Here is a 121896-nt window from a genome sequence, read left to right on the forward strand (position 1 = left end):
ATAGTAGGTAAAATATGTTAATTAAATTGTATTTTTGATACACTTGTTATTATGAAAATCACACTCGAGTTTGAACGTTGCGTTCAATAAGTTAGTAAATACATTACAATTGAATAATGTTAAAGGGAATGGTAAGAATGATTCCAAATCACGGTGAAATAAACGATGAGACAAATCTGCGTGGTTTGAAAAAGGGGAATATTTACGAAATGTCGCGTCGTTTATGGTCGTCCCTCAACCAAGAACTACAACTCGAGCAAAACAACAAGTTACGTTTTGTACTCGCAACAATAAAGTGTATGGTTGTCATATAGTAATCGAAAGGAAAGTTTATTGAAATTTATGAACTGGCCCGGAAACTTATGAACTGGCACACTAGAGGTGATCAACTAGGCGGTGAATCGCACATGATAGAAGCCCTTTGAAACACCCTGCTCCAACCATTAACCGTATCATCCACCGACATCACTTGTCTACTAGTCCTAGGTGCAAGTCCTATTTGTGGATCGGAATGCGTTTCACTTTTAATCCCACTCCAGGTGTCGTACCGCAACGGTACGGCAAGCAACGCAACGGCGGTGTGGTTACTGAACGGTTGAAACAAAACACAATGGCGCAAAAACACTGAAATATCATGCTTGTGAACGAAAAAATAAAACGCTATGTTCGACATGCAATTTCGATGCTCACCGATGCAGCATTCTTCGGTTCAGTTTATTGGACGGACGGTTGAATTGGACGACCAAGTGGGCGATGGTTTTGTTTTGAGCATTTTTCTTAATGGCAGCAACGAAAACGCTATTGCTATGTTGTGCAGTTGTGGGTACGGTGACATTTGAAACCACTCTTGGGTTTGAAAGTGACTTTAATAGCCGGATAAGACGGGTATTGTGGTCATTTGAACGGCAACAATGACAATGTGCCGAAAAATCTAAGGTGAGAGACCCTTCAAAGGAACGTAAATTTGAAGGCCAAAAGATATGATTTCACATGATTTGATGTTCAGCTAATGACAGGACTGATTAGTAAATCTAAACTGGTGAGCTCGTTTCATGCTGCTTGTATTGCTTTTATATTCTTCAATCAAAATATATCCCTAGGTGTTTGAAGTGGTTTTCTCGACACGATGGTTCGTTCCTGGCACGGTATTTCGAAATTATTGGAATTTAGCATCCCGAGTAGAAAATACCATTTACGGTACCGTTTATACTATAAACTTATTATACATGGTATCATAATACAGGTAATAACAATTTTATGAATATAATTGAATATTTATAGTTCAGAGCATTCTCTGTTTGTTCCATCGTAACGTTTTGAAATGTTTCATTGAAACATTTCACATCGGCACGATGTAGAAGAATTAGTCTAAATGAACGTCAAAGTGGTCTAAAAAATCGAAAGAGTGACCCAATTTAGTGCTAGTAATACAACAAAAATTCAAAAACAAAAATGCAGCATGGAACAAGCTCACCACTTACTTTAGTCCTTGAAGATGGACTAAACTGATGAGCTGTTTCCATGTTGTTTTGTTGTAGTTCATTCTTGTTGTAAACCATTTCACAAAGAGCTGTTTGTATGACAGCTATGCAAAACCTGGTAATTTACCGGAAAACAATACCCGAACCAGCTACAGCACAATTAGACCCACACAACCTAAAAGGCAATTAGAAAAGTAAACATATCGACAGGGTTACGCCAGGCTCTCATTAAACCGTGTTTACCCACCTTTCAGCGTATACATGAATTTGTTTATACAAATTCCAGATGATTTCAGCCAATGTATTTCCATTACAACGTAAGCAATGACCAATTTTCGTTAGCTCGAAGCCGTAGGCTCCACGTTTTTCTTTATTTCATAACTTGAGCCCTCATCATCAGTCAGGTACACCTCGGGTACAAGGAAGCGCTGGCCACCCGTGTCCACCATTGACGTGCAGTGTACGCGTGAGTACGTCAGTGTACTGGACTAGGAAGTGGCCCGCGCAACAGGCCGCCGCCGCTCCAAAGAAATCGAAACTTGCATTCTCTTCGGCGGCACGGTTTGTTTATTTGTTTCCGCAGCCCAGGGTTTGCAGAGCAGCTGCTCGTTAAGAAAAAAACAAGCTGAAAAAACAACCGCGCACCATAGCCAGTTAATAAATGCAATTCGATTCCACGTATATTACCAGGCAGGCGCGGTGATGCTTCTTGCACTTACACTCTTGGAAGACGTGAGTTATAAGTCATTTTGATTTGTAACTGCTATGCAACTTAAATATAACTTGAATAATACAAATGGTCGACTACTTGTACCAATGCTTGTTTCGACATCTGATTAGCTGCTAGGTCGATGAGATGAGGAATCTGATGTAGTCACCAAAAACATTTAAAAACTGCTTGTAGCTCTTAATTTGTCTGAAATTAGTCTTAAACATGTTTTGTACATGTTTTATAACAGCTAGAAATGTTATTTTTGTTTCAATATTGTTTTTTCCAATAGTTTTTGTTTTTAATTGAAAACAGGAAAATTGTTAATAGGCCCTGTTGTTCTATGTAAACTCAATTACAACTGTTATTCAACAAGGTTTGATTTAATTTCAGTTGCTCATTGGACAAAATAATAAATATATGACTTATGGTTGACTCGCTTTCATAACCCTCTGTCTTTTGTCTCAAAGCGTTTATTTCTGGTCCACACTACCATTCCGTTCAATGATGAGTAGCATTGCGCTTAAGTTTGTTGAGTGCGCGCAATGATGATCGGCAACACCTTTGGTATACGGTCATAAATCACAAGAATTGTAAACTTGCTCCAAGTATGCAGGGGGAAGCAAGTAAAAAAAACATTACACCAAACCGAACGAAGAGCTATCGAACCGGACCTGGCCTGTGTTGGATTGAGGAAAACAACTTTCGTGTGTCAGCAGCAGCAGCAAATTGCTTCCAATCACAACAACCACAGTTTGTTGAAAGGTATTTGCGCCCGGCGCCTTATGGTGCTCGGTCGTCGTTCGGAAGCCGCCCGCCCTCTCTCAAACGGACACGCCACATCTCGTGAGCGGCGGTGGCGGACCTTTTGAACAAAACCCTCCGACTTGAGACTGTTGTGTAACTGTGCGACGAACGAGAATCCTCTTCCCATGGGGTACAAGCTTGGGAACCGAGAGGATCGGAGGTGCTCAGTGGTGAATGGTGAAGGTGTGGACATGAAAACAGTTTTCCGGAAGAACGGTTCCCAAGCGGTAGTCTCCGGTCGCATGCATTCGGATGAGTTTTTGAAGAATTTACTATATTGAATTGTGAACGGCGAGAGAAAACTGTTACAGAAAAACCATTTGACATATCGTTGGTAACAAGCTTATAAGGAAGGAATTAGAACGGATGATATTGGTAGAATGTGGATGATGCCCTTTATAGTACCGGTATGATAATTACATGTGTAAAGTACACATCAAAACTTATCCAACAATCTATCAGTCGTTAAACGTTTCCCGAAGTATCTGTCAGACGTGGTTTTGTCTACTATTCGAAAATGGTTTCCTGAAAGACAAAACCAGAACGCATTCATACCTCAACACGTTGTGAAAGTATTTTAGTGAACAGAACAGATAAACATATTCGCCGTAAGTTAACGTTAGTACAAATGGTTAAACCATTCGGCATATTGTCAAGCATAAGTCTATAAAGGCGAAATCAGAACGCATTCATACCTCAACACATTGTGCAAGTATTTTAGTAAACAGAAACGATAAACATATTTACCATAAAGAAACGTTATTACAAATGGTCAAACCATTCGGCATATTGTCAAGTTTAAGCTTATAAATACGGAATACAACGTTTTATACCTCGACACATTATCAACAGAAATGTAGTAGCTATTAATAGAATGTGGAAAATATACTTAATAGTACTGTATGGTAATAAACTTGGGACGCCCCAAACAAACCCATCCATTGGAAACTCTAAAACAAATATTGACGTACTACTATTCTTATTTTAGCATATATTCCCCAAAAACCGCAGGAAACATTCTATAATTTTCAATGGATTCTTAATGTTTCTGGTCGAGATTTCTTAGAGAATTGTTCCAACCATTTCTTCGAGAATTCCTCAAACGATTCCATAGGAATGTCCATAACAAGGTTGCCTTAGGGAACACATTCTTTCGGTAATTCCAGGCATTATATCGGGAGTTCCTCCACCCGAATATAATCAAGATTTGCTCCAGAGATTCTGTCGGAAATTCCTCAATACATTCTTTGGGCAGTTTTTTTTTCAGGGAATCACAACAAGGGTCAACGGATTCCTTGGAAAATTCCCAAGGAGGTTTCTTAGAGACTTCGTCCATAGATTCCTTCGGAAATTTCCTCAAGATATTTCAACGAGAATTTATTCAATTCTTCAGGAATTTCTCCAAGAATTCCATCTAGAATTTATTCAGCGATGCTGTGACGATTTTTCAGGAATCTTTGGGGAATTTCTCGAAGGATTCGTTGGAGTATTCTTCATTGGACAATTTTTCTAGAATTTCTTTTAAAAAAATGTATCCAGAGATTCCATCGAAGCATGAATTTGAGGAATTTCTGCAGGGGGTCGTTGAGGAATTCCTCCAGAGATTCTTTAGGGAATTGCTCCGGAAATGTTTTCGGAAATTTATCCCAGCATTGTTCGCTGGAATAATTTCTGAAAAAAATCCATGTAACAACTTTTGAACAAATCTCAGCTGAAATTTCTGAAGTAATTCTAGGAATATTGAAGAAGTCTCTAAAGATATTTCCAAAAGTATGTATCGCTGAAGAAATTTAGAAATTTAGAAAAAAAATCTGAAGAAAATTTTAAATGATATCCTAAAAGAATTTCTGAAAAAAATAGGAATATTTCAAGAATTTATTGATGGATTTTATAAAGAAATTCAAGGCGAAATACTTGAAGTAACACCTGAAAACCCCTGTTGGAATACCTAACAAAACCTCTTGAGATATTTTAGTCTCCTACCAAAAATCCTAATCAATTGTTTCAATGAGTTCCTGGAAAAATCCATAGAGAAATTTCTAGAGATACGCTTAGAGAAAATCCTGGAGGAATTTCTGCAAAAATACATAGACGAATACCCGGCGGAATTTCTGCAGGAATCTCTGCAAGAATGTCTTCCAGCCTTTCTGTAAGAATCCTTATAAGAATCTCGGAAAGAATCTGAAGAAATTTTTTGAAGGAACCGTTCAAGCATTTTCTAAGACTTTCTTAAGAAATCTTTGGAACAATTTTCTGTACGAGAAATGTCTTGGGAGGAATATCTAAAGGAATGTGAAGAAATCTTGGGAACTTCCTTAATACTTTTTTGTAGAATTTCTAAAAAAATCCTCGGAGAAAATTCTTTAGAAAGCTTCTGAGAAAATGTTGCAGGAGTTCTGAATTTCAAATTCTTAATGTATCCGTGAACAATTTCTTTAAAATAATCCATGGAGTATTTTTGAGAAAGTTCATGGAAGGATTTCTAGAAAAATGCTTCGAAAAACTTCTGGAGGAATCTTTATGAAAATAAAATCTGAAGAAATTCGTAGATAAATTTCTGGAACAATCTATGCAAGATTTTTTTTAAGAATCCTTGAAGTATTTTCTAAAGGAATCCATGTAACATTGTTGGAAGCTGTTCATACAAGACTCTTAACCGCGAGTTTTACGGTTTTCTAAAATTAACATAGTTTAAAGGGCAAAAACATGAAATTGTGAAAAGTTTCAACTGAATTGAGCTCCGTTATGCCGCATGAGCCTAAAATAAATGATTAAGTAAAAAAAAACTTTCTTAAGGAGTTCTTGGTAAAATTTCTAGAGGACATTTTAAAGTCTGAAGGAATCCCTAGAAGTTTTTGTGAAACAAATTCCAACTGTATTTCTTCAAAATTTCCTGGATCATTTTTAAAGTGAATCTACTAAGATTTTCCATAGGAAGGAGTCCCTAAAAGAATTTCTTCAAGAATCCCTGGGAGATTTTTTCAGGAATTCGTGAAATATTTTTTGAATAAATCCTAGGATGAATTTCAGCAAGGGTACATGAAAAAACTATATTGAAAAATCTGTGGAAGTTTTTCAAAGTAATCATTTAAGAGTTTTTTTAAAGAAGAACTGTCTGTTGAGGAAAATCTAGAGATATTTGTGAAGAAATTATAAGTCGAATTTACAATTTATCGATAATTTTCTGAAATAATCCCTCGAAAAAAATGAAAAGGAACTCCTAGGGCAGTTTCTATAGGAATCCCTTCCCGAATGGATGTAATTCTTCAAAGAGTCCCTGGAGAAATTTACAAATAATTTCCAGGACGATTTTCTAAAGTAAACCCCGGAGAAAGTTTTGGAATCATTTTTTGGAAGATCTTTTGAGAGAATGTTTAAAAAGATTTTCAAAAGATTCAAAAGAAAAGTCCCAAAAAATAGGGGAAATCTCTGAAGCATTTTCTAAAAAAAAACGTTTAGGAATTCTTTGTGGATTTTGTAGAATATGAGGAACTTCTAAACAAGTATTTGAAGAACATTTCCAAATCAATCCATGGAAGAATCTGTTCATAATGTTTTTGTCAAATTTATGTTAAAATTCAGTCTTGGCAGTCTTGGCCAGTTCGCCAAAGAAATCCAAAAAAATCGTCAAAAAATTTCCAGTTGAAAATCTATGAGTTTCGCAACAATTTTGTTCGCAAATACCATACTTGTTAATCCTTGTTGGGCACATAAATCATAATACCGTAATAAGACACATGAATCAAATTGAGCTCAACAAAATACATTATTATTCAGAGTATAGTTATTTACCATAAGATGATAAATTCAAACCATATGTGGAATAGTTTATAAATGAATGACATCCAAATACCGTTTGGTTTATTGCTATTGCTTGTACAATACTACTTTGTCAAAAATGTGAATATTTAGTTTCGAATACGAACTTATTACGTGATAACGAGAAAACCATATAATTTATAGTAAAAGACTGACGCTAACATTCAATTGTTGATGTCGTATCTAATCCATCATAATCATTACACCACTTACACCTGGTTGATTTAGCTAGCCGGAACGGTGTTTGATTCACCAATTTTTTGCACTATTTTTCGTACTGAAACGAAGTAAACACTTCAATCAACGAACCATTCATCAAATGGTAAAAAAAAAATGCAACCAACTGCAGCAGCAGGTGATTGATCGATGACCATTGTTTCTGGCATTTGTTTTTTTGTTTGCCAGGTGTTTTGATACACCTAATCGTGACGACACTGGTGATCGGTGAAAATGAAAGTGTTGCGATTTGAAGATGTATTAAACCGGACGAACTTTCGACGATCGACGAACTACTAGCAGCACAGCACTTTCAAGCAGGCAACAATCCAACAACGTTGGACGATAATTGGATTACCTTGTTGTGGCAATACGAGGTGTAACCACGGTTTAACGCCTGGCCAACAACGGAGGAAGGGTGTGACCTTGGCTTATAGTTTAAATTTACCTTCTTCGGGATCATGAAGGTGAGGCATTGAGGTGTAAAGAAATATGACACTGAAAAACGGTTGCTCTCGGATTATGGTTGACCTTTCAGACACTCAGTGTGGATGGATTGTGTGGTGTGGTTTGGATTGGATTTTGGTAGAATTGAGAAAGCAAATAAATGTGAGAATGAATCTGATATCCACCGGGAAGTATTCCAAAGTGGTTGTACTTTAGCTAGGGTAAAACACCCTCAAATTATAAAACGAATACACAACTGAATTATAACTGATATAAAACAGAAGTTTAGCTGCCTTTAACTGATTAGTAAGCTGATCAGCATGCCAAATACAGTACGTGTAGAATCAGTAGTAATCCATGATGAATGAGAGATTCAGTTACATCACACAATACTGATATCTAGTGTAGTTTTACAAGTAAGTTTTATTTATGTGGCAGGTTTAAAATAAGTTTCAATAAGGTTTCAACATTTTCAATTCCAGAAATAGGATTTAAAAACCTCAAATAAGCAATATCTTCAGATAAAGAGTTATTGTTATGTTTTATTTAGCTTGCGTACATGCAATCTATGTAATTTTTGTTTTGATTACAGCTGTGACTTATGTATTTTTTATATTAAAATGCAACAGTTTTTAACATGCCTTCCAAACTAACAATGACAGCTGAATAACAGCTTATTCAGCTAAAATTATCAAAATCAAGCTTAAGAGCGGATTATTCATCTGTTGTATAGCAGCAACAATGTTTGTTGGATTTGGACCTCTTTGGACTAGTTCAGATGAACTGTATCAATTCTGATACGATCCCACTCATTATAAAAAAAATCACCGTACCAAATCAACACCCTAATCACGCACGCGCACCATCCGTTGCCCATTTCTCAACTTGTGGAACGATTAAAATCCGCTCTCTTTCAATTTCTCACGATTTTGTGTAATGCTCCAAAGTAGTGGTAGCAGCAGTCATCGCTGGTTTGTCGCAGCGACCACCGCCACCAGGTACTTTTTTGTAAGCCACAAAGAACCACCTCCCATAAACCGTTTCTAGGTTCGGTCCTAATCTACGTCTTATTCCAAGACGACGATCGTCGGACACTGAAATAATGGTTCCCTCTTTTTTTTTCTTTACTTCCAAAAAAAGGCAAATTAAGTCACGTTTTGTCAATCGGCCTGTTGTTTCTTCTGGGCTGGCTCTGTCTGTCGCCCCCCAGTAGTGTGGGGCTGTGCGACTCGGCAGTTTTCGAAGGTTTTGGAAGTATCTCGCGCTGGTGTCCAACACGGTTTACGACGAGTACTTATCTAAGCAACACCTTAAATGGAATTACATTTCTGGCGATTGCGTGATGAGTTTGGGCGCATTAGATTGTGCCAAGTTGGTGTTTCACGTTGGAGTCATATGCCTATGTTTGAGTTGGGGCTTGGTTTCCAAAATCGTTTGATCAGCGGCACTTGTATTTTTTTTTTAATTTTTATTAATGTGTATTTTAACTTAAATGCTAATTCTACACTCAGCTGCACTTGTAAGGAATCAATGAGATGACTTCTTAGAACATATTTAGTGTATAAGTGCTGGCTGGTAATCTTCTATTTTTAGGTTCTTGCAGATTAACAAGTCATTGGAATGGCTCAATCTATGAATACTAGAGTGGGTCATCGTTTATATGGAAAAATTGAAAATTCAATGGTATCCCATCAGATCAAAGCTTTATTGATCCCATTTCAGGACCCAAATAAGTGTGCAAAATTTGGACACGATCGGTTATGTCTACGTTTTGCGCATCGCGTTTGAAGTTTGTATAGAGTTTTACATGGGAAAACACACTTTTTTGCATTTGTCTCATAACAAGCTCGAATTTTTCTAAAACCATGTAACCGATAATGTGAAAACATAGCCTTAGGTGTCCTGAAAAACATTGTCGAAGACCACGAAGTGATCTGATGCTTATGGAAAAAGTTACAGCGTTGGCATTGCCGGCTGAATCAGTATGATTTTGTTGCTATTGTTATTCCTTTACATGTTAAAACATAAACACATGCATGCGTTTCGTTGGTTATAACTATTTTCACAAGCATCGGATCGTTTTGCGGTCTTCAACAAAGTTTTTCAGAACATCCTAGGCTATCATTTTATAGTATCGGTTAAAAAGTTTCAGACCAACTTTTTCAACTTATGACAAAAATGCAAAAAAGTATGTTTTCCCAAACAAAATCCCATACAAATTTCAAATGCAATGCGCAAAGTGTAGACGCAACCGATCGTGCTCAAATTTTGCACAGATAGTCAGGACCCGAAACGGAACCAAAAAAGCTTTGATCTGAGAAAACGGTTCCGATGACCCACACTAATGAATACCCCAACAATATTGACAAGCGTCCACAAATATTCCCAAAAGGAATTTAAACAGGAGTTATCCAAAAATCTTGAAAAGAATCTCGTCAGGATCTCGTTAGAAATTTGGAAGTATCTCAAAAATATATACCAAGACTTTCAGAAGAACCCTATTTAGAATTTTGATGAGGGGTACACCAAAGGAATTGATCAAATGACCTCCAAAAAATTGCCGTGGATCTTGTCAATTAAAATAAGTCACAGAGAAATATTTTGAGAATTTCATAAGAAGCTCATCATAAATCCCTTTAACTCTTTGAGCCGGACGGGTCATATATGACCCCAAATGAAAACTGGCTCTATAAAATCACTCATTCGATAAAAGTGGATTCTGTCGTCGGTGAAGTTATTGCAAACCGACTTTTGTATTAGAGAATATGAGCAATTAAATTTGATACATCATTGATATACTAGAGCATCCTGGACACCAAGAAGTTTGGCAAAACAAAATGATACATTAGATACATTAGTAGCATTAAATGCTGAGGTTGTGGTTTACATTCATACGTTTTTGAATAATCTTCCTCATGAATGCTTCATATTTCGAAATGTTCTACTGAGTTCAAACTAACTGCACAGCTATTACTGGAAGACTAAGAGACATAACTAACTTTTGGGACTACCCTGAGTTCAAACTGCCCTGGATTTTAGTCCTTGACATCTACAGATGTACAGTAGTTATTTTTGCTATAAATCGTTGCCCAACTATAATTTATGGCCCCTTGAAATTGTACGAATCATTCCTAAACTCATTTGAGATGTTCCTTAGTGTGGGACAAACATCAAATTCTCGCTCCAGTCGACTGTTTAGATCCCATTTAGGTCCCATATAAACTGTACAAAATTTCAGCTCAATCGATGAAACTATAATTTAGCGCAAGCGGTTCAAAGTTTTCATAGGATTTACTATGGGACAAGTTACACTTTCAATCAAAAAATCCTAGAGGTCGCCCTTTGTCTCCTTAATTCAAATCGATCAACGTTTCTTATAGAACAATCATTTATGAAACTTTCTTTCGAAGACCGCAAAACGATTGGAAGCTTGTGGAAAAAGTTATTGATTTATTATTGATTAGTGATCTAACGAACGGCTTTTTGTTTTGTTTTATTAGCAGCACTGTAGCTGCTGCCTTGACTGCTGCTGTTTCTGGGGGTGGTGATGCCTCCCGTCACCCCATGCAACAACGGCAGCAGCAGTGCTGCTGATAAAACAAAATAAAAAGCTGTTCGTTGGATCACTAATCGGTAATAAATCAATAACTTTTTCCACAAGCATCCAATTGTTTTGCGGTCTTCGAAGGAAAGTTTCATAAATGATTGTTCTACAAGAAACGTTGATCGATTTGAATTAAGGAGACAAAGGGTGACCTCTAGGATTTTTTGTTTGAAAGTATAACTTTTCCCATAGTAAATTCTATGCAAACTTTGAACCGCTTGCGCTAAATTATAGTTTCATCGATTGCTCTGAAATTTTGTACGGTACATATGGGACCTAAATGGCATCTAAAAAGTCGACTGGAGCGAGGATTCATTTTTTCCATACAAGCGTGTACCATACTAATGTTCCTGTTCCTGATACTCCGAGAAGCAGAACTTTAGACTTAAACCTGTTACAGTATCAGGTATCAATAGGTCGGCTACAGGGGTACGTTCTTCTCCAATTGTTTCAATAGTCGTTCGTATCCGCTATGCAGAGTAACGTTGCATAATCAACTAAAATTTGTTGGTTGATTTATTTATATTTCGGGATATTCAACGTCGTCTAAACTGTTCTGGAGTCCATCTTTTGATATCTATTTACATTACTGATTTAAGATATGGACGGTAACATTACATATCGAAATATCGTGAGGCCACCATTCACGCTACACGCTTATTTTAGAGTCACTCGTTCGGCTGTTCTATTTTTGGTAAAAGATCGGATTACCGAAATTCAGCACAGGCTATTTTTTACCGAACGTTCGGTAAACATTACCGATGATTCAGTGGAGTTTACCGAACGTTCAGTCATTTTTTGACGAACTTCGGTAATATGGTGCTGAACATTCGGTAATCTGAGCTTTCACTGAAAATAGAACAGCTGAATACGATACTTTATTTTAAGTTTGTACAATAGCTATTTGCAGCTATAAACTGTAACGCCACATATCCAACTTTTTGTTTTTTAAAGAGCATAACCCTGCTTCAATCCATCCAAGGCCACAAACGAGGTAGACATTTCATCTGCGAACCGAATACTTGATTTTGATCCATCCAGCGTTACGCGTATCAGCCCATTAAATTTCGCCGGAAAACCATGTTCTGACAATCCCAGCCAAAACTCATTTCTTTTCACTGAACCGTACGCAGCTTTAAAATCGATGCATCCTCCCAAAACTTTACAATAATCTGGTGGGTTGACTGATGTAGCGCCTCGCTTCCGTGCTTAAGAAGTTCTATCGGAATCTCGTCCTTCCCAGCAGCCTTGGCGTTTTGCAGCTTCTTAAGAGCATCCTTAACCTCACCCAGTGTTGGTGGTTCCACTGCTTGACCTTCATACATTATGGTAATCCTGTTCCTGGATGCTCCATTCAACAAATCTTCGAAGTGCTCCTTCCACGTGGCTGCCACCATTGTTTTGTCAGTCAGCAAATTTCCTTCCCGGTCTTTGCACATGGTTGACACTGGCGCAGTCTTGTGTCGCGCACCATTGATAGTTGCATAAAATCACCGCATATCGTTACTGTTCATACTTTCCTGCGCTTCAACGATAACACTCTGTTGCCGTTTTTTTACTGCGGTGGATTAATTTCTCTGCTGCTTTTGAAACCCCGTACCCCCCTACCATTCGACTTCTGGCGCCATTGATTTCGTTCGCCACTCGTTGGATACTCTGTTTCGAACCAGCCATTACATTGGCGTCGCTGAGCTGTACATATCACCTCTTGCGCTGTTGTTGTCACTGCTTCATGGACAAACCCCCATTAACTGTTGACATCTCCAGATCCGTTAGTCTCTCCTATCCTCTCGTCCAGCTTCTAATGGTACTGTGTGCCAACCACTTCGGCTGCCAAGCGTTCGTTCGATATCGAAATGCATCGTTCTGTTGTTTCATGACCTCGTGACGTTGGATAATCGCGCCCAGATTTTTGCGGCTACAAGATAATGATCCGAGTCAATGTTCGGGCCTCTGTGAGGCCTCACATCTATGACGTCCGAAAAATGTCGCTTATCGTCCCTCTTGGAATTGTAAGAATCATTCCAAAGTTCTTTTGGGATAGTACAGCCCAATCAAACTACTCCAAAGATCAGTTCTCCAGATCTACATATGTTTCCATGTATCTTTTTACACTACACTAAGTAATTATATACGATTCACGAAGAGAATGTTAATAACATTATCTTCTTTCTAGTAGAACAGCGTTATCTACTTCCTGTATCTACAGGAACTCCTCTAAACACGTTATAATGCCTCTTGAGCTATCCGGAGATAGTCCTTACGGTTGGTGACGTTACGTAACTCAAAATAGCAAAAAAAAAAAAAAGATGTTTACGGCTGTTCATACCATGTTCCGAATTGCAGAACAGTTTGGATAATCCTGAGTATCACGAAAGTATTGCATAGTCTTTGTTAATATTCTATGACCTCCAGCAAGCCTAGTTGATCGGGTAATATAATTCTCTGCAAACAAAAAATAAACTCTAGCCGCTGTAGATCGTATACTCTAGACTTAATAACAGTTTGAATGACCAAAAACATCGCAACTGATATTTTTAAATGTTTACCAAGCTTTCAGAAGATTCATTGGACATGGTAGTTTACATATAGCAGCGTTGTATGATGTAAAAAGTCTGCCTAATCATGTCACCGCAGAAACTCACCTTGAATTGGCATGCAACTATACTAGGCTAGGAAGCTGTCCATAAAACTTTGATTTGAAATGATGATCTCAAACTGCTAACGTTCACTCAGCTTTCAATTTTCGGAGGATTCTTACCTGGAAAGACAGAAAAGACGAAACAAATTGTTAAGCCAGTCTTTTGAAGAAAGTGATGTGGAAATGTTCGAATCGTGAAGCACCTCGCGAGTGAAAAACAAATTCATTCAAGTTGGTCATAAACTCAGCCGCTATGTGAGAGCCTTACGGATCCGGGTTATTTTGCCGAACGCCATTTGGCCGAATGCCATTTGGAAGAACGCCATTTAGCCGAACGCCATTTGACCGAATGCCGTTTGGCCGAATAATGAATGAAGAATAGCTTATAATCAATAAAAGGAAATATTGTTGATGTTCATATTGGCAGTTAGAATGTTAGAATTCTTTTGATCATAACTCGGCCAAACGACCCATTCGGCCAAATGGCCGGACACCGATCCTTACTTGGAGTGTAAACACTCAACATCAGCAGATTCGTTGTATGATTTTCAATAGATCTTTTTCTAAGACCATAACTAGATTTGTGAAGTGATACTTGGTAAATTCCATGCAAAATTCATGTCAGGTCCCCTGGCAAACTTTTATGCAGATTTAAAAAAAGGTTCTTTGGTAAATTACCTTCTAGACCATTGATATATTCTTTTTCAGGTCCCACGTAATAAAGGGGAAATAGTAGTTTAATTATTCAAGAAAATTTTAGCTACGTTTTTGTGGTACATATTTGTCACTTAACAATCATCATTCATCATTTAGTAATCATCTTTCGTTTACAATTTAGTTTAAACAGAAATAAAACAAAATATATTTTTTTAACAAAATCTTCAAGTTGTAAAATCAAAATGAAATCAAAAAATTTACATAAATCCTCAAATTGTTTTCTCTATCACAGTGTCTGATATTATCAATATACAAATTTACTGAACACCGTATGCTGAAATTCCGTCACGATCGCCATGTAATGCTAGAGTATTTACAACTTTAACTTTAGATATATTTTTTTTTTTGAGTGTGTGAGACCCTCCACACTGGCACTTAAAACGCAAAAACTGGTTAAAACGCAAAAAATAGTTCATTCAGTTCATCACGTACAGAAATGACACTGTCTTAGAACAATAAAACGCAACGAATTGAACTGTTTTTTTTTTGTTTCTTCATGAGATTTTCAGTCCGAGGCTGGTTCATCTCAAAAACTTTAATTTTATTTATTCCTAAATTATATTACGTTGTTGTCCCATAGAGTTGATCGTTAAAACAACCAATATTCATTGTACTTGACGAATATAACGAATTCCTTCATTATACGAATTAAAAAGTGTCGTATTACAATGTGTTGAATTAGCGATGTTAGACAAAGTGACAACCCGACAATGAGCTGTATCGTTCTCTCACTATTTGTATTATCATAATTTGGATAATAAATTTACGATACAACGAATGATATGAATTATAGCAGTTATCATTTCCGGAACTTTGATGAAGGACCGAATGGATTGCTAGGAATCGTTACCGTTCAAAAATGGCATTTCCCGTGATCAAACGTTTTGTGAAACGATTCACTCTATCATCACTGTATCATCAGCTTTATGATACAGTGAATAATAAAAACAAAATTAAAATATTTCTCCAAATCTGCTTCATCAACATACAAATAACAACGGTGCACCCATTTCCTTTGAACACATTTGAACACATTTTTGACCTTCGGTTTCAACAGTAACTTCTCATATGATTCCATCAGGGATTTCTGTAAGGATTTGCTCCAAGAATTCCTCCAAGATTTTCTGTTGAGATTCTTCAATCAATTCCTGCTGCTGGGATTCATCTAGGATATCCTTCGGTAATTCCTCCAGAAATGCCTTCGGTTATTCATCCTACATTTTTTTACACACCAGGAGTGCCAGCAATAAATTATCCAGGCTTTCTTTACCTTGGGATTTCTCCAAGGATTTCTCTAGGGATTCCACTAGAGATGTTTCCAGTGGTCAGGAACTGCTGTAGGAATTCCTCTGGACTTTTATAAAAGGATTCCTCCAAACAATCTTTTAAGAATTTATCCAGGAACTACTATAGGGATTCCTCCTAGAATTAATTCAGGAATTTGTGTAGGGATTTCTCCAATGATTTCCAAAGTATTCCTTCAGGTGTTCACCCAGAAATTGTTCATGAATTCAGGGATTTTTCTAGGAATTCTTCTAGGATTAAATGCAGGATTACCTCTAAGGATTTTTTCCGGGGATATTATAATGTTTCCTCCAGTGATGTTTATCCAGAAACCGCTCTAGAGATTTCTCCCACAGATTACAGAAACTCCTCCAAGAGTGAATATGGGACCATCCCTTGCTACCGAAAACCAACAAAAACTTCTTCCGAGATTCCTCTATGAGCTTCTTCTGGGATTTTTCAGGAACTGCTTCCGGGATTGCTTCAAGAATTCCTTCCGTGAATCCTCCAGTAGTTCCTTCCGGATTAAACACTTTTCTGGACTTCTCCGGGACTTCCTTCTGGAATTTCTTCATATTTTTCTGGAATTCCTTCACAAGTCCATTCTGGAATTCTCCCCCAGATGTTCCTGGGATGGAAGTCATCCAGGAGTTTATTACGGAATAGCTCCAGGAGTTTTTTTTGTGGCATTGTTTCTTTTCAGGAGTTCTCGAGTTTCCTCCAATAGTTCCTTCCTGCATTCCATTTTTTTCAAGAACTTCTTCTGAAAATTCTAGAAAAACTTCTGAAAACATTAAAAAAAAACATTACGAGAATCTCGAAAACATCGTAGAGGATTCTTGGATTCAATTCCTGAAGGGTTTCCGAAACTCCTAGAGAAATCCTGGAAGGAGTCCTTTGAAATTCCTGAAGGAATCTCAGAAGAAATCCTGGAAGAATCCAAAAGAGAACTTCTGAAGGAACCCCAAGAAGAATCTCAGATGAAACTTCCTGAAAAATTGTTACAAATAAAGTTATTGGAACCCTACGAATGCTTATTTTATTTCCCGTATCGAGCCCCACGTTTGAGCACCTAGATGCGAAGACTAAAATGGAACATTACAAATGCACATAACACATCTACATGCAACTCATATCAGAATTACTGGAGGAACTCCTAGAGGAATTTCTGGAAAAAACCACGACAAAAATGCCTGAAAGAATCTTAGGAAAAATTGTAGGGATAATCCCAAATGCAAATTCCTGGAGGAATCTAGGACCGAGTTTGAGACATTTCGGAAGGACTTTCGGGAGGAATCCAGGCACTCTTGGAGGAATCTTACAACCGTGGAAGGAATTCCTGGGAAAATCCTGGAACAACAAGTTCCTGTGAAATCCCTGAAGAGGCTGCTGGAGGGATACCATCTGCAAGTCATTTCTTTCCCACATTTTGAACTCAATCAACCACTCATTGAAAGCAGACGATTTTTAAGTCGGAATCATAAACAACAAGGCCATGAAACGTCAGACTTAGAAAATAATCCTTAGCAACCGCGGTGTGCATTGCCCTATAGGGCTCTGCATGAAATTCTCTCCTTCTCTTTCACTCTTATAGAAATTTTGTAAAAAACTAGGCCAAGAAACGTCAAAAGCCCATACAAAATCAAAACAATGCAGTGTCCTATAGGGCACTGCACTGTTTTGATTTTGTATGGGATTTTGACGTTTCGTGGCCTTGTTGTTTACAAAATTTCGGTAAGAGTGAAAGAGAAGGAGAGTATTTCATGCAGTGCCCTATAGATTTGCTGCAACTATGAATGACACAATCCGTCAGCCTTCATTTCTCTGTCACTTGGATAGAGCAATGGATGGTGGATATACCTACGTTATTAATTCCAAATGACCCAAAACTCTAGTCACATACGAATCGTAGAACAACCAACCACCGCTCCTCGTGAACAGCGCATACCCAAATAAGGCAACTGGATCTAGCTTTTTCTCACACACCCAATTTGGTGCTTGGGGCTCGTCTCGTCGTTGGAAGGGAATCGGTACAAACGACTTTTGCTTTCCATGAAGGTGCCTCTATCTCTTGTGGTAGCTGCAGCGCAGCCAGCATTGATCTGTCCGTTTCGCGCTCATGATGATGGAACAAAAGGGAGAGCATTATTGCTGCGCTCGCTGACGACTGCACTCGACTACTAGAGGTAAGTCGGTCGCAGTTTCGGCGAATGTGCAGGAGTGGAACCGGTTCTTTGTATGGTACTGCTGATGCATTAGCAGTACTGCGAGCGAGCACTGCTGCCAGCGATAGATCAGGTAAGGGTTTCGATCTTGGCGTGGTAGGCCAGAAGTAGGTAAAGACTTTGTCGTCGAGTACGGGTCGGTCGTCGGGTGTGGAGATCGGTTGCGTAATCTTGGCGATGGTCACGTAGATGATTTGAACGCATGTCCTAGCAAATGCGCTTTAAAATTAGAGGATTGAATACTTTAATCGGGCCTAGATGCTCTATAGATCTCGCCAATGAAAAAATCCAATAATAAGACAATACATTGCATTTTAATGTAACAAAACCATAAAATAACGATATAATTTATGGTTTGTCACCATACGATGTATCGTAAATGAACATCTAGGATCATAATTTATAGTTTGTATACTACCGTTCTACCCATAACTGTCCCATGTTATATGGGATTCCCATATATGGGACAATTTGGCATAGAACGGCAGTATATGTAAAGTAACTATAAAAAAGACACCATACATTTTATTGTTTTGAAATTTAAAACAATTACTTTACAATATAGTAAATCGTAGAAGTTTATGTAATTTATTGACTCTATTCAAGCAACTCAATCGGTTTATCGTCATAACTTCGAAAAAGATTACTCTTATCATCAATATGATTCCGTGTATCGTTGTCGATATTTTTTTTTGGATATTTACAAAACGATTACCTGTACAATTGTTGTATAATACTGATCTATTCGGGTAATTCCACACTCATAAAATAGAGGATTTTTATACGTTGCACCGGTAGCTTCACACTCGTTTAAGAAACAACATTGAACCAATCGCAACGACCCGATAAGAAGAAAACCGGATCTCGCTATTTACATTTCATTCCCAAACCTAATAAAACAACCAGTCAGTCGAATGTTTCCCCCTTTTCTTTGACGACACAATGAAACAAAGCAAGTATGTAATTCTTCCACTTGCTCTATGTCATCCACTGACTGGCACTAACGGGACCGATCACCATGGTGATCTCGCCGCAGCAGCTGTCAACTGTCAACCCGCAGCATAAGTAGTAGCAGCAATGCAGTCAGCCAGCGGTCCTATAGCGATGCTCCGAGATAAGCCTCATAGCCTGGTCGTGTTATTTTGTTGCGTCACTTGCTTGCCGGTCTTTTACCACTCTCTGACAATGAGTAATGATGATGTCACACTGCGAAACAACAACCAGAAGTAAATTGCCTCTCTTGCGGGCTCTTCATTATCATCATTTGCCCGGAAAAGGTGTTGAGAAGGGAATATCTACCTATACTATAGTGGTGTAAGCAATTCTTGTTTTACGCCCTGGGGGACTCCGTCCGATGAACACACAGGAGAAGTGTTTGTTAGACCCGAAAAATTTCCTACAATTACAATCGCCGCACCGAGCAGACCTGATGTGAATGATTAAACATGATGGCCCCCAAAGCGAACAGCAGCGCCTGATTCGGTCGGGCGTTGACTTATGGAGAAGAAGACAAACATCCTCCGATCCGACAGACGACGGCGACAGAATAATGGTTGATTCTCTTTGGGTCGGGTTTCTACGATTGTACTGTGGTGGAAGCTACCGCACCTAAATGACATCATTCTTAAATGTGGAGAATCGCCCTGCTGCAGATGGGAATCGAAGCGAAGCGCAGCTGTCATCATGTGGCGCTGCTGCTAAGACGTGGCCGATGTGCTGAATGGGGAAGGGGACGGTAAGACGGTAGAAGTGCCTACCACTGAGAGCTAGCGGTTGGCTCAGTAAAGGTAGTTTTTATTGTGTGTCTTCAGATTGGAATTTTACTGTTTAGAGATTTCCAGTGATACCAGAATGTCATAGTGGCTTTTCCTTCCCATGACAGTTGTGGAACTTCAGAGGATAAAACGAGTTGTAACATTAGTAATCATCTTAAGCAGTAATTCTGTACATAGTAATGTTGTTTAGATCTGCTGCTTAGGATTATCAATGATGTTTCGACTCGTTTTACCCTCTGATACTCCACAACAGTCTCTGGAAGAAAACGTCAATATGACATTGATAAGAAACACTGTTCAAAAAAATCATATCAGACTCAGCTGCATTCTTCTGTATACCGACCCACTACATCTTCATAAATTCCGGACCTAACGTAACCTAACCTCCAAATCACGCAACATACTGCTCAAACCTTCGTGATCACGAGACGATGCGAATACTTGGTGATGATGATGATGATGTATGTTGCAAAGCAGTGAAAACTTAAATACCAACTCATTCCGTTGGACTGGACTGGACTAAACCGATGGACGGACACGATGATGGACATATGTGCAAGCACCCAACGAACCGTACTGTTTACGGCGTTTCGACTGGATGGGTGTGCGCTGTGCAATAACTGCGCTGGCTGAAAATGAATCGCCCTTGCTCCATGGATGATCGTATTGTTTGGCACGCGGATTGCATTTCTGGTGGTGGCCAGTAACCTAAAGTGGCATCTTCTTGCTTTAACATGGCGGTACCATTATAGGTTATAGATGTACTAACCACAGTCGTACTTGCGTCATTTGACTTTTCGCCTTTTTACTTTTTTTTCAAATCTTTACAATTCTACTGATGGGGTAGAGGTTAGTGTAAAGAGTTACGATTCAGGCAGAGTAGATGATAAAGTAGAAGGTTAGGATAGACGTTAGGGCAGAAGATAGGGTACAGGGTGAGGGTAGAAGGTAGGTAAAGGATCAAGGTAGATGGTAGGGCAGAGGGTCATAGTGAAGGGTAGGGTAGAGTGGAGGATTAAGGTGGAGGAAAGGATGAAGGGTTAGGGTAAAGCGTAGGGTAGGGGGTTACAGTAGAGGCTAAGTGAATGGTAGAGTAGGGTAGACGGTAGGATGGAGGATAGTGTAGAGGGTTTGGTGAAGGGTAAGATAAAAAGTACGGTAAAAAGTACTGTCGAGGATAAGTCAGAAGGTAGGGTAGAGGGAAGAGCAGACGATAGTGTTTAGGGTTAGGATAGAGGATTGGTATAGAGGACAAGGAAGACTGTATGAGAGAACTTTTCCCAGGATTTCTTCAGGCATTCCTCTCGAGAACTTTCCCAGGATTCCTACCGGGATTCCTTCAGATGTTCCTTCCGGAATTTCTATTGGGATTGCTCCTGAGATCATGTCAGGGTTTTTTGCAGGAATTGCTTTAGAAAATCCTTAAAGGATGCTTTTAGGGTTCTATTCGGCATTCCTTCAGGGATTCGCGCTGGCATTCCTGCTGTGATTTCTGAAGGGATTTCTCCCGGAAAGAAATATGAAAGAACATATATTTTTGCCAAGATTTCTTCAAACAGTCCTGGATTTTCCAGGTATTTATACCGTTATTTATGATGGGATACCTTCAACAATTTTTCCCAAGTATTTTTTTCAGGTATTTCTTCAATAATTCTTTCCAGGGTTTCTTATATGATTCTTTAAGGAATTCCTGCTCAGCTTCCAGCTGGAATTCCAACTATGATTCCACTAAGAATTCTATCCGTTATTCTCTACGGCATTCTTTTAGGAATAACTTTGGAGATCATTGCCGGGACTGCTTTAAAAAATCCCGAAAAAAATCTTGCTAGAATTCTAGCCGACATTCCTTCAGGAATTCTTGCTGGGATTACTGCCTTCAAAGATGTCTGCCAATATATATTCAACAAGAGAATCTAATGATAATTCTTCAATGTATAATGTATTCCTGCTGATATTCCTTAAAAAAAACTCTCTGAGATTTTTCCAATGATTCATCTCGAGATTCTTCCCGGCATTTCTTCCGTGATTCTTTAAGGGTTCCTGCCGAGCTTCCAGCCGGGATTTCTCTTGGGATTCTTTCTGAGACAGGCCACCAGAGGAGTTACAGAAAATTTCAGGGGGTCCTACAAGCATTCCAGGCGTTCGAGGAGACCCCTAGGGAGGACCCCTAGAGAGGACTTAGGGAGTCTGATGGCTGTTCCATGCGGTTTCGTGAGGTTTTATAGGGTAATGCGGTTTCATAAGCAGGAGTGTTTCAGGAAGTTTCAAAGGAACCTAGAGGCGTTCCAGAGGTATTCCAAGAGGTTTCAGGAGCGTTTTCGAGGTCTTCAATGAGTTTTAGAGTTGTCCAGGGAGTTTCATGCGGTTTAGGGGCGTTCCATGGGGTTACAAGGGATTCCAAAGGGTCCCATGAGTGTTCAGGGGATGCAGGCGGTTTAAGTGGCGTTCCAGTTGTGTTCGAAGGGTTTCAGGAGTGTTACAGGCGTTCCATGGAGTTCAGTGGGTTTTCAGGGGGCGTTCGAGGGGGTTCCTGTGAGTTAGAGGAGTGTTCCAGGTAGTTTCACGGGGTGTTAGAGGCGTTTCATGGGGTTTGTTCCAACTAATGGGTATGGACGGTAAGGTGTCGTATCCCTCGCTCGGCAGTTCGAGGATCGACCGACAGAGAGGAAAACGTCAGATGATATACGGTGTCAACCGAGATGATATAGCTATAAGGCAAAACGTGAAAACCATATGCAATTTGATGTGCTTTATATGCGGGGAATTATTATTGAGTTATAAAGAGAATTTGGGTGATTTTGTGCATATTATACGAATTATTGATAGCAATTGTGCAAAATAGTTGGTGAGTGGGAAGATTAGGTGTATCTCTGGTGAACTCGGACCTAATTGCATAATGTTTTTACTGTAGGTTAGATTCGGGGACAGATAGTTGATGAGATACCTTTATTGCGTTCCCATACGTTTACCCATATACAGGGCCCATATAGCCGAGGCGGTAAACGCACGGGTATTCAGCATGACCATGCTGAGGGTGACGGGTTCGATTCCCGGTCGGTCCAGGATCTTTTCGTAAAGGAAATTTCCTTGATTTCCTTGGGCATAGAGTATCTTCGTGCCTGCCACACGATATACACATGCAAAATGGCCATTGGCAGAGGAAGCTCTCAGTTAATAACTGTGGAAGTGCTCATAGAACACTAAGCTGAGAAGCAGGCTTTGTCCCAGTGAGGACGTTACGCCAAGAAGAAGAAGAAGAAGAAGAACGTTTACCCATATACGTTGTAAGTCTACAAAATTCATTATAAAATTAGCTAAACCTAATATTAAAACTATCTACAGTAGGATCTGCGATAAGACATCGGCCTGAATCTCGTGCGTGAGCTTGTCTGGAAGGGAAAAATTAATGTGAGACCTGATTATACTTAACCTTAAAAAGAATGAACTCTAAAATACATTATCCCTTTACAGCTTTGAGCGAAATCTCAAAAATCGCTTCAGAGAAGTTTTCTTATCACTCCTAGTCCGAACAGGGTTTCTGGAATGTTCCTGCGGGTTTTAGATAGTTTCAGAAGCGTTCCACGGGTTTCAATGGATTTCAGGGGAGTTTTAGGGGTAGCTTCGGGGGGTTTCAGGAGTCCCAGGAACGTTCATGTTCCTGGAATGTTCCAGGATATTCCATTGACGTTGCAAGGTGTTCCAGCCTGTTTCGATGGGTTTCGGGTGCATTCCAGGGGTTTTCAAGGGTGTTCCAGGGAGTTTCAGGAGTGTTTCTGGGGTTTCATGGGACCCAGAGCGTTCCAGAAGTGTTCTAGTGGATTTCAGGGGCGTTCCGTGGGTGTTCAGAGATGTCTCTGCGGATTTGACAAGATTGCAAGAGTGTCCCTAATGTGTGAAAAATTAGCCTAAGATCAAATAAAAAAAAGTGTCAAGGGGTTTCAGGAGCATTCCAGGAGTTTTCATGGGGTTTTAAGAGCGTTCCAGAAGATATATGCCTAATATCACTTGAAACCCTGAAACGCCTTGAATCCCATCTGGAAACCTGTGAAACTTTCTTGAAAGACCTCTGAATTCTTAAAGAATCCCCCGGAAACCCATCCGGAATCCTCCTGAAATCTTCTGAAAATCCTTGAAACTCCTCTGAAACATTCCTGAGAGAGATCGTAGCAGTCCGCGGGCGAGTTTGGACGTGTAAAAATTTCGACTGTCATTTTTTGCGTTAACAAATATTTCGGACGATAACATTTTTGAAAATCCGCCGAAGGTGTACCGTGTCGCCGCGCAAAGATTCGATCTTCTGACCGTAAAAACCACCGCAATAGAAGGAAGGGCGTGTTTGTTCCCGTACTCCCGTTCCCGTACAGCTGCTGCTTGGTTAATGTGGACCTCAAGAAGATTGATTGTCGTTTTCGATAAAGGTGACCGAGGTACATGTAGAGTATTCGTCGGTTGTGATTCCGGATAGTTTTTGGTCGTATCGCGGTGTTTTGTATTTTGGTGTCCTAATTCCTTCTGTGTGTGGTCAAGCAATGAAGACAGTAAGACCAAAAGGGAAAAAAGTGAAGATTAGAAGTTTCTGTGCATTCTAGAACCTGTTTTAACCCGTATGAATGCTGTCAATTCCGGAAGCAACTTACCTTACCGATCAGGCTAAAGCCGGGGTGGCCTCTGCTGTACATAGTAGCCGTCTCCATTCCACTCGGTCCATGGCTGTTTGTCTCCAGTTCCGCACTCTGCGTAGGGTCCGCAGATCGTCCTCCACTTGGTCGACCCACCTAGCTCACTGCGCACCACGTCTTATAAATTCGGGGTGGCGGGCGCGCTGATTCCTCCCTGGAGCCCTTTGCCATCATGTACTTTGTCTTCGACACATTAATGACTAATCCGATTCATCTGGCTTCACTCTTTAGTCGGATGTACGTTTCCGCCATCGTCTCAAATTTTCGAGCAATAATATCAATATCATCAGCGAAACCAAGCAGCTGAACGGACTTCGTGAAAATCGTACCACTCGTGTTTATCCCCGCTCTCCTTATTACACCCTCCAAAGCAATGTTGAACAGCAAGCACGAAAGACCATCACCTTGCCGTAACCCTCTGCGAGATTCGAAGGGACTCGAGAGTGTCCCTGATACTCGAACTACGCACATCACTCGATCCATCGTCGCCTTGATCAATCGTATCAGTTTATCCGGAAAGCCGTATTCGTGCATAATCTGCCATAGCTGTTCTCGATCGATTGTATCCTACGCCGATTTGAAATCGATGAACAAGTGATGTGTGGGTACGTTGTATTCGCGGCATTTCTGCAACACCTGGCGGATGGCGAACATCTGGTCCGTTGTAGCGCGTTCACCCATAAATCCAGCCTCTTGCAATCGGTGATAGACGGCGGCATAAAATTTGGGAGAGTACCTTGTAGGCAGCGCTCAGTAATGTGATCGCGCGATAGTTCCCGAAATCCAACTTGTCGCCCTTTTGTGTAGATGGGGCACACGATACCTTCCATCAATTCCTCCGGAAATACTTCCTCCTCCCAAATCTTGGTAATGACCCAGTATAGTGCTCTCACCAGTGCTTCTCCACCGTATTTTAGAAGCTCGCTTGGTAGTTGATCTGCTCCAGCGGCTTTGTTGTTTTTCAACCGGCCAACCTCCTTCTCAATCTCTTGGAGGTCAGGGGCCGGAAGTCTTTCGTCCTGTGCAAATACTCCTAGATCTGTTACCACGCCACCTTCGGTACTTGCAACATCGCCATTGAGGTGCTCATCGTAATGCTGCCGCTACCTCTCGACCACCTCACGCTCGCTCGTGAGAATATTCCCGTGATTATCTCGGCACATGTCGGCTTGTGGCACAAAGCCTCTGCGCGAGCGGTTCAGCTTCTCGTAGAACTTTCGTGTGTCCTTAGCGCGGTACAGCTCTTCCATCGCTTCGCGATCTCGTTCTCCCTGCTGGCGCTTCTTCATCCGGAAGACTGAGTTCTGCCTGTTCCGCGCCTGTTTGTAACGTGCCTCATTCGCTCTCGTACGGTGTTGCAGCATTCTCGCCCATGCTGCATTCTTCTCGTTTATCAACTGTTCACATTCGCCGTCGTATCAGTCGTTTCTGTGATTCGGAGTCGCGAAGCCTAGTGCTGTAACCGAGGTACTACCTATGGCGGATCGGATGTCCCTCCGGTCATCTTCAAGTTTAGCTGCGCCAAGCTACTCTTCCGTTGGTAGGGCCACTGCTAACTGCTGCGCGTAGTCTTGAGTCACCTCTACGTTACGCAGCTGCACGATGTTGAGCCGCGGCGTTCGACTTCGACGCGTGGTGATAACCGTCGAAAGTTTGAAGCGCATGCATACAGCGACTAAGAAGTGATCCGAATCTATATTCGCACTGCGTTATGTGCGGACATTGGTTATATCCGAGAAGAATTTACCGTCGATTAGAACGTGGTCGATTTGGTTTTTTGTTTGATGGTCGGGTGATCTCCAGGTGGCTTTGTGGATATCTTTGCGGGGGAAGAAAGTGCTTCGGACTACCATACCACGGGAGGCTGCAAAGTTTACGCATCGCTGGCCGTTATCATTCGATACGGCATGCAGGTTGTTTCGCCCGATTACCGGTCTGCACATTTCCTCCCTTCCTACCGCGTTCATGACGCCGACAACGATTTTCACGTCACGCGGCGAGCAACCATCGTATGTTTGCTCTAACTGCGCGTAGAACGCTTCTTTCTCTGATTCCCTGTTGTGCATTTGGACGAGTCGGACGTGTGCTCCGTATCTCACCACGCGATAGACCTCGTAGAAGTAGAGTTTTTTCCCCCGCAATTGCGGAAGGTTTTTTATATCGTGCGTTCTCCTGCTTGTGCGAAGTGTAGTGTCGCAAGGTGGTATCCAGCGCAACGCGGAAGCGAGGTGCTTGCATCATCGTACATCAAGGTCAACGAATAATCGCATCCAAAAGTCATCATTATCGCCATCATCAGCCCCTCCGTCAACAAAGAGGACGGCGGCGACGGGTGCGAAGGCAGACGCGACGGACAGCTTTACCATCTGCCTGCCTGTGATAAATATCTACCTGCTCCGGTCAGATAAGTATCACTCTTTCGATACACTCTTTTGTCCACCCAATTTGTTTTGATCGCTTTTATCTATTGTATCCCCAGTCCACATTCGACCACGTGCTTTTTTTTGACATCCATAACAGTGGTTCCCAAACTACTGTATACGGGTAAGGGTGTACAAACTGTAAATAACAGAACATTTTTTTTTGTTTTTTTTATTAGCTATTTTTTCTTTTTTTTTTCAATACCGTTTTTTTTTTGCATCCTACAGGGTGCGCTAAAATAAACATAAGAATTGAATTCATATATTATTAGTACAAGTTTTTTTTTTTGTTTTTTGCTTTATTTTTTTCCTATATATTATTAACATTGTTTGGTTTACAAACCAAACAGTTGTCGTCCTAAGGAAGAAAGTGCACTGTAAATACCTTAAGGGCGGACGGGACGGTCGAGGAAATATCCGCCATTGCTCTGTTTCTACTAAGATGGTAATCTCAGATTCTACTTCATATAATGGAACAAAAATCTATCATTGTGTATGCTCACTTGCAGTGCATATGCTGATTGTTTTTCAGCCTCATCTGTGCGATAGAAATCAAGATTACCATCTTCAAAATCGCGAGGCAAATTGTTAGAAAGAGAGGGAAGATAGGAAAAATAACACAGCGTCCCGATTCACCTTAAGGTTTTTCTCTTCCTCTTTTGCACTTTTGAGTTATTTTCCATAAATTTGTTTCCACATGGACGATTCGATTGGAGGCGAAACGCCTCCCAATGATATCATTGCTCGTACGCGGTTTTATCAGCCATCTTCGCCTGGACCTTGGGTTGTCTATTTCCGGCGCAAATGCAAACCATTGAATATGCTTTCGATTTCTCGAGAGCTGACGCGTAAGTATCCTGGGACCGTTATTCACCAAGTGAAAGCATCCAAGCTGCGTGTTACCGCACCTAGCTACAAAGCAGCAAATGAAATTGCTCAACACGAAGCGTTTACTGTTGAATACGCGGTCTATGTGCCAGCACGAGAAGTGGAGGTGGAGGGGAAGATCCTCGACGAAATGCTGACATGTGAGGACATCAAGACCGGCTTTGGTCGATTCAAAAATAGGTCAATTCCTGATGTGGCTATCCTAGACTGTAAACGCTTATCTAAGGTTTCCATGGAAGGAAATAAAAAGGTGTACTCGCCTTCAGCGTTTTTTCGAGTGACTTTTCCAGGTTCCGTCCTCCCGGAATTTGTTGTAATTGATGGTGGTTTTTACCCAGTGCATCTTTTTAGGCCGAAGGTTTTTAATTGTACCAAATGCAAGCAGTTTGGTCACAGTGATAGCTTTTGCGACAACAAGCCCCGTTGTGGCAAATGCAACCAAGCTCACTTGGAGGACTCTTGCACACAGGAAGCGGAAAAATGTAGCTACTGTGGCGGAGATCCACACGACTTGCAAGTTTGCCCGGCTTACAAAAGACGCATTCGAAATGAGAGTCGCTCTATCATAAAGCGCTCCAAACAGACATATGCGGAGATGGTGAAATCTTTTAAAACACCAGATTCCGTGTCTGAATCAGCTGTCCCAGTTGAAAATCCCTATCAGGAGTTGTCTTCCGATGATCAGGACGATGGCGAAACTGATGAGGGTGGATCTCTTTCGGAGGTACACGCACCTGGAAAAAGGAAGTCATCATCTTCCCCGGGATTGCGCCGAAAGGTCTTTTTAAAGTCTTCCCTCAAAAGTTTGCCTAATGATAAAGGAGACGGGGTAAACTTAAAAACTCCGAAGAATCAGGTTCCTCTAGCTTCAGCTCCATGTTGTAGCAAGAACTTGTCACCCCCGTCTCCGCCTGTTAAATACACTTCAAAGAGAAATAATCGACAAGGTAGCAAGAAAAAAGCTACCAAAGCTCCTCGCAGTTCAAGCAAGCCTCCTAGACCCAAGCGAGGACTGTTTACTTTTAGGGTTCTCGTGGATCGCTTATATAATGCCCTCAGCCTTCCAGAAACATTAAGAGGCATTATTGATATGTTTATACCTACAGTAGAAGAATATTTTCGGAATCTGACACAATCATGGCCCCTCCTTGCTGCGATCATATCTTTCGATGGATAATTCATCAAGTGAGGTACAAGATATGATCACTGTGCTACAGTGGAACTGTCATAGTCTAAAACCTAAATTAGACCTGTTTAAGTTTTTGATTCACAACTCTGATTGTGATATATTTGCCCTTTGTGAAACATGGCTTTCTTCTGAAGATGAACTCAACTTCCACGATTTTAACATTATACGCCAGGATAGAGACGACCATTATGGGGGAGTTCTTTTGGGGATCAAAAAGACTTACTCATTTTATAGAATTCCAATCGCGACTCATCCTGGCGTAGAAATCGTCGCTTGCCAAATAAACGTAAAGGGTAAAGAACTTGGGTGATATGAACGCGCATGGTACAGGGTGGGGCGAACCATATGACGATAATAGAGCGGCCGTTTTCTATGATTTGTGCGACGATTTCAATTTGAACATTTTAAATACAAGTGAAGTGACACGTATTGCATCTGACGGCAAAGAAAGTCGTCTCGACCTATCACTGGGGTCAAGCTCACTATCATTCGATTGCTTGTGGAAGGTAATCGAGGATCCTCATGGTAGTGATCACTTACCCATTATAACCACCATAAAGCATAATAGTGAAAGGTCAGACCATCCAATTCAGGTTCCTTTTGACCTCACAAGGAATATCGATTGGCAAAAGTATGCAGAAGCGGTATCTTTTGGCATCGAATCATTCAATCCCCTCCCACCTTTGGATCCCCTAACCTTTGGATTCCTGTCTGAACTGATATATAAGAGTGCATTAGAATCACAAAAACGACGTGTTCCAAGTGCAACCTTCAAAAGAAGACCAGCCACACTAGGTTGGGATGATGATTGCACCCAGTTGTATCCTAAAAAATCTGATGCTTTCAAAACTTTTCGTAGGCACGGTACCTCAGATCTTTATCAAGAGTACGCAAAGCTCGAAAGACAGCTGAGAAACTTGCTGAAAGCGAAGAAGCGTAGTTATTGGCGACACTTCATTGAGGGTCTCTCAAGAGAAACTTCAATGACAACGCTTTGGAGAGTGGCTCGCAACATGCGAAACCGCTCTTCTTCTAATGAGAGTGACGAATACTCCAACCGTTGGATATTCAGCTTTGCGAAAAAGGTCTGCCCAGACTCAGTCCCAGCACAACCGATTTCTTGGGAAACATCCCCAAGAGACGGTTCTCTGGACAGACCCTTCACTATGCTGGAACTTTCTATGGCTCTTCTTTCATCAAACAATTCCGCTCCGGGATGCGATATGATCAAGTTCAATCTTCTAAAGAATCTCCCAGATATCGCGAAAAGACGATTACTGGACCTGTTCAACTCATTCATGGAGAACAACATCGTTCCGCATGAATGGAGACAGGTCAAAGTAATAGCTATTCAAAAGCCTGGTAAACCAGCGTCTGATCATAATTCATACCGCCCAATTGCTATGTTATCATGTTTAAGGAAATTGTTAGAAAAAATGATCCTATCACGACTCGATCATTGGGTCGAATCGAATAACTTGCTTTCAAATACACAGTTCGGGTTTCGCAAGGGCAAAGGAACAAACGATTGTCTAGCGTTGCTTTCAACAGATATTCAACTGGCCTTTGCGGAAAAGGAGCAACTGGCTTCAGTTTTCTTGGATATTAAGGGCGCCTTTGATTCAGTTTCCATAGGAATATTGTCAGAAAAACTGCACAATAGTGGACTTCCAGGAATTTTAAATAATTTCTTGTATAATTTGTTGTCAGAAAAACATATGAGCTTCAATCTCGGACAACTGACAACTTCCAGAATAAGTTACATGGGCCTACCCCAAGGCTCATGTTTAAGTCCCTTGCTTTATAATTTTTACGTGAAAGACATTGATAGTTGCTTGGAAGGACAATGCACGCTAAGACAACTTGCAGATGATGCTGTGGTTTCTCTAAAAGGCCCACATGCAGAAATGTTGCAAAGACCATTGCAAAATTCTCTAAATAATCTGTCAATCTGGGCAAGAGATTTAGGGATCGAGTTTGCTCCGCAAAAAACTCAATTGGTTGTGTTTTCTAGAAAGCGGAACCCAGCCCAACTGAAACTCAATCTTTTGGGAATAGAAATCGACCAGTCTTTGACTTCGAAATACCTTGGGGTCTGGTTTGATTCAAAAGGCACTTGGGGTACCCAAATCAAGTATTTGGTGCAAAAATGTCAACAAAGGATCAATTTTCTACGCACAATTACCGGAACATGGTGGGGTGCTCACCCGGAAGACCTCATAAAACTTTACAAAACGACTATTCTCTCTGTTATTGAGTATGGCTCTTTCTGCTTCCACTCAGCAGCAAACTGCCACCTAATAAAGTTGGAACGAATTCAATACCGTTGTTTGCGTATTGCTCTCGGCTGTATGCACTCAACGCATAATGCGAGCCTTGAGGTCCTGGCAGGGGTGAAACCTCTCCAGAACCGATTCTGGGAGCTCTCGCTAAGGTTACTTATCAAGTGTGGAGTGAGCAACACACTTGTCATTGAAAATTTCGAAGAAATGCTCAGTCTGAACACTCAATCAAAATTCATGAGAATCTATCTGTTCTACATGTCATCTGATATAAGCCTACCAAGTTATAATCCTCCCCGTGTACACTTCACTAATGACAGTTCCTCTGTTAAATACGATCTGTCCATAAAACAAGCTATTCATGGAATACCAGATCAACTTCGATGTATATCTATTCCTCGCATTTTTAACGAAAAGTACCAAAATGTCAATTCCTGTAAGAGATTCTTCACTGATGGGTCTCGCATAAATGGATCCACTGGTTTCGGTGTTTTCAATGAAAATTTCACCGCCTTCCGCAAACTTCAAGAACCTTATTCGGTTTATGTTGCTGAGCTGGCAGCAATCAACTTCGCTTTGGGGATGATTTCCAACATGCCCGTAGACCATTTCTTCATCTTCTCGGATAGCCTTAGTTCGATTGAGGCACTCCGGTCGATGAAACCTGTAAAACATTCATCTTACTTTCTTACAAAAATAAGGGAGCAGATGGGTGCACTGGTCGAAAGATCATACAAGATTACCTTTGTATGGGTCCCCTCACATTGCTCAATTTATGGCAATGAGAAGGCGGACTCTCTCGCAAAGGTGGGCGCACAGGAAGGTGAGATCTATGATAGAAGAATTTCACATGATGAATTTTTCCATTTTGTTCGCCAGAGTTCTCTTCAAAGTTGGCAAAATGATTGGCGAGATGGCCAGCTGGGACGGTGGTTACATTCCATTATTCCTAATGTTTCTTTGCGAGTGTGGTGGTATGGTCTGGATGTAAGTCGCAATTTCATTCGCGTGATGTCAAGACTTATGTCCAACCATTACTCGCTAGACGCGCATTTACACAGGATTAACCTCGCGTTGAGCAATGTTTGTACTAAGTGCGGTTCCGGTTATGATGACATCGACCACGTAGTTTGGCAATGCCCGGATAATGACGCCTCCAGAGCGCTACTTTTGGATACCCTTGAGGCCCGAGGTAGACAACCCTTTGTTCTTGTGAGAGATGTGTTGGGGACCCGCGATGTCACATACATGGGATGTATTTTCGACTTTCTTCGCTCTGCTGGTATAAAAGTTTAATTTGCTTGTGTTTTCTTCTCCAGTTTTTTTTTCTCTGTTTTGTCCTCTTTGTGTTACCAAGCTGCTCCTGGCCATCCGGAAAACCAAGTCCCACAACAAGTTGGTACCAACACCACAAGGCACCGAATACGCTAGCAAGATGCGATTCACCCCCGGATGAGCAGCAGTGAAACCTTTGGCCCAATCCTTACCCTGTCCATCCCTCAAAATGTGACCTTCTAACCTCGAGCTGCCACGAGTACCCTGGCTTCCACCCATTACTAACAGATATCATTAAAAAGTTATTACTCTGTATAATGTATACTATTAAGTACAAAGAAAGATCCTCGGCTCCGTAAAGCGTTATACGCGATTGAGCCCCAAATAAACGAACTAGATAAAAAAAAAACGCTTCTTTCTCGTCATCAGGTCTCCCTTCGTGTGGGCAGTGGACGTTGATGATGCTATAGTTGAAGAAACGGCCCTTAACCCTTAACATGCACCTCCTTGCGTTGATTGGCTGCCACCCGATCACACGTTATCACGCTTGGACTTGAGGAATTCCAGCTTCAGTAGAGTCGCATTAAGCCCCTCGTTCCAGCAGAGTGATGCTTGTTTTACCCCAGATATAGATCTCTGCAGCTTACACACGATACCTGGTTTCTTATCGTCCATATGGTGTACTCAAAAACCATGATGTACAGCAACAGTCAGCACCACTTGTACGGTAGACAGATTGGCTTGAGCCGGAAAACCTATTTCGTTTTGAGCGGTTTCTTGCCGGCGAAACATAGACATTATAGGGCATAGGTCTTCATAGAATGGAGCTCACCATGTACCGCCTTGTTCCAGAAGTCACGGTCTTCACGGGTACCTACTAATCTCATTGTACGACTCAGAAATGTCTGAAGAAGAGTGAGAGCCAACAGTACTTGTTCTAAATCCAGTAAGGTAGTCTAGGAATTTACTTCTGATTCGGTGCTTCCGTTAGCTGCGTCTCTCAGGCTGCTCGCTTCTACAGCCGGATGACAACTCCAGATCTGGTTGCGAAGGGAGCGCGATGTTAGCTTAATCCGCAAGATCTCCTTCATCGATGACATCATCAGTTAGAACTTCATCTTCATGGTCGAACAGCTCTGCCAGATCAAATTCCTCGTCAGATTTCCTCTGGATTTCAAGCGGTTTATTCTTCCATCTCTTGCGGGTAGATTAGTCCTTGTTCCACAGTTGGTAGCAGTTAGGCGCGTAACCACCCATCATGTGTTAATTGACGACTCTTCGCGTCTAGCTTCTTCCTTCGTTGACTGGGTATTTAAGCAAAAGCTTGGCATCCAAAAACGCGCGCCTACTCTAAACTTGGGGTTTACTCCCATATCGCAGTATAGCAGACGAAACATTGCTTGGAATCGCCGAGGCTGAGCTTCGATTAATCAGGAACACGACCAAAAGCACAGCTCATAGCAGAACAGTTTTGGAGTATGGGGATTCGATCAGCATTGTACATACGTACTTTTTGGATGAGGGTCTTGTTAAACCTTTTCATTTCACCACTCCATTTTGCTGAGATGAGTGAATTGCCTGCTCCTTGGCGATGTATGGAGACATCAAGAGCTGTCTTGATAAATTGACCAAATAACTTTGATGAGTTGCCCTGTCAGTTTTTTTTTTGTTGCACGTGATTCATTGGAGTGTTACATGATTGTATGCATGATTATTGCACGAAAAATCAAGATAACCCATTATTGAATTGAAATTGAATATACTGAAAGGTAGAAAAATAAACATTGAAGATTTGGATGTGCCCCACCCGCCAAGAATTCTTTCTTATAATTCGGCCAGGAATCCTTCCTGGAGTTTCTTCCAGGAGTTCTCCCTGGGTATTCCAAAAGAAATTCCATCTGGAGATTTCATCAGAAATTCCTTATGGGGCATTCCACCGGGAATTTCCTCTTGGTATTTCACCAGGAATCCCGTCTGAGGATTCATTCGGCAATTGTGTCTGGAAATCCCGACCAAATGCGTCCGGGGATTCTGCCGGAAATTCTGTCTGGGGCTTCCGCCAGGAATTTATTCTGGAGACACCACCAGTTATTTTCTCTGAGGATTCCGCCAGAAATTCTCTTTGGAGACTCCGCCAGAAATTACCTATCACAGGGAGTGCTTTTTTGGAAATTTCGTCAAGACTTCTTTTTAGGGATTCCCCAGAAGATCGCTCCAAGGATTCCTCCAGGTGTTCTCTCAGGAGATTGCTCCATAAGCTTCTCTGGGGATTCCTCCGGTAGTTCGTTTCAAGGACTCCCCAGGAGATTCGATTTCTCCTGGGGATTCTCCTGAAGTAACTTCTGGGAAACCTTTCAGGAGTTCCGTCATGGGAATTCTCCAAAAGATCCCTCTGAGATTTCTCCAGCAGTTCATTTTAGGTATTCCTCTTGACGTTCTTTCTTTTCTAGGATTTCTACCAGAATTTTTTTTCTGGTATTTCTTCCGGGAGGTCTTACCATCTACTTAAGAAAATTCCTCTCGGAAATTCTTCCTACAGTTTCTTCTTGACATACCTTTAGGAACTCCGTTCGGGGATTTCTCTAGAAATTCCCTCTGATTGTTACACTTCTGTCTATGAATTTCTCCCGGAGATCTCTTTGGAGGAATTCCCAGAATAAACTTCAAGAGCGATCTCTGAAATGAGCTGCTTCTGGGAAATAGCCAGAAGGAGCATCCATAGAAAACCCCAAAAAGAAATCCTGAAAATATCTTCAGAAACCTGGAGAAAACCCACCCCAGGAAGGAAGGTCTGAAGTATTTCCCAGAAGTTACTCCTCAAAAATTGAATTTTTGATCCGTTTTACAATCCCTTAGGCATAAATTAAAGATATTAGTTCCAAGACCTGAACCGTGACCTGACTTAGCCGGGGCCATTCCGGGGTATGTAACCGGTTCCAGAAGTTGCCCACAGGGGACACACATATTTTCGTGCAGAGGCTGGGTTCGACGGTTCAAATGGACTATTTTAACTCACCTTTCTTAAGTGTCGAGATAAATTTGATCAAACGAACAAACTAGGTATGAAACGGTTTAAGGTTTTTTATACAAATAACAATGATGATCAAGAAAATAATCATTGATAAAACTGACAACAACCCCAGGCAGACCCCCGCCCCGCGGTCATCATAACGTGACACGGAAGAAGCACTTTCGGAGGGCTTTTCTTCCGAGGATTCCTCCAGCAATTTGTCCGGGGAGGAATCTTCAGTACAATTCCTAGAGTTATCTCCAGAGGAACTCTTGAAGAAATCCCCGGAGAAATAGCTGGATTAATTGGTTGATTTGTCTTTATTTGAGAAACTTTCAGCCCTTGGCTGGTTCGTCTCTCGAAATAGCTGGAGAAATCCCTGAAAGAATTCATTCTGGAATCCTTGGAAGATTTTCTAGAGGAATTTCAAGTATTCCTTCTGGAATTTCTCCAGTGATCTTCCTACACAAATTCTTCCTGGAACACGCTAAGAAAGCTCTCCTGAGATTCCCTAAGGAATTCTTAATTAAATTAATCAAATTTTGATTGTTTCCGGAATTCCTCATGGGGTTTCTTCTGAAATCCCACCAAGAATTCTTTCGGGGATTCACCCGGGAATTTCTTCTACGATTCTTTCAGGAACAACTTCAAGAATTATTTCAAAAATGCCTCCAAGAACTCTTTTTTGGATTTCTTCAGGAATTCCTCCTGACATTATTTCGGAAACACTCTTAGGAATTAATTCAAGACTTTTTCAAGGAACTGTTTATAGATTTCCTTAGGCATTCCTCTAGGGATTGATTCCGAGATTCCTACTGGCGTTTCTTCAGGAACTCTTCCAGGTATTCCTTCAGAAACTGCTAGAGGGATTTCTTCAAGAGTAACTCTACGTACTTTTTTAAAGATTCCTTCAGGATTTCATAAGGAATTTCAGCGATTTGTTCAGTACCTGCTCCTGGAATTTCTTCAGAAACTCCTTCTGGATTTCCTTTAGGAATTCTTCCTGGGATTCTTCTGGGAATTCCTGCAGGATTTTATCTAAATAATCCTACAGGAATTCGTCCAGGAAATCCTCCAGGAACTCATCTTGAGATTTCTCTAGGAATTCCTTCAGAGATTACTCTACAGAGATATCTCAAGGAATACTTCTAGAGATTTCTCCAGGAATTCTTCCATTCATGTCTAAAGGAATTTCTCCAAAGATTCCTCCACCTCCTGAACGCACTCCAGTGATTTTTCAAGAAAACCCTCCAGAAATTCCTCATGGAATTCATGCAGCGTTTCCTCCAGCAATTAATTCAGGGTTTTCTTCAGCAATTCCTCTAACGATTTCTCAAGGAATTTCTCTAGATTCCACCAGCAATTCCTACAGGCATGTATCCATGAATTCCTCCAGGAGTTCCTTCAGATATACCTCTAGGGTTTGCTCTAGGAATTCCTCCAGGGATTCAGAAGTTCTCCAAGAAATTCCCCTCGAAATGTAACCAGCAATAATTCCAGAAATAAAATTGCACTATGTATGACGAAGATATCACCAAATCACTTTTCCATGTTTTCGTAAAAGTGATTCCAAACTTTTGGCTGATACATCATATTGAGGGGTGACCCCTAACTTTTGATAGGGAGTGTATTCCTCCAGGAGTTCATCCCGAAGTTCCTTCAGGAGCGCTCCTTCCGATATTCTTCCAGGACTTCATCAATGAATTACCCCAGGGACTTCTCCAGGAATCTCACCAAGAACTCCTTCAGGAATTACCCCAGATATTTCTTCAGGAATTCCTTCAGGAGTTTCTCCAGGAATTTCTACAGGAATTCCTTCGGAAATTCCTATAGCAATTCATCTAGGAATTTCTACAAAAATTCCTCCAGGGATTCAGAAATTCTTTCATGAAATTCTTGAAGAATTCCTCCAGGAATTTTTCAGAGATTCCCTCAGGAATTCTTTCAGGGTTTTCTCCAGGATTTTACCCTTTCAAGGATTCCTCCAGGAATTCTTCCAGGGATCTTCTTCTTCTTTATGGCTCTACGTCCCCACTGGGACTTGGCCTGCCTCGCTTCAACTTAATGTTCTTTGAGCACTTCCACAGTTATTAATTGAAGGGCTTTCTTTGCTTGCCATTGCATGAATTTGTATATTGTGAGGCAAGTTCAATTATACACTGCCCAAGGAGCCGAGAATTTTTTCCCGGAAATCGAACCCGCCGTCTCCGCACAGGCGATCCATAGTTTTGACCACTAGGCTAACTGGAGACCCAGGGATAGTTCTACGGAATTTTCCCAAGAATTTCTCCAGGAGTTCCTCCTGGGATTCCGCCAGGAATCTTTCCAAAAGTTGCATTCGCCCTAAGGTTTCTCTAGAAATTGCCTTGAGGAATACTCCACGAATTCCTCCATGGATTTTTCCAAGAATTTCCTCAGGGATTCTTCCAAGAATTTCTCCAGAAATTTCTCTAAGGATTCCTCCAGGAATTCCTCAAGTGGTTTCTACAGAATTTTTTCCAGGGATTTCCCCCAGAAGTTCTAAGGAATCCTCCAGGAACACATCCAAGGATTTCTTCAGGATTTCTTCCAGGATTTGCTCCAGGAATTCATCCAGGAATATCTCCATGGAGTCCTTCAGCATATTTTTCTGAAATTTCTTAAGGGTTCCCTCCAGATATAGCTGCAGAAATTCCTTTAGGAATTCCTCCACGAATTCATCCGGGGATTTCTCTAGGAATTCATCAAGGGATTGCTCCGGGAATTCTTCCAGAGGTCCCTCCCAGAATTCCACTATCACTAGAGATTCCACCAGGTATTCATCTAGAAATCCATCCAGAGATTGCTCCAGGCATTCGCCCAGGAGTTTTTCCAGCGATGGCACCAGTAAACCCTCCAGCTATTCTTTCAGAAATTCCTCCAGGGATTCCTCTAACGATTTCGCCAGGAATTCCTCCAAGTATACTTTCAGAAATTCCTCAGGAATCTCTCCTGGGATTCCACCAGGAATTTGTCCAGAAGTTCCACCGGGAATTTGTCCAGAAGTTCCTCCAAAGATTCCCCTAGAAATGCCTCAGGGATTTCTCCAGGAACTCGTCCAGGGATTTCTCCAAGAACTCCTCTAGGAATTTGTCCGAAAATTCCTCCAAGCATTTCTCCAGAAATTTGTCTAGGAAATCCTCCTGGAATTCTAGGAAATGAAGATATTGCTTTAGAAATTGGGATTCCTTCAGGGTTTACTCCAGGCAGGGATTGCTGCAGGAGTTCTTTTAGAGATAGCTCCTGATCTGTATTTGAATTCTTCAAGATAATATAAGAGAGATATAGGAGCCAGGAAACTCTCCAAGAAGTCATCAGGAGTTCAATTATCTCCGAGAGATCTTTAAGGAGTTCATCCACAGATTTATTCAGGAATCAATCCATGAATTCCTTCAAGAGTATCCAATGCAGCTCGTGCAAAGGAGTTTTTTTTTCTGAAATTCGTCCTGCGTTTGTTTCAGGAATATACTCTAACTTAATTTGAACATATAAGTACTCACATTCCAGAAGCGCTTTCAGACATTTCTCCAGGAAATCCTTCAAAAATTCACCCAGAGAAGACACTTTCGGAATTCTCCCAAGCTTTCATCCCAGAACTTCCCTAGAAAATGCTCCACGGATTCCTCTACAAATTCCTTTCTAAATTGCTCCAGACGATTAGTTTTCACTAGTCCAAGAACTCATTCAGATGAAAACCAGGATTTTTCTAAGAATTCCATCATTTTAGAGTTCTCCGGAAATACTTCCAAGGGAGCCCCTTGAGAAATTCTTACAGAAACACTTTGAGGGCATCCTCCAGTGATACTTTCAAGCCTTTTACAAGAATACCTTCAAAAATTCGTCCAAGGATCCTTCCGGGAATACGTCATTTTTTTTTATCTGTATTAACGAGATTTTTAGCCCTAGGCTAGTTCATCTCGGGACCCACGTTTTGCTTCCCTTCCGAAGTAAGAAATCACATTTTTGCGAGTTTGTCGGGAGTGGGATTCGATCCCAGGTCCTCGGCGTGAAAGTCAAGTGTTCTAACCGTCACATTTCAATGGGAGTATGTTCTGAAATGAGTATATGCAATGTATATAAAACTGTCTTTAGGGAAATTTCGGCAACTTTACAATAGTTTTAAGGTACCAAACATTATGAAAAATAAGATTTTTGCTCAGTTGTTTGGAATAAGTAGTTTTCTTTATAACACTGGATGAAAACCTCAATTTTGCCACTCTTACAACTTCTACGAATTCCATAATTTCACTGGAAATTCCACCAGTGATCATGGCACACCAGAAATTTAGAACAGACTTCGTCTCAGTGGGGATGTAACTCCAAGAAAACTAGTGCCGCCATAGCTAAGCTCGCTGGGCGAAATTATTCCCCAAGTGCTATTTTTTGTCCACAGAGTACCCCACCCATTATCCCCGCGGTCCCCAGCATGTAGTCCCCTTTTTATGAGAACTTACCTTGATAATCAGCTCGATTTCTGGTACATCGCCGTTGCGGGTTCCATTTTCCTGGTTTTCGTCGGACATTATTCCTTGGTTTGGTTTGGCTTACTCCCACAAAAAAATTAAAGATCTAGATCACAATCACCGGCACACTACTAACCAACAATTAAAAGGTAGGCACTTTTCTTTAGCTAAGCTAGAGGCTTTAATTTTCCACCACTCCGGTTTCGAGTACGGAAAAAATATTCCGGATTATGAATCACTTCTTTATTCCAGACGACGACGACGGCGCGGCAGGGCGACGTTTGCTATCAGCACTTCTTTCGGTCGCAGATCGCGCGGTTGTTGTTGTTGTTGCTGCTGTGAAATCTTCTTCTTCCCGATCCGGCGACTCGTTTTCGCGTTTTTTTTTTTTTTTCTGCGCCCCCTTCGCGAACCAACACGCACAAAAGAGCACACAAAACTTCTTGTTTTTTTATTCCTCTCTCTCCAGCCTGCTGATGTCAGTCAGGCAGACCACCGCGCGAATAGAACGGAACGACGCAACAGACTGCACCAGCACAGCAGCTTCTTTCACTACTCGATTCTGGTGGCGATTTTCAACGGTTAGTGCACTTTTGCCGTACACTTCCAGACCATTCCGGACGAACACTCCTCCGCGGCGCTTTTTTGCTTCGATTTAAATTTCCGACGCACGAATCACCGGAGGCTTGGTGGACTACCGGAAACCGATATCAAACTCGAACCAAATTCAGATTCCAGCACAAGAAAAAGACACCGTACAGGGTCGTTTTTCTACGGCAACGATGGCGGTGGCGGGGTGGTTGGCGAGGAACAAAAAATAATAAAGAAAAATCTAACGATTTCAAACAGCGCAAGGAAAATCCGCGAACAACTAAACACGACGACAGTTGGGAAAAGACTGACGGCGACGGCGACTGGAAAGGAACGAAACGTGCACCACGCAAGCGAAAAGCTGCGCTTCGCTGAAAAAGCTGCTGGATCGTTCATCCGTCAGCCACCAGCCAGACGAACGACAGACAGAGAAGGGGAATGTTGATTTTTTCTGCGATGCACAGTGACGGGAAATGGAAACTGGGTGGTCAAAATTGCTTATGAGAGCTAACCCTACACGCTAAGATCAGTTTACCTATTTTTCTAAAATATGGGTAAATTTTATTCAAATTTACGTAAACTTTACGCAAATATGGGTAAATAAAACTCATATTTTGGAAAAGTGCACAACCTCATTTATAGGTAATATTAACCCATATTTGGGTTACAATTACTCATATTTGTGTCCACATTACCCATATTTGAGTTTTGTTAACCTATATTTGAGTATCATTTACGCATATTTGCGGTTGTGCACTTTTTGGAAAAAAGGTAAACTGATCTAAGCGTGTAGGGGCAAGACACTGTGCAAACGAGAGCAACTCTGAGGGATTCTGAGTTACTCTTTTCATCGTTGATCGACGAAATTTGTCGAAAGACATCTCTAAAACTACAATTTTCATTCATCACACGCAACACTTTGCGGTTTGACATTGGTGCCAGATCACACTTTGGCATAAACGGGAGAAATTCTGAGGAACTGTGAGGAATTCTGAACAACACCTCGAACACAGATTTGCTCTCGTTAGATCTGTCCTGCCCCTAGGCGTGTGCTGAATGAAAATTGCAGTTTTAGGGATGTCTTTCGACAAATTTCGTCGATCAACGATGAAAAGAGTAACTCAGAATCCCTCAGAGTTGCTCTCGTTTGCACAGTGTCTTGTCCCTAGGGCAGACCATTCCAAGTATGTGGAGTAGACTTTGGTGGTCCCTTCATTATCAAAGAAAACTTCGTGAGAACTCAGAAAACGCTTAAAGTATACGTTGCGCTGTTCATTTGCTTAAGCACTCGCGCTGTTCATATCGAACTCGTGAGCGGTTTGTCCAGTGAATGTTTCATTGCAGCCCTCAGAAGATTCAGTAGTCAGCGTGGTCGGAGCAGCATCATTCACTGCGATAATGGAACTAATTTCGTTGGCACAAAAAACGAACTGGACGCTATAGCTGCAAAATTCGATGCAGAAGTTTCTCCTAACATTAAAAACTTCTGTGCAGCTGAAGGAATCGAATGGAAATTCATTCCCCCTCGAGCACCGAACTTCGGGGGCATTTGAGCGATTCCAAGCAACAGCATCAAAATTAAGGAAATTTTTTAATTCATGATTTTCTATTGAACTGAAACTTTGCACAGTTTTTCAGTTCCATCTAAATCGCCATTTTTCGATATCAAATTTTTATTTTGAATCACGACTAACTTTTCGAAAGGGTGTATGTGAAAATGGTTCAATAATATTCAAAAATCTGTACAGCCAAAATGGTTCGTTCGATTGCTATGAATTTTTCAGCAAAGTTAGATAACTAAATGGTGATTCCTATGAAAATATACACTGTGAAAAAAACATCTTTTTTAACATTAAAAATATCATTTTTGTCACAAAAACTCAAATATCTCAAAACCCTATCTTTTTACCAACGCAATTTTTTTAGGGAAGACGGTCCATTGTATTAGCAATCTACCATAAAAATTTGGTGATGGTAAACTAATAAACAAAAAAGTTATAACATTTCAAACATTTCACAATTTTCACATTTGGTAAATATTTTTTTGCAATTCTGCACTATAAAATTTGTTTTTCACTTGCCGTTTCAGTATCACTACGGCCTACTTTTCATTACTGAATCAAACAATTGCATTATGGTTCATAATGCAACTCATTTGGGTTGCATTATGAACCATAATGCATTTGTTTGATTGACAACCACGGTTTCCGCGGAAAGAGCTTGGAAAACTGTGACGGTTATAGCACGGCTTGCTTGATTAAAATTTTATGCCTAGCATGATGGAACACGTGGGTATTCCCATTGAGTCACCGGGAAGTACGATGATACTGATGGTAATCATCATATTCCAATGAATAGTTTTTCTCATTGCAAAAAATGTTGTATGCAACTCGTTGCAAAACTCGATTTTTACAGCACTCGTCATAATTATCCAACTCGGCAAGCCTCGTTGGATAAATGTACGACTCGTGCTGTAAAAATCCACATTTTGCAACTCGTTGCATAAATAACTATTTTCTGTGTAAATTATTGTATGTTGCTTTCATAACAAAACGCGCTGCCAACTTCCAGTCGGCATTTCTCAATCATCGCAACGAATCAAGCACCACCTCTGCTGCTGTTTGTGTTAGTGAGATCGAAGAAACGTCAGACTCCCGCCTGCTGATTGGCTGCGACGACTCTGGCGATGGTTTCATCCGCGACGAATTCAAATCGTCGCGTTCGATAAGGGGGAAAACCGTCAATATTTCGGTCAGAAATCGCAGTTTGATGCTGATTTTATTGTTCAGCAAAGTTAGATAACTAAATGGTGATTCCTAAGAAAATATGCACTGTGAAAAAAAATCTTTTTTAACATTAAAAAATATCATTTTTGTCACAAAAACTCAAATATTTCAAAACCCTATCTTTTTACCAACGCAATTTTTTTAGGGAAAACGGTCCATTGTATTAGCAATCTACCATAAAAATTTGGTGATGATAAACTAATAAACAAAAAAGTTATGACAATTCAAACATTCCACAATTTTCACATTTAGTAATAATTTTTTTTTAGTGTAAATTAGGCTAATACAAATTTCGATTTTCTCTTATGTCACCGCCCCCTCGGAAAATTTTGGTCGGAATTCAACATTTTGAGGGGGGCACAAATAAAATGTTCAAGAAAATCAACAAGTTTAAGGTGTAATTCGAGTTCCACAGAAACTTTCTTAATAAATCCGATGAGTTTATCTATGTTGCCTAATTGTTTGGATATTTTTCCATCGAATACATTTATTATTTATCATCCTCCCCCTTAACGAGTCAACGAGCGCTGTGACAAAAGAAGAAAATGAGATTTGTTCCTGCCTTTATTTCGGCCGGAAATCGCAGCTTGATGCTGATTTTATTGTTAATGGCCTTGCGTGAGTAAAACAAGCTGTTTTTATTATGTATTATGTATATTATATGTACAGTAATGTTCCGATTTTATCACGCCCTCCGCGCATTAGTCGTTTATTCATTATTTGCTGTTACATTTGAGGACAAGTGTTTTCCCTCTTCTTCAAAATGAATGTTGAAAGCGTGTTTTGCAACGTTAAAAATATTGAAATGGGTATAGATGTTGAAGTATATATCAAAGCATTTTTGAAAAGGGGCGTGATTAATTGTTTAAACTGATGTCCCTGATGGTACGGTGACATGACTCTCTGCACTTAGCACTTCTGGCAATTTCTCAGTTGTTGTCGTTTTCGAACTTCCTACGCCCTGCTTTACCGATGATAAACAGATGGCTCGTTTGTCAAAGTCTAGACGGCAGGACGTGCAAATGCGTAAATTTGGATTCAATTTGGGCATAACCAGTCTCTTTCAGATTATCTATGGTGCTTTCGGTGAGATTTCGTAACTCCTTTGATCATTTTTTTTTCATCAAACGGTCTACAAGAGAGAGTTGAGTTGAAGACCTTTGAGAAAGCGACTGTTCATGTTGTTCGTTAGATTATAATTAACAAAATCACTTATTAGTTTTAACTGACTAGTTTGGTGTTGTTTGCTTGGCTGAAGAAAAAATTTACTATTTAATATCCATAGCGGTAGTATTTTTTTTGCTTTTTCGTGAGCATTGTCATGGTATGTATACAGACAAACAAACGTAACACTGACGAAATTTTCATTGACCACGCCTTTAACGATCATTTTGAATCTTGGTTGTGGCTTTCATAACCAGAAGAGTGCCCATCATTTTTCTTTGCGTTTGACGTTTCACACTAGCGCCTTCTGATGACGATATTGCACATCGCAGTATTTCGTGAAACATTTCCACCAGGTGGGGGTAGTGTGAACTGGGCGATGGATTTTCACGTGGTAGGTAACTCTCATGCATTTGTTGTTGTTGAAGTTACTCGCATTCTTCCGATCATAAAGTCTGTTCTCTAAGAGGTATTTTTTTAAGATAAACTAGACGTATACGCGTATATAAAACTTTTATTATACAGCTTTTGTCTTAAAAATAAGTTTAATTCCATTTTTCTTATAATCAACAGCTTTTCAACACTATCAAGGGATTTTTTCACCAGTCACGTACAATAAAAAGTATGACACTCTCAATATTTTTGATCAAAACACTGGATCGCGTCTAAGTTTCAAATAGATACTATAGAAATTATGAATAATCAAACAAAAGTATCATGAAAACAACTTGTTTAATTCAGGCGGTAGCCTTTACAATAAAATCAGCATCAAAAAATAATTCTCAAAATAATTTACACAGAAAAAAAATTTTTTTTGTTACTAAATGTAAAAATTGTGAAATATTTGAAATGTCATAACTTTTTTGTTTATCAGTTTACCATCACCAAAATTTTATGGTAGATAGCTGATATAAAGGGCCATTTCCCCTAAAAAATTAACGTTGGTAAAAAGTCTCACAGGTTCCCCGTATAGCCTGCTGGAACACTTTATCACTCACAGGTTCACCGTATAGCTTTGCGGAAACACTTTATCACTCGCGAGGAGAGTCCATCACAGGACTCTGATAACGATATATCCGACGCGGAAGACTTACTTTCTTGCCTAGTGGCACATGGCACGGACCATGGCACTAGATCAAGAAGGGAGTTCGGTATGTGGTATCAGTAATAACAGAGCACATTGAAACCCCTTCAAGGTTGGGCAAAGATTGCTGTATTTCCCAAAAGGTTCGGTTTTTATAGCTTACAAAGTTGTAATGGTTATCATATGCTTGTTCATGGTTCAATGTGTAAAAAAGAGAAAGAATTAACTAGACGCCTGGGACAGAAAGCTGACAATATAAATTTCGGCGATGTACCTATCGAACCCAATGTTTTGGTTATTTGACTCTTCTGATTGTACCCTGCCCTGTGGGGCCACTACACTCGTAATACGAGTCAGCAAAACAGGTGTCCGCGCGTCGGGTCAGAACGCTCGGACCGCACATGCATTCCTGACCATTCTTACTGTGTGCAGATAGCACAGTGGAAACAGCATTGATGCTTATTAATTGAATTGTATATGATTTGGTAGTTACTGTACGTATTTATGGGATGTAGTAATTGATTATGCGGGAAGATGCACAGCACACCTTTCCCCCTTTTTTTTTTGAATGATTTAGTGAAATGTATATGAAACGAAATCATTTAAAACAAAAATTCTGTCCCAGAGATCTTTACAAAATAGTAGATTAAAAAATTTTTTTTTTTTTTTTTTTTTCATTTTTTTTTTGAAACAAGTTAGGCTCGGTTGTTCACTTAATACTTAATATATTTATTTTATAATGATACTGTTATCAAGTTAGTACATTTTAATTATTCTATTTTTATGTACAATAGTGGTCTTTCGTGAACTCATTTCTTCTAATTCACAATTTAGTTCTTCAACATTTTTGACTTTATATGGTCCAATATAATGAGGATCTAATTTCTTTCTGTTTTCGTTCGTTATATAAACCAAATCTCCTTCTGATAACTTTATTGAGTTTGTGTATTTATTGAGGTATTGTAATCTATGTTGTTTTCCTTCAATTAAATTGGTTTTTGCTATTATGTTGGATTTCTGAAGTTTGTATTTGAGTTCATTATAATACAATTCTAAATTATAAATTGGTTCTACTTTGGTTTTAAATATATCCTGTGGTAACTTTGCTTTTCTACCAAAGATCAATTCGTGTGGGGTATAATCTGTATCTGTGTGTATCGTTGTATTGTAAACAAATGTATAGAATTTAATCCAGTCATCCCAATCGTCATGGTGTTCATTGCAAAAAGATCTTAGATACTCGTTTAGGCATCTATGATTTCTTTCCAGTGCACCTATAGTCTGTGGGTGATAGGCTGTAGCAAATTTCTGTTTGAATTTTAGTATTTTTCCTATTTTATTCAGTATTTCATTATTATATTCCGTTCCTTGGTCCGACCTAAGTTCAAGAAAGTTTCTAAATGTAAGTATAAAATTCTCGACAAGATTTCTTGCTATAGTCGAAGCTTCTTTATTTTGTACGGGTATTATAACCACATACTTTGTCAAATCACACTGTATTGTTATACAGTATCGATTATTGTTGTTTGTCCGGGGTAAAGGTCCTACTGTATCAATTGATATTACATCAAATGGTTTAGCCGGGGTGGTGGTTTCAATATTTGGCTCCCTGGTATGTTTATATACCTTATTTATTCGACAAGATTTTGCAAGTTTTTATGAATCCAGCAATCGTTTTCTTCATATTTTTCCAATCGTATATGACTTTTAATTTCTTATATAATCGGTTTTGTCCTACGTGACCTCCTATTGGTGTCACATGGTAGTCGTGTAATATTTTGTTTATTTCGTTTATATTTTCAATTCTTCTACGTGGTTTATATAGCAAAATTTCCACGTCCTTAAATGCATTGATCGCGATCTTTTTAAACGATTCTACTGGTAAAATCGTGAATATATTATTTTGTGTCGACATAGCTATTTTATTTAACTTTTTTTCTTTAAGCATGTCATTCAACCTTAGACAAACGGACTCTAGTGTCTGAGTTCCATCGGCTGTGACTGCACATAATTCTTCTTTTTCTTTTGGATCCGTTATAATCATCATTATTTTTCCGTTCGAACGTGTTATTGTGTGTAGTTTAGGTAGTTGATAAGTTTTTGAGGAATCTTCTACTTCGTAGATTGACAGTTGCGCACCTGTAAGATCCTTTGAAATAGGTTCCCTTGTTGTTGTATTTTTAGTCATAGACCTAGTGTTTACTTTCAAAATTGTCATTTCCTTTAATTCATTTGATGTGATTGCTACTCTTGAGAGAGCATCAGCACCAACGTTATTTTTTCCTTTGATGTACTCGATTTCAAAGTCGTAATCTTCTAAATCTAGACGCATTTGCGTAAGCTTTTTGGTTGGTTCTTTCATACCAAAAAGATATACTAAAGGTCTGTGATCAGTTCTAATTATGAATTTTCTCCCGTATATGTAGGGTTTAAAGTGATTGATTGCCCAGTGTATGGAAATCATTTCTTGTAAAATTGTATGTTTTTTGGCTTCTGCCTTATTAAATGTTTTGCTAGCGTAGGCTATTGGAAGGTCATCACCATTGTGGTTTTGCGATAACACTGCTCCACATGCTACGTTAGATGCGTCTGTAGTTATTATAAAATCTTTAGTGAAATCTGGATATTTTAAAATTTGTGGAGATAATAAATAAGATTTCAATTTTTCAAATGCCGTTTGACATTTATTAGTCCACTCAAACTTTGTGTTCTTTTTCAATAAATCATTCAAAGGTTTCGCTACTCCTGCAAAATTTGGCACGAATTTCCTGTAGTAATTACAAAATGCTACAAATCTGCGAATATCATCAGCATTTGTAGGAATGGGAAAATTTTTGACCGCTGAAAATTTTGAATCGTCTGGATAGATTCCATGATCGGTAATCTTATGCCCTAAATATGTTACTTCTGATTGAAAAAATTTACATTTGCTGGGGTTTAATTTTAAATTGTACTGACGAAGTCGTTCAAAAACTTTGGTTAAATTTGTCAAATGGTGTTTAGAAGAACATCCTATTACAATAATATCGTCAATATATATAAAAGCATGTTCAGGAGTTAATCCTGCCATGGCTATTGTCATCATACGCTGAAAACTGTTTGGGCTGATATTTAATCCAAACGGCATTCGCGTATATTGATAATGTCCGGAAGGTGTTGAAAAAGCTGTATATTTGCGTGATTCTTCTGAGAGAGGAATTTGGTGAAATCCTGACATCAGGTCAACAGTACTGAAATATTTTGCTCTACCAAGTTGATCTAAAATAGAATCAATTCTTGGTAGCGGAAATTTGTCTGCTAATATCTTTTTGTTGAGTTGTCTAAAATCGACAACTAATCTCCATTTTTTATTGTTATCATTTGACTTCTTCGGCACTAACAATATTGGTGAATTGTATGGTGAAACAGAATGTTCCACAATATTTTCATTAAGCATTTTGTTCACTTGAGTTTGTATTTCTTCCGTTTGTGAGTGTATTTGCTTGTAATTTGGGATGTATGTCGGAATATTATCAGATACGTGTATATCTTGATAATAAAAATTGTTTGTTGAAAGCGCATCTTCGCTTAAACAGAATACGTCTGAGTAATTCGATATTAATTGTTTAAAATCTTTTTGTATAAAATTTGGTATATTCGCACTATCGATTTCATTCCAAATATTTTCTTTACGTATGTTTTTATAAGAAGTGGTTTGATTATTTTTCAGAACGTAATAATTGTCAAGTGGCTCTGTAATAGGGTTTATTTGATTGTATGATATAAATACTGGCTTATTCGTAGTGTTCATGAATTTTGCCATTGGTTCTTTTCCGGAAATGATTGCATTTCCCAAAAAAATTCCTGATTGAATTTCCTTAGCATGTACAACCATTTCACTTTTGTAAGTCTTGTTCGTTAATCGTCGAATAGTTTCACTCCTTTGCGGAAGTATGAATCCATTCTGGAAATTGTCTTCAATAGGTACAGATACTGATACATTTCCTAAATCGAAATGCAACAGCCATGACTCGTAATCAATTTTGCATCTATTTGCTGCAAGAAAATCACGTCCAAGAATTCCATCAGTTTGAATAGGAAATTCCTTAGGTACTAAATGAAATGTATGCTTGGTTTTTAATCCATTGCCGAAATTTAACTCTGTATCTGCGGTGGCAATGGTTTCAATTTCGTTGTCTGTGATTCCAATTAGTTTAATTTTTCTTGATGTATTTATTAATTTATCGGGGTTTACTTTGTTGATTTTGAATAATGATGTATCCGCTCCGCTATCTATTATTAATGTTATTTTTCCCACAGACATTGAAGTTTCTATGCAAACAAAATTTGATGCTTTTAAATTTATTGAGAGGATCGGTCTACCCGATCCCTTCTCTCTAAAAAATCAGACTGTCGGTTTTCTTGACGGTCGTTTCTATCGTCTCCTCTTTGCTCAGAGTTATTTGTCTCAGATGACGCGTTATAAATTCTACCTCTTCCAGATCCGTTCCTGTTATCGTGATTGTTATATGACCTTTCTTGACGACGGTCATTATTTCTGTAATTGTTATTGTTGCCATGGTTTCTCCAGTTGGAGTTACGTCCATTTGAATTGTTGTGTTGTCGCCAAGGGGGGTTATGATTGTTTCTCCATCCCTGACCTTGACGATGGTTTCCTCTATAAGAGTTGTTTTTGAATGGAGGTCCGTTTCCTCTAAAATTTGATTTGTACTTATTGTTAAAATAGAGTACATTTGCAGGTGGGACTGCATCATTGTCATTTTCTGCAGCCCGTCCTATTGCATCATTTAGAGTCTCAAATGTCCCTGATTTTATTATCAATTGGGCACTCCCATTTTTGAGACCATTTGCTAGAGCCTTGATTCCTGCTTTGTTGGCCATTTTTGTTGCTGTGTCTATTGGAATTGCATCATGAATGTATGCAGTTTCCAATTGACTGGTGAGTTCTTCTATTTCAGAAGAAAATTTATTTAACGTTCCGCTTTGACGAGTAGCGTTCAATTTTGCCAAGACCACATCAGCTGAGATGTGATGCTTGCATTTTTGTTTCAGACTATTTATTATGGCATCAATATTGGCTGGAGTGTCTCCTACTGCTGACCTAGCCTTTTTCTCTAATTTTGACAGCACAATTTGTACCGCAATTGGTTCAGTTGCTTGTGTAACTGCCGTTTTTAATGCTGTAAGAGCAGCAATTATGTTACTTAATCTTTCGCCATTGCCATCGTATTGAGGTATGAGGGACGACGCTAATTTAATCACTTCGGCTGCCATTGTTTCTCGGCCTTCCTGTAAATTTTCAGGAGTTGTTTTTGAACACCTTTTTAATATAATGATGGTGTTTACCAATACTTTAAAAGGAATAGTACGTTTAGTGTGTGCTAATTTGTTTTTTAGAATTTCATGGATGTGTACCCATGCATTTCTGGAAGCCTTTTCAAAATATATTAATTTAGCTTCTGATAGGATATCCTCTAATTCGATTAATGCTGTTTGTACATAGGTATATAATTGATTGCATGAAGCTTGCTTCTCTATCAGTGTTTTGTATAAAAATGTTTTATTGATAGATTTTTTTAAATTCGCTTCTAAAGTCAATAATTCTTTAAATTTTTCCTCGAGTTCAATAATATTCATATTTTAGTGTTCTATATTCATATTCATTGATTTCATTTGTTTACTCACGAGAAATTACAATTTGATTCACAAAAAAATTGAAAGACTGCCATAGAATTGTACAATATGCTTAGGTATCTATATAATATTTTTAAGATAACTTGTTCTCTACAAAATATTTGTTGCTTACCGCAGAATTATTATACTGGTAAATTCCTCCTTTAGCGTCAGGAACAACTGGTATCCCACCAGTAACGTAACTGCTAACACCATCAGGCACGCCAGGAAACGCCGCATTGCATTGATTCGTCGGTTTCAACCAAACTGCTAGTTCCAAAATACCGCTTTCAGCTTTTTCTCCTTTCTTCTTTTGTTTTGTCTTTGCACTGTTTACCTCTTATGTGGGCGAGGTAGCAACCCTTTCAGTTTATTCGACAAACAAATTAGTAAACATGGGCAATTACTCGCCCTCCCAGATTTTGCTCCTCTGCACTAATGTGCGTCATTATTCCACGATTTGTGGACACTATCACAATGCCGGTAACCGTTGGCAACTCTTCGCTTGCGTAGTGTAAGATTTCACGTGCCCGTATTGTCACTCGGTCCACAATGTAAAGATCACTTAGCACTAGTGGATATAGTTCAGTTTTCTCATTGTTTCTCTGCACTTTTATAAATCCTTCCTTTTGAAGAATATTCAAAAAGTGTTCTCCGAGTTCAGTTTTTATTATCACACTTTCACTGTTCCTATCTGTTAGGCTTCTTCTAAGTGTCTGCACGATATTCCTTATTTCGTCCATATTGTCTATTTATTATCACTTTTCTTCACGTTTTTTCTGGTTTTCAATTTCAGCATCAATTAATGCGTCCGTAGATGCCCACCAGCTTTCAACACTAATTCCTCCACTTGGTTTCCATTTGATTTTGGATACATCTCGTTCTTTGGTATTGTTTAATATTTTGTATAGTTCACTGCCATTTTTCTCCATAAATCGTATGGCCTTCACTTGTGCTTCTACCTGGTGGTTTATTTCCTCCCAAGTTTCCATTGTTCTCTTGTTTTGGATACACTTTTGCACTATTTGTCGAGTTTATGGAAAACACTCTTCTAATTGATGGATAAACACGTCTTCTGTTTGCACTGATTTACACTTTAGATAATTCCACCAATGATTTAGCCTTTTTCAGTGCCTTTTTATTTAAATATTTGTTAACCTCACTGATTAACGTTATTGATAATTGAAGCCCGATCATCGCACATAGTAACCAAAGCATAACTATCACTTTATCAATTTTCTCGGAATGATCACCTTGCATGTTAATGATTTCCACATGTTGATCACCGTTATGCTCTACATGAGCCTTTGATTGTTCTGTACCCATTGTCACTTTTCCTATACTAACATATCAATCACTTTTTCCATCATGTGTGTGTGTTTTTTTGCACTTATCTTCAGCTGCATTTATTTTCAACTGTTGGTTCGGAAAAGTCCGGTCGCCATCTCACAGGTTCCCCGTATAGCCTGCTGGAACACTTTATCACTCACAGGTTCACCGTATAGCTTTGCGGAAACACTTTATCACTCGCGAGGAGAGTCCATCACAGGACTCTGATAACGATATATCCGACGCGGAAGACTTACTTCCTTGCCTAGTGGCACATGGCACGGACCATGGCACTAGATCAAGAAGGGAGTTCGGTATGTGGTATCAGTAATAACAGAGCACATTGAAACCCCTTCAAGGTTGTGCAAAGATTGCTGTATTTCCCAAAAGGTTCGGTTTTTATAGCTTACAAAGTTGTAATGGTTATCATATGCTTGTTCATGGTTCAATGTGTAAAAAAGAGAAAGAATTAACTAGACGCCTGGGACAGAAAGCTGACAATATAAATTTCGGCGATGTACCTATCGAACCCAATGTTTTGGTTATTTGACTCTTCTGATTGTACCCTGCCCTGTGGGGCCACTACACTCGTAATACGAGTCAGCAAAACAGGTGTCCGCGCGTCGGGTCAGAACGCTCGGACCGCACATGCATTCCTGACCATTCTTACTGTGTGCAGATAGCACAGTGGAAACAGCATTGATGCTTATTAATTGAATTGTATATGATTTGGTAGTTACTGTACGTATTTATGGGATGTAATTGATTATGCGGGAAGATGCACAGCACAAAAGATAGGGTTTTGAGATATTTGAGTTTTTGTGACAAAAATCATATTTTTTTTAAGTAAAAAAAAAAAAATTTTTTTACAGTGTATATTTTCTAAGGAATCATCATTTAGTTATCTAACTTTGCTGAAAAATTCATAACAATCGAAAAATCCGTTTTTGCTGTACAGCTTTTAGAATATTTTTGAGCTGTTTTAGCATACACCCTTCTGAAAAGTTAGTCGTGAGTGAATATGAAGGTTTATCGAAAAATGACGATTTAGATGAAATTGAAAAACTGTGCAAAGTTTCATATATTTTTGAAATGGTCGCTCAGGATCGCCTGACATGACTCCGTGGAATTCCTCATTTGGGAAGCTGGCATCAAAAGCGTTAAGCACCACATGAAACGAGTTCTTGGAACAAAAATACCAACCCACAGACAAACAGACGTGTCACTTGGAAGAAAATGCGATAAAAATCATCGTCACGCAAACATAATCGCCCAATGCTAACTGTGCTGTGGTACGCAAATCTACTGAGTAGATGGCGGTAGTGAGCAAACGTCAAACAGGAGCAAAAACGATGCGAGCGCCATGAGCGAGCGATTTGCGAACTACGAAGTATTTGAATAGTCCGTTAAAAAGTGAAACGATGGGAAGTGAGTAGAGTGAGACGTCTGTTTGTCTGTGACCAACCTATATATCGTATACGAGGAAATGTTGACCCTTTTGAAACAAATCGAAAGTTACCTAAATTCGCGGCCGATATCGCCCATGTCTACGGACCCCGATGATACCAGCCCTCTAACACCGGGACATTTCTTGATCGGCGGACCTATCATTGTCCTGCCGGATAAAAATGTTTCCGAAACTCCAGCTAACCGGCTAACTCGATTGAAGGAAATACAAAAAACTGTGCAGCTATTTTGGAAGCGATGGAGAGCCGAATACTTAAATAAATAATCTACAACAACGTACCAAGGCAATGGCCAGTAGTCAACCCAATCTATTGGTTGGACAACTATGCCTGATAAGGATGACAATCTTTCACCGCTAACTTGGATCACAGGACGAGTCGTTAAAGTACATCCCGGCCGAGGGGGACGACATATGCAGATTATCTCGATTTTAGATCATAACTAAATTATTTATGCATAATTTCAATAAAATTTGACGAATGAGCAATAATCGATTAAAATCGTCCATATCCGAGACACAGACAAACAGACGTCTCACTCTACTCACTTCCCATCGTTTCACTTTTTAACGGACTATTCAAATACTTCGTAGTTCGCAAATCGCTCGCTCATGGCGCTCGCATCGTTTTTGCTCCTGTTTGACGTTTGCTCACTACCGCCATCTACTCAGTAGATTTGCGTACCACAGCACAGTTAGCATTGGGCGATTATGTTTGCGTGACGATGATTTTTATCGCATTTTCTTCCAAGTGACACGTCTGTTTGTCTGTGTCCGAGATATCCGATAAAATCGATTTTAATTTTGGCATAATCATCGAATCGAATATAACCGATTCACATCTCTAAACTAATAAGTGTCAAATTTCCTCGTTTATTTTTTGTTTTTTTGTTTACAAAAGTTGTGATTACAAGCTGGACTTTGTCCAGAGCGTTTAGAGCTATAGAATAGCTAGCTATAGAATAGCTAGCTAGAATAGCTATAGAACTTTGATTCCAGGAAAAGCGTCAGCTGGTGTCCTGGTCGGAGGATTGCGTGTCGACTAGTTCGACCGGGATCAGTTGTGAAAGAATTATTTGGAAGTTTGGATGATTTGGAATAGACGATTCAGGCATTCCGTTTGAAAAAGGATTCTATGAGGGTGCTCTCTGCTCGTACTCTTCCCATGACCATCGAATATGAATTTCTCCGAGTTTGGCGGCTCAATAGAGATGAATAATATATTATATTTTGAATTCTATGTTGCATTTAAAAAAAACTTAAACAAGGAAAACTACGAAATACATTTTATATTTGTTAAAGAACTTAAGTGCCCGAGGATTGATTGGTGGTTCTGAACTTCCCTTTTGAATGTTCCCTTCGAAGTCGAGGTGTTTCGACGTATGCCGGAGTTGCTCATGATTCTTTAGAAACTTGTCGTTGTGGCCGGTGCCGAAAAGTTTGCTTCCGGAAGGTCCCGTTTTATGGCCAATCTTCATCAACGTATTTGGCGATGCTGTCCACTTGTACTGCACAGCTGTCCCATTTCCAGCGCCGGATAGGAACGGGAGCCGGCTTTGGCTTCTCCATAAGTCCTTGTTCAAATAAACATTCTGCCAAAGTGCTGGCATGGCAGTACATAGAATATAATTATAATTAAATACGGTTATGATTAAAATATCTAACTTATTTTTTCAACTCACCTTTATTTTTCGACGAATTACGAATTAATATGAACTCGACAGAAGTTTTTGTTTTGATTACAGCTGATAAACGGCGCCTGGAAAAGCTGTTAAGTTACGGCGTCGCGACGTCTCAACCGTTTGAGCGATTTCTACCGGTATTGAGCGGATATCGTCATTTTATCCGATTTTTTCAGATAATTTCGGATTTTGACCATTTTGTTGAGAATAAAAAGCGATAAAAATAATCCTAAATGGAAAAATGGGGGAAATCCGATTAAATCGATTTAAAATCCAATGTAATGGAAGTAATGGTTGATAATTGGTAAAATCAAGAAAATCAAATATAATAACGCATTATCGCGTGATACCGTCTACCCCCGTTGGTTTGACCGCATATAATTGGGTTGTTTAGTGAATTAAATATTGCCATTTTGTTTGGCCTAATCGAAAGAGCTCATTTTTCTGAGTATAAGGTGATTTTATTGCGTTCCAATTCCTTTGTTTTGATAGTTAAATAAACAAAACAGTTTCAATTTCCGTGGATAGAATGACAGTTCAATCGATAAAGTGACAGTTCACCCCGAACAAAAAATTTTCCCCATGCAAACTTTAAATGCATTTGAAAAATAGTTCTCGGGCACCAAAAATGATGAAATTTTGGATTTCGACTAATTTTTGGACGGAGATTCTGATTATGCAATAATCTGGCTACCCCTAAAGAACCCAATTTGAACACTTTTTAATTTGACCCCCTCTAATCTGCACATCGTTCGAATTAAAAATGGTTCAAACGTCATTCTGATAATGGAACGGGGTGAAACGGAACGCATTATCAAAACAAAACATCAAACAAGGCTACCAGCAGTGTATTTTTCCTTCGATCACAGCTGAGACGATCACAGGGTTGCTAGAAGTTCAAACTAAAAATGAACCCCGTTGGTTTGCATGAGGTGTCGTTCAAACCAACGGGGGTAGACGGTAATTGATTCAAAATGGATTATTGTCATCCCCCTCGATCCCGGCCCTGACGGCCTCGTACGCGTTGCTACACTTCGTACCAAAAATGGGGAACTTAAACGGTGTATCTCAAAGTTGTGTCTTTTACCACTTGAAGAATATGGCGGGGGGCGAGGGAGGGAGTATGTAGGATAATTAAGTCCTTTTGAAATGTTCCACTGCGTTGAAAGCATACCCTCAAATAAAAATCTTGTGTTCTAGTACCTCGTTTATTCTACGTCTCCAAGGCTGACGCCGAAGGCGTCACTGCTCTGAGCAACGCTGGACTCGTTTACTTCTCCTACAACCAGCAAGTTGGTCACATCTATTCAGTGTAAAACTTAACACTCTCGGCCGTGGCGTTGAGAAACTGACGTACGTTGGCACGGAGCACCAAATCGCCGACGGCTTAACCAAACCACTTCAACGAACGAAATTCGAGGACAGCCGTAGGATGATGGGAATCTCTGCGGCTTGAGGAGGAGTGTTGAAGTCTAGGATGGGCCACTATGCAGCTGAGTGCTCTACAAAGGAATCGAAAAAGAGACATGAGAGAAAGGGGAACCATGAAACAGCTTTCAGCGTGTTTCAGAGAAACATCGAGTCGAACCCGGACTGGATCTTCGGCTCCGGGGCAACCTTTCATATGTGCTAGGTATGGCGCTGTAGAAGTTTCGCAGCGAATCAACGTGGCATACAATGCGGTGTTATCTGTCGTTGTCACTGGAAACGCCAAAGTGAAGGCGGCCGTTGGAAGCGAAGTGTACGATTTATGCGTTTCCAACGTGCCTCAAGTTCCGGATCTGGCGATCAAACTCCTCTCGGTGAGTAAGATCTGCAAGAGTGAGTGCAGAGCAAGGTACAGAGTAGCTACTTCACTGCTGATACGTGTGAAGTAAGGTCTGCGTCCAACGAACTGGTGACAGGAAGAGAGAGTTTGAGGCTTCACAAGTTGGTCTTGTCCGGCGAGCAAAGCTCCTGCGCAGCCAAAGCGAATGAAGACATGATGTTATGGCATCGAAGACTGGGTCACTTGAACAGCCATAGTTTGATGCGGCTACGATCCATAGCAAAAGGTACCGATTTTTTGGACTGCACCATTCCAACGTGTACTACGTGTATTCAAGAAAAGCATAGTCGTCAACCATTCAAAAAGCGAAAAAACAGAGCGAGGAAACAAGCTATGTCATTGAATTGGTCCACAGTGATTTGTGTGGTCCAATGGAGAATGTGCCAAGTGGAGCAAGTATTTTTTTGATCTTCATCGATGACGCCAGCCAGAAGACTTTCGCGTACTTTCTCGAATCAAAACAAGTTCTGGATTATTTCAAGAACTTCAAGGCATTTGCTGAAACACAGACGGGAAGACGGATCAAGCGATTGCGTTCGGATAACGGCCTTGGGTATGTGAATCAAGACATGGAGAAGTTTTTGCGAGAAGCGGAAATTCATCATGAGAAACCCGGAGCAAAATGGCCTTGCGGAGAGGATGAACCGTACGGTGGTAGAAAATGCTCGTTGTATGTTTGATGGTGACCTGGAAAAGCGTTTTTGGCCAGAAGTCGTAGTTACGGCCATGTTCCTGATCAACAGATCTCCTACTATAAAGCCTGGATGTAACCCCCGAGGAACCAGCAAACTGTTTTCTAGCACACGCTACCGAGCTCTGACTCATCTCCCTCAGCCATTCATGTAGGTAGAGGAATGGACTTATCCACCGATGAACCAAATTCATCGCGGTCCGAGAATTTTGACACTAGAGCGGGGTCTGTTCCAATCAGAATCGTCCAATCCTGATTGGAACGGCCCCGTTCTAGTGTCAAAATTCTCGGACCGCGATGAATTCGGTTCATCGGTGAATAAGTCCTATGGACGAATGACGAATGAATGGATGAATGAGAGTGCCAAGGGGTGTGTACGCATGGACTTATCCACCGATTAACTGAATTCATCGTGGTCCGAAAATTTTGACACTAGAGCGGGGCCATTCCCAATCAAAATTGTTCAATTCTGATTGGAAATCGTTCAATTCTGATTGGAAGCGGCCCCGCTATAATGTCGAAATCTCGGACCGCGATGAATTCGGTTCATCGGTGGATAAATCCATAGGCGTGTGCAGATAATACAACAGCCGGATCGATATCATGGAGTTACAAGAAATAACCGACTGTGGCGGTGTCTACCATGGAAGCCGAGTACATGGCGGTGTCTGCAGCAACACAAGAAGCTGTATGGTGGCGCGGTCTACGAAGTGAATAAAGTATTTGGTTTCTGCATGCAATCTTGCGACAACCACAGTGCGTTGTACCTGACCGATAAGGAAAATTGGCTATCCACCTCACACAAAGCACATAGACATATATAGACAAAGATATAGACAGAAGGCAGATGTACTCACAAAACCGGCCCCGATTGTAAAATTTCGTTGGAGAATTACGATAAGTTCTAATTTTTGTTTGAATAACACGGGGTCTAGTTCAGGAATGAGTCGACCTCTTGACCGGGCTTGGTAATTTTTGCTATCATGTAATGGGTGTCCTTAGGACATCCTGTGAAGCTCCTATCAACGCTATGCAGCGAGGGGCGACGCCCGATTGCCTACTATGCCAATATGTATCTCAGAGACACCCCAGAGATTGCTTTAAGAATTCCTCAAGGCCTGGAAGATTTGTGTACGATTTTTTCTGTATCAAGGATATTAGATTTATGTATAAACAAAAAGTATGACTCATTCCTTAAAATATAAAATGAAATTAATGTTCCCTCGACCATCGTTTATCGTTTTCGACCATAATAAACCATTCGAACGGGATTTCGGATCTGAAGCTACTAAAACGCGTTGCAACATCCTGGCCACATTGTTCAAAACAAACATTTATTCGCCTTGCGGTCATTTAAATGCACAGCTTTCTCTTTAAATACATTAAGTTCGTTCCGAGAAGGATTCAACACAAGGATCACGGGGATGTAGAAACAGGGGGAGACACTTTTAACTGCATTCAAAATGGAATTATTCGTTTGTTTGAAATCGTGGACCCGAGGCGGGACGAAACCCCCCTCCCACGATTCCAATCCCGTATCGATCCAATCAGTTGTTTCACTAGAAATCCAATTCAAAGGGGCAACTAAATGCCGGTTTTGAGACAATTTCGACTACGTTTGTTTTTTTTTTCGGAGTGTAACTTTTCGGTACTTAGACTAAGGCGAGCTTACTCATCCTGCTTCGCCGGGTAGCTCAGCTCAAAGATCAGCTTACCGATTCCGAGCAGACCGACCAACGACAGCACGATGGTCGTCCCGAAAAGCACCTGGTCAACGGGGCCTCCCTTCAGGTGCACCGGCTTGCCATCGGGTTTCTAGAATAGAGAGGAGTGGTTAGTCGAGCAGTTTTTTTTTTTCTCAACTCCATTCGGAAGACTTTAGTGGACTCACCTGGAATTTGGCCTGGATGTGCTTCAGCTGCTTGTAGCCCTCGGCGACCTCTCCGGACGAAGCGGCCGAAGTGCGGGAGAACTGACGGGTGCTCTGCACGGCCAGACGGGCGATGTTCTGGAATGATTCCAAGCAGAAGATATGCCAAATTACGTAATGTAAGGTTATCGCCGATGGCGACCCGTTTGGACTGCGTCGGTGTCTGCTGGATTCTTCCAGCAACCCATTATTCCGGAAATTGCAAATACTCACCCTAGCGCTCATGATGACTTGAGAAATACGGTTAGAATCCGGGATTCAACGGGAAAATGATAAATCCAGAGGAAACTTTTTCGGTTCGCAAACTTTTTGTCACCTTGCGTGGTTCAGCTGGCCAGGAGATATGAAAATAAAATTCGAGCAGAGCAGAAAATGGAGAAAAATAACGTGCGTGACAGTTCCGCGTTCCAGACAAAAGCGAAACGTCAAAATTTGTGTGTTTTAAATTTCGTATGCAGTGCTGCCAGATTCGCTTACAAAGACCAAAAGGCCTTTGAGGGCTACACTCAGAAATTAGAATATTCAGAAAATGACTATTTTTTACTCATTTGATTTTTTTTAATCCCATTTATGCATGAAGATGTTTAAAAAATATATAGTTTATTGCATTGCTAACTGGACTGCGACAAAGTGCGGAATCTTAAATAAAAGTGCGATATTGCATCAAATCGTTCCGGTGTCTTCACCGCACTTATTCATCGTGAGGTAATGAATAAGTGCGGTGAAGACACCGATACGATCTGACACCAAATCGCACTTTTATTTGAGATTCCGCACTTCCTCGTCGCACTTTTAACTGCGCAATGCGTAATATTTGCAATGCGTACATTTTATCACCAAAAAGCGTAAATAATTTTTAGTTTGGTAATGTGTACACTGCGAACCCGGCATTACTCTTTAAGGAGTAAAAAGTACCCTTTTTTTGCAGGTGTATGGAGCTGTCAAAATAAAGGGTACTTCAAATTTTTGAATAAAGGGTAATTTTAGCTCTTTTCCAAGTTCCAAGTGTTAACTCTCTAAAGAGTGAAAAATGTGTTAAGGTTTACGCTTGCGAGGATGCACAACAGGAGCTGTTATTTGGAAATTATGTTTGAAACCAGAAATAACAAGTAAGTATAATAATCCATTCCGTTGTACATTTTGCCCGATAATAACAACTTTATTTGAAAATAAAAATAAGCACTTATTTTGTAAGAAATTTGAATTTCATGCTCTGCCGCTACGCCAAGGCTACCGCTACTGGGAGTGAAGCAATCCTGTGGTGACAACCTATACTTTTCCGACGAAGAACCATCTTTGAGTGTAACCTGTAAATAAATCACATTATTTTTATGATCATAGAATCACAGGCAAAATCGGTTATTATGCTTAATTATTTTCTATTGGTAATCGTAGTAATCTATGAATTTGTATAGTAATAAAAGATCATTCTGTTCTATCACCTTCTACAAGCTAGACGTGTATTCATTAGGTTATGGGCCAGCGTCAAGCTCCATAGCAACGGAATCAATAAGTGAAAATTTTTTCAAACGAAGATAATTGAAGAAGTAAGAAAATGCATCGATCGGATCAAGTCGGAGACGGAAGCAATTCGGCGAACCAGCCCGGAGGAAACGGTTCCAGCGGCGGATCAAGAGGTTTCGGAATGAGTGGCAGTATTTCCATGCCGATGGTGGAACGACTCAAGGGCCGGGAGAATTATTCGTCGTGGGCCTTTGCTACGAAGATGATGCTCATCAGGGAAGGTACCTGGGACACCGTGGAACGTGGGGATCAAGATCCGGCCGATGCGTCCTCGCTCAGGGCATTGGCTACCATCTGCCTAAGCATCGAACCCGTAAATTACAGTTTGGTGCAGGCAGCAAAAACGGCCAAGGAAGCGTGGAACAACCTGAAGGCGGCTTTTCAAGACGATGGCATGACGAGACGAATTGGGCTGCTGCGGAAGCTTACCAGTATTCGCCTGGCGGAATGCTCGTCGGTGGAGCAGTACGTTAACGAGCTGATGTCGACTAGCCACAAGTTATCGGAGGTCGGTTTCAAAGTCGACGACACTTGGCTGGCTAGCCTCCTGCTGATGGGACTCCCGGAAACGTACGAGCCGATGATTATGGGCCTTGAGGCGTCAGGTGCTCGGATGACGGCGGATGCGATAAAGGCCAAAATTCTTCAGGACGTAAAGGTATGCAACAACCCAAGGTCGAGTGGAAGCGATGGTGCGTTCATCAGCCAGCAGCGGAAGAAGGCAGCCGAGAAGTCAAGCGTGAAGTGCTTCAAGTGTCAGCAGATGGGCCACTATGCAGCTGAGTGTCCTACAAAGGAATCGAAAAAGAAGCATGAGAGAAAGGGGAACCATCAAGCAGCTTTCAGCGTGTTCCAGAGAAACGGTGAGTCAAATCCGGACTGGATCTTCGATTCCGGCGCAACCTCTCATATGTGCCATGGCGGTGTGGTGCTCGATGGCGTGGAAGAAGTTTCGCAGCGAATCAACGTGGCAAACAATGCGGTGTCATCTGTCGTTGCCACTGGAAACGCCAAGCTGAAGGCGGCCGGTAGAAATGAAGTGTGCGATTTATCCGTTTCCAACGTGCTTCAAGTTCCGGATCTGGCGATCAACCTGCTTTCGGTGAGTAAGATCTGCAAGAGTGGGTACAGAGTAGTATTCACTGCTGATACGTGTGAAGTGAGGTCTGCGTCCAACGAACTGGTGGCAACTGGAAGAGAGAGTATGGGACTTTATAAGTTGGTCTTGTCCGGCGAGCAAAGATCCTGTGCAGCCAAAGCGAATGAAGACATGATGTTATGGCATCGAAGAATGGGTCACTTGAACAGCCATAGTTTGAAGCGGCTACGATCCATAGCAGAAGGTATCGATTTTGTGGACTCCGCCATTCCAACGTGTGTAACGTGTCTTCAAGGAAAGCATAGTCGTCAACCATTCAGAAAGCGGGGAAACAGATCAAGCGATGTCCTTGAATTGGTCCACAGCGATTTGTGTGGCCCAATGGAGAATGTGTCCATCGGTGGGAGCAAGTATTTTTTGACGTTCATCGATGATGCCAGTCGGAAGACTTTCGTGTACTTTCTCAAATCTAAACAACAAGTTCTTGACTGCTTCAAGAGCTTCAAGGCGTTTGCTGAAACACAGACGGGAAGACGGATTAAGCGATTACGTTCGGATAACGGCCTTGAGTATGTCAATCAAGAAATGGAGAAGTTTCTGCAAGAATCGGGAATCCATCATGAGAAGACGGTTCCGTACAACCCGGAACAAAACGGCCTTGCGGAGAGGATGAACCGTACGGTGGTGGAAAAAGCTCGTTGTCTGCTGTTTGATGGTGGCCTGGAAAAGCGTTTTTGGGCAGAGGCCGTAGCCACGGCCGTGTTCCTGATCAACAGATCTCCGACTAAAGGCCTGGATGTAACCCCCGAGGAACGATTCACTGGGAGGAAACCGAACCTGTCGGAGTTACGAGTGTTCGGTTCGAAGGTGATGTGCTACATTCCGAAAGTGCAACGCAAGAAGTGGGACCCAAAATCTGAAGCAGGAGTTTTCGTTGGATACAGCGAACAGACGAAAGGATACCGTGTCTTCAACCCTCGGAACGGTAAGGTGACAGTATGTCGTGATGTGGTGTTTTTGAGTGAGACGGAGGTTCCCCTGGAAGCCACCCAGGCGGGGCCCGACCATGAGCGAGTGACGATGCAGCTACATGAACCGGACGATTTTGGACCACGGCATGAACGAACCGACGACGCGGATGAAGCAATCCAGGCAGGACAACCTGCCAACACCGATGAAGAAACTGAAGCGGAGACAGATTACGACAGTGCAAACGACACGATTGTGACGATGACGCCTACACCGCCTGCGCTCCCTCCGCAACCAGAAGATACACGATCGAGCGTGGTCAGGCGCAGCGCGAGGGAGCGCCGAATCCCAGGCAAGTACCAAAATTTTGATTTGTCGTGTAGTACTTTTCCTGAAAACCTTTTCCCACCCCGTTTATGTGAACCCGAATCGTATCGAGAGGCTATGCAGCGTGATGATCGAACGTCCTGGTGTGATGCCATGCGTGAGGAGCTCGAAGCGTTGAAGCTGAACGACACGTGGGAGCTGACCGACCTACCAGCTGGACGACGAGCCCTGAAGTGTAAATGGGTTTACAGAATCAAGACCAACGTGGACGGAACGGTGGACCGCTACAAGGCGCGGTTAGTGATCAAAGGGTTTTCACAGCAGAAAGGAGTGGATTATGACCAGACGTACTCTCCGGTAGTGAGATATGCCACAATCCGCTATCTTCTGGCAGTGGCTGCTCAACTGGATCTGAACGTCTTCCAAATGGATGCTGTAACAGCTTTCCTGCAAGGAGAGTTGGATGAAGAAGTCATCTATATGGAGCAGCCCGAAGGTCATGTGGATACAACCGCTCCGAAGAAGGTTTGTCGCCTGCGGAAGGCGCTGTATGGACTGAAACAATCCAGTCGCGTATGGAACAGGAAGTTAGATGCAGAACTGAAGGACATCGGCCTCAAGCGTTCCAGTTTTGATCCCTGTGTCTACTACCACATGGACGGCGAGCAGATTATCATCATTGCTGTGTATGTCGACGATTTCCTGCTGTTTTCAAATACTCAAGAATGGGTCAGCTACGTGAAGGATCGTTTAATGAAAAAGTTCCGGATGAAAGACCTAGGAAGAGCCGAGCAAGTGTTAGGAATGCGAATCACACAGGAGAAGAATTCGATTATGTTGGATCAGCAGCGGTATATTGAAGATCTGCTGCAACGATTTCGGATGACTAACTGCAATGCGAGTCCGAGTCCCTGCGATCCAGCACAGAAGCTATCAAAAGCTATGGGTCCGCAAACTGCCGAAGAGGAAGACAAGATGAAGGATGTACCGTTTCGTCAATTAGTTGGTGGACTTCAATTCCTGGCACAGTGCACGAGGCCCGATATTGCTTATGCAGTCAACTCCGTGAGCACTTTCAGTGGGAATCCAGGAGAACCCCACTGGACGGCAGCAAAGCGTATTTTGCGCTATCTCAAGGGAACGCTCAACACGAAGCTGGTGTATCAGAAGAAACCAGACAGTCTTTTCGAGGGCTACAGCGATGCAGATTGGGGCAATGATGCGGATACCAGACGATCGGTAACAGGATATGTGTTCCAATGTGCAGGCGGATCGATATCATGGAGTTGCAAGAAACAACCGACTGTGGCTCTGTCTACCATGGAAGCCGAGTACATGGCGTTGTCTGCAGCAACACAAGAAGCTGTATGGTGGCGTGGTCTACGAAGAGAACTATTCGGTTTCCAAGATGCAATTCCAATATCTTGCGATAACCGCAGCGCGTTGTGCCTGGCCGATAAGGAAATTGGCTATTCACCTCGCACAAAGCACATAGACATACGGCACCATTTTGTAAGAGAGAAGCTGAACGATGGCACTATTCAACTCCAGCATGTCGGATCGGATTCCCAGAAGGCAGATGTACTCACAAAGCCGGTCCCGATTGTGAAATTCGTTGGAGCTGCAAAAGAATTAGGATTAGTTCAAATTCCTGATTAAGGCGGGGAATATTGGTAATCGTAGTAATCTATGAATTTGTATAGTAATAAAAGATCATTCTGTTCTATCACCTTCTACAAGCTAGACGTGTATTCATTATTTTCAATGCTTTCAGTTTTCATTTTTCATTAATTCATTCATTTATAAAAATAATTAAAATTAAAAAGAGTTAAATTTACCCATTTTTCCATGCGAAATGGTTAAGGATAATGGGTAAATTTTACTCGCTGAATTGACGTACGAGCGGTTTACTCTTTAAAGAGTAAAGGCCGTTTACTCTTTTTAAGAGTTCACCTAGTTACTCTCAAAGAGGGTACTTTTTCACCCTTTAAAGAGTACTTTGGTTTCTCAGTGTAATTTTCAGACAGCTGTGGGAACGTTCAAAAATTACGTCCATGATTTGGGGAAGAAAAGTGTGACCTCGAATGTGACAGTACGTGTATTGGGTATACGAAAAGTGCGTGGCAGAGGGGGGAGAGGGGGTCTAGAAATCCCGAAAAATGATGGACGTGATATTTGAATCTTCCCTGTCCTGTCCTCATACTTACAGAAAAAAACAACAGTTGTAAATGCTTTATTTTTTGTGCGTTATGTTTTTTGAAGTTAGATACGAGGTTAGATATTGCATCTTTTGCACCGTATTCGACCCCCTGCAAAAAATTTTTGTCCCACCACAATATGTTCCCACCAGTTTTAGCATACATTGGTTCGTTTCGCTGCTAGAATTTTTCAGCGTCGGTTACACTTTTTGGGTGGTGCATGGAACTAGGGGCAAGACACTGTGCAAACGAGTGCAACTCTGAGAAATTGGGAGTTACTCTTTTAACCTTTGTTCGAAGAAATGTGTCGAAAGACACCCCTAAAACTGTTCGAACAGCGGGCTATCGGGCAACATTGTTTTGGTTTTGCGATAGTATCAGGCAACACTTCGGGAAAATCAGAGTGATCGAGAGCTATTCAGAGGAATTCTGAGCAACACTTCGACAACAGAGTTACTCTCGCTGTATCTGTCTTGCCCCTAGGCATGGAATAATCGGTTTGTTTACTTGCTACCTAGGGGCAAGACACTGTGCAATCGAGAGTAACTCTGAGAAATTCTGAGTAACTCTTTTCGCCAATGATCGACGAAATGTGTAGAAAAACACCCCTAAAACTGCAAGAAAGGCGAGACATCGGGCAATATTGTTTTGATTTTGCGATGAATCAGGCAACACCCAAGCAAAAACAGGAGCAATCCGGAGGAATTCTGAGCAACTCTGTGAAGGAAAATGTACTCTCCAGCACAGTGTCTTGCCCCAAGCTTGCTACTTCCTTTGGTGTTTGACGTGTGAACAAATATTTTAAACGTTTGAACATTTGCACTAGCATTTGCACGACATTGCGACATTTGCGCCCATTTAGACTCGGCCGAAATTCATTAACATCACAGTCGAATTTCGCACACGACTTCGCAGCGGCTGGCATACACAAGTTCGGTTGAGTTCATGCCAGGGGCGTCGAATGCACAACAGGTAAACAAAATAAGTTTGATTAGTGTGAAATTTCGCTGGGAAATGATGATTCAGTCTTGGATTCAGTGGATTCTCAAATTATCACAGTAGTCTAAACATTAATGAGAAACCCAATAATGAATTTCGGCCGAGTCTAAATGGGTGCAAATGTCGCAATAAATATAGCGTATTTAGCTCGGTATCTCGAAAGACACCCCTAATACTGCTCGAACAGCGGGCTATCGGGCAACATTGTTTTGGTTTTGCGATAGTATTGGGCACCACTTCGGGAAAACCAGAGTGATCCAGAGCTATCCAGAGGAATTCTGAGCAACACTTCGATAACAGAGTTACTCTCGCTGTATCTGTCTTGCCCCTAGCTCGGTATTTAGTTCACTACTGAACTAGTTTTCAAGAGTGCGAAAACGCAAATAAAAGTGCGCGATTGCATCCAATCGACTCGATGTCTTCAGAGCACTTATTCAGCATACATCGAAGAATTAGTGAGTCGAAGACATCAATTTGATTTGATGCAATCGCAGTTTTATTTACGTTTTCACACTTACTCACAAGACTCAGTGCGCAGTCCAGTGCAGTGATGTCAGATTTTTTCGCAAGTGCTTCCGTAGATGAAAATTGATGAGCGGGGGGGAGAATTTCAGAAATTTTATTCCGTAGATTCAGGTCGAAAATCCGTAGATTTCCCGTAGCTTCCGTATAAGGTTTCCGTATAAAAACCGGGCTTTCTGTAGATTTATTCTACGGATCCGTAGTTCCGTAAAATAAGCGCAATTCCGTAGATCTACGGAAATTTCCGTAGAACTGGTAACGCTGGTCCAGTGGTGAACTAAATGCGGTATATTATTTTTTTCCTTGCCATATATTTTTTTTATAGATTCAGCCAACTTTATATTATCAATTCGGTTGAAATCCGGACTTTTCAAGTCGCGACAATCGATTTATCTCCCAAACGATGCGTCGGACCTAACGTCGCGCATAGAGCTTGCTGACGTTTATTAACCTCTCTCTTTCAAGCTTGCAGGCGGGATAGGATTTGTTTTCATCGGGAAACCTTTCCTGATGACAACAAATCCTATTCCGCTTGCATGTTTGAAAGAGAAAGGTGAATAAACGTCAGCAAGCTCTATAGTGCGCTGTGTTGCGCATCAGATGCGCAACACAGCGCACTATGCCCGACGTTAGGTCCGACGCATCGTTTGGAAGATAAATCGATTGTCGCGACTGGAAAAGTCCGGGTTCCAACCGAATTGACAATAGATTGAAGTGGATGTACCAATGGAAAAGGGCTTTCGAGTGGCTGCTCGATTTTTTGACATTTAAGGAATAATATTTTGATATGAGCCTTTGCACGAATCTGGCCTATATAGGCCAGATACTGCTCACTCCCACAGAAAGTTTCAAAACAGCGCGCACAGCAAAAGTTAAATTTGACTTTTACTGTGCGCGCTGTTTTGAAACTTTCTGTGGGAGTGAGCAGGACAGGGCAAATTCGTGCAGAGGCTCATACTGCAGTTCTTTTTCTTCCGTGCGTGTTTGCTGATTATGAAAGACGGGAGAATTTGTAATAAATTTAAAAATAGTGCTTCTAGTTAAATATTCAATACAGAATGTCGATGTTTAGCGCAATTTTAAGGTAGGGTTGTGACAATTCCTGATTAAAATCAAAGTAAATAACGTAGCCATCAATTTCCAGGGCGGCCACAAACTTGCAGCCGACGAAAACTTCTCTAGCATGGCGCGCCCTCCATACCGGCCCCACCAGCAACTTCCGCTTCACACCGATTCTGTGCGCGGAACCGCTAAAGAAAAAGAAGAAAATCGACCCGCAAATCCTGAAGCAACGCGAGGAGCGTAAGCGCAAACGTCTGGAGAAGCAAATCCGCCGGCTGGAGAAGAATGCCCGCCAGTTGAAACCGGTCGAAGAGCTGGAGGTTCCGATGGAGCTGATCGACGAGCAGAAGCAGCGCAAACGGACCGGGGTGAAGGTTAGTCCGGAGGTGCTCGAGAGTCGGGTGCTGCTGGAGAAGCAGTGGGCCAAGTACCGGATGGAACAGAAGCTGCAGGACTATCAGCTGATCGATCGGGTGCTGGCGGCGCAGACCAAGGCTTTGAACGAGCTGCGGCTGGAGTCGGAGGAGCTGTACCAGAAGGCGGTGCAGGTTGATGCGGGGTTGGTGCCGTTCAAAGCGGTAGGGCCGGTGGCCACGCCGCCGATCGAGGGCTACGAAATGCCCGACGGTGAGTATCTGGATGTGTCGAAGAAGTTCGAGTGAATTGGAGTGGGAATAAGAGTTGGATGTTGATTTAGGACAGTTTTTGTGGTGAGCTTCATTGGTATCACATGATTCCCTATAGGCTCAGTGTACCAGTTATGGCTATAGTACCTCAAATTCGCCATAGTTGATTTTCAACCTTTAAAGATACAAATCAACAAGAAAAAAACCGTGAACAACAGATCACGATCACAAAAGATGATTGCAATCATCCAAACTTCACAATTTGCCCAAATTATGGTAGAAATAAATCATTTTCCTTAACTTTTCGGCCTCCTTGCACCCTATTTCGCCATAGTGTACCAGTTATGGCAACTCCCATAAGGAATGCATGTAAATAGTGCGAAGTGGAACCCAAATTAACAAATGTGTCCATAACTGGTACAGGGTTCCTATCATTGGCACACGCCGTAATAAATACTAAAAGTAGTTTTGGCTCCGTTTTTATATTTTTCCTGTAAAGTATTGAAACAAATCAATCATTTGACTTATTGTTTACATTCGTCGGTCTTCTTCTTATTTTTGTAGAAATAGTTTTTCTTAGGTAGTGCGATAACTGGTACAGGCACCCTAATTATTAGGAGAGGAAAACTTAGTACGAATCAGAACAGTTAGCATTCTTCAAAGGGTTCAGGCTTGGAATACAATCTGATGAACTACTAAACGAACAGAAAAGATGCTGTTGTAGGGTTCCGATTACACTTGAATTGTCCAGTGTTCACCAACGGGGGACAGAAGCTTTGCCGAGCGGTATATTAGGGATGAGTTCTTTCGTTAAAATATGGGCACACTTACCTAAACAATGAAATCGTTTATTCTACTTGTGGGTGGTAAACGTGTGCGCCGCCTTCGGGCTGGCGGCGATCTTGGCCGCCTGTTCGGACCCGACCACGGCAGACAATCGCAACAAATCGTACCTGGTGTAGAGCACGGTGACGGTCATGGCGCTGGCATCGATCCCGTCCTTCCGGTTCTGATACTCGTTGGCCATCAGGTTGATCATTTCGGCGTAGAACTGCGGATAGGCCGGAAGCTGGTAGAACACCAGATGGCGGATGCCCTTGATGCGTGGGCGGCGGAAGAAATGCGATCGCTCGGAGTAGAGAAGGAAGTGGCTGCTGCCGTGGAAGAACATGTCCCTGGCTCGGGCGATTTTGGCGTCCTTGGAGTACTCGCAGATCTGAACGAAGCTGAGCTCCTCCTTTTTGAAGTAGTTTCGTAGACGAACGTAATCGAAGTAGGACGGCACGTAGATGAGGCAACGAGCCATGGTGATGGATCGCAGCTGGGGAAGAAGCACCGTTGTGAAGTGCTGGAACTTGGAATCGAAGGACTGGTCCAGGGAGGTCACCTCGATGCGGTGGAAGGTCTGAGGGACCTGGACGACAACGTGTCGAATGGAACCCGCTTTGACTGGATTGGCGGCGCGGATTTTCCCCCGATAGTTGGCACACTTGCTGTTGAAGATGGAACGGAACTCCGGAAGATCGTGCGAAGATAGAAGCAGCGTTTGGCGGTAGAAGCGAGACCACCCGTTAAGGCACCAGTAGCGAACCCGTGAAAAGTCCGTGTGTTCTGTACTCTGAGGTTGGAGATGAAGGTGGTCCATCAGGTGGACCACGTGATCCCAATTCTGGGCCATGCAGATCTCCGCCTGGTCCAGGATGAGCAGCTCGATAGACGACAGGAAATCGTAGTCCCGCTCGGCTTCGCCTTCAGCACCAATGGTCATTCGAAGACCCAACGGGGACGCCAGAATCAGGTCCGAGTTGTAGTACTTGGTGTACAGCTTCATGGAACTCTTGCTGAACGAGATGCCGATCCGGAAGTTATCGTCCGTATTGCCGGAGAATACCCGTTCGTAGTCCTCCGGCTTTGGGTTGTGCTTCGGAAAGTAGAGCGTTTGCCCTCCGTACTCGGCCTGGAAACGACTGTAGTTCGTAACGGCCTTGGCTTCGTCTCCGGCGAATTGCTTCTTCAGAGTTTCAACGATCTTCAATGCTGAACTCCGGAAGGGCGCCACAATGAGCACTTTCGGGCGAACCAGGCCTTGATCGCGGTATTCTTGAGCGGAGCTGATCGCGTTCTTGATCTTTTTCTTCTGCTTCTTACTGTTGGCCGCTTCGGCCAACTTCAAATTGTGATGAAGGATCTTCGATGTGGACTTTATAATGTGATTCAACGCGTGCAGGCAGTAGACGGATCGCAAGGATTCCCCATTGTCCAAAGACCTCAAAGGATAGTACAAGTCCTGGTAGTTGTTCAAGATTGAAAAACATTCGGCCTGCAGTTCGGTGAAGATCGGTTCCTCTAGATGACGTTGGATCCTTTCCTTGAGGAAAAGCTTCTTAGGATCCAACTCAGCCAGGTTCAAAGCCTTCGGAATCGTTCCTTCGGGGGCATATGTTTCCTCGTCCTCCAATAGTGCAGATTTCTTACTTTCCTTGCTACGATCCTTAGGAATTTCGATCATCAACTGCCCCAGCTTCTTAAACTTAATTGTGCTCTTCTGGACCACAGCCGGACTTGCCGATATCGACTCCAACAGCTGTGGACTGATGTTGTGGCTAATGTGAGCCATGTACGGATCCCCCTCGATGCCTTCCTCGTCTTCCGATCCTTCCTCTGAATCCACACCATCAACTTCCTCCTCCGAATCCTCACCAGAATCATCTTCAGAACCAACCTCCATCTCATCGTCTCCTTCCTTACTTGGTTCCTCAACTTCCTCTTCCTCTACATCACTATCCTCACCCTCCTCCTCCGCCTCCCCATCGCTCTCACTTTCCTCACTCTCGATCGCCTCCTCCCGCTTCCCTGCCCCCTTCCGACCGCTGTTCAACGTCTTCACCAACGTCTCGAAGTCATCCTCCCGCTCCTCGGCCTCTTCCTCCTCACTCTCCCCGGCCCAGTCCCGTTGCGCTTCCACCGCCGAATTCATCCGTTGTTTGTACTTCCGTTCGGCGTCCTGCTGGCGCTTCAGAGCCTCCATCGCTTCCTTGCTGCGCTCCATGTGGCGCAGGTTCTTCCGGAAGCGCGAAACCGGTGCCTTTTGGGCCTGCTCCCGGCGGCGCTGCTTTTTCATGGCCGCGGATAGCGGCGGTTTGCCGCCGCGGCCTTTCTTACCACCATGCTGCTGCTGTCCTTTGCGAGGCTTGTTGGCCATCGTGCCTTGAACCGACGATAGGTTTTCAACCGATTTTTATCGAAATTCCGCGATGTTGATTCGAGTCGATGTTTCGAACACGCACGACGAAGGTAAACAAACTGAGGTGCACGTTGTGGTTGAAAATGTCAAACATGAGGGGTGCTCAAAAAACTTTAGGAAACATAAAAAGGCTTTTTGTTGCAGCAATTGGGTTCTTTAGGGGTCTAGATTAATATTTCATGATCGACCTCCGCAAAAAGTTCTAAATCTGCATCAACATGTGTTCGGGCCGATCGCCACGAATAATTAATTTTCTCCGTGCACCTTCAGCCGCAGCCTGCTGAGGTGCGCGATTCCAGCAGCACACAGCTGCGCGAAAAACAACATGTGATGCAAGCAACCGCAACCGCCCGAAAGGATCACGCGAAGGAAGAATGGGCGCAAAAGGAGGAAAATTCCTATCCTCAGGCAAATTTTATTGTTCGCCGTACGTTCGACGTGTTAAGACGTGTGTCGTCGTAGAAAATTAGCAAAGTGAATTCGAACCAAATCAAAGAAAACCATGTAAATAGTTGTAAATAGAGTTTGAAACGTTATAGCCTGGTGTTTTAATTCCGGTTCTGGTTCCCTGTTAAGTGGTCTCTTCGGAAAGTCGTCGGTCCGCTTATGTCGAGAAGTCGTAAAATACAGTCCACTTGCGAACATAAATTTGGTCCAGTCGAACCGGATCGTGTGAAGTGAAGTGCCTTTCCGACTGTTCCGGAACCGGATGATGAACCAGGAAGTGAAGTGAAGCAAAAATCCGAAAAAGTCGGAAATCCGTGAAAAATCAAACGTTGTCGGTGTGAGCAAAATGGCCGCCGTCGAAGTACAGTGCTGGTGCGACGTCACCATTTTGTGAAGAACAAAATGTTAGTGCGCGGGCGCCATTTTGGGAAAGTGCTGATGGTCTAGTACATCGAAGAAATTGATTGAAGCGAGCAATTAAGTGCTCAATTCCCGGGGTGCTAAACCCTGTTAAGTGAAGAAGGCTGTTGTGAAGATAGTGTTTCGGTTCTGCCACTGTGTCCGTTAGTGGAATCCGGTTGCGTGAGCATAGACTTGGCTGTGTTCCCAACCAACGTCGAGCACTGGGCTTGACATGAAGTGGGAAGATTCAAATATTACGTCCATCGTTTTTCGGGATTTCTAGACCCCCCCTCCCCCCTCTGTCACACAATTTTCTTATACCCAATACACGTACTGTCACACTTTTCTAGACCCCCCCCCTCCCCCAAATGTTGGACGTAATTTTTGAACGTTCCCAGTGGTGTCCACGGTGGCATGCCGGAAAAAAGTGATTTGCAGCAGCAGCAATCGGCGGCGTCTGGAGCTAGTTCAGCACTTGGGCAGTCTACTCTGGATTCTACCACAAGCAAGAAGCAGAAGAAGAAGCTAAGGTTGACTGAAAAGTTGGCCACCATGGAAAACATCCAACGACTCGTCCGTGTCCGCGGTGCGGCCAAAGGTAAGCTCACTCGTATCTTTAATACTATTCGCCCAAATGAAGAGGAGGTGGTCCAGCTGACAGAAGCTGAGATCAAAGTCTACATGGCGAAGGTGGAAGCAGCCCATAAGGACTACGAAGATGCTCACAATCAAATCGTGAACGAAGTGTCACATGATGACTAAGAACAGCATGAGCAGCTGTACGAGGAGTTCGATATCCTTCACGACACCGTTTCAATTCTGTTGGAGGATCAGCTCAACAAGGTCAGAGCCACCGCGGCAGCCGCAGCTGCTGCCACGACTGCGGCGCAACAAGTTCAGCAAGCACCGGTTGTCATCCATCAACCACTTCGCATGCCGGTTCCCACTTTCGACGGTCGGTATGAGAGCTGGCCAAAGTTCAAGGCCATGTTCAAGGATCTCGTGGATAAGGGTCCAGATCCGCCGGCAGTCAAGCTGTATCATCTGGACAAGGCTCTGGTCGGTAGTGCAGCCGGTCTCATCGATGCCAAAACGATCAACGAAGGCAACTACGCCCACGCGTGGCAAATTCTGGAAGAGAGGTTCGAGAACAAACGTCACGCTATCGATTCTCATATTCATGGTCTTCTGAATCTTAAGCGCATGACGAAGAAGAGCCATTTGGAGCTGCGGAGTCTGGTCGACGAGTGTAGCAAGCATGTGGAAGGTCTCAAGTTCCTGGAGCAAGATTTCGATGGAGTAGGTGAGGATTTCGTGATTCATCTACTGGCGGCAGCATTGCACAACGACGTGCGCCATATGTGGGTGTCCACCATTAAGCACGGTGAGCTTCCCGATTACGACGAGATGCTGACGTTCCTGAAGGAGCAGACCTTCATCCTGGAGAGGGTTGAAGCCAGCAACCAGAAGTCATCATCGGTTCCCATTAAGTCCGTGTCTGCATCCAACAAGCCGTCGGTGCAGAAAGCCCACGCAGTCGTTTCGTCAAGCGAGAAGGAAACAAAGTGTGATTTTTGCGGAAAGGCACACGCCAATCACCAGTGCGCTGATTTCAAGGCTCTTCCTGTTCCGCAAAGATTGGTCAAGGTGCGAGAGCGCAACGTGTGCTTTAATTGCCTACGAAGAGGCCATCGAAGCGCCGACTGTTCATCTGACAAATCCTGCCAGAAGTGTAAGCGTCGGCATCATAGTCTCCTTCACGCCGAGGAGAAGCCCAAGCAAGATGCAGATCAACCAAGCAAGTTGGCCCCGCCGCCAGTTCCAGAGCAAGAAGGTTCATCATCATCATCAACGTCGACGACAGCTACGTGTTCCAGCGTGGCCACCCACTCGCAGCAAGTGCTGCTGCTCACGGCGGTAGTGGACGTAATGGACAAAAACTACCAGCCGCATCCGTGCCGAGTATTATTCGACAGTGGGTCTCAAGTCAATTTGGTGACGCAGTCCGTGGCAGATAAGTTGGGCTTGAAGTTGAATTCGTCGAACGTCACGATGTTCGGGGTCAACAGTACGAAGACCCAATCATGCAACAGTGGCACGGTGCATCTTTCGTCGAGGTACAGGGATTTCCATGCCAAGGTCAAGTGTCTAGTAATTGACAAGGTAACATCAGATCTGCCATCATCGGTTATCAATATCAGCGCGTTGGAGCTTCCCGCTGGTGTTCATCTAGCCGATCCGAACTTTTTCCATCCGAGCAAGGTGGATATGCTTCTGGGTAACGAATGGTTCCTTAAGTTGTTGCTACCCGGAGAAATTACTTTCGATGACAAACTTCCTGTCCTTCGCGAGACCCAATTTGGTTGGGTTGTTGGTGGAGTCTTCGAAGAAGGTGCGGTATCTGATGGAGCAGTCTATTCGCACACAGTCACGATGGACGAATTAAGCCAGTCCATTCAACGCTTCTGGGAAGTTGAAGATGTCGCTGATGTCGTCGAGCGTAGCAGCGAAGAAGAGGAGTGTGAGGAGCACTTCAAAGCGACTCATCGTAGGGATGCTTCCGGGCGGTACATCGTCGAGCTGCCGCTGAAGGAGTCCGTGAGCGAATTGGGAGATTCCAGGTCGCTTGCATTAAGAAGGTTTCACGCGCTGGAGCGAAAGCTTTCGCAACATCCGGATCTGAAGAAGCAGTACCAGGATTTCATGGACGAGTACGAGAGTCTTGGGCACTGCAAAGAAGTGAACGTTAGTGAAGATCCATCAGGTATCATCAAGTGGTACTTACCTCATCATGCTGTGCTGCGGCCATCGAATACTACCACTAAGTGCCGTGTGGTGTTCGATGCATCGGCGAAGGTATCTGGTCGCTCGCTCAACGATGTAATGAAGATTGGCGCCATCATTCAAAGCGATCTGCAGTCCATCTCTCTTCGATTCCGTCTCCCGCTCCACGTGTTGGCTACTGACGTGGCCAAAATCAAGGGGTTGGAAACTCTGACACCTTGTGTGAAACACCCATTTCACACACCTAAAACACCTTTCAACACCTTTTCGACACCTTTCAAATGTACCACCATGATCATTTTTTATTTTACTGGCATCGCTGTTTCTGCCGATGTTTATATTTACATTTTCAGTCAATGTTTATCGTCACAGTGCGGAGCGGAACAGGCAGCAGCAATACCGGGTACGAGCAACATCAGATAACCAGCTACGTTTTCTCCGGAGTCTCGAGCCGCCGAGCTTAACGGAGTCGATACAGCAGATGGACGAAATCCTGTCCATCATTACATACACCGGATAGTGAAAATCGACAAGTTAAAGGCGGACAAAATGACCATAAGGCAAAGAAAGAACCGAAAGGAAGAACGGTAGTCCCCCTCCGCATTAGAACGAAAGGAGCGTCCAACGAATCATCGTCATCAAGAGCAGCACGGTGCTACCAGCGGCGTCATGGTCGCATTTTTTTCCGCAGTCAAGTTCGCAGATTGTGAACAATCCTCGGTACTCACTTTACGTAATTTATGTTTAGTCCCTTACTGTCAGAGCTGTCAGATCAGTGTAACACGCTAAGTAAAATTTACACAAAAGGCAATTTACACGGAAAAAAATACACGGTTATGAATATTTATTGGGTACCGGACTGGTCACCGAAAATTTGATCGTTTTCTTTGGTACATCGAGGTCTTGAAATTAGTCTATGGTGCTACTTCGTTGCCACTACAGCAACACAAAACCGAAATGAAGGAGGTCGATTGCCGGAGCCTCAGCACCGGTGACATCGTAAGCAGAAAGATCTTCGATGTGTATCCGGAATGGAAGTGGTACGGAGGAAAATCTGAAAATAGTCTATTTGAATAAGGATGGCCTTCAATTTTTTAGGCGAGATTTGAGCGTCGTGAAAGTCAAAAGGGTAAGTTTCGGGCTTTTGGTGAAAAAGGTAAATAAACTTATTAGAAAAATGTTTTCATTTGTATTTTTTAGAAACGGTTTGCTTCAGTTAGCAAGTGGCAATCGGAACGACGCTTACACCAGTTCAAAGTGGTTCGACTCCTCTGTGACGATTCGACCTCGACTATCATCGCCATCAAGACTTCAAAAGGGCGACGGAAGTCCAATCACGGCCTTGGGTAGTAGAAAACGGGAACAACAGGAAACGCTTGTCCCATTCGAGGACTTCGATGCGGCTAAGAAGAAAGATACTACCACCGGCTTTCATCATCGATAATCAGCTTTTTCTGTGAAGTTTGCAAGTTGCCCCGACAATTTACAATTTCCGAAGGAGAATTATCACTAGAAACCTTGGAATCACAGCTGTTAGGAGATGAAACCATGAAACGAACGATGCAACAAGGAAATGGTGGTAAATGTTTTGATTAAAAACATCTGAGTTAACACACACAACTGAATACAAGTTTTTTTTAATTGAAAATCCGAATATACACATCACTATACAAAGATACTAGGACAAAAGATACATTTAAACAAGTTACTTAATAACATTTAAACCGAGATTTAAACAAAAATTTCGCCTCTTGCTTCCATGATCAGTTGGCTTAGCAGTGTCACAGCAACTAGTCAAGTAGCTCATCTAATGCTTGGCGGCGTGTTACAATCGACTTGCATCTGCCGGTAGATTACGGTTACTTGGGATGAATTCTTCTATCCATTATGTTGCCACCTCCACCGTCATTTTCCTTTGGCTTGATTATAGAAGTGTTCAGGTGCCGATCGCATCGCCGTACAAATTCGAAATTGCTGTTTATCCGATGATGAAGAAAAATCCCTTCTGCATCACACAGAAAAACCTCCCTTCGTCAGATCCTTTCACCGCATGAATTCACAATTTGGAAACAATCGATGTTTCCTCCATCTGATTGTCTTCCGGAATGTCATCCAGCGATCCAGCGTGGTATGCTTGGCAGTAATGGTAGTCGACGAGATATCCTGACGCAGATGTAAATTGTGCCACCTGTTTTGCCGTATGCCGTGGGCTTCGGAGTTCCCAGAATCAACATTCACGGACCCACCAATCAGTTGATTTCCTCGTGGGCCTGCTCGACAATGTAGCTAAAGCAGCATCGATGGTTTTATTGGTAGGATTTCTCCTTGATCTGCTTGCTTTTTGGTTTTGGGCGACGCATCCTCGTGGACCGGGAGATGCATTTTCTTTCGGAGGAGTTTTAGGTGTTTCAAACATCCGGTATAAAACTTACGATTCCTGAAATGAAAGTTGATGAAAACCATCAGATGTTTTAATTAGTTTAGGAAATTCAAAACTTCCCCTTACTTACCGGGACCGAAATAGGCCTTTTCATGTGACAGATCCGTGCATGCATTTGTTTACAAAGCTTGAACAACAGCTGCTAACAAGAACGTGTCATCTTCATAGAAGAACTGTCAAACGCCCGAACAATCAGCTGATTTGAAACGTCAAATGAAAAGGCCCATTCCGCAAAATCCGCAATATTGCCTACCAGTGGCCACCGGCGATCGCAAATCCACGTCAAAACAAAACAACGATGAAAAACAATTCAAGTGTTGCCAGTAATTTGGAAAAAAGTGACGCCTATCATACTAATTGGGTTTTTAAATTAAGAAAAATGTATCGATTTTTTGATTTTATACGAAAGAGCACCTTTTTCTGAGCCACTATGATTTTTTTCAGATTTTTAGAACTTTATTTTGATACCTAAAATCAATTTGAAAGAGATTTTTTAAAATCACCTTTTGACAGGTAGGTAACTGTTTGACAGCTCCACCCAGTACAAAATGCGACGAGGGGTGATTCGACAAATCGCTCCCATACAAACTTCAAATTGATTTTTAAATAGGTTCCCGGGCACCAAAATTCATGAAAATTTGGATTTCGGCTCAGTTTCGCATGCAGATTCAGAATATGGAATTATCTCAACACCGCTAAAGAAGCCAATTGTCAAAAATATCAAAGCACCGAGAAAAACCCAAAAACACCAAAAAACACCCGAGCAGCACACTGCAACACATTCAAGTGTGTCAGCGTTTCCAACCCCTTGGCTATTGTAACGAATCAAATTTGAAAGTGTACTCTACAATACATATACAATAGAAACCATGGTTAGCATAAGAATCTATTGTTTTTCCACAGTTTTTCCCATAGAGTCAATGGTTCATTTTTTACGGGAATACATTTGAAAGGTGTTGAAATGGTGTCGAAAGGTGTTTTGGGTGTGTGAAATGGGTGTTTCTCACAAGGTGTCATAGTTTCCAATATAGACACTATAGATTCCATAGACTCGCGAAGACGAAGACAACTGTAGCCAAACGAACTGTCAGTTCGTGTAGCCAAACGAGCATGACGTCACGATTTCAATAGCGACAATGGATTGCGTGACGTCATATTCGCTCGGTACACTCTAAATTCACGACAAAACACACTAAAATAGCATTGCTCAACCATGTCTCCGCGAGTCTATGGAATCTATAGTGTCTATAGTTTCCAACCCCTTGCCGGGAACCTATTTAAAAATCAATTTGAAATTTGTATGGGAGCGATTTGTTGAATCACCCCTCGTCGCATTTTGTACTGAGCGGAGCTGTCAAGCAGTTGCCCAGCTGTCAAAAGGTGATTTAAAAAAATCTCTTTGAAATTGATTTTAGATACCAAAATAAAGTTCAAAAAATCTGAAAAAAATCATAGCGGCTCAGAAAAAGTTGCTCTTTTGTTTAAAAATAAAAAATCATTGAATTTTTTTTAATTTAAAAACCCAATTTTGAGGAAAATGAAGCATCGTGAAATGAAGAATCGACTGTAGTTCGCTTGTAATTTTGTAACGTATCATCATCAACTACACTCAGAAATAAAAGTATACACGGAATTACTATTATTTATGCATTTTGTATCCGCATCTCTCTCACTCTCTTTCTGTTTTCATACTATCTGCCGTTTAGCCTGGGTTGAAGAGAAGTGTTTCTTCAACCCAGGTGAAGCACCAGATAGTATGAAAACAGAAAGAGAGTGAGAGAGATGCGGATACAAAATGCATAAATAATAGTAATTCCGTGTATACTTTTATTTCTGAGTGTAGGTGGCCAAAAATGTTGCATTTATATGTTGCACACAAAGTAATCTTCGCTGCAACACGGAGCTGTCAAAAGGTTGTGTTGTTTTTTTATACTGTTTTGATTTGCCCCCAGTGGATGCAGTGTTTTACGCAGCTACAGTTCAATTTTTCGGTATTTCAGTTTCTTATTCACATAAAATTTAAAATTTCACAATGGTAGTTCCATCGGCGACCTCCCGGGACGCAGTCCTGGAACTGGTGAAGCAGAAGGAAGCCGTCGAACAGAAGATAGCCGACCAGGGTAAAATTCTCGAAGCGGTGAGTATTGCCGATCTTGCGTTCAAATTGCGCATCGTCATTCCCTGATTGTGTTCGTTCGTCGTTCATCAACAGAATCGAGTGGGAATGACCGACCCGCTGGTGGACGACGCCGGTTTCCCCCGGAACGACATCGACGTGTACCAGGTGCGGCAGGCCCGCCATCAGATCATCTGTTTGCAGAACGATCTGAAGGCGCTGATGAAGCAAATAGAGCAGGGATTGCACACGGTTCACGCCGAAACCAGTGCCCAACAACAGGAGAACCTAGCGTCGACTAAACTAAGGGCGATGGAACTAGGGGACGACGATGGGGAGTCGTCATCGGGACAGGCACCGACTGTGCGAGCGATCCGGGTGCAAACGGTGAAGCCGATTGCCAAGGTGAACGTGGTTAGTGAAGGATCGCCAGCGCAGGAAGCGGGTATCGCGTTGCGGGATGAGATCGTAGAGTTCGGAACGACCAATGGAGGCAACTTCCGGGATTTGTCACAGATTGCGGCGGTGGTGCGAAGTTGCGAGAACAAAAGTGTGACGGTGAAGGTGCGTCGCGATGGGCGATTGGTGGATTTGGTGTTGACACCCAAGAGCTGGAGCGGACGAGGACTACTGGGATGTAACATCGTTCCGATGGACTCGGTTGACTGTTGAACGGGAATGTTCTTTCCAGAATGGTGGAAGAGAGTGCGAATCTATTCACGATATAACCGTTAGCTTTATTTCCATCTTTGAAGATCCAGTTTGTGTATGCATATCGCATGTATCTGAGAAATATGTGGAACAAAAATTGTAAATTTCAAAAGAACTAAAACCGTTGTTTTATTTCTGCGTATTTGCGTGTGCTTGAAAGCAGAACTCCACTCAAATTCGGTGCTGTCACCAAAAAATCACGCAAAATCTATCGTCTTTTCTGTTAATATGCATTATATTAAGTCTAATCTGTGTGTGGAGAGAAATAAACATTGTACAGCCTCCTCTGACACATCACCATAGTGTGCCATGGACCGTCGTCCAAGTAAGATTACCAGGTATACAAAAACGAAGGTGTGCTAATCGATCCTAACCTGCTGCACTATAAAACAAAAAAAGTCATATAGTTTATAAGTGTGTAAAACCCTAGCGAAATTCCCTGAATCTCCTGCTCCGCCTCCTCTAGTAGTAACCTCCGTAGCCGCTCCACTGACTGTACCCACCGTAGCCGGACTGGGAATATTGTTGGTTCCAGGTGCTGTAGCCGTACGACGACGCGCTATCCCCGTACGGGTACTGGCTCGAGGCGGCCCCATAGTACGACGGATTGGCGCTGGCACTGTAACCGCCGTAACCACTGCTGGCGGAAGCGTAGCTAGCCGAAGTGGCCGCCGTGAGGGCGGCACCGCTCGAGGAACTTTCCTTCGATGGTTTCTTCGGTGGTGATTGTTCTCTGCGGGTGGAAATGAGGGGAGAATTTAGTTTATTAACAGCTATTATACAGCCCTTATAATGCAGTTCGTAAGTGTAATTTAGGCATTCGAGAAATAACTAAGAACTATGTAATTGGAGTGCTCTATTTGGCATAAAAAAAAACACTTGAGCCTGCGGATCAAGTTGTTAAGAATGGAGGTGGCGAGTAAGCAATAGATCTAAGGGAGGAAATGATTAGGGTGGCACAATGACAGATGTTGAGGGAAGATTCAGAGGATAATGTTTTTTTTTTTGCTAGAAGTGTTACGTTCTGTCTTTTTGAAGGTGAACGAAACTTCAATTTAGGCTTGCTGTCAGCATACCAAAATCGTGACTTGCTCTGCTACATCTCCCTTCTAGAAGATATCGTGGTCACAATGCGTATACTCCTCGTTTACACGGCAGTTCATGTTATTCATCAGTGCAGGGCTGCAGCACGTCACATCAATGACGGATTCCTGGCCGCCTTTACAAAATATGCTCACAGAGACTTCGTTGCATACTTTTCTGTGGAACTTCCAGCAGATATAACAACCACTTACGTTGGACAAGACTGCCTCCTCAGTCTACGCGGCGCAAGCGTTCAAATCCACGCCAATAACGACCGGTGTTCGTCCTATCGTCTACCTTGAAGGAGCATAACTGCAACAGACCAAGACACTGTTGATTTTGGAGTTAACGAAACCTTCGTCGTCGTTATCCAGTGCCTCTTGAATTGAGAATCCACTCGTAACTTGGATTGCCGCCATCCCTGCTTCATCCGTCACACAGTTACCATAAAGGTTTTTTTTTCTGTGTTGGTTATTATACCACTGCGATCATTTATTTGATCTATTGTGGTGTTACCATAAACGTTAGTATTGATAAGATTCTACCATTGCACAATGGGTCCAGAGCCGTGTTTACGAAGACAAAAATGTTTGTGCCTAAACCATAAGTTTTAGATACATGGTGCCTTTGGGAAAGTTTCTTCTTATTTTTCGACCTTTTTTCTCATTATTGTAAAATTAGGGTGGTCCCTCTAGTTTCGCTGATCCAAACATCTGTTTTTTAATAGTTTTATGTACGTTCACAAGAACTTATTTGGAGCAAGTTTGCCGAATAAACCATTATTCTATATCTTATGGTTCCTAACTTATATTTTTTTAAAAGATTCATGTTAGGGTGATCCATGAATTTCAGTTTTCCTGAAATAACTTTTAATTCGTTCGTTTTTAGTAAATACTTTGTTCCGAGCACTTTTAGAACTATCAACGATGCATATTTTTTCCAAAGAGCTCAATGTTCTAACTCGCGTGGTTAAAAAAATATTGGCATTTTTCTTCGAAAAATCACTTTTTTTCAAAAAGCTATATCTCAAAAAGGAGCAAATGGATTTTCAATTTCCCGGTTGCATTGAAAAGATCTGTAGGTACCTTTTTTGTTTAAAGCTTTTTATTGAATTTTGAAAATACGATTTTTTTCATGGAAAAGCAGTTGTAACTTTGAAAATCGATGAGATACAAACTTGGCGTCTTCGACAAAATTGTGAGTTTTTGGCTGCTATAAAAAGGCCCAGAACAAAGTATTGCGAAAAAATCAACACATAAAATTATATTGAGTAAAAACAGATTTTCATATGAAAAATGACACATTTCAAGCAAATTCAACTCGTCTTTGTTAGATAGATCAAAGTAGCTTGGTAAATGGTCATCCATTTCATTCTAGAACCAATGTTTATTTATGCTGTCATCACCATTTAGGCACAATGTTGATAAGATATTGTAAATCATGTAACTTTGATAGGCTTTTACGTTAACATGAACATATACTAGTGATTGACATTTTCACTATCCATACATTGAAGTGATGAAATTGAAATTAAATTGATGGAAATCAGCTTAAAATAACATTTAAAGTTGAGTTCATTGACGAATTATGGATTATAAGCAAATTTAAATATTTTCGACATGGTTACTTCGATCTATCTAACAAAGACTAGTCGAGTTTGCTGAAATTGTTCCGCTTTCTATATGAAAATCGGGTTTAATTCAATATAATTGTATGTGTTGATTTTTTCGCAATACTTTGTTCTGGGCGCTTTTAGAGCAGCCAAAAACTCACAATTTTGTCGAAGACGCCAAGTTTGTATCTCATCGATTTTCTAAGTTACAACTGCATTACCATGAAAAAAATCGTATTTTCAAAATTTAATAAAAAGTCTTAAACAAAAAAGGTACCTGCAGTTTTTTTACCATAAATAGAACAGAGTACGATCTTTCCAATGCAACCAAGAGATTGAAAATCTATTTGCTTCTTTTTGAGATATGACATTAAAAAAAAAGATTTTTCGAAGAAAAATGCCAATATCTTTTTAACTATGAGAGATAGAACTTTGAGCTCTTCGGAAAAAATATGCGTCGTTGATAGTTCTAAAGGTGCTCGGAACAAAGTATTTACTAAAAACGAACGAATCAAAAGTTATTTCAGGAAAACTGAAATTCATGTATCACCCTAACATGAATCTTATAAAAAAATATAAGTTAGGAACCATAAGAGATAGAATAATGGTTTATTCGGCAAACTTGCTCCAAATAAGTTCTTGTGAACGTACATAAAACTATTAAAAAACAGATGTTTGGATCAGCGAAACTAGAGGGACCACCCTAATTTTACAATAATGAGAAAAAAGGTCGAAAAATATGAAGAAACTTTCCCAAAGACACCATGTATCTAAAGCTTAAGGTTTAGGCACAAACATTTTTGTCTTCGTAAACACGGCTCGGCTCTGGACCCATTGTGCATTGTGGTCATTACCGTCCCCCGGTTTGCAGCGCGCGGCTGCTTTGTGCAGTCTTTAACAACCTAACCACTTCCGTTGCATTTCCAGCACATTGTGGAGCTATCGAGATCCTTGCATTTCTTCGTCTGGAGACCGAACTTTGTGTTCCTGAAGCAACTCTCCATCTGTTTTGCATCTCGAGAAGTGACTCTCATAGTGCATACCGACCTGCCGACTTCCCTTCTGCTGGTCACGCCTACTGGGTGGATACCTCTAAACGCCTTCAAATTTACATCGGTTCATCCACGGTACACTGCTCGGTTAGAGCAAGCCTCAGCTCTTCTTCTGTCATGATCGATCTCTTCCAGATCCTTCCACTCATCCACCGCCTCCTGTGACAGAGCCCTGACGATTGCCTCACATCCCATGAGCTCCCGGTATCCCAAGCTCTTGACGGATGGGTCTTTCTTCACCTCGACGATCATCTCACCTTTCTGCGTGCGCCGTGTGTAAACAACGTTCTCGCCCAACTTTTTCAAGCGCAGTGTACGTTGCTTTGTAGCTCGCTTCGACAAAAGGGCATCGCCCTTGCTAGTCTCCCTGAGTCTCTCCGGGTCGACATGTTTCTTTCTTTTTTGGTTTCACCTTCTTTTTCTTCTTCACCCGCTGGTTTTCAACGGTACACCATCCGCTGTCTGTTGACTCGTTTTTCTTTTATGTCGGCGGAGCTTCTTCACCTCCAGGCGTGTCCGTACCTTTTTTCTCCGAGCGGTGGCTCTTCGGTGTCCCCGGAGTTTCCTCGGCAGCCTATCCCGTGGCTTCCGTCAGAGCTCTTCTTATTGGCTTCAGCTGGTTCAGGTCTCAATTTGGGCGTCTTCTGCTCGCGTTCCGCAGCTTTTACGGCAGCTTTGATGTTCGCCACTAGCTGCCGTTGTGTCTGTCGTTCACAAACAGCTCGTTCACGTTTTTCCTCACCTCTCCCAAGCTCGGCTCTTGAACAGTGCCTGTTGGTCAGATATTTGACCCTGTGTACTAACAGCTCCACTCCTGTTGATTTCTTTCGCTCCATATGGCATTATTGCTAACACTCGCTGTAGTTTCCGTTTGGTTCGCGCTCTGGTTAACTTCTTCGGTTCCGTATGTAGCCGGTCGTCGTAAACAGCCGTCTTTGAGATGTTATGGTTATATTTGCATGTAGGGAGGCAATGAAACGGCTGAATACGAACTTCATGGGGTAACATGTCCAAAGCCGATTAACACTAGTCAGGAAGATTCAACTGAGACCACTTCTATTGCTTAGGGTGGCAAGTTTTGAACAAACAAGGAGGTCTGCTAAAGTTTTAACGGGACGGAGGCCGTTGCAAGCCACGCGTCTATCGCCTCCGTGGCCAGCATTTCGACTTCCGGTCGTGATTCCCCCGATCACAAGAAGCGCCACGTCGTCCGCGAAGCCGACAATCTTCACTCCTCTGTGAAGGTTAAGCTGCAATACCTCATCTCATCTCATGGCATTCCAGAGGGTTGGGTCTAACATAGATCCCTGTGGAACGTCCGCCGTAATAGCCTCACTCCTCTTTCCGGCGTCTGTTTCGCCGGAATCTGACACAGATGCTCTAGGCACCCTCAATCGGTTTAACGAATCTGTTGCAGCCACAACCGTTCTGATGGCATCTGCAGTGAATCTGCCTTTCCGACACCCAAACTGCATCTCTGATAAACCGCTCTTATTCTACGTGTAACTTTGTGAGACTGGTTAAAAGGATCGCTCTCTACAACAATCTGCCATCGGCCTATCACCGGGAGGTTTATCTGACTTCGGTAGCAGCGCTAACTTCTGCCATTTCCAGGGGGGGACTGCCTTCCTGAATACAATGTTGAATTGTAGTCCTGAACATATCAGGATTTTCGCAGATCGCCGTTTTTAGAACTACACTAGGAATTTCGTCCAGTAGTGGAGCTTTTCCGGTTGGCAAGTCTTTTGCTAACGCCACCAACTCTTCGTTCGTTACACTTACTTCTTCGTCATCGACATCCTGGTCAATGGAAAATATGGGCGGCCAGATCGCCTGTTCATGCATCTGGAACAGTGCTTCGCTTGTGGTTTTCATCTTTTCCGGACACCTGGGTACAGCAGGACCTTTTGCCTTCGACAAGGCTACTCTAGAAAGATTGCTAATTTCTGCAGCTTTTGCACGGAATTCAACGATCGTCGGATTTCATCAGTAGACAGTGCGTCGACTGTTTCTTGGATTTCTCATCCTTGGCATGGTTGCATCACACGCTCGGGATAGAGTAGCTATCAGTTGGTCTACACTAAGGCTCTATGAGTTGTTCTCCAGTCACCGAGCTTCCTCGAACACTTCCTCATTAACGGTTGTTGTCTTCCACCTCATAAGTAAATAATACGGTACCGGATCGCTTGATGGTCGCTATGGGTATATTCCTCACTTATTCTCCAGTTTATTGATCTCATCAAACCAGGGTGTCAGTTTTATAAATGCCACCTTCGTGTCAGAAGGTCCATTTCTTATACGGATGGTCCTCTGGACTTCTCCAACGTAAATAGCTCACGCTGCACCTAAGTTGGCTAAGCCAACTTCTTTTTCGGATGTGACCTCGTCCTGTTAATTTCAGGTTTTATACTTAAAAAAAGTTCATGGCAGAAGGCGTAAGCTCTTTGTAGCAGGAGCTGTGCTGGCTTTGGGATCCCTTTTTAACTCCAGGAACATTTCTCCATTAACGGATGCGACTGATTTTCTGCACTTCTGCGCCTAGCTCCTAGATCGGGATTTGTCCGCATGATGCGCGGAACTTTCGCATACGTGTCGTCGCTTGCTTTGACGATGAGAGCTTCGGCTTTATTTCTCCTCCTGATAAACTTCCCTTTTTCGGGCGAAGCCCTTGGCATCTTCGGCGTCTAGAAGGATGTAGTTGGCATCCTCTGGGAGATACTTTCCCTACGACACTGACTTCCTCAGCGGTTGAAATGGGTTCTTCCATTGGCGCTTCTGATATTAGGGTTGCCACACAGGCAGCCTCAGCTGTTTCGGCTCTCACAGTGCCATATTCATCCACTCCGTCACTGACGATCCACGAGTCCTTTGGATCTCAATCACTAACCAACGCTTTGATGTCCTTGTGCACGTTGCTTCTATTATCGACGTAATCGTGCAACTCATTTCAGTTGTGTTGCTGCCTCTACCCTTGGTAGTTTCGGTACTCTCGACCACGCGCTTTACTGCTGCTCCGGCTCTTGCATATGTTGCTTTTGATCTTGCGCTAGCTGAGTGTGCGGTGTCTTCGCCAACCCAGTTCTGGCAAACGAATTTGCTGCCTCCTGCTTCCAGCCGTTGTGCGTAGATGCTTTTGTGAGTTCTTGGTTGTCTATGAAACAGGGACGCCAAGCGATGTACAAATTCCTTCGAGGAGGTTGTGCTCAGAGCCCATTAAATTTGTTGAACAGATGTTGAACGTATTCAGCGGTTTGCCGGAACGTAATTTTAGCCCGCTCGTCTTGATGTTTCATTCAAACAGCTGTCCAACACGTGCATCTTAGTTCCTTCAACTGAAGATCACTTCATCTAGACTGGACAAACGTCTTCCGGTTTCATAAACTGAAAAATCAACTTATTTAGACGGTCGTCCAACACGGCTCTCGGATCTTTCAACTGAATGTCACTTAATTCCGATGGTTACCGAGCGCGCTTCTTGATTCCTTCAACTGCAAGACACTTTATCCAGACGGTTATGAAACATACGGCAATAGAGTCCACATTTAGCATCAAATGTAATTTTTTGTAGTTCAGCATAGCGTTCTTCCATGCACAAGCCACTTTCGGTTCAATGATTGAAGCTGTGCGAACAGCTTTCGTTCCGTGCCTGACCAATTATGTTCATACCAGAAGCACCTGATTTCCTGACTGATCTTGATTGTTCTGTGAAGTGAACAATTCCACACCTACTCCACGAAGGCGCCGCTGGACTTTGACATGTCAACAACAGATGCCAAACAATTTTTGAAACCAGGACTACGTCTCTCGGCCCAGAACCTGTTGAAACTACTACTACAAAACAAAACAGGAAGGCTCATCGTTTTTCTGCAGGCTAATGAACTTCTTAGCGTCGCATATAGTATTTTGGCCCTAGCTGGGCCTATAATCTGTCTTACTCTGTCGAAAACTTATCAAAAGGCATCGGATATTCAGGTTTTATGGAAGATTGTTTGCTGAAAATCCTGGAGGCTATTAATATCCACTCTTGTAGTAATCTCTGATAGCATTCGCATCGTCAGTAGATAAAAATCTACGGGGAACTTCTGTAGATGTTCCAGAAGAAGTCCCCAGGGAAATATATGAAGCAATGTCAGTGGAAGATTTACAACCATCGTATTTATTCAACTATTTTAACCTGTAAACAAATTCTCACGCACACTTACAAAGCACACAACAAACGCTTGCTCGCACGCACCACACACTCATACACAAACACATACCCAAAACGCTCGCACGTACGCACAAACGCTTGGACACCAACACAGCTGATTCGTATGACTGGACTGGATTAGTCTCTGACATCTACTAAGCTCCAAGAGCACATTGTAGTTCACTGATCCTTTGCGTTCGATGATAACTCCGGGTTTCCATGAATTCTGGTTGCCATGATGGTATTCAACAAATATCAAATCATCTGGTTGAAATTTATTGGTAATTGAGCAGACAATGGATCACTAAAATAACTAAAACGGCCGCTATGCAATGAACAGATAGCGCCACAGTTGCCTTGTGTGTTTGACATAACTCGGCTGCTGTCACAATGTTAAAGGCCCATGTACGGTAGCGCTTTTGTTTTGATGCGGTGAAACCCAACAATCTTTGCTTCATTGATCCACTGACTAAACCACGTCTTTATAATTTGAGATTGTTTTATTCTTAACGTTTATTTGTTTAAGCTCTTTCATCCAAGTAGGCACTGCGTGAGCTGAATCGAATGGGGCACGTTCGGTGTAGTACTAGATTTGTAGTAATGAGCTGAATTTTTGTATGGTGAGAAGGACGATTCTCCGTTTCTGTAAGAAATGGTGCAAAAAGCTTGGGTAATTTAATGCTGTTTGAGCAAAACTTTTGATAACTTTGTTGTTTATGTTGCAAGAAATGGAGAAAACAACAACACTGTTGCCCAAAGTTTTGCTCAAACAGCATCGAATTAGGCAAGGAATCATAATACCCACGCTTTTTGCACCATTTCATTGCAGAAACGGAGAATTGGCCTTTTTACCATACTAAAATTCAGCTCATTACTACAAATCTAGTACTTCACCTATCTGTCCTATTGACATATGATCTACACTTATTATAGCACATAGTCTAACATCTTTACAATGTGGTATCTTTCCATCTTCTATTCATTTCTATTTTAATGCCGATTACTGCACTTCTACTTTATCATCGTAGAAGGGTGATCGCATACACTGCTGCTATAGTCGTTCCTTTTACTCTCAGCGAAATCCAAAGCGTAGTCCGTTGAGGTGTTGATTTTGTCGGTTGCCATTGTTCGGGTTTCTGATTTGATGTATAGAACATCAGAGAAAATCAAGTGTCTCAGTCGCTGTCCGATTGCCGAGACGGACGGCCGTCCGCAAAGCACAGTCCTCCGTGCTGTATCATTCAGCGGCTTTGACGAGAAGTTGTTCAGGGGGCTGGGAATTTAACCCATGACCATCCGCATGTAAAGCGAACGTGTGATGCACTACACCACGTGGCCCCCCTGATAATTTGAGATGTAATTCATAGATGATTTATTATTCTAAGCTTTCTACTAATGTCGAATAGCAGTGCAAAGGCTTGCCTACTGTGATCAATGTGTTGCTTCGTTCATCAACACTCCTCCTCAACACATGTTCTCGACGCCAGACATAGTTCTCAGTTTCTCCAATCGAACTGATCCAAGAGGTTTCGTTAGAGGATCTTCGACCATGTCTTCAGTACAGCAACAGACATAATTAACTTCTTGTTTTTTTGTTATGCCTCTTACATAATGCATAATGGAGTCCTATTGCTGAATTTTTCGTTTCCGAGCATTTTCAGGGAACTTTGGTTATCTTCGTACATCACTGGAACAACGATCATCCAGATCGTGGAGTAGCCGCTTCAACCATATCATTTCTTGCACAGATTGTGATAGCGCCACGAACTCTGCTTCGGCTGTTGACAGCGATACGCACGTTTGCTTGCGGCATGCCCAACTAACTGTGCCTCCGTTGTATTTCATCAGGTAACCACTGTTGGATTTTCTATCATTTCGGTGTTCGGCCCAATCAGCATCACAAAATCCTAGTAATCCTTCGTCCATCTGCATATTGCTCAATCGTAGCCACAGATTAGTGGTCGTCATCAGATATCGAGCCACTTGTTTGAGCTCCACCCAATACTCTTTCGTATGACAGCTTGTTTCCCTGCTCAAAATGGACACAAGATCAGAACTATCGGGTCTGGACACGTGCAGCAATTAACCTATGAGTTTTTGATACTCCTTGTTATCCAGAAGACGATCACTTGATTCATGCTTGTGGTATCCTGAGTCTAACGGTATTTTTGACGGTTTTGGTTTCTTTAATCTAGCTATATGAAACGTTCTTGGCTCAGAAAGAAATCTTCTTCTTTGTTTCGCTTCACTTCCATTCCTAAATACCAGTGGACTTTCCCCAATGATGTCAGCGTAAAGCTTGTCTTCAAAGCATTCTCCGTTTCAATAATTAGATTGTTATCCTCGCTTGCAACCGAAATATCGTCCACATAAACTAATACGTAGCAATGCTGTTCTCCTTTGAAATTCACATACAAGCATGGATCCGATTCGTTTCGCTTGAAACCTTGACGATCCAGTGCTGCATCAAGCCGTTGGTTCCATACCTTAGCAACCTGATTCAATCGGTATAAGCTCTTGAACATGGAAAGCTCACTTCCTTTGATGACGAATCCAGGGGGTTGTTGCATATAGATCTCCTCTTCAAGGATTCCGTTTAGGAAGGCAGTCTTGATATCGTATTGGCGTGTACAGACATTCCCCTCTTTGCAGCAACAACAGCCAATAATGTACGAAAAGTTGCTTGACATACCTACTCAATAGGTGCAAACATTTCATCGTAGTCGATGCCATACAGTTGACTAAATCCTTTTTCCACAGGTTTCGCCTTAAATCTTAAAATTAATCCGTTGGAATCTCTCTTTATTTTAAGGGCTGAAAGTCTCCGAAATAAAGACAAATCAATAAATCTCTTTATTTTGTAGACCCATTTAGCACCGATCGCTTTTCTCCCAGCAGGTAGATCCACCAACTTCCACGTATGTTTATCTTCGATCGACTGCATTGCTTCTGTTATCGAAGAATCGAAACGCGAATCGGTGAATTCATTAATTTATTTCCCGTGGTGAATTGGAATATGATAAATTATAAATTCCTAGGAAGGATAATCAGAGTTAGATGAGACTGAGGATAATTAGTTCGTGTTACCTACATTTGGTGATTCACATATGCCTCATACGTCTGGTAATTTCACGATTTACAATATTCTCAAATATTCTATTAGCTATCTGCATAACGAGTGGCAAACTTTAGAAAAAGAATTAAATTCAATATGGGTGAGTCGCTTACCCTAGCATCGGCTCAAACAATAGGTTATCGTATCTTCAATTTGACCGAGTCGTAGAGCAACCAGTAGAACGTTAATATTGCATGTGACCTATATCATTAAGTAAATTCATAGTTTTTAGTTTAGATTAAGCCGAACTTTAGCCACTTGCAACCAATTTACCTAATTTAAGCACAAAGTTTAGTTTTAAGTTTAGTTTTAAGAAAAAACAATAGATATAATCGGAGTATCAAAACAACTTTTCACTATGATCTCTGATGCCTTTCTGCCATCCACTGCTGTCAGATTATTTTATCCAACCTTCATATCTGACGATCCTTCGGCTGGTGCATGGGTGTGTCTATATCGTCCGAGGGGCTCGCAGATCGACTAGGCGCTACTAACATTCCCCCCCCTGGAATAGACGTAGGATCCTCCGTAGCTTTATTCCTCAAAACGCCAACGTCGAGCACCGCGAGCTTCACAGCTGGACGCTCATAGATGCCTCCATTGGATGTCTGCACCGTAGCGCTTCTCACTTGGCCGTCTGCGGATGTAGTGACTCCGATCACCCGTCCTTTTGGCCACTGGTTACGTGGCAGCTGAGGGTCCACAACGATCACAATGTCGTCCACTTCAATCGGCTTTACATTGCTGAACCATTTGCTCCTTCGTGTTATCGTTGGCAGATAATCGCGAAGCCATTGCTTCCAGTATCTGTTAGCCATCACTTGAGAGTGTTGCCAACCGTATTTCAGGGCTACCGGACTGTCATCAAACGGAATTCGTGGTTTTAGTCCGTTCTGTGACCCCACCAGGAAGTGATTCGGAGTCAGAACAGGTGACTGGTCATTGTCGAGGGGAATTTCAGTCAGAGGACGGGAGTTGACTATATTTTCTACTTCCATCATGGTGTTCCTCAAAACTTCGTCACTTGGAAATCGATTAGGAAGCAGTTTGTTCAGATTTTGTTTGACCGTTCGAATCATCCGTTCCCATGCTCCTCCCATGTGGGGGGAAGCTGGTGGGATAAAGACCCACTCTGTTTTGGATGTAGTGAATGCTGCTACGAGACGCTCTTGTAGGTTGTACATTTCTTGTTGCACTTCTTTGCTGGCGCCTTGGAAATTCGTTCCTCGGTCGCTATAGATGAGCGCTGGAACCCCCCTCCGTACCATGATATTCCGTAAAGCCATAACGCAAGAATCGGTGGTTAAAGTGTGGGCAATCTCTATGCAAATGGCGCGAGTCGTCAGGCATGTTCCCAGGACACCCCATCTCTTCTCGGTGCGGCGGCCGACCCCAACCATCAGTGGGCCGAAGTAATCCACCCCCATGTAGACAAACGGAAGACTGAAGGCGGCTAGACGCGATGGTGGCAGGTCCCCCATGGCGGGCGGTTGCGGGGCTGCTTGATCGTTACGGCATTGCTGGCACTCTCTGCGAACGGTACGGTAGACACTTTTGAGTCGCGTAACGTGGAACTGTTGGCGGATTTCATTCATCGTCGTAGCGTGATTTTGATGCAGAAACCTGCGATGAAAATCCGCCACAATTAGTTTCGTAATGTGCCCTTGATGTGGTAGTATAATAGGGTTCACTGCGTTGTAGTCAATGAACTTACAGGCGCTGGTGCGCCCACGAACTCTGAGGATTCCATGCTCGTCTAGAAAAGGGCTCAGTCGGCGAATCGAGCTATGGTTCGCGACTTGTTTTCGAGTTTTTGTAGCAATATTCGTCAAGAGAGCGGTTACTTCTTCGGAGTACGCGTTTGTTTGCGCCAGACGATACAAATAGCGCTCGGCCTTGGCAAGCTCTGGCTGGGTTAGCGATCCTTGAGTTACCGGCATCTTATGAACACGGGCTCTCCAGTAATTGACAAATCTGTAAAGATGCGCAATCCTTCTCAACAATCTAGGCCACTGCGAGAAATTTTGCGGTTTGACGATTGGATCCTCAGATTGAACGTGCGTTAGCAGATGTGGTCTAAGTTCCTCTTCAGTGGTGCCGATAGAGAGTGCAGTCCCAGGCCATGTATCTGGTGGCTTACGGAGGAAATCGGGCCCTGTAAACCATCGGCATGAAGAGCTTAAGTTGATCGTCTGCTTCCATTTGGTACCGTCATCGGCTACGTTGTGTTTGGTTGGTATCCAGTGCCATTCATCTGTGTTTGACACTTCCAGAATCTCGCTGACACGGTGAGCAACGAACTGGCTATATCGTCGGTGGTCTGAGTTTAGCCAGCATAACACGTCTCTAGAGTCGGTCCAGAAAAATCTCTTTGATACCTTAACGGAGAGCGACTGCAGGATGGTTTCACTTAGCCTTACACCGAGAATACAAGACTGTAACTCAGAGCGTGGGATTGACAGGAACTTTAATGGCGCGACTCTTGTTTTCGCACCAACTAGTGAACACTCGATCGTCTTCGTATCATGGAACCTTAAATACACTATGGCGGCAAATCCGTTTTCGCTGGCGTCCATGAAGGTGTGGAGCTGAATCTCGACGCTGTCAGCCAACGAGGTTTTAATTCGGTAGCAACGTGGAATTTTGATGTCCGCTATATGTGGTAACGCCTCCAACCACGTAAGCCATTTCGCAAACTGCGCATCTTCTATCTTATCGTCCCAGTCTACTGAAGTCCTCCAGATTTCTTGAAGCAATACTTTCAAGAACATCGTGAAGTGGGCGATCAACCCTAAAGGGTCGTACAGCATCATCAGCGTGCGTAATACTTCGCGTTTGGTAGGACGGCGCTCCCCGGATAACAGCCCAGAATCTAGGCGTGAAGAAAGCTTGTAGGTGAAACAGTCCGAGTGGGTTTCCCACCACATACCGAGAACTTTCTCGGCCATGGTATCCTGACCGATGCTGAAGTCCTTTTCCTTCGTTGTTGGTTCATTCAGAATTTGTAGAACCTGCGGCGAGTTTGACAACCAGTTGTGCATTTCAAAGCCGCCCTTCTTGTGGATCTCTCTAACATCTGTAGACACCTGCACGGCTTCCTCTTCCGTCTCCACACTCATAAGCATATCGTCCACGTAGTGACAGTCGGTAATAGCTTCAACAGCGGCTGGGCTTTCTTGCTTGAATTGTTCGGCGTTGTGATTTTTAACGTGTTGTGCGATACTGGGCGAACAGCAGGCGCCGAATGACTGCACCTTCATGACGTAAACGCTTGGTTCAGGATCTGTGTCATTGTCTTTCCAAAAGAAGCGCTGACAATGTTGGTCATCCTCGCGCATCAGTACCTGGTGGTACATTTCCCGAAGATCGGCGCAAACTGCTATCTTGAACTCACGGAACTTGATGAGAATCGTAAGAAGCGATGCTAGTTGGTCTGGGCCCTTCAGTAGAACGGAATTTAGGGATACACCATGAGCAGTCGCGGCGGCGTCCCAAACCAGTCTTGTTTTACCCGGCTTGTTGGGATTCCAGACTGGAAACATCGGTAAATACCATACGCGAGGCCGTGGAGTCATAAGCTCTTCCGTAGATAGTTTGCTGATGTAGCCTTTCGCGATGTACTCTCCAATTTTGAGCCTGAGAACTTCGGCTAGAGACGAGTCCTTCATCAGGCGACGATCCAAACACTTCCAACGGTTTAAGGCCATTTGCTTCGAGTCCGGTAGTCTAACGTTGTCATACTTCCATAACAGGCCACATTCGTAGCGACCTTCCTTGGGTATTGTGAGAGTTTGCAGTAGGGTTCGGGCTCTCTGATCCTCCGACGACAACAACTGTTTGGATGGAATGGTAACGCCGAGGCTGTCCAGAGCGAAATACTGCTTCATTGCCAAGTGAAGATCTTCGTTGCTTGCGTTGCAGTGACAAGCCTCAACACTATGATGGTTGACATGGTGAATCCGCTTGGTGTCGGTCGAGCAGCAGCCATACACTGTCCATCCGAGTCGTGTTTTGACGGCGATAGGTTCGTTAAGATTTCCTTCGCGACTTTTGGTCACGTGTCCTAGTGCGGCGTTGTCAAGTCCTATCAGAAGTCCTGGACTGATGTTGCTATACGATTCCAACGGTATTCCCGCTAGATGAGGATATCGTTCTTGCAATTCGGATGCCCGCAGCGTTTGCGGTCGAATTTTCAGGTTTCCTACTGTGCGTACATCAGAAAGACTGAACCTTTTCTCCGGATTTCGTACGGCAGATATTTGAAGTCCTATTTGCTGCGATGATTTTTCTATCCGACATGTATCCCCGGTCCACTTCAAGCACAGAGGGATGTTGGTTCCCTCCACGCCGAGCTCATCCGCAAGGCTCTGTTCGATCAGTGTCAATTCTGAACCGTCGTCGACAAATGCGTACGTTCGTATTGTCTTATGCGGACCATGTAGGGTAACCGGGAAGATGCGGAACAGGAAATCTGACTGTCCTTGATGTACGTTGACGGGCTGCAAAACGGTGAGTCGATAAGGAGAGCATCCAATATAGCTCTGGTCCTCACAAGTTCCTACCTCATGCTTCCACGGGTCAAGCGATGACAAAGACCGCCAGCTAAGAGTTGTGTGCTTAGCTGGTAGTGCAGCCTGGGCACTGTTGTCCTTCTGACTTCAGCTAGATTGAGGAGGTACGATCCGAGTGTCTGTTCACCAAGGAGGTGCGGCTCAAACAGCGTCTGTTCTGGCATCCAGCGGCTGAGTAAGAAACGCTGCACCACGCCCAGCTAGATCCAAGGTGGTAGCCCCATCAGCGTGGTCGTCCCAGTGTTGGTTGGGACGTTAAACAGAACTGGCACGATGGCCCTCCGGCGAGACAGGAGTGTTGGCGTAGGCCCAATAAGCCACCCGTAAAAATCCCCATTGCGAATAACATAGGAGAAAATACGACTCGATACAATCGGCAAAGACCCACGCGACGAAATAAGGACTACGATTGGAAACTTGGAACATGGAATTGCAAGTCACTAGGTTTCGCAGGATGTGACAGGATAATCTACGACGAACTACATCCCCGCAACTTCGACATCGTGGCGTTGCAGGAACTTTGTTGGACTGGACAGAAAGTGTGGAAAAGCGGGCATCGAGCGGCTACCTTCTACCAAAGCTGTGGCACCACCAATGAACTGGGAACAGGATTTATAGTGTTGGGCAAGATGCGACAACGTGTGATCGGGTGGCAGCCGATCAACGCAAGGATGTGCATGTTGAGAGTTAAGGGCCGTTTCTTCAACTACAGCATCATCAACGTCCACTGCCCACACGAAGGGAGACCCGATGACGAGAAAGAAGCGTTCTACGCGCAGTTAGAGCAAACATACGATGGTTGCTCGCCGCGTGACGTGAAAATCGTTGTCGGCGACATGAACGCGCAGGTAGGAAGGGAGGAAATGTACAGACCGGTAATCGGGCGAAACAGCCTGCACGCCGTATCGAATGATAACGGCCAGCGATGCGTAAACTTTGCAGCCTCCCGTGGTATGGTAGTTCGAAGCACCTTCTTCCCCCGCAAAGATATCCACAAAGCCACCTGGAGATCACCCGACCATCAAACAGAAAACCAAATCGACCACGTTCTAATCGACGGTAAATTCTTCTCAGATATAACCAACGTCCGCACATACCGCAGTGCGAATATAGATTCGGATCACTACTTAGTCGCTGTATGCATGCGCTCAAAACTTTCGACAGTTATCACCACGCGTCGAAGTCGAACGCCGCGGCTCAACATCGAGCAACTTCGTAACGTAGAAGTGGCTCAAGACTACGCGCAGCAGTTAGCAGTGGCCCTACCAACGGAAGAGCAGCTTGGCGCAGCTACACTTGAAGATGGCTGGAGGGACATCCGATCCGCCATAGGTAGTACCTCGGCTACAGCACTAGGCTTCGCGACTCCGAATCACAGAAACGACTGGTACGACGGCGAATGTGAACAGTTGAAAAACGAGAAGAATGCAGCATGGGCGAGAATGCTGCAACACCGTACGAGAGCGAATGAGGCACGTTACAAACAGGCGCGGAACAGGCAGAACTCAGTCTTCCGGATGAAGAAGCGCCAGCAGGAAGAACGAGAGCTGTACCGCGCTAAGGACACACGAAAGTTCTATGAGAAGCTGAACCGCTCGCGCAGAGGCTTTGTGCCACAAGCCGACATGTGCCGAGATAATCACGGGAACATTCTCACGAGCGAGCGTGAGGTGGTCGAGAGGTGGCGGCAGCATTACGATGAGCACCTCAATGGCGACGTTGCAAGTACCGAAGGTGGCGTGGTAACAGATCTAGGAGTATGTGCACAGGACGAAAGACTTCCGGCCCCTGACCTTCAAGAGATTGAGGAGGAGGTTGGCCGGTTGAAAAACAACAAAGCCGCTGGAGCAGATCAACTACCAAGCGAGCTTCTAAAATACGGTGGAGAAGCACTGGTGAGAGCACTACACTGGGTCATTACCAAGATTTGGGAGGAGGAAGTATTACCGGAGGAATGGATGGAAGGTATCGTGTGTCCCATCTACAAAAAGGGCGACAAGTTGGATTGCGGGAACTACCGCGCGATCACACTACTGAGCGCTGCCTACAAGATACTCTCTCAAATTTTATGCCGCCGTCTATCACCGATTGCAAGAGAGTTCGTGGGGCAATATCAGGCTGGATTTATGGGTGAACGCGCTACAACGGATCAGATGTTCGCCATCCGCCAGGTGTTGCAGAAGTGCCGCGAATACAACGTGCCCACACATCACTTGTTCATCGATTTCAAATCGGCGTATGATACAATCGATCGAGAACAGCTATGGCAGATTATGCACGAATACGGATTCCCGGATAAACTGATACGGTTGATCAAGGCGACGATGGATCGAGTGATGTGCGTAGTTCGAGTATCAGGGACACTCTCGAGTCCCTTCGAATCTCGCAGAGGGTTACGGCAAGGTGATGGTCTTTCGTGCTTGCTGTTCAACATTGCTTTGGAGGGTGTAATAAGAAGAGCGGGGATAAACACGAGTGGGACGATTTTCACGAAGTCCGTTCAGCTGCTTGGTTTCGCCGATGATATTGATATTATTGCTCGTAAATTTGAGACGATGGCGGAAACGTACATCCGACTAAAGAGTGAAGCCAGGCGAATCGGATTAGTCATTAATGTGTCGAAAACAAAGTACATGATGGCAAAGGGCTCCAGGGAGGAATCACCGCGCCCGCCACCCCGAATTCATATCGACGGTGATGAAATCGAGGCGGTTGAAGAATTCGTGTACTTGGGCTCACTGGTGACCGACGACAACGACACCAGCAGAGAAATTCAGAGGCGCATTGTGGCAGGAAATCGTTCTTACTTTGGACTCCGCAGAACTCTACGATCGAATAAAGTTCGCCGTAACACGAAGTTAACCATCTACAAAACGCTGATTAGACCGGTCGTCCTCTATGGGCACGAAACATGGACCCTACGTGCAGAGGACCAACGCGCCCTTGGAGTTTTCGAACGGAAGGTGTTGCGCACCATCTACGGCGGAGTGCAGATGGAAGACGGGACTTGGAGAAGGCGAATGAACCACGAGCTGCATCAGCTGCTGAGAGAACCAACCATCGTCCATACCGCGAAAATCGGGCGGCTACGGTGGGCGGGTCACGTCATCAGGATGTCGGATAGCAACCCGACTAAAATGGTTCTCGAGAGTCATCCGACCGGTACAAGAAGACGTGGAGCGCAGCGAGCTAGGTGGGTCGACCAAGTGGAGGACGATCTGCGGACCCTACGCAGAGTGCGGAACTGGAGACAAACAGCCATGGACCGAGTGGAATGGAGGCGGCTACTATGTACAGCAGAGGCCACCCCGGCCTTAGCCTGACCGGTAAGGTAAGATGATGTACGTTGACACTGGTGGTTTCAACTCGGGGTGGATCCTGTTGCGAGCCGTTGGATTCGCCGCTAGCGTGCCTGGTTCCGTGGAGAAGTGGATGATGTAGATAGGTGCAGCCATTGACTCCGCATGGCTGCTTCAATCTACAGTTTCCGTTATGTTTCCGGAGGCATTTGCGACACAACTTGTGCTCCTTGATAGTCACCCATTTCGAGTCAAAACTGAACTCGTTGAAACGTTTACAATTGTGCAGCGACGAGCAGGTTCCCTTGCACACGATGCAGGTTCTAGGGGTATCTGGGGTAATACGCACTGTCGAGGCAAAACGCACCCCCTTTGTTTTTCAGGGATTATCGGTTTTAGACCTTTGAAACCTTATCAGTCTAATAGATCGTCTTAATAAATGAACATCTGGAAAATTTTACATATCTGCGTTACGTAATTAGTGAGAAAAATGAATAAAATTGAAAAGCACGATTATGATGTAATTTTCCCGATCGTTTGTCGAATGATTTGATGGTGAAAACCGACCAAACATCTAATGCTGTTGTGTTTATTCAGTTCATTGAGGGCAATGCTAAGCAGAGGAAAAATAACTTAAACAGTAATCTACGTAAATTATATGTTTTAAACTATTTTATTTTTTGCTATTGATTGGGGCAATATGCACTCCATTGGTTGGGGCAAAACGCACCTATAGAAAACAAGCTGTAATAATATCTATGAGTGCTCTGTAAGTAATCGCAAACTAAATTGAGCTATTGTTTGTCTTAAAACCTTATAAAACATGCATTTTGTCTAAGAAGTAAAAAGATTTCTAAACTCGACGGTGCATCTTGCCTCAATGTTGTGGTGCGTCTTGCCCCTTTGTTTGAGTGCATCCTGCCCCATTGTTGTAGTGCATTTTACCCCGAGCAAGGGTGCATACTGCCCCGCATAAACATACGAAGCCGTAATGTTAGTCTTTACAAAAAACGTTATTTTCAAGAGCTGAACTGTATTAAGGCTGAAATTTTGTATGGTTTCTCTTAGAATGAAAGTATATGCAATGAATGCATGCATTAAACCAATAAATTATTGCCTTTTAGATGCATTTGGACGCATCTTCCTTAAGTGGTGCGTATTACCCCAGAATCCCCTAGATGCTTCGCTCTTGGTTGAAGTTTCTGTAGCTGACTTCACGCATTGTCTGCGTGAGACGTCAGGGCTGGTCTCCGAATGGTGGTTCAGGAAACCTTCCTTTTTGGTACTGCGGGGCCGAGGTCCTGTTGACGGAGAGACCATGACTGCGCTGGCATCTTCTGCTGTATTGTACAGCCAGCTGCTAAAGTCGATAAGGTTGGGTGCCGGGTTGTTGCGAACACATTTTGCCCAGTCCAGTTTTAGTGTTGGTGGGAGGCGATCCACTAGCTCCAGTCGCAATGAAGCATTGTACACGAAGTCTCCGATCTGACAGGCTTGCATTGTGGCTACAAGGTTTTCCACTGCGAGGGCGAAGTTGACAACGGTTTCCAATTTTTCCATATTAGGAGCCGGTAGGGCTCTAACCTTCTTGATTATAGACTGGATTATAGCCTCTGGTCTTCCGTACAGCATTTTGAGAGTTGCTATTACGCCGTCCACGTTAGATGGGTGTAGTAGGCGACATCTCACAGCTTCCAGCGCCCTATCCTTCAAGCATTTCCGCAGTCTCAACATATTCTCCTCGGGTGAGAATCCACACATCTGGGTCGACGTATTGAAGATGGAAGGAAAGAGGGGCCAGTCTTCGGAATTGCCGCTGAATTCTGGGAGATCTCTTGAGACCGCCTGGCGTGCCGCCAGCTGACTTCGGTTGAGTATACAAACCGTTTCATTGCCTACCGGGTCAAAATGTTGTGGAAAAATCGTTGGATCATGTTCGCGCACTGTCTGGCGCATTGGCGTTGAGCCTTGTTGAGGTAAAAAGTTATTCGTTGCAGACGCTCTTCTCATGTTGTGATCTGGAAGAACGTATGCTGCTCGGCCTTGACCGTGGATACCGACCGGGGCTGCTCTGATGTCGTTCGGGTTGCCAGTTACAGGCGCTGCTGGTCTTATCTGACGATTTCCGATGTTTCTTGCTTTTGCACGTTGAAGTTCGTTAACATTGGAGGCCTGCGTATCTAGCTGATCTGCCCTTCGAGCGATGTGCTCAATGAGCGGGTTTGCGTTTTCCTGCCTGTGCCCTTCCATTGTTAGCTCTGCATCAACTCCGGAGTCCGGTTCTTCCACGCAGCCTTCCGTTGCGGCAATCCAGTCCTCGATCTTCTCCAACTCGTTTTCGTCCAGTACTTCACTGCTACATTCGCTGTCCAACTCCAACATTAGACTGTACTTCTGGTCCAGATACTGCTGATGAAACTTCTTCTCCTCTTCTAGTTTTTGAAGCTGCAGCTCAATTCGTCTGCTGGCTCCGCGGCTGCTGATAGATCCTTTGCTTCGCGTCCCTCGAAGAACTGGCTCGTGGGTCTGAACCTGACTCTTGGGTGGCGCCGCTGGGGGTGGATAATAATGCGAGATTTGAACTTGGGTGTTTGCTGTGGGGTCTGAAGATGCTTTGGTGGGAACGTGCTGCAGTGGTCGGGGTTTGACGCCAGCGCTGACTGCAGTTTGGCAGTTCCTACACCACCACGTTAGTCCTTCTGGGCCTGACGACATTTTCACACACACTAAGTGGTAATTCGCGTTGCAACCATTGCACTGAAGAAGATTGTCACTAATTTGATTGCCACACACTTGACAGCGATCGTACCGATTCTCACGCGCGCGACGGAACGGATTACGTCTGACAAAATCATTATTGACATTGGAAGCGGTAGTTAGAGGTACATTTACTACGGATTCGTCACGGCCAGCTGCCGGAATAGTAATGGTTTTCTTTACCGCGCCGGAATTGGCGGTGTTGGCTTTAACGGTCTTATCATCAATTACCTGTTGTCCGGGAGGGGGGAATTTGGGGTTTACCACATACTGCTCTACAGACGGTTGGTTGCGATCCGTGTTCCACTCGGTGGCACTGGTAGCTCCAGCAACGTTGGTCTGGACGGTGGACGTACCCCTTTTCGATCCTTGGCTCGACATCCCGATGCAGTAGCAAATGAATTTATAAGATGTTATCGAAGAATCGAAACGCGAATCGGTGAATTCATTAATTGATTTCCCGTGGTGAATTGGAATATGATAAATTATAAATTCCTAGGAAGGATAATCAGAGTTAGATGAGACTGAGGATAATTAGTTCGTGTTACCTACATTTGGTGATTCACATATGCCTCATACGTCTGGTAATTTCACGATTTACAATATTCTCAAATATTCTATTAGCTATCTGCATAACGAGTGGCAAACTTTAGAAAAAGAATTAAATTCAATATGGGTGAGTCGCTTACCCTAGCATCGGCTCAAACAATAGGTTATCGTATCTTCAATTTGACCGAGTCGTAGAGCAACCAGTAGAACGTTAATATTGCATGTGACCTATATCATTAAGTAAATTCATAGTTTTTAGTTTAGATTAAGCCGAACTTTAGCCACTTGCAACCAATTTACCTAATTTAAGCACAAAGTTTAGTTTTAAGTTTAGTTTTAAGAAAAAACAATAGATATAATCGGAGTATCAAAACAACTTTTCACTATGATCTCTGATGCCTTTCTGCCATCCACTGCTGTCAGATTCTTTTATCCAACCTTCATATCTGACGATCCTTCGGCTGGTGCATGGGTGTGTCTATATCGTCCGAGGGGCTCGCAGATCGACTAGGCGCTACTAACAGCTTCCATCATGGCCATCCTTTCTTTCTTCTTATGGTTACTCGAAATAGCTTCTGCAAATGTCATTGGCTCCTCCTGACGCTCTGTTACTGTCCATATACGCTCGAACCATTTCGGGTAAACTCCTTTCGTTTGTCTCGAAGATCGTCTGGGCGTGATTTCGCCATGATTCGATTTATCTTCATAATGCACTTCCAGGCTCGCGTCACCGTCTGCAACCGGCTCGACTGGCTCAGCCTCTCAGAAATTCCGGTTCCGGCTCTGGCTCGGGTTCCGCTTCAGGAGCATTGTTCGGTACTTGAGGTAGAGGAATTTCTTTCTCCAGTCTTACTACAACGTCGTCAAAATCCAAATTGATCCAAATATCCGCATATGCGTGTAGCATGACTTCTTTCCGTATCATATGGAGTTTTGCTTGACGATGATGTTGGTAAACGAATTTGAATGTAGTTTGTTGTTGCTAGGGCTTCTCCCCAAAACTTTTTCTCCAGCCTCGACTCGGCCAGCATAGAGTAGGGCGGGGCAAGATGGGTCAGTGCCATTTTCGGGCGCATTACTCATGTTTTGATTATGTTAATAATTTTGTTAGATGACCAGCGTGAATATACAAAAGCTTGGGGCATTGATTGAAAAATTATTCACTCTCATTGGAAATAAAAAATAAAATGGTTTTCAGCCATTTTTCTTATGCGATACATTCCATATAATCTCCATATAAACGGCCGCGGGGCAAGATGGGTCACCTTCAATTTTGAACGTATTTTTGGAGCATTCAAAAGTTATTTATTTTTTGTTACAAGACTATCTCATAAATGACTTCAATCAAGCGGAATGAACGCTCAAAATTATAACATAAAATTATGATATTTTTTTAGTGAAAACATCGATTTTCAAGTCGCCTTAGGACCACTCATATCGTAAAGTTTTTTATATTCCAAATAGATTTATAAAATGTTTACTAGGGTAGGACGGGGCAAGATGGCCACCCGGGGCAAGATGAGCACCCCTCCGTTTTACTACTTTTATGATGAATTTAGCCCAAACAACTTCATAATCCGTTAGAATAATGTTCACCCTGTTTGTAAACCTGATAAAAGGTACTTCATAATGAACGAATTAAAAAATATCGTCAAATTAGTCAATAGCATGGATTTTTAGCATTTTCTTATAAGAAATAATCAGAATAAAATAAGGTTTTTATGTCAGAATCAAATTTTTACCATAATTCTGGTTATTAGTCAACATTACTAGCTTATTGCAAAGCATTTTAATTTACATTAGAAAATATTTTCTAAAAACAAACATTAAAATTTATTCAATTTTATTTATTTAACTATAGTGGGGCAAGATGAGCACCCATTATTCCCCATCAGGGGAATATAGAAAATATTTTGAAATTATTGTAATCCACTTAATAGTGCCGAGCATAGGGTTCTATGTTTGGCTTTGGTCTCAGCATGTAAACGGTCCAAATACATAAGCAAGAATACCCGACGCACTGAAAAACAATCTCTTGGATACTAGCATTTCCGAACTCGGAATAACGACGAACACGAGCACCACGATGCGGGCAATGTGGCCTCTTGCCACCGAGCCATCGTCGATCGTTTACATAAAGTGCGAACAAAAAACACAAAGAAAAATGCAAAAACGCGGTAAAGACGAAATGCGGCATGTTTCAGCCTCCGCGCCCTGCTTGTCACTCTGCAACTATTTGGTTGCGTAAATTCCTAAAAATAAGCAACTTAATAATCGTTTATTGTTTTGGGTCATTTTGTATAAAGTATTATAAAACCGGATTTTTTTTCAATAATCGAAAAAAAATGATAATTTTAGAACGTGATACCATAGCTATAAACAAGGTTTACTATATCAATCACTGCATGGCCAATTCATTGTTAAAATATTGGGATTTAAATGAAGTGCTCTTTTTGCCCCGTAGGGGTGCTCGTCTTGCCCCGTAGCATGTTCGAACTGACCATAAAACATCTTTTTTGTTTAGTCAAATAAATCAACATGAACCCTCTCATGTTTATGGGTGATAGAAAACATGATATAGAAAAGAACTACTGAGAGGTACTTTGAAAAATTGTGTTAACTTTCAATTAACTCAACGTGATCCTTAGGGTGCTCATCTTGCCCCGCCCTACCCTAGTAGCTTTTGTTTACTCAGTATGGATATGGAGCATATATGAATGCGGAAGAAATCTTATATTTTGACGTTTTTCGTTGAGAAAATGTGAATTACTTAAAAGGTGGCCCATCTTGCCCCGCCCTTTTTCACGGCCCAAAATCGATCACTTTTTAAAACTGCTTGTTTAACATCATATTTTGTATTTAATGAACTTTTTATCGACTTTTAGCATAGCTAACTAGTGTATTAAAGAGTAGCGGACGAATACAAACCAATACGATTTGTATTTACAAAGTTATAGTGATCCATCCTTAGGTGACCCATCTTGCCCCGCCCCACCCTACATCATTTTCACCAAATATCGATTCTTCCTCTCCGCTACACCATTTTGTTGAGGGCTGTACTGCCGGTGGACGCATAAATGTCCCATGTGCAAAAACAGACAATCGAGAAAATCGCGTCCAAAGTTCGAAAAAAGTAAATTGTCTCAACTATGAAGTATAAGTGCTGAATCGTGTTCTAACATCAACCAATTTTGAATTTGAGCACTAATTTTTGTTTTAGAGCGATTTTATAGTTCCATAGGATTTCCAATGGAACGTGACGCTTATGCGTCCACTTTTAAGAATGTTACAAATCGGCCTTGCATTTTTTCAACAATTTTCGGAACAAACTACCAATTTTTATTTCCCCATATGATAGTACCCCATGATACATGGTCATGGGCTGCAAAATCTCAATATTGCCAAAAATACACATGGGACAATTATGCTTCCACCGGCAGTGTAGGGTTCGGTGTGCTGTATCCGGATTCCTTTATCTGCACAAAATTGCTTTAGCTTTCCATTGTTGAATTCGCCTGTACCGTCTGCTCGCACGAAATAGTTCGAACGCCACAGCTCTGCATCATCATTCTGGTTCCCATATCCTCCCGCACAATCCACATAATCGCATTCGCATTCCGGATTCCTGGATTCTGGAGGAATTTCTGAAAGAATTTGCGGAGGTATTCTTAGAGGAATTCCCGGAGAAATCTTTAGAGGAATTCCTGGAGGAATCCCCGAATGAGATCTTGGAAGAAACCTCAGAGAAATTACTGGAGGAATCCCCGGAGGAATTCCTGGAAGAATTCTTGAGAATTTTCGGAAGGAATTCCTTGAAGAATTCCTGGAGTATTTCCTGAAGAAAGAATTCCTAAAGGAGTCCCTGGAGGATTTCCTTGAGGAATATCCGGAGAGATTCTTAGAGGCATTCCCGGAGGATTTCCTGAAGAAATCACCGGAGGAACTCCTGGAGGAATTTCCTAAAAAAATCTTGGAGGAATCTCCGAAGAAATTCCTGGAGGAATGTACGAAGAAATTCCTCAAAGAATTGTATTGGAAATCTAGGAAGAATTTCTGGAGGAAACTCCTGAAAGAATTTGTGTAGGAATTCCTGGAGCAATTCCTGTATCCTCAAGATCGACTGTCAAAATTACTTTGGTAAAAACATGTTTTTCTTTGCCCTCATTTCTTGCCGGCTGAGTACTAGTCTTAAGCGTGAAGTCCCTTCCGATAACAACCGGTATTCGTCTTACCAGCGTCTCGGTTACCTATGTCTCAAATCCAATTAAACTGCTTCTGAGTCCACCTTGGGTCACATAACAGCTACACACGCACCGTTGATTTTGGCGACAACCAGTGTTGAAAATTTCATTTCGTCATATCTAAATTCAATCGCCTACAGCTAATTTTAGAAGCTGAACCTGAGAATATGGTACATGAAAAACTTGTGCGGCTAGACCAGTTCTGCTAGAAAGTCACGGAAAACCGATATTTTTCAAATATTTAAGGTATAAATGTCACGGACCACCTTTGAAAAATGCTAAATGATATTCACCGTGAATATCATTTGGCATTTTTCAAAGGAAGCCCGTGAAATTTACGTTAAATATTCGAAAAATAGCGGTTTTTTCGTGACTTTCTAGCAGAACTGGTCTAGCCGCACAAGTCTTTCATATACCATATTCTCAGGTTCAGCCTCCAAAATGAGCTGTAGGTGATTGAATTTAAATATGACGAAATGAATTTTTCAGCACTGGCGACAACAAAACCTACGTAATCGCTATCTATTACTTCTTGTTTGGGAAATCTGCCCGTAACTTAGATTACCGTCATCCTTGCTTTATCTATTACCGTTACTGTGTACACTAAAGCTAAGAAGTGCACTCTGTTGCAAATATTACGTCAAGGAGATGAAAGAAATATCAAATTTTCATAGCAATTCTCTGAATGCCTAAATCATACTAACGAACTAGAATAAAACTCTTTCTCTCACAAAAGAGAAAAAATATTGAAGTACTCACCTCTTCTTCTTGGTCTCGCTCGCCTTGGCCATGATCACCTGCAGTTCCTTCTGCGCTTCTTGCAGACCCTTGGCCGTGCTGCCAAAGTCCTCCAGGAATTCCACCTTCCGTTGAGCAAACAACACCTTCTGCTCCAGTTCCAGCCCATCACGGGCCATGAAACGATCCATGATCTCCACCACCTCCTTCTCGTCAACGGTTTCCCGCTGTAGCGACAGATCGATCAACTGCAGGGCCACCCGCGTATTGCAGGGATCCTTCTCCAGGTAGTTCTTCAGCACCACATGGGCCTGATCGTGATCCTTCTTGACCTTGTTGAGGAACCGGGCGTACTTGATGACGATACTACCGGCGATGCTCTTGTTCTTGGCCGTCGTCAAGTAGGTCTGGTACAGCTGAACGCACTTTTCCAAATCGCCCCGACGGCGCTCCAAGTTTATCCGCCGGTAGGCTACCTGAATCAGATTCGGATTGACCTTGTCCAGATTGGCGAGGATGTCGGCCGCCTTGTTGACGTTGTTCTGTGTCTCCTCGAAAGCCGACCACATCAGATGAAGGTTTGGTTTATCCGGATGATGGATTGTGCAAGCTCGTTCGTACGCGTCTCTGATGCGAGGGACCACCTCCGGTTCGTTGGACCGAGAATCCAAATAGCGGATCAACTTCAGCCAGAAGTCGTCGTATAACGCGCAGGCAATCAAGCAACGCTCAAACAAGACCAAGATGCGTTTCTCGTCACCTTGCTCGATTTCAAAGTCCAGATACTCCTTCCAGTTCTTTAGCTGGCAGCGTTCCAGTGGCTTCACGTGGAAATACGGCCGCTTGATGCCTTCCTCGTAGGTCCACCGGGCCGTAACTGCAGCGACCGTCGCCTTGTGGATCTTCTTGCGCCGCGAAATGATCTTATCCTTGATGGCATCGGCTTCCTCGGGACTGTTGACGTGATCATCGGCTTCCTTCTCCTCCTCCGGTTCGACTTCCATTTTCTCTTCGGGCTTCTCCTCCTCAGCCGGTTCCTTGTTCTCTTTCTCGTCTTCTTTCACCTCCTCGCCAGCAGGTTTCTCCTTCACCTCTTCCGTCGTTTCCATCGGCTCGGCCTTGTCTTTCTCTTCTTTGGATTCCTTCGCATCCGGTTCCTGACTTTTGTCACGTTTGTCTGATTTGTCCTTGGTCTTGGAGTCCGACTTGGATGACTTGTGATGGTCATCGTGTTTGTCCTTTTCTTTCTCCTTGCCTTTGTCGTGCGATCCGGCCCGTTTCTTGTCTTTTTCTTCCTTGCGTTTCTTGGCGGATTCGCGCACGTACTCGCGCAGCTCCAGGAACTCCTCTTTGCTGACCAGCGTATGCACCGGATTGTTGTTGGCCACGTCTTTGAAACTGTAACGTGCGAAACGAATTAAAAGTAAATCATCAGTGGAATTTTGTATTTGAATAGGTAATTCGTGAATTTCCTAAACACTCACTGATCAAAATGATTTGCATAACCCTGGGTGGGCGTGGCCAGCAGCCGATCGTACAGCGCCACCACGCGGTCGATGCGTTTGCCTTCGTTCTCCCACTTGATGTTGGCCTCCCACAGCTTGTCCGAACGGAATTCCAACCCGCAGGCGGCCAGTGCCCGCTCGAACTGCGATCGAATCATCGTTTCGTCATCCGCATGGTTGGCCTTGACGTGCGACAGGTAGTGGATCCAAAGATCCACCGACAGCGGGATGGCCTTCAGTCCCCGTTCGAAGACCTGGCGTCGTTGGTGAGCAGCATCGGGAAAAGAAAAACGAGAGAAAAAGAATCCGGATGGCGGAAAACGAGTTTCCGTGGTAAATACTTCATTGTACTTCACTGGCACTTACATTAGATGAGTGTGAACCTAAGCGGCCCTTTGTGAGCTATACGTTACGAGTTTTAAAGAGGTCGTAATTTGGTTTTGGCGAAGGCGGCTCATTTTTTGTACAGACACAGAGAGAGAACTTGGTCGTCGCAATTGGCCCTAACAGCTGTTCGATTTACAACATACGTAAGTAATATGAATAATTTACATTTCATTGCTATGGTATATGGTGTTATGTGTGTATCCTAACCTAAGGGCCCTAGACTAGTAAAATTTGCGGTTATTTGCTCTCTGGTCTCTTGTTGAGTCTCTCTCTCTCATCTTCTACGCCTGCTGGTGTCCTCTGAAGCACTGATGAACGTCCTAGTAAAAGTGAAAACAGTTTTCACCACAATAGTGGACATGTACTTTATTATGTGTTATACAAACCGTGCTCCATCTTCTTTGGATACATTGCGGGTACCTGCTTAAATAAAAGAACTTTCATGGGGCGCATAATATAGGGGAGACTGAGGAGACTTGATCCCTGGGGAGACTTGTTCCCTCCATATTTGCTCGGAATCAAAATCATTTTTCTTCTAGCATAATTTTTCCAAAACTACTCCTGGACAAACGACTATGTTTTGGCTACAAGTGAATTCGATTGTACATTGCATTATTTTTTAACGGCTGATGGTTTGTTTTCAGTCCCTCAGAAATCTTTTAGGCGATTCCGAAAAATCTCAATAACTTTGTGAAAATTGAACCAAATCGTGTCAAAATTTCACAGCACGTAGTTTAAATAAAATACTTTCAAACTTATTTATCCAAATAAGGCTGTTATTAACATATTTTAATTAATTCAGCGTAGTATACACAATGACCATATAGCCGAGGCGGTAAACGCACGGGTATTCAGCTTGACCATGCTGAGGGTGACGGGTTCGATTCCCGGTCGGTCCAGGATCTTTTCGTGAAGGAAATTTCCTTGACTTCCTTGGGCATAGAGTATCTTCGTGCCTGCCACACGATATACGCATGCAAAATGGTCATTGGCAGAGGAAGCTCTCAGTTAATAACTGTGGAAGTGCTCATAGAACACTAAACTGAGAAGCAGGCTTTGTTCCAGTGAGGACGTTACGCCAAGAAGAGGAGAGGAGGATACACAATGACATGGGGAGACTTGATCTCTCGAGGATTACACACACATTATACATGTGAAAAATAAAATTCTATTCGGAAGCCTCTATTTACTTGGAATTGTAGTCTATTCAACGATAAAATGTGTCAGATAATTATAACTTCAGTACAAACCAAGAAAAGGGTGATCAAGTCTCCCCATTTTGAAAATACGGCATATCCTTGAAAATTGAAGGAAATTTTACAATTTCAAACACTCCATATTCATCGAAAATACAAGAAAACTCGAAAAGAAAATGAATAGGAAGACTCTGGAATTATTTTCCCTTTAAATAAACCATGTGCTCATAGGGGGATCAAGTGTCACCAATTTTTGAAAAATACATCATAAGACATGCCTCCATAAAAACACAATTTTGAAAACTTTGACAATAATTTAAAGACCTTCTGTTGTGTATTAACTTGCAATAGATGTTTACCTGCCATTTTGTACGGAAACCGGATCTAGTTTTGTGTTTTTTCCTCAAGTTTCAGGTAAATTTAGAAAAAGCGATCAAGTCTCCCCAGTCTCCCCTATTGATAATGTACAACATTACATGGAGTATCGCGCTAATTCGTCATAAGACGAACGTAAATTAGATCGGGAGTCAAATGCTGAACGAAACGAATCCACCGCAACAAGAAAAGGTAACACAGAGAGATGGCTGAAGCGCATAGAAGCATTAATCGGAAGTATATGCGAAGATTTTCTGCAACCATCAATAGTGTGCTGAACAAGACTGCGCCGATGTGCAAAGACTGAAGAAGAAAATTCAAACATGAATTGGCGTAGTTGAGAAAGACGAGGTTCCAGATGAAACGTAGAAGTGACCAAGAACATGCAACAAACGGCGAGCTTCGAAGGCATAATGCGCAGCAAATGGAAGCGGAACGCCGAGTGATCCCGAAGCTTGTGGCGATACAACGAGTGGACGTTGTCGTGAGACGGAAAACGAAAGTCGAGCTGGTGCACCAGATCAAAAACCTGCAGTTGCAACATTTCAACGAGCTTCAACTCAAGCAGTGGGATCGCGAACGAGCGGATATGAAGTCCCAGATGGAACGGCTGATCGAAGAAAGAAAGCTGCAGGCGCGCACTTCGGAGGAAGATTTGCTCGGCTAGCTCATCGAACGAAACAAGGAATGCGAAACGCTTCGACTTCAAATGGCGGAGTTGGAGAGCGAATTGCAGTGTCTGGCGTAAGACAGAACTGCAACTGCAGTCCCGAATTGATGAAGGTCATCCATCAGCGGGCGTACGAAGCCATTCGCGGAACGTTGCAGAGAACGAATATTTGGATCTACATGATGAGATGCAAGATACTACACACCAAAAATCGATTGAGGGTTTCAGCAAAATTTTGCTGAATTTTGCCGAGCTGAAGGTTTCAGTAAACATTTTGCTGAATTTCAGCAAAATTTTGCTGATTTGTTCAGTAAACTCTGCTGATCACCAGTAACGTTTTGCTGAAATTCAGCAAACTTTGCCGAAAGTTCAGCAAAAAAACCCTGATCTGCCGGGTCCCAGACACCAGCATCCGGCTTGTGGCGACATTCCTCTCATCCGTTACCCTCTAACACTCCTCGTCGAACCACCCGTTCCTAGGTCGTCTTTGAGCAGTGCCTATCACTTCCCGCGCTCCCATACTCATCGCTCCGTGGATAGACTTCCACAGAGTGTTGAGATTATCGCTCTCATCCGCTGACTAGGCTGAAAAACGCTGGATGTGGTAACCCATTGATCGCCGGTTCTTAGAGTCCGACACAGTTGATAGCCGAGCTCGAATCTTACTAACTACGAGGTAGTGATCTGAGTCGATGTTGCGATCCCTAAAAGTTCGAACATCAATGACTTCCGAGAAGTGTCGGCCATCCACCAGCACATGGTCGACTTGATTGCAAACTTCGCCATTTGGGTGTCTCCAGGTGTGCTGTGGATATTCTTGCGTGCAAAGTAGGTGCTACTAATGGCCATCCCCCTGGCAGCCGCAAAGTTAACTAATCTGAGACCGTTGTCGTTTGTGACGGAGGGGGGTATTAGTTTGGGGCATTTTTCATAGGTCTTGTCAAGGCATTCGTAAAACACATCCTTCACGTCATCGGTTTTGTCGTTGATCGCCACATAGACAGTGATCAGGCTGCAGTTGAAGAATTTGCCTCGAATCCTCAATGCGCAGATCCGCCCGTTGATCGGCATCCACCTCATGACTCGCTTTATTTGTTCCCCGATCACTATGAATCCGATCCCATGTTCTGCCTTATTGCTGCCGCTTTGGTAGATGTTATTTTTGAATGATGTGTTGGCGACGGGATCCACCGCCCTGAATTCACGTTCAGCAGGTTCTCTGCCTACAACGAAGTCTAAAAGAAAGTGCGAAGGATTCCGTCAGTAGCTTTCTACTCCAACCTTATCTACCGTGCAGTGCCTTAGAAAGACACTTGGCAAATCCGCTGCTTCTCCAAGAGCTAGTTAACAAGCTATCGGCGACGGTGAGGTTCAGCTGGGCTCTCTATTAGGGGCAAGTTCTGGGGGTAGACTTGAATGTCTTCAGTGAATACCTACATGGCGAAAATTTCTTCGGTGACGAGCGGTTTTACGATGGTGTACGACACCTGCTAGAAAGTGAACAAGCTCCTTTTCCGGGGTATGAGCCAAAAAGCCTAGAAACAGAAACTCGAGAGCTACACGTGTTCGTCGATGCAAGCGCTCAAGCCTTCGCAACAGTAGCGTACATTAGGATCATTGGTCAAAGCCAGTTCAGGGTAGCACTTGTTGCTTCGAAGACGAAGGTCGCGCCACTTCGAGGACTTTCTATTCCTCGACTGTAATTGATGGCTGCGTTGCAAGAAGTCCGGTTGTGGAAAACTGACGATGACCATTCGCCGAAGGTCCAGAAAACTTATTTCTGGAGTCACGCTTGCCGCATTAAGGCTCGACGAGCTATTGAAACTTTATTGTCCAAAAGAATAGTGATGGATTTGTACGAAGATCAACGTGGCCACGAAGTGAGGTAAAGGCCCTTCATAGAACGTAGACAGCCGCTGGTTCCAGGGACCAGAATTTCTCTACAGCAGCGAAGAACATTGGTTGAAGATTCCGGATGAAAATACCGATGAAAGTCACCTAGTTAGGCAACCGTATTTGGCTGACTAATGTTACGTTTGTAATAGTTGTAAAGTATATTTAAGAATTTTCCATGAATTGGAGAATGCAAATTATGGGAAATTCTTTGATTGCTGCATGAAATGTGTTACGTTTGTAAATTGTTGTGAAAATTTCGTCAGTTGATTTTGCATATTATACTGTGGATTGTACAAGTTCAGGGACCTTTAATGTACATTTGTAGTGCTCCAGCCACTTCGGGCAGCGATCCAGTACAAAATACGCAAGCCGTCTCCTAACACGGACATCAAACGATAGATGGTCTTGTGTTGTTGCCCAAATCAGGAGGCCCCTCTTAGGATTAGAAATTTCTAGACCAAACACAAGCAATGAAAACAACTATCGTTGCGAACTAAAAGCAACCAGCCTGAAAAAAATACGATTACAGGATTGGTGGACCAAGAACAATTATGAAACCTCGTCATCCTGGGATTAGACTTCGTTCTACGTGCCCAAACGTGGAGCTCGATACGGAAACTAAATTACGCATTTGTAGGGTTCTGTTAATAGTTGTCCGTATTGTTATACCTATCGGGAGCACAATGCATTTGTAGTGTTCCGATTTTTTTTCCGTAACATTGGCGCCCAACGTGGGGCACGAACTCACGACCCTGGGATTAAGAGTCTCATGATCTATCGACTTTTCCGTTACACTAACGCGGCAATTCAGAGTGGAAAGGACGTTATGGACAATAGCGCAGGCGGATGCGTTTCCGGATGAAGTTGCAACTCTCAAGCAAAACTTGGAACGTGCCATGGGTAAGGATGACATGCAAGATTGAATGTAATACACCATCTCGATACAGCAGATCCGTTATATTCTGGATAAAACGCGGATTTTTGCATCGTTGTAACAAATACGAAAATTTTTCCAGGAGCGCAAACATCCGGTTATGTACATGGCTTTCCGACAAAACTGATAAGCCACAAAACTGAGCACTCCAACGGTCCACCTAGAACCTAATAGGAAGTAATTTAAAAAATGGTTACGGTTAGCATTACCTTAAATCTAGAGTACATATTTTACATGTCATAACGGTATCATATTCATTTCATTCTGCCATACTTACTGCACACACCGATGTGAGAGCAACTTTCGACTGGACCAGTGAGCGAATAACAGTTTTACACTTGAATAACAATAGATGCTAATAAATTGTTTTACTAATGAACTCTTGCTGATTCGAACAAAACAAAGAAGTCATTTTGTTCGGTACTATTCAATCACAATCACCAAAATATATATACAAATACGTAATAATAGTTATCTTCTAACTGCTCGGGCGGCTAAGGGAAAATCTGCGCTTTAAGTTCATTTTTTCAATTTGATCGCGTCCTATGCTAAGATAATCCTATCGACAATCACTGAGCCAAATCTATATGAGTTATGATGATCAGCACGCCGTTTTCAAGTTGTTCTGTTTTTGTTTGTTCAGATACAAATTGGTATACGTAGTTCGTAAGGAATTTCACCTCGACTGGTGACGACAACTGACTGCTAAAATAGATAATCTAGGGACAGTTTACAGCAATAACTTTTCAGATAATAAATGATAACAAACATCTTCAAGTATTTTTAGCAGAACTTCTGAAAATTTCGTAGTGGAATTATGAGAGGAATTTAAGAAGCAACGAAGCCCAATAAAACTTTCGAAAGCAACTAAGAAACGGCGTGCCTCTCGTGTGTGATGATGATGGATATGGTTCCCTACAAACACTGACTGTCGACCGACCGGAAGTCAACTGTCCATATTCAGTTTCTTTCGAATCCACAGGATGATGTTCTGTTGTACTCTCCTCTTGGGTTTGTATATTCGTACCACAAGAAAACTTCAATTTTTTGAATAAATCACAATACTTGTACTACACAGATAAACAAGTCGCCCGACGACCTCAGGCAACTTTTACAATACATTCTAGGAGTAATTAACAATACATATTCGATAAATAAAAAATGAATCACAGAGAGAAGCACTTGAACTCGGAACCAGAGTGCGGCAATTCACATCGTGTACGCCAGATGCACAAAGTGGCCAGTGCTGCTGCCTTTACGGGTCCGCTGCCGAACTCCACGGCGGCGCAAACGAGTGGACACGCGTGGGAAATGAGGTGTATAGTTTATGTTTGAGCGTGTGTACGTGTGTGTGTGAGAAAAAAAATTTCCAAACACAAAGCCAAGGATTGCCAAAAACGGAAACGATGAGTGGGTGGGATGAAGATGAATCGAATGGAATCTTCCATGTCGGATGATCAGATGGATGATGGAAAAAGAAGTTCTATGTCTGGAAGTACCGTGTCCTCTCTCGTCTGGCGCGCTCGCTTATGTCTCACACACCACAGGAAAAAAAAAAACGGAACGACGACGGGGAGGGTAAAGAACACGAGAATGAATCAGTCGGAAGAAATTGATCGACACTTACCTCCTCGCACTTGCGCTTGCTGCCCTTGCGCTTCTCGTAGTCGGCGTACTTGCGCCAGTAGCCGTAGCAGTACGGGTAGTGGGCCAGGAAGGCGTCGTACGCCTCGCGGGCCGCTTCGATGTCATTCTGCGAAGTAGAGGAACGCTTTGTTCAGTACCTGAACATTCCCGAAGAATGAGTTTCAGCTTACCTCTTGATCAACATATTGAAGGAGATAGGTCCAGGCAGTGAAATCGGTGGAATCATCATTGACTGCCTTCCAGTATTTGTCCAGATCTGGCAGTTTCTTCTTCTCGGGCTCTGTAAAAGAAGTTAAAAGGAGTTGACTGAAAGGAAATCTCGCCGGATTCCAGTACGAATGCTTGACTGAGTCCAGGACGCATCGTGAACGAATGCTGATCAAATTCCAGAAGAAATGCTGGGCGGATACCAGGAGAAATTCTGGACGAATTCCAGGAGGAATCGCGGACGGATTCCAGGAGGAATCCTGGATGGATTCCAGGAGGAATCCTGGATGGATTCCAGGAGGAATCCTGGATGGATTCCAGGAGAAATCCTGGACGGATTTCAGGAGGAGTCCTGGATGGATTCCAGGAGGAATCCTGCACGGATTCCAGGAAGAATCCTGCACGGATTCCAGGTGGAATCCTGCACGGATTCCAGGTGGAATCCTGCACGGATTCCAGGTGGAATCCTGCACGGATTCCAGGAGGCATCCTGGACGGATTCCAGGAGGAATCCTGGATGGATTCCAGGAGTAATCCTGGATGGATTCCAGGAGGAATCCTGCACGGATTCCAGGAAGAATCCTGCACGGATTCCAGGAGGAATCCTGGACGGATTCCAGGAGGAATCCTGGACGGATTCCAGGAGGAATCCTGGACGGATTCCAGGAGGAATTTTGGACGGACTCCAGGAGGAATCCTGGACGGTTTCCAGGAGGAATCCTGGACGGTTTCCAGGAGGAATCCTGGATGGATTCCAGGAGGAATCCTGGATGGATTCCAGGAGGAATCCTGGATGGATTCCAGGAGGAATCCTGCACGGATTCCAGGAAGAATCCTGCACGGATTCCAGGAGGAATCCTGGACGGATTCCAGGAGGAATCCTGGACGGATTCCAGGAGGAATCCTGGACGGATTCCAGGAGGAATCCTGGACGGTTTCCAGGAGGAATCCTGGACGGTTTCCAGGAGGAATCCTGGACGGATTTCAGAAGGAATCCTAGACGGATCCCAGAAGGAATCCTGGAGGGATTCCAGGAGGAATCTTGGACGAATTCCAGAAGGAATCCTGAACGGATTCCAGAAGGAATCCTGAGTGGATTCGAAGAAGAAATGCTCACTCCGGGAGGAATCCTCACAAGGTTTCGAGAGAAATCCTTGCAAACCTTGAAACCCTCGTCAGGTACCAGGAAGGATTTGGACTTCCTTCAGATTAAATTACACTTTTAGTTTCATCCAGACGTCAACAAAGTACGGATACAACCAAAAACAATGGTCTAAATTACACTTACCGACTGGAGCGTCCACTTTGGTCTTCTTCTCCGGGGCTTCGGCGGACTTGTCCGCCTTCTCGTCGTCCTTTTCCAGCTTTCGCTTGGCCGATTCCTTTTTCTCCTTACCGTCCGTCTTGGACGATTTCTCGCTTGCTCCCTTGCTATCAGTATCTTTTTTCTTGCTCGGAACCTCCTCGCTCTCTGCCCCACCGGACGCCTTTCGCTTCTTCTTGGCCGAATCGGGCAGCTCCTCGTCGGAAACGTTATCCGTGTCGGCCGGTAGATCTGCCTTTTTCGCCTCCGGCAGCTCATCGTCCGATACGTTATCCGTATCGGCTGGCAGTTCGGCTTTCTTCGGGTTGGGTAGTTCCGAGTCAGATACGTTTTCGGTATCTTCGGGGAGTTCTGCCGGCTCCGGGGCAGGGAGTTCTTCGTCCGAAACAACGTCGGCGTCTTCCGGAAGTTCTGCCTTCTTGGGTGCTGGGAGCTCCTCGTCCGAGACATTGTCGGCGTCTTCTGGGAGTTCTGCTTTTGCGGGTGCTGGTAGTTCCTCGTCGGAAACGTTGTCGGCATCTTCCGGCAGCGCTGCCTCCTCGGGAGCCGGCAGTTCTTCGTCGGAAACGTTGTCCGTGCCGGTTGGGAGCTCTACTTCGGACTTGGGCAGCTCGTCTTCGGACACAACCTCCGCGTCTGGGGGCAGTTCGGCCCGATTGGGTCCCGGAAGTTCGTCGTCCGAGACTTCCTCTGCGTCATGAACCTGAGGTTGGACCGGCTGTGGGAGTTCATCCTCCGAGACCATTTCCGCATCCAGATCGGTGTTCTTGGAATCGTCCTCTTCGCAGAGACCATTGGCAACGTTATCGGCCAGGGCATGATCGCTGCTTCCGGTCACTTCATCGGCGTTGTCGCCGTTTACGTCTAGCGAAGGTGGTTCCGGCGCCTCTGGGATCTCTTCCGGAACGCTCAGTACGACATCCTCATCAGCGGACGAGACAGCAGCCGGCCGGGAGGCTGAGTTTTCATCAACCACCGACGGAAGGCTGTTGGCATTTTCCTCCGCGGCCAAGTTGGCAATGAAGACACTTTCCTCCGGTGCACCACCGGGGTCTTCCTTGCCTGAAGACGATTTCGTGTCCACTTGGAACTCCTCGAAGAGATTGGTCGAACTGTTTTCATCGGTTGCTTTGTTCTGCCCTTCCAGCACCGGGACAATCAGATCCTGCAGCTGTTCCATGACCTGTTTGGTGTCTGGTTCGTCCGAGTCCACAACGGCCTGGAAAGTAGAAATGCAATTAGATCCAATATTTAAGGTACAATTCAAGGATATTCAAGCAAATCTTGGATCAGTTGGCCCTTGCGAGGTCTTCTTGGAAGCGCTAATCACCCGAAGGCGATCTGCACCTCTCGGGAGGAAACGGAACAACGCCACGTTTCCTCTTATAATCGCGTGGTTTATCATCATTAATTTCAGATATTAATCAAAGATGTAATATAAACTTACCTCTTCAACGACAACGGGTTTCTCTTCCGGCACATCTTCCGGTTCCGGTTGTTTCTTGTTCCGCCGGGATGACCTCGTTGGCGTTGGAGCCACCGGTTGAGGAGTTTTACCCCGTTTGGAACGGGTACTTCTACGACCTACAAACAATCGCAAAACAAAATCCAAAGTCAGCACTTCACGCAGCTAGTGTTGTTGATAAACATGCGGGGAAAACCGCTAATCTCTCTGCTGGCTGGCGGTGGTAACCGCAGCAACAAGAGCAACACAAGCATCAGGCGGCTAAACGAACATCGAAGCAGAAAAAAAACAGCATACGCGACAAAAATTAATGGCGGAAGAGCCGCCGTCGTCCGCACCGTGCTGAACCAACTTGAAAAGATGTTTTTCGCGAAGAAAAACATCGTTCACTACAAAATTTTATATTATTTCCACTCAACATCAACTGCACTACAATTGAACGATATTTTTGTCACGATTAAACTGCAATTTACAGCTAAATTTACCTGTTTCTTCCGGAACGGGAACGTCTTCATCACTTACACTAGCCATCTTTTTTTCGTCTGGTGTCTGTCTGCGCTGATGCTGAATCGGTTGTTCGCCGCCCGGACGCGATGACGGCTTGCTCTGATGAAGCGAATGACAGATACGCTGAATTGCTGAATTCGTGCACGGAAAAAGAAAAATGTAGCACAACATCAGCATTAAGGGCATCTCCATTCGTCGTCACTCAAAGTGGCAGTGTTAGTCTACACTGTAAGATCAAAGTACTCTTTAAAGGGTAAAAAAGTACCCATTTCGAGAGTAGCCCATTTGATTTTGCTGGGAACAGCTGATCTTTGTTTACTATTTTCAACCAGTAACTCAAGTGGTGTTCGTGTAATGCAGCGTGTACGTACACGCAACACTACTAAAAGCAGAAAACACTATGGGATTGCCCGGATAAAAACTAACCATAGGGTGTATGGTGAAAACCATTCCTGCACCATACAGTGTACCAGCTACAATAAAGTGTATTGTAATGAAATGGTTCGCTATACTATACATTTACATTGGATTTTTATGTAACAATATATTATACTGTTTTTCTTACGTTTGAACCATTCACTTTTCCGAAACATTATTGTTCCGTGAATTTTTAATTATTTCTGGTGTTCGATTTGAATAGATCGTATGTTTGCTGTGATTCCTATGCAGATTCGACCTATTCAAATCGAACACCAGATTTATTCAGTTTAAGATTTTTTCCGTGCTTTGTTTTGTTGATGTTTGTGACTTTTTTGATGCAAAGGAAAGGAAAGAAAAAAAAGTGAATAAGTTGAAACATCAATTTAACCTTTTGGAATCGATTTTTTTCGCCGCTGTTGACGCAACCTCGCTGGTGTCGAACACGTTTGTTATGCTCGGTTTCATCGCCGGGGTCATATATGACCCCTCCGGCTCCAAAGGGTTAATGCCAATAA

The 121896-nt window shown here is 42.9% G+C and overlaps 7 protein-coding genes and 1 long non-coding RNA gene across 9 annotated transcripts in view; 3 read left to right on the forward strand and 5 right to left on the reverse strand.

Moving 5' to 3' along the window:
• The window catches only part of LOC109422034 (chloride intracellular channel Clic), a 226401-nt gene extending 185564 nt beyond the window's left edge, over positions 1 to 40837 (reverse strand). The window contains exon 1 of one of the 2 annotated variants that reach the window (XM_062844884.1): positions 39941 to 40837. In XM_062844884.1, the coding sequence (XP_062700868.1) occupies positions 39941 to 40009 (69 nt within the window). In that variant the 5' untranslated portion in view covers positions 40010 to 40837. The remainder of the gene's footprint in view (positions 1 to 39940) is intronic. The other variant, XM_019696674.3, reaches the window with a different exon arrangement.
• A 14410-nt stretch (positions 40838 to 55247) lies between these two features.
• On the reverse strand, positions 55248 to 56411 carry LOC134285191 (uncharacterized). Its single transcript, XR_009996201.1, has 2 exons — positions 55724 to 56411; positions 55248 to 55644 (listed from the first exon to the last, which is right to left on the reverse strand). It is a non-coding gene; the product is annotated as an uncharacterized LOC134285191 (long non-coding RNA).
• Positions 56412 to 59548: 3137 nt separating this feature from the next.
• Positions 59549 to 60546, reverse strand: LOC115256583 (cytochrome c oxidase subunit 7A, mitochondrial). Its single transcript, XM_029855361.2, has 3 exons — positions 60386 to 60546; positions 60134 to 60250; positions 59549 to 60057 (listed from the first exon to the last, which is right to left on the reverse strand). Exons 1-3 carry the CDS (start codon positions 60395 to 60397, stop codon positions 59911 to 59913), a joined length of 276 nt encoding a protein of 91 aa, XP_029711221.1. The 5' UTR covers positions 60398 to 60546; the 3' UTR covers positions 59549 to 59910.
• An 8196-nt stretch (positions 60547 to 68742) lies between these two features.
• Positions 68743 to 69573, forward strand: LOC115256389 (large ribosomal subunit protein mL40). Its single transcript, XM_029854799.2, has 2 exons — positions 68743 to 68894; positions 68955 to 69573. Exons 1-2 carry the CDS (start codon positions 68869 to 68871, stop codon positions 69532 to 69534), a joined length of 606 nt encoding a protein of 201 aa, XP_029710659.1. The 5' UTR covers positions 68743 to 68868; the 3' UTR covers positions 69535 to 69573.
• A 752-nt stretch (positions 69574 to 70325) lies between these two features.
• On the reverse strand, positions 70326 to 72801 carry LOC109422033 (U3 small nucleolar RNA-associated protein 25 homolog). Its single transcript, XM_019696672.3, has one exon. It carries the CDS (start codon positions 72698 to 72700, stop codon positions 70352 to 70354), a length of 2349 nt encoding a protein of 782 aa, XP_019552217.2. The 5' UTR covers positions 72701 to 72801; the 3' UTR covers positions 70326 to 70351.
• A 1204-nt stretch (positions 72802 to 74005) lies between these two features.
• On the forward strand, positions 74006 to 77819 carry LOC134288656 (uncharacterized). The gene is made up of 4 exons (XM_062854101.1): positions 74006 to 74189; positions 74232 to 74326; positions 74369 to 76575; positions 77576 to 77819. The coding sequence occupies exons 1-4, from the start codon at positions 74006 to 74008 to the stop codon at positions 77817 to 77819; spliced, it is 2730 nt and encodes a 909-aa protein (XP_062710085.1).
• Positions 77820 to 80744: 2925 nt separating this feature from the next.
• Positions 80745 to 81763, forward strand: LOC115253973 (26S proteasome non-ATPase regulatory subunit 9). The gene is made up of 2 exons (XM_029855358.2): positions 80745 to 80952; positions 81028 to 81763. Exons 1-2 carry the CDS (start codon positions 80848 to 80850, stop codon positions 81601 to 81603), a joined length of 681 nt encoding a protein of 226 aa, XP_029711218.1. The 5' UTR covers positions 80745 to 80847; the 3' UTR covers positions 81604 to 81763.
• Positions 81644 to 121035, reverse strand: LOC115256581 (pre-mRNA-processing factor 39). The gene is made up of 8 exons (XM_029855357.2): positions 120940 to 121035; positions 120437 to 120573; positions 118954 to 120208; positions 117629 to 117738; positions 117439 to 117564; positions 110333 to 110607; positions 108870 to 110246; positions 81644 to 82375 (listed from the first exon to the last, which is right to left on the reverse strand). Exons 1-8 carry the CDS (start codon positions 120983 to 120985, stop codon positions 82105 to 82107), a joined length of 3597 nt encoding a protein of 1198 aa, XP_029711217.1. The 5' UTR covers positions 120986 to 121035; the 3' UTR covers positions 81644 to 82104.
• Between the last annotated feature and the right edge of the window lie 861 nt (positions 121036 to 121896).

The sequence above is a fragment of the Aedes albopictus genome, chromosome 1 (genome assembly GCF_035046485.1).
Source record: "Aedes albopictus strain Foshan chromosome 1, AalbF5, whole genome shotgun sequence".
Lineage (NCBI taxonomy): Eukaryota > Metazoa > Arthropoda > Insecta > Diptera > Culicidae > Aedes > Aedes albopictus.

What these genes read in the sequence shown, in the direction of transcription:
- LOC115253973 (XM_029855358.2), top strand. Translation starts at nt 80,848, where the DNA reads ATGGTAGTTCCATCGGCGACCTCCCGGGACGCAGTCCTGGAACTGGTG. An exon ending in AGGGTAAAATTCTCGAAGCG is followed by an intron (nt 80,953 to 81,027) that starts GTGAGTATTGCC and finishes GTTCATCAACAG; the next exon opens with AATCGAGTGGGAATGACCGA.
- LOC115256583 (XM_029855361.2), bottom strand. An exon ending in ACATCCAGGCCAAATTCCAG is followed by an intron (nt 60,058 to 60,133) that starts GTGAGTCCACTA and finishes TCTCTATTCTAG; the next exon opens with AAACCCGATGGCAAGCCGGT.
- LOC109422033 (XM_019696672.3), bottom strand. Translation starts at nt 72,700, where the DNA reads ATGGCCAACAAGCCTCGCAAAGGACAGCAGCAGCATGGTGGTAAGAAA.
- LOC115256389 (XM_029854799.2), top strand. Translation starts at nt 68,869, where the DNA reads ATGTCGATGTTTAGCGCAATTTTAAG. An exon ending in ATGTTTAGCGCAATTTTAAG is followed by an intron (nt 68,895 to 68,954) that starts GTAGGGTTGTGA and finishes ATCAATTTCCAG; the next exon opens with GGCGGCCACAAACTTGCAGC.
- LOC134288656 (XM_062854101.1), top strand. Translation starts at nt 74,006, where the DNA reads ATGCCGGAAAAAAGTGATTTGCAGCAGCAGCAATCGGCGGCGTCTGGA. An exon ending in TGTCCGCGGTGCGGCCAAAG is followed by an intron (nt 74,190 to 74,231) that starts GTAAGCTCACTC and finishes GCCCAAATGAAG; the next exon opens with AGGAGGTGGTCCAGCTGACA. An exon ending in GACGTGGCCAAAATCAAGGG is followed by an intron (nt 76,576 to 77,575) that starts GTTGGAAACTCT and finishes TGTATTTTTTAG; the next exon opens with AAACGGTTTGCTTCAGTTAG.
- LOC115256581 (XM_029855357.2), bottom strand. Translation starts at nt 120,985, where the DNA reads ATGGCTAGTGTAAGTGATGAAGACGTTCCCGTTCCGGAAGAAACAG. An exon ending in CAAAGTGGACGCTCCAGTCG is followed by an intron (nt 117,739 to 118,953) that starts GTAAGTGTAATT and finishes CTTCTTTTACAG; the next exon opens with AGCCCGAGAAGAAGAAACTG. An exon ending in GCAAGCGCAAGTGCGAGGAG is followed by an intron (nt 110,608 to 117,438) that starts GTAAGTGTCGAT and finishes CAACGACGCCAG; the next exon opens with GTCTTCGAACGGGGACTGAA.